The 128,677-nt window shown below is 54.0% G+C and overlaps 3 protein-coding genes across 9 annotated transcripts in view; 2 read left to right on the plus strand and 1 right to left on the minus strand.

Moving 5' to 3' along the window:
• The first annotated feature begins 8,997 nt into the window (after nt 1–8,997).
• Nucleotides 8,998–105,847, plus strand: ANK1 (ankyrin 1). 4 transcript variants are annotated; one of them, XM_029226367.1, is made up of 42 exons: nt 8,998–9,036; nt 14,709–14,810; nt 33,265–33,363; nt 37,303–37,401; nt 37,946–38,044; nt 39,023–39,208; nt 40,229–40,327; nt 40,707–40,805; nt 41,081–41,179; nt 43,388–43,585; nt 44,981–45,079; nt 45,513–45,611; nt 46,118–46,216; nt 47,644–47,841; nt 48,384–48,482; nt 49,303–49,401; nt 53,186–53,383; nt 55,758–55,856; nt 57,642–57,740; nt 57,960–58,058; nt 59,049–59,141; nt 59,617–59,689; nt 61,319–61,415; nt 62,616–62,694; nt 64,673–64,770; nt 64,852–65,076; nt 66,034–66,188; nt 66,500–66,711; nt 67,208–67,412; nt 67,701–67,797; nt 68,008–68,239; nt 69,736–69,861; nt 69,988–70,107; nt 71,129–71,207; nt 71,470–71,544; nt 73,113–73,244; nt 74,525–74,671; nt 88,094–88,652; nt 91,591–91,849; nt 96,011–96,094; nt 97,036–97,176; nt 103,475–105,847. In XM_029226367.1, exons 1-42 carry the CDS (start codon nt 8,998–9,000, stop codon nt 103,499–103,501), a joined length of 5,622 nt encoding a protein of 1,873 aa, XP_029082200.1. In that variant the 3' UTR covers nt 103,502–105,847. The 4 variants fall into 4 exon arrangements, with proteins under 4 accessions (XP_029082200.1, XP_029082198.1, XP_029082196.1 ...); XM_029226365.1 differs by lacking the exons at nt 8,998–9,036; nt 14,709–14,810; nt 33,265–33,363; ... (34 more) ...; nt 88,094–88,652; nt 91,591–91,849 and adding exons at nt 95,019–95,424; nt 97,407–97,544 and having other exon boundaries at nt 97,036–97,101; nt 103,475–103,902; XM_029226363.1 differs by lacking the exons at nt 8,998–9,036; nt 14,709–14,810; nt 33,265–33,363; ... (34 more) ...; nt 88,094–88,652; nt 91,591–91,849 and adding an exon at nt 95,095–95,424.
• Nucleotides 105,848–108,429: 2,582 nt separating this feature from the next.
• NKX6-3 (NK6 homeobox 3) lies at nt 108,430–112,547 on the plus strand. Its single transcript, XM_029226732.1, has 3 exons — nt 108,430–108,811; nt 110,625–110,794; nt 112,326–112,547. Exons 1-3 carry the CDS (start codon nt 108,430–108,432, stop codon nt 112,545–112,547), a joined length of 774 nt encoding a protein of 257 aa, XP_029082565.1.
• A 15,276-nt stretch (nt 112,548–127,823) lies between these two features.
• The window catches only part of GPAT4 (glycerol-3-phosphate acyltransferase 4), a 31,665-nt gene continuing 30,811 nt past the window's right edge, over nt 127,824–128,677 (minus strand). For all 4 annotated transcript variants that reach the window (XM_029226375.1, XM_029226378.1, XM_029226377.1 and 1 more), the window contains one exon: nt 127,824–128,594. In XM_029226375.1, coding sequence (XP_029082208.1) covers nt 128,486–128,594 — 109 coding nt within the window. In that variant the 3' untranslated portion in view covers nt 127,824–128,485. The remainder of the gene's footprint in view (nt 128,595–128,677) is intronic.

The following is a 128,677-nucleotide window of genomic DNA, read 5'->3' on the forward strand; positions in this document are numbered from 1 at the left end:
GAGAACAATCTATTGGTACCAGTAGGGGTAGGGAATTAAGAGACACAAACTACTATGTATAAAATAAATACAAGGATACATTGTACAGCACAGGGAAACATAGCTAAATGTCATAATAACTCTCAATGGAGTATAATCTATAAAAATATTGAATCACTACATTGTACACCTGAAACTAATATAATACAGTAAATCAACTATATTTCAGTTAAAAACAAAACAAATAACACTTTAGGGCCTGGGTTCATAGAAACAGTGGTCTAACATTTCTGCATTGAACATGCCTTGGAGCAGTGGCTGGGGTCTTTTCTGCTAGAGAGAATGGCCAAATTAATAGAGAGGCCCTAGTTGCACTCAAATTTCCAAGGCTGAGCAATTCTTTCTGGAGAATATTGAACTTCACGTTTCTCACATACCCTAAAAATACCTTAGGCTCATGTAATCGAGCAAAAGCCAGGGCAACCACCTTCACTCTGCTCCACACACCACCCCAAGCATCCTATGACTCTTTGGTGACTTTGGGTAAATTATTTAATGTCTTTGTGCCTTCACTTTGTCTTCTGTAAAATGGGGACAATAAGCTACCTCATAGGGTGGTTGTTGAGGATTAAAGGTGTTAAGACATCTAAATTGCTTAGAATGGTGCCTGGCTTGTAAATTTCAGCTATTATTATTTTCAAATCGTTTCCTTCTCCTGCCCTTTCATCTGTATTGCATTGTCACTACAGTAAAGTATTATGGGCCACAGGGCATGGAAGGGGTCACCCAGCATCATCTTCCCAGGCCCCAGTTCCTAGTGGATGTCCCAAGGCCACCTCTGCCAATCTGGGAAAGCCTTGCTACACAGGCTGGACAAACTTGGGGCCCCTCTGGAATTCTTCAGGAAAGTCTCCAGGTGGCTGGCAATGGGCCACCACCCATCCTGGCTCTGTCCCTTTAGGGAGAACTGTTCAAATAAAGGATCTACTGGGTGGCTATGCAGGGCTGTCTGAAATGACACTTGAGCATCCTTCAGAAACTCTGGAACCATGGGTTTCATTGCCAATACGCAAGCCCACTGGGCAATTTGAAAGAAAAAAAGGGGTTTCCATCTTAGCATGTGCAAGTGAGAGGTGAGTGTAGTTGTGCATTTTCTCCAGTTATCACACTCTTCTCCCCGTGCCAGCAGGCTACAGGGGCAGGTTCCGTGAGGTGTGGAAGCACTGGGCGGGCATAGTTCAGTCAACGGGACCATCCCGGCAGCACACAGCATCTCACACACGTTTTCCAAAATGTGTGTAATTTCTGCCCCGCGTCTGGGCTCCGCAATCAGCAGTGAGGCAACGTGTTCTGAAGCGTCAGTTCTGAACGTAGCCAGCGCCTCACACTGTGGGGAAAGCGAAGCATGATGGTCCGATGTGGACCAGTGCACCTGACGACGGGGGATGCTCTTGGCAGGATACTGACGCCTCTCATGAAAGCTCACCACCCTCCCAGCCTCCGCAGAGAGGTATGAACTCCTGCAGACCTGTCTGCCCCGTTGTCCCGGGAGTGAGGAGACGGAGCTGCTCTGTGGGGCCTGGGCTGGCAGCTCATGGAGGCTGTGGGTGAGAGCTGGGGGGTGCGGGCTGCGGTCTGGGATCCTTGCCTGCAGCCCAGTCCACCTAGGATCGTAACCTCCCCACCTAGGAAACGACAGTGGTTCCAAGGCTGTATCCGCAGGGACCATCATGGCTTATGGGGAAATGAACAGTCTGTCAAACAGCCCTGGACATCTGATCTTTTTTTTCACTGATGTGACAGTTACAAATCGGAATCAATCAATTCAGATTCCAATTTGGCTAACGTTTACTGAGCCTCTGGTGTGTGGCCAGGATCGTGCTAACACCCGTTTTGACCCGGCCTGGCTGCAGCTCCCATTCAGTTGAGACACTTATTGAGAGTGGCTTCTGTGCTGGGCATGGGGAGTCTGAGATGCACAGGAGAAGATGCCTCATCGCATCCTAACTGCCCTGTCTGGTGGTCCCGGGTGGTCCCAGAGCTGCTCAGCAGAAGCACGTGCTTGTTCTCAGGGCACTTTGCTCCTTAGGAATTCCAGGTCTATTTCTTATCCAAAAAGAGAAATGGATACTGAAGCTGCAACCTGTTATTGTACATAAAACATTGTGTTCTCTTCATCTGGTTACTTGATGAGAAGCTGATGTTTGGTGCCTGTTGGCTTCTCACTATTGGGAGAATAATCCCGTGCCCTGCAGACTCGCCCCTCGAGCCCCCTTCCCACCCTTCTCTTCAGCACAGGGACGAGATTTCCAGGGCGGGGGGTGGGCACAGAGACCCCTGCAGAGGTCAGGCTTTCCTTGCATCGGCAAACTTGACTGTGGGCGTGCAGTGCTGGGGGGCTGGCGGAATGTGCGGGTTTCTGATTTGAAAATCAGAAGAGAGATGACAGATATATAAAAAGGCATGTTGATTTTTCACAGGGCGGAGGGGTATATTTTTAAAATCTCAATACTGAAACATAGCCCCAGCGAGTAGCTCAAGCGTTCATGGTCAAGAGTCAAATTCCACAAGGTCACGTCCAAGAGGGGCCTGCAACTAAAGAGATCCTTTCGATGGACCGTCAGTATCTGTCTGGTCCCAGGGCTAAGAGGAAGCCCTGTGTGTATGTGAAGAGAAAATCCGAGATTCAGCTGCACTCTCCCCGCCTCCCCGGTGTGATCTCGGGTTTGACGTTGGCCCTCCGTGGAATCCATGCAGCACCTTCTCATAGGTTTAAAAATAGACTCCGGGCCTGCGAACCCTCTTAAGGGGAACACGATAGAGCCCAGTGCCAGCACCGTGGCACCTGATACCCGGCTCTGATCACTTCCCTAAACAGGCGCCGCGCTCGGGGTCCTTGTGCCAGCTGAATTGGCGCGGAGCTCACCACACAGCGTTAAATGGACAAACAAGCCAGGCTCTCTTTCCTCGCCTCTCTCTCCTCTCTCACTACCAAAGGTCTGGAGGAGTCACACCGGATTTCTTGGTTCATTCAACACGCCAGCTGGAGCATCTATCCTGTGAAGTTCCTTCCTAATTAACTGCGGAGGGGGTTAGGGCAGGAGGGTGCAATAGGGCACACACGACGAAAGACATTTTCCCCCGGCCCCGCCCGGCGATGCTCTAGGTGGTTCGCAGACTCCCCGGGTGGTTGACCGCTGCCCCAGGTGGTGATAAGCCAGCCTGCCTTTCTGAGGAAAGGGCGGGGCTCCTGGCGCGCGCCCTTATCGGCCTCGTACAGAGACTCGGGGGGGCCGGGGCAACTCCCTGAGCGCGCGCGGGGCGACGCAGATAGAAGAATGGCGGGGGGCAAAGCGAGCCTTGTCAGCAGGGGAGGAGCTGTGGACCCGGGCTGGGCTCGGGAGCAAGGCTTCAGCTGTACACGCACCCTGAGAATTGGTTCTCCACTGCAGAGACAATGGAAATTGAAAATGATGCAGTGAAAGAAAGCCCAAGAGGTCCAGTGGCTCCAGCAGCGTGCTGGGGGTGCCTGGGGGCCTGTATCCCGCCGTGGGTGTTCTGACCTTGCAGAAGCGGTGACGGGGCCCTAATTTTCCAGCGTAGAAGCAAAATCAGTCACACCCCCTACCTCGGAGCGGGAGGCCGGAGTTAACCTTTGACCCAAGCTTTGGTGAAGGAAGGGAGGGGCGGAGGACAAAAGAGCATCCCTGTCGTTTACTGAGGACCTACTACGTGCCCGCAGTGGTGCTGGGCATTTTTACATAATCCTCACGATACCTGGGGGTGGGGGACAGGGGAAGGTTATTTTCATGTCACTGATGAGGAAGCCCATGCTCAGAAAAGTTACTTCCCTTTATCAGAAGTTACACAGCTCGACTGTCGGCGGCCCGCTAATTGTATTTTAAGGATGCCCGGAAAAGCAAATGATGACGTTGCAACTCAGTGAGGCCCAAGTCTGACTTGACTGCAGAGGAGGATTAAAATGAGAGAAGCAGGAGGCCCTCTGCCCTCCAGTGACCTGCAGGGGGAGAGAAGTGGTCACTGCTCGGGGCATGAGGTGCCAGGTGGCCCGTCTCTGGAATCCCGGGTCTGCCCTGAATCTCAGCTTTGACGTCGCTGTAGAGAGGAGCCAGCCTGGGTCCAGGCTGGCTGCCGCCTGAAGCTCTGTTCCCCCAAAGCATCCTGGGGTTCATCTGAGAGCCCTGCACACCTGGGATCCTTTGCTTCAGGCTTTTGAGCAAGAAGCATCATCCTCCCAGTTTCTGGAAGAGCCAGAGATTCACGGGGGAGTTCGTGGCAGGGGGGCCCCGGAGCCGTGCCAGGCTCCCACTCCATCCGGGGGTTCTGCATGCTGCATCCCTTTCTTCTCCCCACACTGTCTCCTCCTGATGTAGCTGATGTGGCCTGGAGAACAGAACTCCACGGCCGAAGCCTCCAGCACCTCATTACGCTCGTCTGTGAGGAACTGTGAGGAGCTGGTAAAATATTTAGCACGATGGAAAAAAACTGCACACGCCATGAACCTGGAAGATAGAACAAGGGGTCCTTACCAAGCACCCCTCGTCTTTTTCTTTAGCCCATCAATTCCTTTCTGGTCCTTTGCCTTGGTTGTTTGCTTTGGTTTCAGTGATTCTCACAGGCAATCTCCTGGGTACACTAAATACCTATAATAAAAGCACAGCCCTAAGGTATGAAAAAAATTAGGAAACAGGCAAGGAGCAGTTGTCGAAGGGTATGGGAGTGATGGAGGGTTGAGGAGGGACAGTCAATTAATGGTAAAAAAAAAAATAAGGGCTTATCTTTCTGAATCCCTAGAGCCCAAAGAAACCCTTCCAGGTCATCTAGTTTATCCCGCGCTTCTCTACACCATATCAAATGATGAGTTACGTTTCTCTGCTACCCCGAAGATCCCCAGCAAAGATTCAGCTCTTTCTGAATAATGAGTTCTGTTAAGTCACATCCCTTACCACTGGAAAAAATTCTTTCTTTCTGATCTAAACCTTCTCCACATCAATTTAACCCCATGATTTACAGTTTCCTTATGACCTGAGGAAATGTTCATACAGCAGTCAGCACCACTGCCCAGGTCTGTGCTAGTCACATAGGGGAGCAGGTGGGAAAAGTGAAGCAGAGGGACTGGGAATACAGGACACATGAACCAAGCTGCCTCTACCTGTAGGAAGCTTATAATTGAATCATGGTGGTTATGGCACCTGGAAAGGGGTACCATAGAATTAGTCCCAATCTGAGATCCAGGCTCTAGTGCTGGAGGGGTTTACATCTTAAGGGCTATCTTCTTGAGCCTTCTCTTCTTTAATGTCGATCATCCCAGGTCCTTTAACCTCAGGACTTATTGGGTAACGTGCCTGAAGTTGCTTCCTTCTTCTCCTCTTGGGCTTTGTCCGACTCTGCGTATCTAAGTTGCAAAACGTCAACCCTACTGAGGTCACAACCAGAGTCAAGAATTCTTGGCAGTCCTTGCGGAGCAACTGAGCCCTTGCACCACAACTAGTGAGCCTGCACTCTAGAGCCTGCGAGCCACAACTACTGAGCCCACGTGTCACAACTACTGAAGCCCGCTTGCCTAGAGCTCGTGCTCCGCAACAAGAGAAACCACTGCAATGAGAAGCCCGCGCACCGCAACGAAGAGTAGCCCCCACTCGCCGCGACTAGAGAAAACCCGCGTGCAGCAACCAAGACCCAGCGCGGCCAAAAAAAAACAAACAGAATTTTTGGCAGTCCTGAGTACTCAAGTCCGCTGATAATACCTAAGTCCCTTTCCCATTCTCTCAACAGTACCATGGGTTGTATTCAGCTTCTGGTCCACTATGACTAGTTCATCCTTTTTCTTTGTGATTGTATATAACCCATAGCAATTATGGTATAAAGAACCCAGGGCTTAGGAGTTATACTACGTGGGTATCAGAATTGGGTTGGGAATTTTTGCTATTTAACTTTGAACATTTCACTTTACGTGTAAGATCTCAGTTCATCTCACCTTTAAAATAGATGTGCTGTCTAGAAAGAACCCTCAAAATTCAGTAATCAGAAAACAAACAACCCAATTTAAAAATCGGCAAAAGATTTGAACAGATACATCACCAAAGAAGTTATGTGGATGGCAAGTCGGCCCCTGAAAAGATGTTCAGCCTCATTAGTTATGAGGCAATGCAAATCAAAACCACAATGAAATACTCCTACCCATCCATTAGAATGTCTAAATTAAGGCTAACTCTACCAAGTGTTGGCAAGGGTAGGTACCAACAGGAGGGGCTACAAAGGGGCAGAAGGAAACTTTTGGAGGTGATTTTGGAGGTACATTGTCTTGATTGTAGAGATGGTTTTATATATATATATATATATATATATATATATATACACTTACTAAATGGTACATTTTAAATATGCAGTTTACAGTGTGTTGTTACACTTCAATACAGCTGTTAAAAATGGTCTATTTTTCAGTTCATCGTGTGAGTCAATTGAATTAGTGCTTTTGAAACTGTTATATTGTTCATATTGTTCACCTGCCATTTGAGTAGGGCATTTCTCTCTCTCTAAATATTAATGTTGGAACAGTGCTTTGGAATCCCTTGAGATATTGCACTGGGCTATGATCAGGGCTGTTCCAGTAACCATAATTTATTAATTGAAGCTCTCTACGTAGAGGCTTTTAGCAAATCTGAGAAGCAGTTTTAAGAAGCACAGAGCAAGAGACCTGGAGGGTAACCCGTGTCTTTAAAATGTGTGCATTTTTGTGCTTGGAGAAGGGGCCGTGGTGACTCCCCCAGCCAGACACCTGCCTTTGGTACAGGGGTGTGGCGTTTTCCACCTTTCAGAGGTTGCCTGTCCTCTGATGGTGTTGAGGGTCTCAGGCCTGGAAAATTCTGATGCCGCTGTCTTCAAATTCCAGTGTTTTCATCCACATGGGAGAGGTTAGTTGCATTATACACTTCAGATCACTCTTTTTCGGCAACATCCTGTCCTTCTCTCTTGATCTTTATTTATTCCATTTATTTGGGACGTTCCCCTAATTGTCGAATGGATTTGAAGAGCACCTTACTTTTTTCTTTTACTTGAAGTAGAGATAGTTTATAATATTATATTCGTTTTTAGTTTCAGGTGTACAGCATAGTGATTTAATATTTTTATAGATTATACTCCATTTAAAGTTATTATAAAATATCGGCTATATTCCCTGTGCTGTACATTACATCCTCATATCTTATTTATATTATACCCAATAGTTTGTACCTCTTAATTCCCTTCCCCTATCTTGCCCTTCCCTCACCCCTCTCCCCACTGGTAAGCACTAGTTTTCTGTATCTGTATATCTATTTCTGTTCTGTTAATATTCATTTGTTTTACAGTTCCGTTTGCACATATAAGTGAAAAAGCATAGTGTTTGTCCTTCTCTGTCTGACTCAGTTTCACTAAACATAATACCCTCCAGGTCCATCCATGTTGTTGCCAATGGTAAAATTTCATTCTTTTTCATGGCTGAGTAATATTCCATTGTATATATGTACCACATCTTCTGTATCCATTCCTCTGTTGATGGACACTTAGGTTGCTTCCATGTCTTGGTTATTGTAAATAATGCTGCTATGAACACTGAGGTGCATGCAAATTGGTGTTTTTGTTTTCTTTGGATAAACAGCCAGGAGTGAAATTGCTGGATCGTATGGTAGTCCTATTTTTAGTTTTCTGAGGAACCTCCATACTGTTTTGCACAGTGGCTCCACCAATTTACAAGAGCACCATACCGTGGAAAACACTCAGTTTTTTCTAACCTCAGGGTATCCCGCGCGTTGTCCCCTCCTGGCACTGGGCACACTTGGGCTGGGGATCTTGCCAGTGTTGCTAATGGAAGGGCTTTGGGTCAGCTGGCCCCTGTGTTTACCGGTAGTAAACTTGGTCCTGACCTTAACCTCCCTGGGCTCAGCTTCTCCATCCACACAACTACAATAGCATCTTCTATCTCAAGAGGCGCCTGCGACGGTTAAATGAGGTAACGAAATATGTCCTTCACCTAATAGGTACTCAGTGGGTTAATTCTTCCCAAACACACAGCTGTCCGGTGCCCCCCATGCTTCGGGGCAGGAGGGGTGGGAAAAGAGCATTTGGTGTCGTGTCTAAACTGCTATTTGAAGAGAGCATGAAGCTGGGCTCATGATACAGAACATCCATGTTGGGACAAGCAGTATCGCCAGCGGCTGTGACAATCTCTGTCACTGCTTCTGCTAGCCATTGCTCATCACTCAGCGTAATCCCTGGTGTCACCTCCCCCCCCCCACACACGCTCTTGACATCTGTCCCCGAAATGACCACGCGAAAAGGTGAGGGTGGTCCCGGAGCAGAATCTGGGAGCTTCCTCCGGCCTTGGGTGACATTCCCTAAAACACCGTCAGACAGGGGGGATGAGGAAGACGTAGTAACAGATCCGCGTCTCAGCTTCACTCCGCCTCGCGGCTCCCGGCAGCAGCTGGAAGAGGCTGATGAGCTGGCATCTCAGGACACGCTGCAAGAGCTGGAAACATGCAGATCGGTGATGGGGCATAAATAGCCTCTGCTGAGCTCGCCCTGGCCGTCTCCGCCGGCCCCGGGGCCCACTCACCCGGGCGGTCGGGGAGACAAGAGGCAGGGCGGGAGCGCCATGCAGCGTGGAGCTCCTCACCTCGCCTGGACCTGTGCGCCTCCCGCCTGCCGCCGCAGGACGCGGCCCTCCACGCGCCCGCGCCGCGGGGCTCGGCCGCAGGGGCCTCGTCTCCGGAGATCGCTCCGCGTTACCTTTCGCGTCAGACGCGAGGATGAGGAGGAAATGAAGAGGCCCCACTAGCGGCTGGCGGGCGGGCGCCAGAGTACGCGCGCCGGAGCCCAGCCGAGCCGAGGCGAGCGGCGGGCGCCTGTATTTTTAGCCTGATGCCGCTTAACTTGCTGGCGCTCCGCGCGCAGCCGAGCAGATAACGGGGGAGGGGAGCCGGCCGCGGGCTCGGATTTCCGCGCCGGCGCCGGACGATGGCAGCGCGACCGCGCAGGTCGGGTCCAGACGCCGCGGTGAGTGCCAGGCCGGCCCGCGCCGGGCGGGGTCCCCGCCGCCGCGCCCCCTGCCGCGGGCTCGTCGGGCGCCGGCCACCAACTTTCCCGTCGCGGGCGCGGGCGGGGACGCGCGCCAGCCGCCGTACTGTTGCCTCACGTCCGCGGGCGCCGAGGCTTCTAGCGGGATCCAGAGGAAAATTCCTCTGGCCTGGAGGCCGCCGCCGCGGAGGGGCTGGTGCCGGGAGGCGGCCGGACCCGTGGCCGGGCGGCCGGGCGGGCGCGCGGAGGTGCCTGGAGGACAGTCCCGCGGGGCTGACTCTGCGGTGCGGGGCGACCGGCCGCCCCTCGCGGGGACCAACTCGGACCTGCGGGGATGCCCCGGCCTTGGCCTTGGCCAGAGAAGGGCCGCCTCGGGCGCCCGCGGCACGCCTGAGCCCTAGACCTTGGAAACACGAGCGCCCAGAGGTCCAGAGTCAGCGGGAAATGAATGGGGGTGAGAGGGAGCCGGGGGACCCCCCGGCGAGCTGTGCACTGTCCCCATTTTACTAATGGAATTGAGGTCTGGGAACTTGTGCGAGGCACAGCATCAAGTGGCGGAGCGGGGCTTCACGCCAGGTCTGTCCAACGTCAGGGTCCACTGTGGCTTTTCTCACATCCTGCATCACCCAGCCTCCCAGCATGAGGCTGGAAAAGCGCAGGAACGGTCGGGGTTTTCCCCAAGGCCTTGTACTTGTGCGGAGAGGTCATAAGAGGACCCGGGACTCTGGCTTACACATCTCGTTTCCTCAGTGACACCTTTAATAGCACAACTTTCTGGAAAGAAACCTAATGAAAGCGCACACTGAGGCCCAGGGTTCACTTCTGTGTCTCTGTCGTCAGTAGCCTAATGCAGGGGCCACACAGGTGTGTGCGGGCGGGCACTGCCTGTTCTTTCTTGGAGGCCCGACGTGGGCTCCAAGGAACACCCGGGCGCTGAGTATGAAGGCACTCTCAGATGTGAAGGGCACCCCCCATATACAGGCCAAACACCGCCTGCTGTACTGGGTCTTCTGGATGTGCTGCAGCCCCTCAGGAAAAGGTCCAGAACCTCTACTGGGAGTTCTGACAGGGACTCTGCCTTTTGCCCAAGCAAGACCCTTTGGGAAGGAGATACTGTCTTATCACTGTTTACAGAAATTAATGAGAGCTCAGTTTCCATTCATCTTTTGAGATGAGATTTTGCACTGGGAGACCTTGAAAAAGTCAGTCATGATTTGTTCTGGGAAAACTGAGGCCATCTCAAGCCCCAGAGAAGGCGTGAGGAGGCCCTGGGTTCTCCCACCTGGTCTAAACCTAGACTCCACCTGGCTCCGGTGTTTCGGCAGCCTTCCCTGCCCCTGGGTGCAGGCTTGCTGACATTTAGCTCCCTGCTTCCGGCTCTCCCTCCCCGGACACTGGAGTCCCCTCTGCTACTTATCTATTGCTATATTCGTATCTGCCCCACTCAGGAAGTGCAAGTTTAATAATAGTCGGGCGTCTCAGGTAACCAAGGGTTCACCTCCCTTTTCTGATGAGCAGCCCTGATGAGAACTTGAGTCCCAAGAGGAATTCCATTCCCTTCCTTTCCCCTCTGCTTCCTTCCTCCTGAAGCGAGGGCTGAAGTGGGCACAGCCTCTGAGTGCTGAGAGGCGGAAGGCTCTCTCCAGCCAGAGCTGAACTGGAGTGGAATCTCTGGGCACTAGAACATGGCTAGTGAGGAAGCACTACTTAGATTCCTGCCCAGCCAGGATTCGCTGTGTGACCTCGGACAAGATGCTTAACGTCTCTGTGACTCGTTTACCTCATCTGTGAAGAGGAGACAATGAAAGTACCTGCCTCTGGAGATTATTGGGCGGAGCCAGTGAAGTCATTGGTGCAGAGGGCTTAACACATAGGCAGGGCTTTATAAAGGTGACTTGTTTCATTGTGAAAAGAAGTTCGGGGACATCACGTGGGTTAATCTGTAGGGATGTGGGCCGCGTATGCAATGAGATGTGTGCGACCCCTCCTCCCCTCAGTGCCGGCAGTTTCCTCAAGGGTAAAATTAGGTTAAAATAAAGCTCAAGATGAGGAAGGGGCAAAGGCGCAAGTGGGCAGCCTTGGTATGTGTGCTCACAGGGGTGACAGCTCTCGGTGGTGGTACAGGGTTTAGGGCCATCGTGGACTGATTTTTCTGGACGCAACGAGCAGCTTTCTTTAGCTCCTCTGGTCCCTCCACACAGAGAGGCCTCTCTCAGGCTGCCCTGCAGGGACGGGGCACTCAGGGAGGGCCAGAGACTCTGCTCCAATTTATCCTAGCGCTGAGATAGTCTGGTTCGTATTTTGTCATTGTTGTTTTGCTGGTTGGTATTTACTCAGGTAAATATTCTGAATGGAGCATATTGGATTCTTTTGACTGTCTTTCTGCCCTACTGGGTTACAGGCTGTTCCTAGACGCACCAGGAAACGGCACCTAGGACAGGTCATTAAGTTGCAGGAAACTGAGTTAGAGATTCAGCAGAACAAGATGGCAAGAGTGGGTCTCATATTCCAAAGAGGGCCATTTGCTCTGCAGCTGAAATATTCTCTGGCACCTAGGAGGTGCCCACTGCATGCCTGTGGAATGGATCACTTTCTAACTCTGTCACTTTGTTTTTCAAGTCACGAGGGCAGAGACCTATATTCAGGATTTTTACTCTCTCTCTTTGCCCTAGCAGGATTCTGGACTTGAAACAGGACCTCAGGAAATAAGTTGTAGAATTAAAACTGGGGGATACACAGTGGAATGACACCATTATTACCTACAATCCACCTGTAAGATACCCTGAGCATCCTACCTGGGTCCTGACGACTCTATGCCCAGAGAAGACTGAAAAGAAAATGAAAAAGCCTTAGCAATTGAACTTCACCTCTAACTATCTAGGTGACCTTAGCCGGTCACTTTATTTTTACCATCAGTTTTATCATCAGGGAAGGGAAGGCCTGGGACTGGATGATTCCTTCCTAGAGGCCTGTCTCGGCCTCAACGCAGCAGGTCAGGGTCAGAGCCAGGACCTGCCGGGGACCCTTTCTCTGCCATGGATTCACTGTTTAATTGGGAAAGGCATGGGGGCCCTCCCAGCCCCTACACCTGTCATGGCTTTCTGGTCACCCTCAGGTTTGAAATCGCTGAGAATGCACCTTGGGGTCAAGGGCAGTAGGAAGGTTTTGGCTTGATTCAGGGAGTCCTGGGCTGAATCCCTGAGTGTTAACTAACACAGAACTTGGGCACGTTATTAACCTCTCCAAACCTCAATTTTGTCACCTCTAAAATGGACATAATCATTATACCTGCCTCACAGGTTGTGATCAGGATTGAAAGATAGAATTGATTGATATTAGTATTATAATTTCATGGTTCAATTAGACACACAACAGAAACTATCGAGCCTTCTTCAGCCTCATCCAGATTGGGCTTCCCCAGCCCTCTGTGTATCTGCTTGTCTGTCCGTCATAAATGTTCTCCTTTGCTTCCTAGATTCGATGCTTTGAATAGTGACAGTGTCCTTAGTTGGTGTTGCCTCTATCTGTATCCACCATGCTTAGGTTTTCCTCCCACATCCTGTGACTGGGCTGCAGAAGACAGTTTGGACACGCGGGAGATGTGTCGCTCTCTAATGCTCTCATTTTGGGGAAATAATGTACTATATTTTTTTCCAGACAGCTGAGTCCAGACAGGCTTTCTGAACCAGCAGGCACAGACAGACATTTTCGGAGGGACTGAACCTTGAGCCTGATTTTTCTGGGAATCCAGCTCATGAGGAACCAACAGATTAATCCTCGCCTGAGGTGGCAGGGACGGGGGCACGGGGCAGCCCTCCGGTGTGAAGATCTGTAAGCCTGGAGAATCTTTCCTGCCCTGGATTAACTGTTTAATTGGTGAAGGTGTGCAGGCCTGCTTCGGTTTCATTGTAGGGCGCTGAGATTGTCAGCTGTAGACTTTGAATCTAACATGTTTAGGGACCATCATCCCTGTGACTGCTCTAACAGAGTACCACAAACTCGGTGGCTTAAAACAGGAGAAATATCTTCTCTCACAGTGTGGAGGCCAAAGGTCTGAATCAGGGTGTTAGCAGAGCCACGCTCCCTCCGGAGGCTCCAGGGGAGACTGTTCTTGACCGCTTCTAGCTTCTAGCTTCTAGCTTCTAGCTTCTGCTGCTTGCCAGCTTCCTTGGCTCGTGGCCACTTCACTCCGACCTCTCGTGTGTGTGTGTGTGTGTGTGTGTGTGTGTGTGTGTTCTTCTGTCTTTTGTACGGACACTTATCACTGGATTTAGGGCCAACCTAGGTAATCTAGGACAGTCTCATCTCAAGACCCATAACATAATTACATCTGCGAAGATGCTTTTTGCAAGTAAGGTCACATTCAGAGGCTCCAGGGGTTAGGGTGCAGGCGTATCTTGGGGGGCCACGGTTCAGCCCACTACAGCACGTTCTTGGACGAGGGGAGCATGGAAGGAGACAGAGCACCCCTGGGTGGATCTTCTGGAGGAACGGCATAAGCCCCCCAACCCTAACCTCCACCCACTTCACACGTGGCTTGTCACCTGACAGTTCTCACCTGTTAAACTCACCCAGAGTGCACACTGTGTGCAAGCACCGTGCTCCATGCTTGTGCTGATGTAATAATTATAGTCATGTATAATATTTCCTTTCAGCTTCACAGCCAGGCCTTGTCCCCCTCCCTCCCTGGCTTCCAGATAAGAACACAGGGGCAGAGGTACCTGCAGACTGTAGGGGCCCCCTAGACGCAGGGGAGCTGCTCAGAGCCCCTGCAGTTGTCTTCCATCCCCCCAGCTCTCACTCTCTGGCCATCATTCATCTCTAATACAAACCAATGTTCTGGGCAGGGTCTGGATGTGCCTGTAGGTGGCTGAGCCTCAGCATACAGACCCCAAGTGCTTTATTGTCATTCAGGAAAACTGGCGAGGGGCACCTGCCGGGTCAGGTGGCAGAGCCAGACTGCCTGCTGTGCCTCTTCCCTGCTGTGTGAACCTGCACAAGTCACTTGGGCTCTCTGGGCCTCCGTTCCCTCATCTGTAAAATAGGGACGGCAATAGTACTTACCTCTTGGGGATATTTTAAATGACGAAATGCATCTGTGTGTGTGTGTGTTGATACATATTATATGTCAAGTGCTGATAATGGTTCTGGGCACGTAGTAAGTGCTACGCGCTGTTTACTTAAAAACAAAACCACAGAATAGCACCAAAGAGCTTGCGTCTGGTTCCTGTGGTGCCTCCAGTTGTGACTCAGTGGGTGGGGCCGGGCAGTGTGCTTTGGGCTCCTTAGGAGGAAGGCGGAGCCCGTGGAAGCATCGAGGCAGTGAGACGCCAGGCCTGCTGAGTGGTCACTGGTGGAATGGGAACCCTCTCGAAGGCCGGCCCCTCCCGGGTCCTAGCCAAGATCGCTTGCTCATAAAAACACCAACAGGAAGGGAGGCTGAGCTCTAAAGGCTGCCCCGCACGTGGGCGGAGAGCGGTCTGTCCAGGGGCTCCAGGCCCGTACACGCCTGGGGACCATGGTGGGCACCTGAACAGGAGGGTGTGCTGGCTGCCGCCGTGACCTTGGCCCTTTTTCACAGCTCTGGGCTTGAATGGATCGTGAGATCTTTGTCACACAGACCCACTCACAGCTTCTCTTTCTCCTCACAGGCCGATGCTGCTACCAGCTTTCTGAGGGCAGCAAGATCAGGTAACTTGGACAAAGCTTTGGACCACCTGCGGAATGGGGTAGACATTAACACCTGTAATCAGGTAAGTGAGATGCAGGGTGCAGGCAGGCATGTGGTCTCTGAAGAGCGGCTCTTGCCTGGTGCCCTTTCCTGAAGGCTTGAATCTGCCTCTGTTCACCTTTTCCCAGTGGCCTCAAACATCCCTCGGGGCTCCCGCCCGCTGAAGGCCCTAACCCTGGAGTTTGTGGCCCTGCAGCGGCCCAGGGCCCCATAGAGAAGCGCTGGTGCCCGAACAGTGTGGGCTGCACCCAGCTCCATCCCCTGCGGCCTCTCCCCTTAGAAGTCTCCGGCTGGCCCCTGCTAGTCTTAAAATCTGTGGCCTTTGAAAGTGGGCTGGAGGAAGGGCCTTTGAAGGATGCTGTGTCAGTGGTGACGTTCATCTCCTTTGTCCACCAGCGGGCTTTGTGGGTGTGCTGCTGGGCTGAGAAGGAAACGGTGCTGAGGACTTGCTCTGTCCTGTGCTGACAGAGACTGAGAACTAGTGAGGCTGAAAGGGCTTCTCTGGATGCTTCCGGTGCTGAGTGACAGGGCTTGGTTTGGAGAGGGGGAGGGGACTGAAAGTGTGCGGGATGGATTGGAAGACAGAGAGTCAGGTTTGGGGCCAGAAATCTAGGCACTGACTGAATAGAGAGCATCTTACTCCCAAGGAGGAGGACAGGGGTGTGGCCAGGGCCGTGGATGGATGACTTTTGTTGTGTTTGTTTGTTTCTGCCAGTTGTTCACGTACACAGCTGATTCCGTTTCTGATTGAGAAGCAAGTTACCAATTGTGACTTTTTAAAAAATCATCTTAACCATTGAAAAAATTGTTCTTAATTGTGGTGAAAAGCACATAACATAGAATCGACCATCTTAAGCGTTTGTAAGTGTACAGTTCCGTGGCCTTAAGTACATCCACACTCCATCCCCAGGGCTCTTTTCATCTCATAAAACTGAGACTCTGCACCCATTAAACAGCAGCTTGCCCTTCCCTCCTCTCCAGCCCCTGGAGACCACCAACCTCCTGTCTGCCTCTAGGAATCTGATTGCTCCAGGTACCTCACGCATAACAGTGGACTCATGCAGTGTATGTCTTTTGTAACTGGCTTATTTCACGGAGCACGGTGTCCTCAGGGTCCATCCGTGTTGTGCTGGACTGGATGACTTTTACAAGCCAGCAGGGGAAATACCAGGAATGCAGTTTAACTTTTACACTGGCGGCATGCCTCTGGCCCCGGCCCCTCAGCTTCACTTTCCTGGCCCTCATCCTACTTAAGGTGTACAATACCCTGTGCCAAGACTCCTTTTGGATCCAGTTGGTCTTCTGTGGTCTAAATCCACAGCTGGAAGATCAGAGAGGATGGGGCGGGGGGGGGGGGGGGTGTGATGGGAAACAAGTAGGTGTGTGATATGAAGGAGCAGCCATGGCCGTGAACTTCAGAGGGGAGACAGGCGTGTGGACCGACTTGGGGGTGCAAACTAGATGGGGAGAAGCAAAGCCCCCTTCTGTCATCCCTCCACCCAAATATCCCAGCCTGCGCGCGTCCACAGGCCTGAGGACATTCGAGGTGATTCTAAGTAAACACACAGCCCTAAAGGTCGCCTTTGGAGAGGTTGACACTCTGGACCCATTTCTTTCATGGGGAGAGACAGTAGGAGCAAAGTCTGGGGGCCAAGGGAGAGTCCTGAGATCAGAGGGCTCAGGAGAGGGGCTGTGTGAGTTGTCCTTGTGGTGTCGCCAACCACCCCCCAGCCCCGTGGGGACACCCGCGGATGCATTTCTGGGCGGCAGGGATGCGAGTTCTGGCTTCCTTTGTTCAGGCCCAGAAACCCAGCTGAGTGTCCGCAGTGCGCCCACTTGAGACGCACCAGCCCCTCAGAGGCCTTCCAAGGGTTAAGACGCCAGCACTCAAAGGAGCCACTTAGCAGAAATGGGGGCAACCGCATGTCCCTAAGCCCTGAGCCAGAGCTGATTTTCCGTGTGAAATTGGAAGATTCTGATGACACCGGGAGGGGCTCGGTCCTGATCGGGCTGCTGGTGGTGAGGCCCCGGCGTGTGGATGGCCTGTCCCTCTGCCGTTGCTCCTCTAAGGCACCTCCTCGGTTCATCTCAGGCTCCACGAGCATGAGGCAATATTTGCACTTCATGGACACGCTTTCCGATGGGCTTAGCGCCAGAGGAAACTGCTAACTGCTGCAGGCGAGGAAATGATGTGGGGGGCGGGTGTGTGAAAGGAGGGCTCCCCGTGGTGCACAGCCCCTCCTACTGGTTTAGCCCAGCGGCTCCTTCACCCCCTCCCCCCAGATCTGGGCCCCGCTGCTCTTTGTCTTGTGCTGCCGCAGGGGCAGAGCTGCAGACCCGCCCAGGAGTGCCAGCGTCGCTGGAGCCTCCTTCTGTTGTTAACGGGTGATTTGGCTTTTGCTCTGAGTGGAGTGTGTTGGGCGGGGGAGGGGGGAGAGGACTGAACGGTGGGGTGCAGCGGGGCCAGAACTTGAACCTCGGTTAACCTCAGCACACCATCCGGGCAACGCCCTTGCCCTGTGATGCGCACAACCCATCCTCCTAACGGGATGAGAGCTTCTTCTTTTTAAAGCGCGCATTCACTGTTTTGAGAAGATAAAAACAGGCTCTTGTCCTGGGGTCATGGCTCCAGAATTTGCTTTTGCTTGAATCTTTGGAGCCAGTGGACCATGATAGCAGTAATACGGCAAATGCTGATCCTTATATAAGCAACACGCTTTCAAAGAGTATGTCTCGTGGAAAGAATAGGAGTTGTTTGCCATACTCAGAAATAATTACGCTAAGTAGTGTGAAAAGAGGCTTATTTAAGAGACATCTGAATATTCAGGGCAGCTTTCTTATTGCATAGATTATGTCTACTGATTTTGATCACCATGATTATAGTTATAGAAAAGAACAAGTCCACACGCAATGACACATGTCTACATGTGCCTACGCCAGTATCTTTCCATGAATACCTGCGTCTTTCATTGATCCAAGCATTTTTCCACCTTCAGACCCGGGTAGCCAGTGTCTTCCTGGATACCTCCTCACGTGTAGAGCTGGGCTTTAGGAATTTAGTGGTTAAAAAAAGAAAAAAGCCATCATCCTCATCGTCTCTGAACTATAGTCTACTGGCTGTGAGAGCTGTTAAATCAAGTAATCACGCAAATGGATCTGCAGACCAAACTATGTTAGCAGCCATGAGGAAAGGCAGGGGGTGTTAGGAGAATGTGTAAGAAAGATGTGGGGTAGGGCTGGAGGTCAGAGAAGACTCCTAGAACAGGAGATACTGAGCTGAGGGGTGAGATGGGGTTAATGAGGGAGGGGAGGGAAGAACATTCCAGAGGCAGAGAAAAGCCTGGAGAGTTTAGTGGCAGCCAGAACGGCTGCAGGTGGAGAGAACAGGGACCAGATGAGGCTGGAGAGGTGACCTCAGGGCTGTGCTGGACCGGAGAGGCAGGGGCAATGATCAACAGCGGCCAACAAAGGGGTCAGCGTGCCCCAGGGCCCGAGCCCTGTGTGTGTGCATCACGAGTGTGGGCACGTGTGCGCCACTGTTTCCTGCTGAGCCCCACGTTGACCCTCTGGTTGCCGAGTGAGGAGAAGGGTCTTGGGGAGGGACAAGAACGGCAGGAGTAGGGGGACTGACCAAGAAGGATGGAGGGATTTCAGCCTTTGACCACCTGCACAGATGCATCCGTGTGTCCTGGTAGAGCATCCACCCCGCTTGGAGACCCGGTTAAGGATTCTGCTCTTTATCCTAAGAGCCGAGGGGAGCGACCACAGATTCAAGCACAGGAGTGACAAGGCCGCAGGTGCCCACTGTGAGCACGACAGGTGGAAGGGCCCACAGGTGGATACAGGGAAGCCAGTTATAACAGCGGTCCCCAACCTTTTTGGCACCAGGGACCGGTTTCGTGGAAGACAGTTTTTCCACGGATGGCGGTTCAGGTGGTAATGCGAGCGACAGGGAGCGTCTGTGCAGCCCAGTTCCTAATAGGCCGTGAACCAGTAGTGCTCCGCGCCCGGGGGTGGGGGACCCCTGGGTTATAAGATGACAGCAGTAGTGCAGGAGAGACACGTCGGAGGCCTGGATCAGGGTCGTGGCCATGGGGATGGATGAGTTGGAAGGGGCTGGGAGAGGGGAAGGAGGCTTCAGCAGGGACCCTGCTGAAGGGTGTCTGGCTTGTGCGGGCTGTGGAGGCTGGCACCGCTCACGGACAGAAGAAGCGGGAGCAGCCTCGGTGTGTGCAGGGCTGGGCGGGCATCCTCTTAGGGAGTCTTTGAGGAATCCAGTGAAATATACAGTAAGCAATTGCTGTATTTGAGCCTGGGACTCAGATAAGAGGTCCAACCCAAAGAGAGATATTTGGAAGCCGCTCAGCACTCAAGGAAGTGGAACGCTGGCATTGGCGCATGAGAACAGGGCCGAGAGGTGTGTTGAATCTAATCCCCCAGTGTCTTCGTGGGGCTCATTTCACACGTATTTATTAAACACCTTGTTTGTGCCAGGTATCAGGCACTGAGCAAGATAGACAAAAGAGACAAAGTCTGTGCCCTCGTGACGTTTATCGCTGGTGAAGGAGACAGAGAGTTAGCAAGAAAAGGAACAGATATATAACATCAGCTAATGAGACATCCCATGAAGGAGGGAGGGAAAGGGGCCTCATCTAGAGGGTAGTTAAGGCAGGCCTCTCTAAGGGGATGATTTAAAAAGAAGTAAGGGAGAACCATGTGCTTTCTGGAGGTGAGTGTTCCTGGAGGAGGGGATGTGCTAAGGTCCTGGGGCAGAGGTGAGCTTCGTTTGTTTGGGGAAGAACAGAAACAGTGTGACTGCAGTGGAAGGATGGAAGGGAGGCATGGTAGGCGGGGAGGTGGGAGAAATTGCTGGGGCGGAATCTTGAAGGGCTTTCAGGCCTCGGTGAGGATTTGGATTTTGCTTCAAGGGTGATGGGACGCCTCTGGAAGGTACTCCATCTAACTTAGGTATTTAAGAGATCGCCCTGGCTGCTGTGTGGAGAATCGACTTGGGGCACAGGGACAGAAGCGGGGAGACTTGGGGGGGAAGCTGAGGCAGGGGCCCAGGCAGAATCCCGAGGGGGCTCTGAATAAGGGGGGAGAAGGTTGGGAGCGAAGCCCAGGGACTTGCCCGCACCAGGCTCACAGGTTGTCGCCCTGGCTGTGTCGGTCTCAGCACACACGGCACAGGGCATCTGGGGGCCAGGGGCCCTGACTCAGCCTGGGGCCGTGTCATTCTCGCACATGGCGGTGGGCTGGTTGGGTCATGTCTCAGCTCAAAAGCCATTGTGAAGACACAGTTGTCCCCAGGGCCTGAAGCAATGTCCGCTGTCGTCACCCCGATCCCCTCACAGCTCGGCCGTGTCCGACCGTAGAGCATAGCAAAGTCGTCTTATCTGTCGCAGTAGATGCTAAGCGACCTGGTGGCGAAGCCCATGGCTGCCTCTGCCCCTCAACACCCAGCACACGACGTGTCATGTGGTCGATACTGGCTTGAATAAATGGCTCCATAATTAGACACATACTAACAGCAGCCTCATGTGTCCAATTTCCAGAATTATTGCTAGATTACTTATATCAAATTAAAATATTTTATTATGGAGGCCATAGCAAGAAAAAAACATACTCTCTGGGATGCACTCATAGACCTTACGTGCTTAGCAGTTAGCCCAATAAAAAGAGAACGAGAGGAGAGCAAGTCAAGAGCCTCTGTTCTCCCGAATTCCTAGAATTGCTGGGTCTACATGGGGCTCCACTGGGAACGGCCAGCTCTAACTCCAGGGGCGAAAAGCCTCACTATTTTAGGTTTCTGCTCTGTTCTTGTGACGCTCACAAACCCTGGCTCATTGGCCTTCCTGATAGGAATAAAGGAAATTTCACTCCGACAGGAGAAGCCTTGTCTGCAGCGCTGGCATAAGGCAAAGAGTTAGAAGAAGGGTTTTCTGGAGCATCCCAGGCAGCCTCCATCCCCTTAGCCTGTCTTATTCTTCTCCATGGTACTTACTGTTGCCTGACTTGCTATGCGTCTGTGTCTTACTCTCTGTCTTCCCTGCTACAGTGGAGGCACCTTGAAGGGAGAGGACTTTGCTTTATTCAGCGCTCCTTGTCAGGATTCTGACTTGCACGTAGTAGGTGCTCATAAAATCAGTCAGTAGCTCTCCAGTCTGCTGTAACCACTAATGATGAAACCTTATTTATTTGACGCCTAGCCCATGTAGGAACTCCATCTAAGCACTGCCACTTTTTCTTTTTGAGTTTTTAAAATTTATTTATTTATTTTAAAAATTTTATTGAAATATAGTTGATTTACAATGTTGTGTTTGTTTCAGGTGTACAGCAAAGTGATTTAGTTATACATATATATATTCTTTTTTTATACTCTCTTCCATGATAGTTTATTATAAGATACTGAGTATAGTTCCCTGTGCTACACAGCAGGACCTTGTTCCTTACCCGTTCTCTATACCATAGTTCTATAAACATGTACTGAGCACTTAGAACACCCCCAGGACCTTGGGAAACACTAAATTCAACCATTCCTTGCTCTCAAAGAACCTGGAGGCCAGTAAAGAAGTCCAGCTTGTAAATAGAAGGTTACAAATCCAGCGCCATCCAGAATGAGGCTGTCCTCATTCACTTATTCATTCACTCAACACATTTCTTGAGCTGCTCCTCTAAGCCACGTGCGAGCCACTCACAGTGAGTGCTCTGCTATCACTTCTAGTCTGGGGGTGGTGGCTGCGGTGAGTCAGAGAAAGCCCTGGAAGGAAGAGTGGGAGTTTGCCAGGGAAATTGGGAACGGGGAACTGCAGTGGGAAGGAGCGGACTGTGCAGAGGCAGGGGTGGCCAAGGGCACAGGCAGTGGGGAGGTCGGTGAGCTTGGGGTACATGAAATGTAAGAGGGGAGGATGGGGCGATCAGGAGGGTGCACCTGGATCAGGGCCAGTATGGAGGCTGTTAGTCTTCTCTGGCATCATCTTTTTTTTTTTTTTTTCGGCCGCACTGCTCAGCACGCGGGATCTTCGTTCCCTGACCAGAGATCGAACCCAGGCCCCCCTGCAGTGGAAGTCGGAGTCGTAACCACTGGACCACCGGGGAAGTCCCCTCTGGCATCCTCTTTTGCTTAGGAACTGCTGACAGGCGTAGAGGTCATGTTCAACTACATTGTTCCCTAATTCTACCTGCACCCCCCAGCTCACACAGAAAGCCTCTCAATACATGGTATACCATATGATCACATGGTAGCATTAAGGCTTCTGGAAAGGTGCTGTTTGTCGCAGCTCTGGAAGAGTGAAGAAGCAAGGGGAAGGGTGTGTGATTGCAGCCCCCCCATGTGGGAGAGTGGTGGTCCGGGGTGTGCAGGTGTACAAGGGGAACACTAGACGCCCCAGAGCCTGGTTCCAGGGACTCTTCTGGAGCTCCGGTTCCTGCTAGAAAAGGCACTAGTGAAAAAGACAGAACCTGAAAACCTCCTTCCCATGAATTATTTTAAATAGGTAAATGACTTCTGCATCGTGGCAGAAATGAGCTATTTGGGGTTCCTCTTGCTAATTACAGTGGCTAATTTATAGTTGGAAAGGAAGTTGATTGCTTGACATGAATCAGAGTGACCCACAGTGTTTTAAGAATCACGGATTTCAGTTCTCTGGTGTCTCTGCTTTCCCAAGCCCTTCCAGGCATGGCCGCTTTGAAGGCTCACATCACCCCTGTGGAGTGGATAGAGCAGGTGCTTGATAAGTGAGGTCGGTGAAGAGGCAAAGAGTCTTCCTGAGCTGGAGCCAGGGCCTCCCAACCCCTAGCCTGGCCTCTGTGCACCGAACCCCGTGGACGGGCTGACTGGTTTTATTTTCATTTCCCTTCCCTCTTGGTGAAGGGAGAGTTAACTGACTGCTTCAGGTATATAAAAATGTCCAGTTGTAGCAACAACGGGGACATCTCTGGGATCCGAGGGACTAGAAAGAGTGATAGCATCGTCAGGAAGGATCTGGAACATATTACAAGGAAAGCACACCCTCCAAAGTCCACTTTATGGTTTGATTGCTGTGAATTTACAACGTGAAGACTAGATGTGGCATTCTTAGTCTCGAGAGACTAAGAAGAAAGATAGCTCTGTGTGTGTGTCAGGTTGCATGTGTGTGAATTCAGTTCCATCAACTCTTAGGGAACACACGGTGTGTGCCAGGCCCGTTTTTGTCATTTGTGACAACCATGTCCCTGAGTGTGTTTTGAGATTTTTCATTTAACAGCAAAATGAATGCAGGGTGGTTGTTGAAAAATTCACACTTTACAGAAATACAGAAAGTCAGTCTTCTGTTAGTCTTCCCTTCTGCTCCCAACCCCCCCAAATCACTGTGAACAGTTTGGCAGGAGTCCTGTCGTATGTGTTTCTGCATCTCTATGTGCAAAAACACATATGTTTTTTTTTATTGCAGTAAAATTGCTTTACAATGTTGTGTTAGTTTCTGCTGTACAGTGAAGTGAATCAGCTCTATGTATACCTATATCCCTCCCTCTTGGACCTCCCTCCCATCCCCCATCCCACCCATCTAGGTCATCACAGAGCACCGAGCTGGGCTCCCTGTGCTATACAGCAGGTTCCGACTAGCCGTCTAGTTTACACGTGGTAGTGTATTTACGTCAAACCTCATCTCCCAATTCGTCCCGCCCTCCCCTATTTCAGCTGTCTTCTGAGAGTACGTGCGTGCACTGATTCTGGAATTACGGAATTAAGAGAAGCAGGCCTGTCATTTTGAAGATTGACGGGCTGAGGCCTGGCAGGTGAAGTGACATGTCTAGACATCAGGAGGACAGTGTAGAGGCCCTCGTCCCGTGTCCGACGTTCTTGCCTCTAAACCCCACTGCCCTGCTTCTGAAGAGCTGGTTCCTTTTATCCTGTTAAAGGAATGCTGAGATCTCGGATGTGGATTCTCTTTCTAGTCCACAGGAGATATTCTTAGCTGCTGAGCTGAATTTTCGAGTCCCGTTAGTCCCGTTGTCTCATTAACCTGAGCTCACACTTTCCTCTGTGTCCCCAAGGGCCTCCAGCCCCTGCGGCCGCTGGGCTGCTGAGCACAAGGAAGCTGCCCAGGTGTGTACGGAGAGGAGAGGGAAGGGGACCGGGTCGAGGCATCTCCTCCCGGAGCTCCCAAAGAGGTGTGGGTTTCTGGTTTTTTCTTTCTTTTCTTTTTTTCTTAAGATAATGAAAGCATTCACGTGTTTTTCTCCTTGCGAGTATCCGGTAACCTCTAAATCATAAGCTCTGCCTGGGTAAGGAGGTAAACTTCGACTGTAATAGAGCAGAGCAGGGGCACGTGCAGAGCTGGTCCTGTGCCTTTCCCTCTGACTGTACGCCTTCCTCTCCGTTTCTGAGCTGCTTCTACCTTCCCTGGCCCTGGACCGGAGACAGGATGGCAAAGGAGACGAGGGTTGATTTCCCGCCAGGGTGACAACAATCGCTTCAGCTCTTTCTGGCTTCCGATGTGTTAGACCCAGGGTCATATATTTTTAGCAGACCTTTCCCACCAAGCGGTCTCCAGGGAGCCACGTGATAGCCGGGTCAGGAGGAGGCTGCGGTGAGGTGTGTGGGGGCCCTGCCCTGTCCTCCTGTCCGCTGGTTCCCACGTGGGGCTTCGGCTGCTCTCCGGGGTTTCCAGCCTAGAACGGTCTTCTCAACTCCGGTAAAGGTCGCCCCTCGCGGGGCCTGTAAAATAGGAGGGATGTGCGTGCTCAGCCTCTCACTCTGGCTTTGATCCTTACACGCGCGGGAACCGCAACGGGCTGCCCATCCTCTCCCACCAGAGCCAGAGCCCAGAGTAATGCAGAGCTCTGCGTCCGCTTCTCTGACAACCTCTTCTACCCCTCCCACATGGCTCCTTCCTACCCCCCACTTTCTTTTTTAAAATTGTAACATTTCAAACCTATAGAAAATTTGCAAGAACTGTACAAAGAATCCCCACATCTCCCTCACCCAGATTCTCTGCGACCTTTCCTCTCTATTGATCTGTAATATGTACTACAGATGATGGAGTTCCCCGTCACCCCTAAAGAGCCGGTGCGTACCACCCAGTAGTCAGGACACTTTCCCACATGACACAGAGTCTCTCCAAGAAGCCCCTCTGGGATCACTTGTCATGTCTTATCGGCCTCCTTCAACCTGGAATGCTTCCTCAGCCTTGGCCTGTGTTCTACTCTTTTTGACCGTCTTCCGTTTCCTGGTGACCAGGCAGAGGCAGAGCATTCCTAGCAGGATCCCATAGAAATCAGGCTCCCTTTCCACTCCAAGGATGTTAGCCTTGATCACCTGCTGAAGTTGGTGTCTGCCAAGTTTTTCTACTGTGATATCATCAATTTTTCCCTCTGTAGTTGATCAGTATTTTCTTGGGGAGGAATATTCCTATGTAATGCCCATATCCTGTCCCTCATCAAACTCCCAGCCACCATTCCTGGCACATACACGGATGACCTCTGCCTGCATCACTACCACTATGGTGGTTCCAAGGAGTGATTCTCCATCTCCATCATTTCTTCTACGTTTACTAGCTGGCATTCCACTGAAGGATAAGCTTTCCCTTCTCCCTCATTGATTTGTTTTTTATTCATTATTTACTTATAATGAGTCTCTTCAGACTCATGGATTCCTGTTTTATTTGATGGGTTGTAATCTGATACTCTCATGACTTATTTTGATGTTCAGATCTAAACCAGGCCATTGGGAGCCCTTTCAATAAGCGGGCTTCTGTGTTATGTGACGTGTTTGCATCATTCTTGATTTCCTTACTTTCTGGCATAAGTTATCCCAGTGGCATTTTGTACTTGCCCTGCCCCAGCCCTGGATCAGCTACTTTTCCAAGGCCCCCGTTTCCTTTTAGTGGAGGCTGGTATGTAGACACCAAAATCTGATCACTCGGTGTGCCCACTGCTACTGCTAGTCATGTGTGTACACACATCTGTAACTATTTCTACATCTATCTGTGTATGTGTATTTTTAAAAACCCATGGGATCAAGCCAATACTGGTCCAAGACCTCAGGGTTCTTCCTAGCCTTTCCTCTTTCCAGGTTTTAAATCCCTTCAGACAGTGAGAAATCTGACTTCCACGGATTCGCATCATCCTTAACATGTTTGTTTATTCGCTCGATATGCCAACCTCCCAAGCACTCCAGAGTGGCCCCCTCCTCCCTCTCAGATGCCTCTGCAGGGCACCCCTCCGGTTCCCTGTCCTGCTTCCTCAGATGCCAGCATCTTCCAGCTGGGAGGTGAGGGACGGGAACAAGAAGAGAAGGGAAGATGGGAGAACCCCTGTTCCCTTTTGATTTCATTTCTGTTTGGGCTGAAAATTTAATGCAGGCAATTTGAGGAGAGGACCCAAGATTTATATTGTTGTAGCAGTTTCTTTGCCAACAGCTTCATTCGTGCCCTCATGTCGTTGAGCCCAGAGTGACAGTCGCTCCGTCTTTCCTTTCCCGTCACCTTTGTTGCTCGTCTTTCCCTCTGTCTTTGGTTTCCATGGTCTCTGCCTTTCCTTCTTCCCTCCCTCTTTCTCTCTTTCTCATCAATTTCAGGATTCGGAGTCGGGATGGCAACCATTTCAGTCCTTTTCTCTCTCCATAGCCCTGTTTAGATTCTTATTTCCTACTCTGTTTCAGGGCTGCAGACCCAGAAATACGTAATGTCAGTGATCGTGCCCCACAGATAGGAACCAATAATAGAGCAAAGCTAGAGCTCATGAATGTACAGGCGGGTTGTTATTCGGGGAATTAAGCTTCTGTAACATAGAGTATAATACTCATCTTCCCTGGACAGACGTAACAAGCTACTAGAGGATCCGGACTGGATGTGAAAGTAGCATATAAAATATAAGATCTAGGTGCATGATCCTCTGTGTATACATCCTTGTCCTTTATGGGTGAGACCTTCACTCCTGGCTGACTGCCTGGGTAAAGTGGGTGTGGCCTGAAGGCAAGTTACCTAGAAACTCCTCCCCCACTGCATCTTGTTCCCCTCTGGGGCCCTCGGCTTCTTGGCCTTCTCTGCCGCTGCTGCTCTGGCTTATTCTTCCAGGACTCCACTCCTTTCCTTCCCCATCGAAGCCTCCCCTGCCCAAGGCTCCATAGCCTCTGATAATAGGGCAGCCAATTAATCTGCTAAGCAGAGCCAATAACAGGGTAGTAGGTGCTTATGAATAAAAAGGCCATGCTTCCCAGCTGCTACAGGAACACACACTGCTTAGCTCAAAGAAAGGGCGTAGGGCCTGGAATCATGAGGTTCAGGGGCTGTGGGGTGGCAGGGGCAGGTGGGCAGGAGGGTCCTCAGGACACAGCCTGAGGCTGCTCCAGGGCCACCTGTGTGTGTGTGCGTGAAATCACCGGGTGTGAGAAAAGGAGTGGAACGGAGCGTGTCCACACGAGAACGCCAGCAGCAGCCTCGGAGGTGTTCTTGGAGTTTTCAAAGAGGCAGAGGATCTCCGGACACCAAGGCCTCTAGGTTTGAAATCGTCCTCTGCTCTGGACAGGATGAGAGTTTAATTTCCTGTGACACGTCTACTGGATTTGTACATTGAGAAATCAATTAGTGTAATTGGGGCAATCAGAGACGTGAAACAGAGGGATCATTTACTGAGAACAAATGTCTGGAATTGTCTATTTTGCCAGTGGAATTTCTCACAGTTGGTACAAGAAAATACTCCAAATTAAATCATTCAGGCTGAATGAGACTTTATTTTTCTTCTTCTTCTTCTTAAAAATGTTAAAAGAAACACAGCCTGGCTGAGATCTCCTCCCCGCCCATCAGACAGATTGCTGCTCAGAAGGATCCTCTAGACTACATTTTACCTGAAAAAAACAGAGCAAAGGCAGATGAGAAGCTCCAGGTGTGCATGTTTGGCATGAACATTTTTGCCCAAAAGATCCTAAAATGGTTGTCTGCCGTGTTAAGACCATGTGGGACGAGATCATATGGGACCAGGTGGCCTCAGGGGCTCAGGATAGGGAGTTTCTAGGATGTAAAAAGCTTCGAAGAACATTGCTCCCACCCTAACAGAGAGAGAAAAGCTTGGATAATCTACAGAATTACAGTTTTCCCCAAGCCCATCAGAGGGCTGAGGCCACAAGGCAATGGACTTTTAGCTGAATTCCAGAAAGGGCTGAGCCCTCCGAGGAGAGGGCCACCATTTCAGCTTTGGCAGAAGCAGGAGAGAAAAGCAGTTGCCATACAAGCCGAAGTCGTAACAGACTCTTGCAGGCCGGTGTGGCTTGAGTGTGTCTGGAACCCCAGGCCTCCAGCAGGTGCTCCTGAGAAATAGTGGGGTAAATCAGCTGACCAGAGGACACCCATGGGCAGCACAGGAGAGCAGGTGGTACCTGTGACTGTGGGGTTGGGGCGTGGCCCCAGACTCTTCCCTTGTGTGAAACCAAAACAGACCCTCTCCCCTTCAGACCTCAGGCAAAATCCCTTCTCCAGAGGGGGAGTAGTGGCAAACTCCCCCTGCCCCTGGGGAGGGTAGGAAACCTTCCAGCCCCAGGACATAGGCAGAGACCCAGTGCTGCTTCAGGAAAGGGGGAGGCACACCCCCTGTACTCCCAGGGAGGGCGGGAAGCCATTTGGGGCCATTAACTAACTGCCTTATACAAATAAAAAGCAGAGGTCTGCTGCCACTGGGGGAGGAGCAAGGGAATCTCACTCAGCACCAAGTATAGAGACAAGGCAGAGAAGAGGGGGAAAATGATGAAAAAAAATTCCCACCTTTGAGGCCCAGGAGCAAAGCCTGCCTAAGACTGAAGCTGGAGCAGGACAAAAGAGAAGCTCTGCTCTTACCTTGAAACAAGGAAGAGCATAGGACTGCTGGGAGGGGGCAAGAGCGTGGAGAAAGACCCCAACTGAGGCACAGGCAACATAAGGATGGCCGGAAGCTGAGCGGCAATCAGGATCACAGAACAACCCTCTGGCACCTTAGCTCCTACTCTGAGCTCCAGGTGACAGCAGCCTACCTCTGGAATAATCTGAAGGCTGTGTGCACCAGTGGTAACAACAAAACCCAGATGCAGGTCAACTCCTGACTAGATTGACTCAGCCCCCATCCCCAGCCCTGTGCTAACAGCTTCACAGAAGCAGAGGCATGTCCATTTCCAGGCACAAATTATTTCAGTCTCTACTGCTCTTCTATATATAGTGTCTGGCATTCAATTAAAAATTACAATACACACAGTAAGAAGAAAACAGCAACAAAGAATTGTCAATAGACAAAGCAATCAACAGAACCAGACGTAGAGTTGACCTGGATTTTGGAACTATCAGATGGACTTTGAAATAACTATGCTTAATATGTTAAAGGATCTAGTAGGAAAAGTGGACACTGTTCATGGACAGATAGGGGATTTCAGCAGAGATATGGCAACTGTAAGAAAGAGCCCAATGAAATGCTAGAAATTTTTAAAAACTTTCAGGCAATGAGGAATTTCTTCAACAGGCTCCAGAGTAGACTGGACACAGCTGAGGAAAGAATCAAAGAACTTGAAGACATGTCGGTAGAAATGATCAAACTTGAAACAAAAAATAGAAAAAGAGTGATGAAAGAAAAACAGGAAAGAGCAGCCAAGGGCTGTGGAACAAAATCAGTTAGTCTAACGTGCGCGTAACTGGAGACGCAGAAGCAGGTCTTCGGGAAGAAGAATTTGGCAAGCTGGCATTTTCCTGAGAAAAGCGTGTGGCTAAAAAAAATGCCCACAAGTAGCTACTGCTTTGCTCCCTAGCTTCTAATTTAGCTGAAGAAGTTCCTCTAATATCCCTCCACCTCCTTCTTGTTTATCTTCTACACCCAGTTATTTGGGGGAGGAAATATGTGATTTCTCCCCATAATCCCCCTCAGTATTCTGTCTGCCATTCAGCGTGGAGTGGAGTGGCTGTCAGGTTAGCGGGACTAGCTGCAAAGGTGCCAAGAAGATTCAGCGGCCTGCCTTTTACTCTTAGCCAATAACTTAAACTTGATTTGACTCAAACACACCACACGGATCCTGATTTTAAAGAGGTGGTAGATTGCAGTTTGTCTCTGTCCATAGTTTTAGTTAAGAACGAGTAGCTCCCAGAATTTGCACCCCTCCCCCCTTCAGATCTGAGCAATAACAAGTCTGCTTAAAGAAAAAGAAAGTATGAAATGTAGTATTTATCCATGAAACGCTCTTTTGAAATACTGGAAGTGGTCTCCTGCCTAGACTAGTTATGCCTCTAATAAGACAGTTGTACAAGCTCCTTTGGGCACATATGCCCTAAACTTGCTTTCAGGCTTTCAGCGACTTCAGCTGCTGGATGTGGCCATCCATCCATCTGCTGAGGCCAGTTGCTGGAGAAAACTTGCTGCAGTGGATGTTTGTACGTTCCTGGAATCCAGATGCTTCATGGAAGAAAGAGGAGGGCACTTGATGAGAAGGGCCGGGAGCATAGTTTCTAAAACCTGAGCTCATGGGTTTAGAATTTAAACTCAGACATGTTTAAACTCACGTTGCCATTGTTAATGGACTTGCACCCCTGGCTGTGTGCAGACTGCCCCGAAAAGCCCTCTGCGAAGCTTTCCTGACCCCTTAACCAAGCAGCTCCTTTCTCCTCTGTGCTACTTTCAGTCTTATACCTGCATTTTGGGCGTTTTTCACGTGATTTTGCATTTATTTTTATGCATCTCCTTTCTGTCTTAAACTGAGTTCTTTGAGGGTCAGGGTTTGTGTTTTAGGCATCCCTAACGTAGTGCCAGGCACAGAATAGCTTCTCAGTAAATGTTTGCTGAAGCGGATTTAGTGCATGCTCGGCGTGAGGTAACTGTAGTTGGGACAAGAGTTTGTCATAGCCGTGCCCCTGTGTGATTTTGTTCTGCACTAGATTCCTGGGTCTTCTTGCACACCCGTCATAGCTGTGCCACATGGGCTTCTTCTGTGGCCCTGGTGAGGGAGTTGGATTCAGATCATCACAGTAATGGACTTGGAAGTAACTTAGTGTGACTATGTTGGAAACAAATCAAAGGTAAAGTAAGAAAAATAAAGTCATAAAGAAGAAAGAGATCTTTGAACCAGGATCCGAGGTGGAAGCTGAGTAAAACTATTAGAGACACAGATCTATTGATATTCAGACGGTCCCTTGCCTTCTGCCAGAGTTCAGCTTTGGGAGGGGGGTATGTGACCCAGGGAGGGAAGCAGAGGGGCTTCCTAGGGACCAGGGCAGCGAGTAAAATCCTGGGGACCACCTACAGCGGTCGTGACCAGACCCGCACGGATGGTTATGGTGACTGAGCAGTCCCTCTAAGCTGCCTGGTAGTCACAGAGGGAACCTGTGCTTTCATCGGCTGATGAAAAGAAACATACTAGCTCCTCGGGTTAAAAAAGGCCCAAACTCTTTCTTCCTGGGGCATCCAGGTTGGTTCTATATGTGGCTGTGACCTAGAAAGGCTGTGTGACCTGAGCCAATCATTTGACTTCTCTGGGCCTTGGTTTCCTCAGCATTCAGGGATCTCCAATAACCCTTTGGACGCCAGCATCCTCTGGGCAGACTGTGTGTCTAGAATCCCTGTGGATTGAGATCCTGACTCTGGCTCCAAAGAGCAGGGACAGCCACCCCTGGGGTGTTAGCAGCAAACGTTAGTGTTTTCCTTGTAGACTGGCCACTTCCCCAGCTTTGAGGCATTCAGGACCAACGACTGCTCCTGGAAAGTGACTGCACCCCCCGGGAGCGCTGAAAGCCCCGCAGTCAGCACACGCACGCTCGAAGCCCCAGCCGAGTCCCCTGCAGTGAGCAGACTGTGACCCCCACAGTGGTATGCCCACCCCGGATTCCCACGTGACCACAGGGTGCCTGTGCTCAGCGCCGGGAACCTTCCAGACAAGGCGCTGCTGGGTGTGAAGAGGGGATTGCAGATGGCAGCGCTGGGGAAGGAGGGGCTCCCTCCGGTGCAGACCCTTCCCCGGGGTAGAGTCAGGATGCAAAGCTGGAGAGAGTGGCTCCAGGCCCCCCGAGCGGGTCGCCTGACAAAGGCTTTTCTGCAAGTTTGTATTTTGCAGAATGATTTGAGGGGAACTGGCTTCAGCCCCGAGCTCCTCCCCTCCCTCAGATTCCTGCAGTCACAGACCTGCTGTCTTGCCTTCAACCACTTTCTCCCTTTCTGTTATCAAAACGGGCTCTGACCTAGCCTTTATCTGATAAACTCATTCACACTGGGGTGTGGATTATTCACACCTCTTTGGACCCTACATTTTCACGGTGTCCAAAGTCTGCAAGAGGAAGAAATCTAACGGAGATTTTCAGGCGTTGGCGAGAGGAAATATTGCAGCGGGCTCTCCCATCCCCTCCACATACACCCACCCTGGCAAGGCTGGCTGTGCTGACGGGCAAAGATTTGGCCAGCTGTACTCTGTGGGTTTGGGGCGCAGGGCGGGTCCGGTCTAAATAGGAAGTAGGTAAAGTTCCCTTCAAGCCTACTCTGGGCTGTTCTCTGACACCCAAGGCACCTGTTATATTTGCCCCGTCCAAGGCCCCCGACGTAAAGAGGGTCTTATACATGTTCCATTCTCCCATCGTGAGGCACGTGTGTCGCGTTACGGCAGTAATCACTCAGTACTTTCCAGTGCTGGTTTTAGCAAAGCAATAGGGCTAATCTGTTAATGGGTTAACGCACTAGAACTCCCAGGCAGAATATTTGTGTTTTAATTGGAATCTCCTGAAAATGATGCCCTGATACAAAGGGAGAGTGGGAGTTTCAGGACCCCATGGTGGGGCTGCAGAGATATTGGGTGAGCCAGGGACCCCTCCATTCACACCACCAGGAACCAACCCCTCCATCTTGGTGATGAGGGTCTTTCTTGTCAGCCAGAGCCCACGGTGGCCCTGGGGCACCCCCTGAAAGGGGACGTGGGAGAACAGAGTTGACCATCAGAGGAGACAGGAAGGAGGAGATGGGAAGAGAGGAGATTGCTGGTGGGGAGGGAGCGGGGTAGAGATCACTGACTGATGAAAATCATTCTCTGTGCGGAGCCAAGATCTATTTCTCCATTGGAACTGAAAGCCAGTTCCATCGTGTAGTCAGTTATTTGTGTTCTGAGTAGCTCTCTTTGAAGGCAGCTTTTGCCAGAAAGTTTCAAGACATCTAAGTGCAAGGGTCAGAAGGGTCCGAAGCAGGAGGGGACCAGTGAGCCTTGTGCTGGCTGCTTTCTTTAGAGCCCGGGCGGCTGGAACTTTAACTACCCAGTGAGGGTTCTGCTTTTGTGGACTTGATGGTTGGCCCTGGAAAATGTTTGCTTGGTTTTTTTCCCCTAAAATTTAACTGTCAGACAAGCTTTGGTCACAGGCTGGCTCTGCCCTGCGCCTTTGTCGACACCACTCGGGGTCTCCCCTTCGGGCCCTTTGCACAGCCCCTCATGGTCAGGGACCTCGGTCCAGCCGCCTGGACCAGCAGGACGCACGGACCCTCTAACCCCACCGTCCCTGCCTCTCTGCTCTTCACAGAATGGGCTGAACGGCTTGCATCTGGCCTCTAAAGAAGGCCACGTGAAGATGGTGGTCGAACTTCTGCACAAAGAGATCATCCTGGAAACGACAACCAAGGTACGTCTCTTGGTGGCGGGGGGTGGGGGGTGGGGCGGGAGGTTTCCATCAAAATTCACATATTGTCCCAAACCCTAAAGACATAGAAACCAGCCCTTCATGACAGAAACCCAAGCCCGCTTCTGAACTCCTCTCGTCCTTCCAGTCACTTCCTAGCCCTGTGAGCCCCTGAAGTCACCTGAAAAACACAGGACCCCATTTCCACAAGGGTTCAGGGGGCCTTTATCCTCATCACTCAACTGTAAAGCTAAAAATAAAGCCGTTTGCCTGATGGCTTCCTGCTTTCCCAAGCTAAGAGGTCCACAGGCAGGTGCCCTGGGTCCAGATCCTCGCTCAGATGTTTCATACTCTGTGACCTGAAGCAAGTCACTCAGCCAGTGAGAAGCCTCAGTTCACTCATCTTTAAAATGGAGATTATAATATGTAGTTGCAGGATTGGTATGAAAATCAAATGTGATAGTGAATATATAATGCCTACATAGGAAGAAATCAATAAATATTGGTGACTGTGTCGTTCATGAGGGCTGTGGAAGAGTCCACACCCCTCTCGTTCATCCTTCTCCAGCCCTGAGTCTTCCTTGGTCAGCCCCAAACCCATTTCCTCTCCTTACTGGGTCCCTTGAACAGTGAACAGTGTTCTGTTTACTCCAAGCATTTGTGTGATGTCACACCTCTCACAGCAGGACGGTTCTCCCCAAAGCAGCAGATTATAAACACCAGTGACTTAAGTCCAGAAACTGCAGTCATGGAATTGATGCACCTACATGTTGCAAAATCAGTTTCATTTCTTATGCATCTTATTTGTTTACTAAGCAACAAGCAGCCAGCATTTAAAAACAAACAAAATTAAACCAGAAAAATCACCTCTGTTTACTGTGTCAAGTACTGTTTCCTCTTCTCCCCCTTCCTTTGTTACATCCCATGGTTTTCTTCCTGGGCTGGTCCCTGCAGCCCCTTATTTTCCATTTGCTGTTTATTCAGCGTGGTCTCATGCACAGCCCCGATTTCAGTTCCACGCAGCAAACGTTTTACTACCTCGTGAGCAGAGAACCAGAAGAACAACAGGTAGAGAACAGATATAATTTATGGTTATGAAGTGAACTTCCAAAATATTATGAAGGTAGACTCATCTCTCGAGGTAAAATTCTGTAATTTTCATGTCATTTCCCAAAGGTGAAAAGATCTCACGGATGAAATAGACTGATTTGCTCTTTCTGAACGTGTACAGGGCATTTTTTTTCTAACCGCATGACAAATACCAATTGTTTCCACCCGGCTTCTTCTGTGGATGAAAGGGATGTGGTTATTTCTCATCTGATGCTGTCAGCTGCCTGTCCGCAAGCATGGTGCCATCTGACGGGCTGTGGTGGCCAGAGTGGCTGTCCTCCCCCTGGCATCCCCACAAGAGCTGCAGAAACACTATGCTTCAGCACGTTTACTCTCTCCGAATTTCCCCCTTGGATCGGTATTCTGCAAGCGAACACTTGGTGTGTCTCTGTTATTTATAGAAATTGTATAAGCCAACGTGGTTTCTGAGGGCCCAACAGAGGGAGGAAAAAAAGGGTGAAGCTGAAACCGTGGGCAAAACAAGAGCCACAACAGATTGGGGAATTGTAATGGGTCTCGCAAGCAAGAGCGAGATTAAAAAAAGAAAAGACTAAAAAGCCAAAACCAATATAGGTTCCTAAACTGTGCTTAGAAAATTTAAAAGTGTGAAACAAATGTATTCTTTGCCTCCCCCTGCACCCCCCTCCCCAGCCCGGGCACTCACTCAGCACCCACTGCAGCCACCCTCCCTGCCGTGAGCTCTGGGACTCCCTGGAAATGGAGAAATTGGGTCTTTGTGGATCCAAATATAGCTAAGTACTTTTTCCTGCTTCTTTGAGGGCACGTTCCTTCATGCTGCGGGAGGAGCAGAAAAACCCATCTCCCTGTGACTCCGGACCTGAGGCTGGGGGTCTTCTTGAGCCTTGCGGCGCGTGCATGTGTGTGTGGAGGGGGGCATACATTCCTCACCAGGGCTGCTCTCAGCCCAGGTTCTGAAGACGTCACGGGCCGAGTCCCACGGCCAGGCCTCCACATCTCTCCCTGGCCAGCTTCCCTCCACGTGGGTTTATACGGGGTGAGTCCTGTCGTCGTGGGATTTCAGGCAGGAAGGGGCAGACGGAAGGAAATGTTTGAAATTCCCTTCTCGAGCTGGCCCAGTGCCTGACTCAGACGTGCTCAGCGTGTGGTGAGTGGATGGATGGACATGGCACGCCTCCTTCTAGGTGGGGAGGCGTGGAGGTCTGAGTCCTGATTCCTAGAGAAGGTTCTGGTGCCAGCAGCCCCGTTCCACTTGGTACAGCTAGTGAGTTGGACCCAGGTGCCAAGGTGTCTAAGTGGAGGCTCTTCGGACTTCGAAGAAAAAAAGATTACTTAGCATCTTTATACTCATTTCTGACACTTATTCTCTGATGGATATTTGAGGAAGAACCCTTCTGCTTAACAAGTGGAACTTAAGGAGAAATCAGAAAGACACATTTGGGAGGTAACGAGAGGACCCTCCTGCTTGAAACAGGCCACGCTTTAGAGACAGAAACATGAGCCCTGGGGCGCCGGGTGGCCCTGTGATGCTCAGACCCTGTGATGCTCAGACCCCCTGGGGGAGGCGCTTGGCTCCCAGTGGCCGGTGGCCCCAGCGCACAGACTAGATTTGAAGTCCCTGTTTGGTGGGTTTCCTGAGATGGATTGGCAAGTGTTCATGTAATTTAGTTAAAAACTATATGCCGCCTGAACTAGAAAACGTGAGGTCGTGTGAGATCTCTGCGCCTTACGTAGCAGAGAGACAGATGGGTCCAGCTGTGGTCCCTGTTTGATGGACGTGGTCAAGTGGGCCTGCCCCGCCTGCCCCTCCCGGAGCAGGGATGCCCGTGGGATCACGTCGGGGAGAGGGACTTGGGAGGGAGGCAGGAAGGAGCCTGGCAGGGAGGTGCATCCCGGAAACGGAAGCTACCTGCCGGACCTGACCCCGCCCGTCCAGGAAGTGCTGTTAAATGCCCAGGATGGATCCAGACAAGAAACCTCACACGTCCCCGCCACTACCACCACCTTCAGAGCCTGCCTGGCGTCTTAGTCTCTGTTACCAGTTCTCAGCTTCTGAAAAGTTTACCTTAAAACAGCTGTGAATCTCATTTGCTTCTAATGTTTCTTCTCTCCGGCCTTCCTCTCCTCTCTGACTTGGTGAACTCTGACTCACTGTATTTTACTTATTCATATTCTTCCTTTGGGTTTTCCTCTGCCAGGTTCTATTCTATTTATTTTTCTGCACTTGGTTTCATATTTTTCTTTTCTTCTACGTACATTATATAGTTCCTTTTACTAACCCTCCCCCCAACTCCTTTACCTATTTCTGCCCTTCCCACTTCTATCTGATGCTTGACTACCCCTCACCCAGTGCCCCCTTTGGTCCAGCCTTTGGCCGGTGCGTGTTGCTGTAATGGCGCGAGGGAGCTGGGCCCGCGGGATCTGTGACCTCCTTTTCCCTGGAGCTCGGGGCCTCCGCCCCGTCCTGCAGGGCCACAGCCCGGGAGGAGCCGGACGTCCAAGGAGCCATCTTGCCTGGCAGCCCTTCCGCAGGTGGCCTGGGGAATTCTGACTGCCCGTCAGCCGATGTCAGGACGCCGAGCCCAAGTGCAGCAGATCCGTGCTGAGAAGTTGGCTTTCTTGTTCTGGGGCATTCTTTTTTCAGGAGAACGGGAAGAACTTCCCTCCATAGGTTTCCAGGGCTGTTCATGATGTCTGATGGGTCAGGCACACAAGTGTGTGTGGTCCACCCCTTGGGGCCATAAAGGAAGCCCGCTGCCTCCCCGCAGACGACACCCTTATCCCGCACCTGTGACAGCCCTGTACCTGTGACGGGCCCCTGGGAACCTCCTGTCTTCCCTCCCCGTGTTTCAGAAGGGGAACACGGCGCTGCACATCGCCGCCCTGGCGGGTCAGGACCAGGTGGTGCGGGAGCTCGTCAACTATGGCGCCAACGTCAACGCCCAGTCACAGGTGATGCTCAGGGCCCCGGGCGGCGGGGCTGCCCGTCCCCTTCACCCGGGTGGACACGCTGTGTGGCCGAGTCCAAATGTATTCAAATGTCTCCAAGCACCTTCTTGCTTTTTCCTGCTTCACAGTGGACGTTCTAAGCACGATGGGGTGGGTCATTGTGGACCCCATCTCTGTTCCTTTATCTGAATAATATATTTAGTTGTGGCTCATCTGTGTATGGGGGGGACATGAGGGCAGATGAGGAAAGGAGTGAAATTAGCAGGGGGTGGGTGTGCAGAAGAGGCTGACCATTCTGGGAGGGGCAGAAACAGACTTCCGGAGAGGATCACCCCCACCTGGTGGCCTTTTGCAGTAACCCCGCTACACCATTGCAGAGTGTCCGTGTGTTATTATAGCTGGAGACACAGGTGGGGATGTTGCCACAAGGGCTGGGTGGAAACAGGATGCAGGGAGAGCTGTCTGCGAGTTTGGAGGATCTTGCATTGGTTTTAGCGTCTGTCACTAACATGGGTGAATGCCAATGGCTTTTTCTCTTGGCTTACAGAAAGGTTTTACACCCCTGTACATGGCAGCACAAGAGAATCACTTGGAGGTGGTTAAGTTTTTGCTGGAAAACGGAGCTAATCAGAATGTAGCCACAGAAGTAAGTACCTTGGGGATGCGGCCTCACAGCTGAATGTCCCTCGGGGGGAGGACACGGTCCCAGGGGAGTGTGTTCCTGGGACATGGCTCGGGATGCATTCTCTGCCATGATCAATGTCCTGGGTGCTGTTGGACCCTGCAAGGGGGCAAGAGACAAAGTTATGGTCGTTGAGGGATGCCCAGACACGTGCCAGAGAAGTGACAGCAGGGGTGAGCCTGTCATTCCCACTGTGACAAACACTGGAGGCCGGGCTGGGGTGGGAGGCGTGCGTGCACGTGTGTGTGTGTGCGTGCGTGCGCACGTGTGTGTGACAGGTCTGCCTAGGACCTTAATGAGAAAGACTCTTGCCGGGAACCCACGTACACTCTTGGACAAGTCACTCGACCCTGAGTTTTGTCACTGGTGAAATGATGAAATCGGACTAGATGGAACCAAAGCTTCTCTTGACTCTTAGCATCAGATGACATCTACTTTGCCAGTTCAGGGGGCCCTGTACCCCTAGTACACACCGAGGAGATTAATAACAGTAGCTCACAATTGAAACCTCGGTGCCTGGTGTGGTTTCCAGTGTTTGGTAGGCGTTCAATAATATTTGTGAAATGAATGAAGGAATAATGGTCGGCCGTCAGTTCACGGCACTGTCCTGACACCGGGTGATGGGGTGAGAGGGAGGCAAACAGACAGGGCAGTAAAACTCTCATCAACGCTCCGACTAGGAGCACGTCCTAAAGGAAAAGTTAAATACGCGCCAAAGGGAAATTCCTGGAGGTGCTGTGACACGGCAAGGAACGAAAGCAGGGCCAGGAGCGGCGTCAGGGAGGAGGTGGCATCTCAGCCGAGCTCGCAGACTGTGGAGGAGGGAGGTCCTCTCGGGCACAGGGCAAGAGCCCTGAGCTTGAAAGCGCGTGTCCTGCCCTGAGGACCGAGTGGTCAGGACGGTCAGAGCAAATGGTCCCTCCTCTCCCCCTCCCCGGTCAGGACGGCTTCACCCCTCTGGCCGTGGCCCTGCAGCAGGGCCACGAGAATGTGGTGGCGCACCTCATCAACTACGGGACGAAGGGGAAGGTGCGCCTGCCGGCCCTGCACATCGCGGCCCGCAACGATGACACGCGGACGGCCGCGGTGCTGCTGCAGAACGACCCCAACCCCGACGTGCTTTCCAAGGTGAGGCGGCCGGTGGGGCCGGGATCATGCCGGGGCCTGTACCGGGGGCCCTCGGGGTCTCCACCGATTCCGGCAGTTACCTGGAACCAGCCAGACCACAGAAGCTCCAGTGTGCACCCCAAGCACCCGCCCCGCTACGCCCGCCGTTCCACCAGCCAGCTGAGAGCCACAGGGGACGCCCCCCTTTAAACCCCCGGGCAATGCCGAAGGACGTGTGCTCGCTGTGGCTCCAGGTCACCCAGAACAGCGCCCAGGCGGGGCAGGAGGGGCCTCTGGCCAGAGGAGGACTTTGCAGTCCATCCCCCCCACCCAGGTGGTGTTCTAGAAGTTTATTCCAGCTCTTTCCCCAGCTTCCCCCCGGTTGGAGGGAGGGAGGGAAGGGTCCCCACATGGAGATGGGACTGGAGAGGGGCCTCCCAGGGGCCTGGACAGCCCGCCATCTGCACACGCTGTCCGATGTTTCCACTCCCTGTAAGTTTAGACTTAGCGTCTCCCTCCCGCTGCGAACGCACTTGCACTGAGTCAGTCCCGCAGGCCCCTGCCCCATGGTCACGGGGTTCCGCCAGGAACACTGCTGCCTGGATTGTTAGGCGTGGTCGGGGGTTGGGCACAGAAGGATGACAAGGGACGCCCCCAGCTGGCCACCCAGGGGCCACCGCACCCCTATGGGGGCTGAAACCGTCCCGAGGATTAAGGTCATGGACCCCATAACACTTCTCACTCATTCATTAAAATCTCTTCAGAAGTAACCATTCAGAGGAACGGGCCCTGCCTGCAGGGTGGGAGGCCACCCTGGTCCATGGTTTGTCCATGTGAACCACGGAGACTGGGTGTCCCCAGAGGTAGCACCTCACTTTTGGATGTAATTGACGTGGGACATCTCTTGACCCCTTCCTTCTGAATCTGCCTGCTGTGTGAGGTCCTCTGGTCCTGCCGGCTTTTCAGAACACCAGGCTGATTCTGAGGTAGAAATGACAGTACGTGGCTTGTGACGCCTTGTCCCCCTCTGTTGTGTGCCAGACGGGATTCACCCCCCTCCACATCGCAGCTCATTACGAGAACCTCAACGTGGCCCAGCTGCTCCTCAACCGGGGAGCCAGTGTCAACTTCACGCCCCAGGTGAGGCCCTTTGGTGAGGCCACCCATGCGTGCGGGGACTGGGCCTCTAGAACCCAGTGCCCCCCTCTTGTGGCACCAAGGACATCCCCGCACTGCAGACGTGCCTGCGGGTGAAGCAGCCCTGGATGGGTTTCTAAGAAATTGCAGCCTGTGTTTTTGATTCTGGGGGACCTGGGCTCAGCCAGCTTGCTGTGATGAACCAAGAGGCTGGCGTGTCCTTAGAGGCTTTGAAATCTTTCTTAGGCGAGAAGAGTCCTAACAGCGGGCTCTGAGTGGCCGCTTGCCTTGGGCTGGGGCAGGGCCACAGGGGAGCAGGGCGCAGAGCAGCTGCCTCCCAGACAAGGATACACGCCCTGACCAGTCCCTTCCTCCCTTCCAGAACGGCATCACGCCTCTGCACATTGCTTCCCGCAGGGGGAACGTGATCATGGTGCGGCTTCTGCTGGACCGCGGGGCCCAGATAGAAACAAAGACCAAGGTGGGTGCCAGCCAGCTGCCCAGCAAGGCCAGGGGAGCGAGTGCTGCCTTCCAGGGCTCCACCCAGGTAGTGGGCTCCCCGTGACCAGCTAGGGAAGGGCGTCCAGCCTCTAGAACAGCCCACAGGGGCAGCTGGAGACCAGACTGCTCCATCGAGCTGGTCCTTAAGGAAGCCTTCTCGTGCCTCTCCGGCTGGAATGGTGCCACAGGTGCCTTCTCTCCAGTGACCTCTGATGGGTGCCTCTGGGGCTTTCTCTTTTTGACTGTCTTTTAAAGGATGAATTGACACCTCTCCACTGTGCAGCTCGGAATGGGCACCTGCGAATCTCAGAGATCCTGCTGGACCACGGGGCGCCCATCCAAGCCAAAACCAAGGTGCGAGCTTCCTTTCTGCAAGGAGCATCTCTTAGGCAGGGCTCCAGGTCAGGCCGACCCGGGTCGAATCCCATTTCTGAGAAACAGAGATGCTAATTCTACTAACTCAGCCAGTGTGTGTAACGTTGACCCCAATGTCTGTCACACAGGAGGCACTCAGCTCTAATTATTATCTAGATCAAGGTTGGCATCCTTTCTCTCTAAAGGGCCAGATAGTAAATATTTTTAGGCTTTGCAGGCCCTGGTCAATGTCACAACAATTCAAATCTACCACTGTAATGGGGAAGCAGCTGTGGATAATGTGCAAACTAGCAACCCTGTTCTAGTAAAACTTTATTGCCAAGCACAGGCAGCAGGCTGGAGTTGTCCCATGGGCTGTCATTTGTCTGTACAGCTCGAGATCAGGCCTCATCTCTTTTACCCTGGCTCCAGAAAAGACAGGAACTAAGCACTCGGGGAGTCTTCAGAGCCTGGACCGGACTGGATGATATTGAAAAGAAAACAAAACGGTTCTTCTCGAGGTCCTTTCGGGGCCAGAGCAAAAGCCCAGCCCTCAGTTCTAACATGAGGTCTTGAGTCTTACTGGGGCCAAAGCTGTCAGACTACCTGGTGTTGCCTACACCGCCTCCAGGCCCACTGCTTCATTCTTGGGGTGAATTTAGAAGGTGGTCAGAGCAAAGCAAGGCAGAAACCAGACCCACCCATGGCCACTCCTGAGGTTTTCTGTGCGCAGCTCCCTGTCATAAGATTCTACACCATAAGAGCAATTTATTCCCTGACCGAGGGTTATGTGAGTGTTCAGTGGAGCTCTCTGAAATCTGGGTCATGTTCACGGCCCAGGCTGTCGTGTGTGTGTGTGTGTGTGTGTACACTTCCCCTTTTTATAAGGACAGCAGTCATATTGGATTAAGGTCTACACCAGTGACCTCATCTTAACTAACTACATCTGCAATGATCCTGTTTCCAAATGAGGCCACATCACGAGGTCCTGGGCTTTAGGACTTCAACATGTGAATTTGAGGGACACAGTTCAATTCAATCACTGACAGTAGCCATCATGCAGCTTGATTGTGTTTCTTCCTCGCTGAAAATCCTTCTTTCAGTTGTCTCTTGCTAAAACCTAACGTCCCAGTTTCCTCGCTCAGGGGCTTTCATGATGCAGCTCCTGCCTGCCCCTGGTGTCCAGCTCTATGCCCTTGGCCTCCCACGTGTTTACCTGCATGGAGCTCCCTGGGTCCCAGGGCGGCTGCCTCTGTGGCACTGCACACGCCATTCCCTTCTCGGGGATGCTCTTTCTGTGTCGTCTTCCTGGCAAGATCCTAGCTCAGGGATCACCTCCCTGGGAAGCCTTCTCTCCCCATGTCCCCCCGACCGCATCATGACTCCACACTCCCCTGCTCCTCTGTGCTTTATCAGGCCTTCCTGATGTCACCACACGGAGTGACAACAATGTATCTCTTTTCCCATCTTTAACCTACTAGTCTGCCAGCTTCCTTGGCCTGGAATTCTGTCTGTTCTGTTTCCCCAGAGCTTATCCCATACCTGATGCACTTTAATCACTTAATATTTGCTGAATTTATGTCTGAATGAATGAGTGAGTCTTCTCTGTCTTTAATTGTTTGAAATAAATTGCTATTTAAGAAATAGTGAGGATCCTTAACAGTTTTTTAAAGTGATGTGCACTTGTCAAGGACAAAGAACGGAGGGTTTTAGATCCAAATTCCATTTTAGCATCATTCATTCATTCAAGACCACACTGATTAAGGACCACTGTGTGTGTTACATGCATGCGTGGGGCGTGTAAGAGATACTAGGCACAGTCACTGATCTTAAGAAGCTTCTAAGGAAGGAGAGAAGATACATACACCTGAAAAGTTAATTATGAAAACAATTCGGCAAGTATATAAGTACGGTCCGAGCGAGGGGTACAGATGAGAAAAGCCCACAGGAATCAAAGGTGGCCAGAGGAGGCCTCGTGAAAGAGGTGGGCCTGGCTAGAGCTGGCCTGGAGGATTTGGCGGGGTGAGAAGAAGGAGGTTTGCAATCAGAGACCAGCAGGAACGCGGAGGCCGGAATGAACCAGGCTCACCCGGGAGCCACATGGAAGCCCTGTGTAGGGAGGAGGTGGGAAGTGAGGTTGGAATCATTGCCTGCCTTGAATTTCCATGTTCATTTCCTTTGCAACTGGTTGTTTTCCCTCTTCACCAGAATGGCTTGTCCCCAATCCACATGGCGGCTCAGGGAGACCACCTTGACTGTGTCCGACTCCTATTGCAATACAATGCAGAGATAGACGACATCACACTGGACCACCTGACCCCGCTCCACGTGGCTGCCCACTGCGGCCACCACAGGGTGGCCAAGGTCCTTTTGGATAAAGGGGCCAAACCAAACTCCAGAGCCCTGGTGAGTAGGAGGCTATCGGAAAAGGTGCCAGAGGGGCTAGGGCCAGAGCTGCATGGCTGAGCCCCCCAGGGAGGTACCCACTGGTGCCTGGAGCTGCCCTGGAGACTCAGGGCGGGGACAGTGTCGGGGGGCGGGGCGCTGAGGCCCGCGGGGCGTGGCAGCGCACCGGCGGATGTGACCTTACTCCCTGCCGCATCCCACACGTAATGACTGAGCCCCCGTAACAGGCTGAGGTCTGGGTGGGTTTGGGCCCAGGACACCTGACTCACAAGCAGTGTGTGCGGTAGGTATGCGGGATGTCACTCCCGTCTGTGCCCAGAGCTGAGGGTTGGTGATTTCTAGCGACTGCCTGGCTTTTTGACCTGCTTTGGGGGCGAGTGAAATGGGCTCAGCTAAGCATCCTTCCTCTGCAGAGGGGCTCACAGTGGTCATGGTGCTTGAGCAGAGGTGAGTTCAGGCCTAAAGCAAATTCCCTCCTGGGACTGTGGTTCCTTTCGCTCGCCCCAGGCCGGGGGCTCCCGGGGAAGTTGCTGGCGGGGCCGGAGCGCTGCACGGAGCCTGCCCACACCCGCCATCTCCCCTCTGCCCATTCCCAGAGGAGGAGAATTTAGAAGGCCGGACAGCCTCCAGGCCGCCAGGATGGCTCATTCATTCATTTATTCATTCATTTGTTCAGAAAGCTTTCACTGAGCAGTCCCCACTTACCGGTCACTGTCTGGGGTAGTCGGGGTTTCTCAACCTCAGCACTACTGACATTTGGGGCCCGATGTTCTTTGTTGTAGATGTTTAGCAGCATCCCTGGCCTCCGCCCACTAGGCGCTAATAGCACTCCTCCCCTCCTTGTGACAATTAAAAACGTCTCTAGACATTGCCAAGTGTCCCGGGGTGGGGGATGGGTGGTGAGACAAAATCCCCTCCCCTCACATTGAGAACCACTGCCCTAGGGGTTAAAGCACTGAAAAAACAAGCAGACCGGCAAAACCCCGCGAACAAACAGAAATCCCTGCCCTGGTGGAGTTTACATCCTAGCGTATCGTGTTCAAGCAGGGCTGAGGTGCAGAAATCCACTTGACTAGAAACGCACAGCGGTTTCAGGGAACCTGCTGGGCTTCACAGCAGTTCTCTTTACTGTAAATTTCCCCTTAAGGAAACTTTAAATGGCAGGCTCTTTCAGTGTGTCCAAAAATGTGACTAAATTTGGAAAAAGGGTTTACAGACAACATATCCAGGACCTCGCCTGGTGCATAGTGAGAGCCACCCGCCTCTTCCGTGATGCACAGTGATTGACGTTTAGGCTGGGCAGGGGCTGCCTTTTCATCAGCAGGGTGGTCTGGGTGTTCCTTGGGCTTGAGTGTGAGCCCCTGCTTGCCTGTCTCCCTTTGTGTGGGGCTGCAGAATGGCTTTACCCCCTTACACATCGCCTGCAAGAAGAACCATATCCGCGTCATGGAGCTGCTGCTGAAGACGGGGGCCTCCATCGATGCTGTCACTGAGGTAGGAGAAACTCCGCAGATGAGTGGACGGTCTCTGCGGGCTTTCTTCCAATAGCCATCTTGAGAGTTGTTCTTTGTGGCTGCGTGTGTGTGTGTGTGTGTGTGTGTGTGTGTGTGTGTGTGTGTGTGCGCTAGTCTAGAACTCTCAGGAATACATCAGGGGTCGCTAAGACCGGGAGCTGGTGTCAGATCTCAGGGAGCTGTCCAAGGTCAGATGCAAAATGTTTTGAGTTGTACATGTGGGTGGAATCACCCTGCAGTGTTTTTTTTCCCCCTCCGGCCATTTTCCTAGAAGCAGACCCATTTCATAGAACTCCCTTTCCTTGGAAGACTCTTCTGGAGCCCCTAGAGGCAGGAAAGCTTAAGCTCCATCTGGCTGTGTCTGGAGGAGTGGGCAAGTCTCCCCCATCTCACTCCTGTCTGGTCTGTTCCAGTCTGGCCTGACACCTCTCCACGTGGCCTCCTTCATGGGGCACCTGCCCATCGTGAAGAGCCTGCTGCAGCGGGAAGCATCGCCCAACGTCTCCAATGTGGTGAGTCTGTGGGGAGAGCAGGCCCTTCCTGTGGACGGAGGGCTCAGAGGCGAGCGTTTGCCAGCGATCCCAAGCTCTCCTCTCGAGGACAGAGGTAGAATTCTCAGAATAGCAGGCGCTTCAGACTTGGGGAGATGACTGTACGTACTGACGCTTTCTCAGTTAAATGTGTCACCCATGTGTAAGTCTTGGGGGTTTTATTTTGGACGATCATTTGGGAATTTCTGTGAGTGGTATCTGGGAATACATGTATGTTTTTAAACATTCCCTAGCTCTGGGGTTTACCTTTAAGTGTATCTTACACACACACACACACACACACACACACACACACACACACACCAGGCATCAGCAGACTAAAGGCTGAAGTTGCTTTTTGCTGGGGCACCTCCACCTCTTGGATGAATGTCCGCCAAGCTACTCCAGGCTGGCACTGCGGAGCTCTGTGTGTGCCCTTTTGCAAACCCAGCAGGTGTTAACACTTCCATAATTTTGTTATTTTACAGAAAGTGGAGACCCCGCTACACATGGCAGCCAGAGCAGGACACACGGAAGTGGCCAAATATTTGCTCCAGAACAAAGCCAAAGTCAATGCCAAGGCCAAGGTGGGTTCTGGAGGTGGGAGGGATCCCAGACGGAAGCAATTCAAGCGCAGGAGGAGCAATCCTCCCTGATCGGAGACCGGGCTGCAGGGCTCATGGTGCCGAGATTCCTTGTCACACCTGCTTGGTTGCAGCACACACTCCGGTTCTGCTTTGCAAGGGTTCTGAGAAGCCCAGAGATGTGTTGGCATCAACAAAAGGCCAGGAGAGGGGATTGCGGGGGGGGGGGGGGGGGGGGGGCGGGCTGAAAGGTTGCGTGGTGGTTACAGTCACAGTATCAGAAGAGAAGCAACTTTTTGAAGAAAGCGTTGCCGGTGAAAATCAAGATGCCCTCGCGATGTAAAAGGCGTCTCTGAGGTACTGAGTGAGCAAAGGGTAAGAAGAGCTGCCGAGTTTGCAATCTGGCTTTGGCCAGGATCAGGCTTTCTTACCGCACAGACCGCGGAGCCTCTGTTTAGTGTCAGGACTGTGGTTTGGGTTTGAGCCACGTGAGGGAGGCCCCTAGCTGGGCCCAGTAACACAGAGACCCTGCCCACTGACCCCCTCAGCTTCCGGAGGAAACTGGAAGGGGCGGGGGGGGGGGCGGGAGCTGGGATGAAAAGTCATCTTTCCCCAGGTCTGACCCTCCCATTGCCCCTGGCGTAGAGAAAACCAGAGTAGCCTTCAGACAGAAAGACAAGTGGACTCTTAGCCAGGACTCGGGAGACAGTACAGTTCACCTTGTTTGATTGCCCTTCACTTTAGTGTGGGCAGATAAAGTGTTTTTTGCAATAAAGTGTTTTTTGCAGATAAAGTGTTTTTTACAATTTGAAGTTTTGTGGCAACCCCGTGTTGTCAGGTGGATAGCATTTTTCTAGCAGTAAAGTATTTTTTAATTAAGGTAAGTGTATTTTTTAGACATAATCCTATTGCACACATAATGGAGTGTAATAGCGTGTAAATAACTTTTATATGCACGGGGAAACCAAAAAAATTCATGTGACTCGCTTTACTCTGTTACCCAATTTATTGCAGTGGTCTGGAACTGAGCCCACAATGTCTCCGAGGTCTACCCGTTAAGAGCAACCACAATGTATAGTTTGTGCCAAACGTGGTGTGAAACATCTTATACACGCTGTCTGCTTGATCCTAACCATAGCCCTATGAGGTCAATACCATTATTCCCATTTTACAGATGGGAAGGCTGAGCCTTTGGGCAATTAAGTAGGAATAACAACTAACTTGAAAGGTTGTTATAAGGATTAAATAATATAGAACATATTGGTTCCCATAACTCAGAGATTTGAACCTCAGCTCTTCCTCTTACTAGCTGTGTGGCCTTGAGAAAGTCACTTAACCTCTCTGGGCCTCACCTGCCTTCTTTATAAAATGAAGAGTTGGGTTAGGTAACCTTAGCGTTCCCTGTTCTTCGTTTTTGCTTTGGGTTCCAGGATGACCAGACCCCACTTCACTGTGCAGCTCGCATTGGCCACACAAACATGGTGAAGCTCCTGCTAGAAAATGACGCCAACCCCAACCTGGCCACCACTGCCGGGCACACCCCCCTGCACATCGCGGCCCGAGAGGGCCACGTGGAAACGGCCCTGGCCCTTCTGGAAAAGGAGGCGTCCCAGGCGTGCATGACCAAGGTACAGCATTCCTCCTCCCGTTCTCCAGAGCGGCAGGCTGGTCCCAGCTGGTCCTGGGGCAGGGGAGGGCGTTCCCATCTGGTCCTCTGTATTGCCTTGACTGTGCTGAGGGCTGCTGGGAGGAATGGACCCACAGGACTGGCCGCCACCTGTGAGCTGGATGTGTCCCGTCCTTCCCCAGGAAGGTGAACTGTAGTTTCTCTTCCAGCCACCACCCTTTGTCTGTTTATCATGGAATGGCTCAGGATCTGCTCTGGCCAGACCAGACAGGCTCTGGGATGCGAGAAGGCTGGTGGCCCAGGCCCTGCCCGCAACTAGCTGGCTGTCAAATAACAGCACCAGTGGTTTTGACTCCGTCACGAGAGGGGCAGGTGGCAGCCCCCTGGGCTCTGGGAGTCTCAGCAGGATCACACCTTCTGCGCCCTTTATTCTACTGGCATCTCCACACCAGTCGGGGTGGGACACCTCCTTTGCCGTGGGCCCTTTCTCCAGGGAGGATGGCGGGCCTCCCCACGGTTCTGACGGCCTGTGTTTCTCCTCAGAAAGGATTTACCCCTCTCCACGTGGCGGCCAAGTACGGGAAGGTGCGTGTGGCACAGCTGCTGCTGGAGCATGACGCGCACCCAGACGCCGCCGGGAAGGTGAGCTTGACCTTCCCTCCTGCCAGGGTGGACCCGGGGCAGCTGCACCTGGGTGGTCATCTCTGCCTGAGCCGACTGTGTCCCCCTTGCGAATGGGCAGCCGTCCAGGAAGAATGGCCTCTGGGGAGACAGATCTTTCTGACAGAGGCCTTGCCCTTCTACAAAGGATTCTACAAAGACCCGGTGGCCCCTCTGAGCGAGGCTGCTGCACTGCCCCATCAGCCCCTAGGACCCCCAGGAATGGAGGTGACCCCCCAGGACTGAGGCGGTGACCCCAGGACTGAGGCGGTGACCCCAGGACTGAGGAGGTGGCCCCCCAGGAATGAGGAGGTGGCCCCAGGACTGAGGAGGTGACCCCCCAGAAATGAGGAGGTGGCCCCAGGACTGAGGAGGTGACCCCAGGACTGAGGAGGTGGCCCCAGGACTGAGGAGGTGACCCCAGGAATGAGGCAGTGACCCCAGGACTGAGGCGGTGACCCCAGGACTGAGGAGGTGACCCCCCAGGACTGAGGCGGTGACCCCAGGAATGAGGCGGTGACCCCAGGACTGAGGCGGTGACCCCAGGAATGAGGCGGTGACCCCAGGACTGAGGCGGTGACCCCAGGACTGAGGAGGCGACCCCAGGAATGCGGAGGTGGCCCAGGTCCAGCTGGTGTGTTCTTTAGTGACTTCAGCTCCAGACTGGCTCTGAAATGGTGTCAAGCAGATTTCCTGTGTAACAGAAGTGATACGGATCCCCACGTGGCGCTGCCTGGAGCCACAGGCATGGCCAGTGGGATGTCCCCTGAGTGAAGGCTGTCCCCTGTCCATCTCCCCGCAGAATGGCCTGACGCCCCTGCATGTCGCCGTGCACCACAACCACCTGGACATTGTCAAGCTGCTGCTGCCCCGGGGCAGCTCCCCGCACAGCGTGGCCTGGGTAAGCCTCCTGGCCCCCACCCCGTCCCCACCCTGTCCCCACCCTGTCCCCACCCCGGGACAGCAGGCGGCCGCCACCCCTCAGGGAGGGCTGTGCAGCCCGATTACCTGCAGTGCGATGGCTGCTGACTGGGAACCGGAGCGGGCCGGGAAGTGGGGAACACTTCTCAGCCACAGGTCACCTCGCAGATGTGGAGCTCGTTTTACACAACTAATGTGTACCCCAAACTGGTGTCAGAGGTCAGCATGTACAGCGTGCTCGTGGATTCCAGGACCAGGGCCACACCTGGAGAATATTCAGGGCTGGGGGTGAACTCACCAGAACCTTGGAGCGAGGAACCTGTCTTGAATGCGGAGTCTCCCCCCAAATCTGTTTCTCTCTGGAGTTCCGGCTCTGAGATGGTACCGTTTCTGTACACACTTTACACGTTGAGGTGTGGCCGGCGTGCACCCTCACACCAGCCCCTGAGATGCTCAGAGCCACGGGTGGTGCATCGCTCTTGAGGGACCGGGAGTGTAGAGAGTGGATGGGGCTTATGTAAGAGTGGACTGAGAAGGTGCTGTACGAGGTACAGGGATAAAGCTGAGCGCAAGGATCATTTTGGGGGGACAGGCCGTCTCCTGTGGGGTGAGAAGGTGTGCAGGGTCTGTGAGGGGAGGGGGGCCGAGGGGGCTGGTGGCCACGCAGATGAGGGGCGAGGAGAGGGGGCAGGGCTCGGGTGCAAAGGACATCGCGGTCCCTGAGCGCACCACAGTGCTCAGCCCTGTGGCAGGAGGGAGCCATGGGTGGGTCAGAGTGTGATTCCAGCCGACACCTGCTGACTTCCATGGGGACGCAGGGAAAGTCAGGGCGGGGCTTCAGTTCCCCTCTCAGAATGGATGCTCATCTGAATTTTACAGCCTCACTTTCCTGCAGACGCAGCATCTCCCAGACACCCCTTCTCCTTGGGCTCTGGTCCCACGCTGTTGTAGCAGAGCCCACATCACTGTGTAGACAGCGTGCAGCCCTGCTGGGACATGACTTACTCCTGCTTCTAAAAATAAAACGCTGGACTCACACCGCTCCTTATATAAAAGAAATCAGAACCAGGCTCATGGTATTTAAAGGGAGCTTTATCCAAGCACAAACCCTGCACAGATGGGTTTTGTTTCCATGGCAAAAAATAGTTTCCAAAGCAGTCTGGCAATTTTGTAGAATCTCACATGCAAGTCTGTCTGCACCCAAACCAAACCCACCCCTTTCTAATTTTGATGCTAATGTTGTTTTAATGTTTAGGCAGATCTCTCTCTAGTGTGCGCATTCCTTTGGACGAGCTCATTTCCTTGGGAAAGAGGAGCCTTTTACTGGCTCACACTGTTCCTGAATCTTCCCCCCACCACCACCCCGACTCTCCTGCCTCCCTGCCCCTTGTCCTTGTCACCTACAGAAGGTCATTCATGCCCTGTAGTCCCAGCTTGGAGAAAGCTCACAGGGGTTGGTCCCTGATCTGAGACTGACGGTTGTTCTTGTATCTTGGTTTTAACTGCGGGTCACCTGGCAGCCTGACCTGGACGGGATGCCGTTCTTCCAGTGCGGACATCCTGCATTGCCCAAGTGGCCTGGACTCCTGATAATGCTAACGTGAATAAGTACTCAAGTTCCTGTCCTTTGTTCAGTAAAAGAGGCCCTAATAATCCTTGCTTCCAGGCAGGGAATGGAAGGCAAGCTGCAGTCGGCACCCTAGGTGAGCAGCAGCCTCACCCCATTTCATCCTGACTTGGGAGCTTGTTACGAATGCAGAATCTGGGGCCCCCCAGTCAGAATCTGCACCTTACCAAGATCCCAAGTGATTTCATACACATTCAAGTTTGAGAAGCACAGCTCCAGCTAAAAGACCTGGGCTCTGGAGTCGGAAGATTCTCTGATACTCAGAGAGAAGGATCTCCATTTGGGGATGACTCCACATCTCAGGCCTGATCCACTGAACCACACCTCTTTTCTTTGCTCCCTTTTGATACAGTACAAAACTCATTTTGTTTAATTAATTTTATTACAGTCAAAATGCCAATCTTGTCAGGGGAACACAACCTACAAAGAATTTAATGTTTTCTCATAACATAATCAAATTTAAAAGGAGGAACAGTAGGATGAATCATCTTACATAATTACTCAGAGAGAATGATTTTTATTATTCAATTTATTCTTTGGGTAGATGACAACTTTCCTTTCCCCAAAATCTACTTTGCAGACAGACGGATCTCACTCTGTCCCCCAGTGCTTTAAACTGGGATTTTACTGTATTGGTCAGCCCCTTTTTTTCTGTTTCTTTTTCCTGATCAGTGGATCCTGGCAGAATCAGAAATGTTGGTTTCCACAATAAGGCAGTGGCTGGCAAAGGAGATTCAGTTCTGTGGGATGGCCAGAAGGATGCTGGCCGTGGCAGGAGACCATATGCCTTATGCCATCTGCTCTGGGACTGGGTGGGCATATGCTTGGAAACTCCTGGGTCCGGCACAGGGGTCCTCAGGCCTGGCATCCCCCTTAGCCCTGAATGCTTTGTGGCCGACAACATCAGCCTTACCCATATGCTTGTTGGAAATGCAGAGTCCAGGGCCTCCCTATACCGTCTGAGTCAGAATCTGCATTTTACGGAGATTCCAAGTGGAATCTTGCTCCAGTTGAAAGAACCTGGAATCTGGAGTCACAAGACCAGACTTGGGTTCTCTGTTGTTTCACTTACTATGTGACACTAGAAAAGGCGTTTAACCTCTCCGAGAACTGGCTTCTTTATCCAGAAAGCAGGGTAGTAATAAAAATGCCTGTCTTACTTGCTGTACGTGGGTTGCAGTGAAGCTCAAAAAGGATAATGTAGGTGGAAGTGGTTTCCAACAATGATAATCAAAGTAGGCTGCCTGCAGTGGGGTATGGAGTTTGCTCCCATGCACTGCTTCCTTCATTGAGAAAGTCTTCCTCCCAAGACAAAGGGGAAAGGAAAGCCAGCTGAATAGAGAGTGCACAGTGACGTAGCTGATTTACTGTGGGACCAATCTCCTCATCTCATAACGGACTTAACAGATTTGTGAACCAGGGCACTGCAAAACCATACAAAGGTTTTATTAATTTTATATCTCAATTTTGGAAAGCACCTTCACATATATTATCATATTTGATCCATTCAACAGCTTTAAGAACAAGGTAGATGTTATTGTCCTCTTACAATGGCTTAAAAAATACGAAAGGAAGTCTAGTTGACCATCTTGCCCCTAGTCACATGGCCGGTTAAAGTGGACCAAGGACTGACTCCACAACCCCAGGTCCCTTGCTGGGGACATGTACTCTTAACGCCACCTGCCTGAAGCCACCAGGCCCAGGGGGAGCTCTTGGCCCAACATCACGAGGAGAGAAGGGCTCTGTTCCTTTTCCTCTATGAACTGGCTTTGGGGGGGCATGTTTCTTACTGTAGGAAAGAGGGCATGGAAGCCTTTCATTTACTTGTGTGCCTAGCTTGCTGGGTGTTCTGTAGGCCTGCTGCCTGGTTGAATCCTAGCATCTGTTGGGGACAGAGCACCTTGTGCACAGAAGATAGATGGAGAGAATGGGTAGGGCATTTGCTGGCTCTGGGAGCCTCTCCAAACCAAATGGACTCGGTTGGTTGGTTTGTTTACTGGAATGGCCCTCCCAGGTGACACCAGCCCTGAACCAGGCCTCCTGGCCCCTCCTCAGAGGATCTAAAACATAAGGCACGTGCTAAGCTTGTCAACTCAGCACTCCTGTAACCAGGCTCCGGTGGCCCCTTCTATTTCAGAACGGCTACACCCCTCTGCACATCGCTGCCAAGCAGAACCAGATGGAGGTGGCCCGCAACCTGCTGCAGTACGGGGGCTCGGCGAACGCAGAGTCCGTGCAAGGCGTGACACCCCTCCACCTGGCGGCCCAGGAGGGTCACGCGGACATGGTGGCTCTCCTGCTCTCCAAACAGGCCAACGGCAACCTGGGCAACAAGGTAAACACGCGTCTGCAAATATCCCTACAGACTCAATCACATTGGGGGGTCAGCTGACGACACACTGCACCTCAGGACCAAGCACCTGCTGTGTGCCCCGGTTCTGAATCAGGTGATGTGCACGCGCGCGCGTGTGTGTGTGTATGTGTTCTTCGTTGCAGTGTGTGGGCTTCTCTCTAGTTGTGGCGCATGGGCTCAGTAGTTGCGGCTCGCGGGCTTTAGTTGCCCCGTGACATGTGGGATCTTAGATCCCCAACCAGGGATCAAACCCGCGTCCCCTGCACTGGAAGGTGGATTCCTAACCACTGGACCACCAGGGAAGTCCCCCTGTGTAGGTTTTATCTCAGTTTTGTAAATGAATAAACAAGTTCAGAAAGGTTGCTTATTCCAAGATTGCAGGACCCCAAGCCTACCTGATGCCAAAGCTTTGGCTGGTCCTTTCTAAAGAGGTTGACTCAAGAATCTACAAAAAGATCACTACTGAAATCCATTGCATGCTTTCCCAAGTATAGGCCAGTGTCTACATTCAGGAATGTACTAAGTAAGCTGGGACTAAGTATTCTTTTTCTGTGAGGAAGATATTGTTTTCAGTGCCAACCTGTCCCTTCAATGGAGTCTCAGTCCAGGGACTGTTGACGTGTGAGCAGGAAACCCTCTATGTGGTGTACCTGGCATGTGGGAGGATGGGCGTGGGAGCCGTTTCCCAGGGGACACCCTCATGGTTTTCATCAGCTTCTCGAAAGAACGCATGACCCAAGAAAGACTAAGAGTCACTTCTTTTGTTAAACACCAATTTTATTGAAATATAATTCACGTACCATAGAATTCGCTCTTTTGAACTGTACTAGTCGGTGGGTTTTTGGTCTATTTGCAGAATTGGACAAACACCACCACTGTCTAACTGTAGAACTTTTCCATCACCCCCAAAGGAAGCCTCAGACCCATTAGCAGCCACATCCCATTTCCCTCAAACCCCCATCCCCTGGCAACTAATCTACTCTCTGTCACTATGAATTTGCCTGTTCTGGACATTTCGTACAAATGGAATCATACGATATGAAGAGTCACTTCTTTAGACGACAAATGAACATAATACAGTTTCAGAAAGGCAAGCATTTTGAGGGTAACTTAAGATTTCTTAAAAACGTGTGGATCCATTGGCTCTATCTGGACAGCTTTGGACAGGTGACCCCCAGGAGGGAACTGTTAGGGCAGGACCACTGTGTTGGACAGGACTCTTGGTTTCTTGCTGGTGCCATTTAAATGAGCCAGGAGGAGAATGGGGGTGCCCTGCCCTGAGACATCCCCACTCATCCACATCCACACTCACCAGTCAGGTTACTGTGTTATCCCAAGGATCAGGCAAGGCACCCGGACGCTTGTGACCGACCCAGGACCTGTTCTTATATGGGCAGCCCCACCTGCCTGCACAGGCTTCAGCTAGGCAGGCGCACCACTGGGCCTCCCATCAGCCTCGGGGGAAGCGCAGACGGCAGGGGAGGGCGAGTGGAGTCTCTGGAGAGGGGGCAGGCCCTGCCCACTGGCTCCGATGACAGAGGAGCTGCAGCCCTGTTTGCCCCACGGTTAGTAAGGCGTATTGAGCGGGCTCCGGGGGAGGGAAGCCTTTCCTGGCATTTTTGCGTGAATGCGCACGTGTCAGTCAAGATCACTGGAGCATCACCATCCTCGTGAGAAAGCTGTGATGAAAACTCCAAGAATCTGGGGGTTTCGGTCCCAGCAGGATCCTCCACCCTGTTTACTGGCTGGGATGTGCTGATCACAGGCTGCATTTAAATGTCACGTCGTGGTTTACAATGCATTTTCGTCTGTTTTCTCAAGTGAGCCCTCCTTTGCCCTTGAGATTCGTCAGTTATAATCCCGATTTTCTCGATAAGCAAACCAAGGCTTTGAAGCTCATCTCGAGTCATGGAAATAGGAAATGTTACCACTGGAAAGGATCATAAAGTTCATCTAGTTCAGAGATCAGCAAACTACGGCCTGGGGTCCAAATCTGGCCCACCACTTGTTTGTACAAATAAAGTTTTATTGGAACCCAGTCATGCCCATTCATTTACGTGTTGGCATAGCTGCTTTCTCACTATAACTGACGGAGCTGGGTAGTTGCAAGAAAGACACAAACCTAAAATATTGACCATCTGGCCCTTAACAGAAACTGTTGCTGACCTCTGATTCAGTCTAACCACCTCATATTTTAGTTAAGGATGGGGGGGGCGGGGCTAGAAGAGCTTGTCTAAGGTCAAACAACTGGTTGGAGCGTGCAAAGCCAAGTTCGACTCCCAAACCTCAGTGCTCTTTCAGTGTCGCCTGGAATTCTTTCCTGGCTCCAAGCTGATGAACTGCTTTTCCTTTCCAGAGTGGACTCACTCCCCTTCATCTGGTCGCACAAGAAGGTCACGTTCCAGTGGCAGATGTGCTGATCAAACATGGTGTCACGGTGGATGCCACCACCCGGGTAAGGCCAGCAGCCGGCACTCTGTCCACGGGGACTCCCCTCTTCCCCCTGCACCCACAGGCCTACCCACTCCGGCCTCCATCACTGGTCCATCTGAGGATATTTGATACCCCGAGGACCCAGTGGCCCATTCCTGTCTGCCACTTCCTAGGGGCGGCAGTGGAGTTTGAGGACCCCAGGCCAATGGGCTCACTTTCCAGTGGGGAGTCTAAAAAGTTGGCTAGACCTTTGATCCTCTGTAGTGAAAAGAAGTTTAATCATGATTCCAAGCCCTGTCTTACATGAGCAAGGTATCAAAATATCAGGATGTGCTGGAAAATTCCGCCCCTTCTCCTCTGGCATTTGGCTAAAAGCAGGTCAGCATTCTTTGAGCCTCTGTGTGTGCAGGGAGCTCCGGGGGTGGGGGTTGGGTGGAGGATGACCCAGTGCCCAGCGCACAGTGCAATGAGCCTCAAGGCATCTGCAGATGACATAAGAGGCAGGAAGGGACAGCCGGTGTGATATGTGGTGCAAGGGGGCTTCTCGTGAACCCATGGAGCACAGAGGGAGGAGAGGGTGTTTCCATTTGGTGGAAGGAAGAGGCTTCCTGGAAGAAGTGGCATTTTGTTCCTTTTCACCAAAAGGCAACTGTATTCAAAGGAAGGGACAGAGTGACGCCCCTGTAGCTCCAGCCTCTTCCAGTGTTCCTCAAGCACATCGGGCAGCAGTGTGACATTGAAGCCTCCCTGAGAAAAATCCAGAGACATATTTTATCCCCAGCTGCCTATAGCTTCAAAAGGAACCTGCTTTAAACTCAAGAATGTTCTGGATCTTTGAGGCTTCTTTTGTGGGCCTGGTTTAGTCTTTTGGGGTCCTGCCCTGAGAGATCTTATGTTGTGGGTTAGAACTTGGGGGTCCCAAAGCCATCCCATCACTCCAGGTCCAGCCTGCAGGGTCTGGGTCCAGATCATCTCTGGGACCGGGCTCCCCAGGGACACTTAGGAGCCCAGAGAGCCTTGGCTTGTTGGCGTTTGGAGGGAGCATTAAAATAGTCAGCAGAATGGCTTTCTTGACAATTACCTCCTCTGCAGACAAAACTCAAATGAATAAATGCCCAAAGCCACGGCCAGTTCCTATAAGTTCCATTATGGTACAACTCTGTAACCTAGACAGCCTTTTGGGACGTTTTTCAGTGGGATTTCAGCTTTCTAGTGGAAATAGGTGTGCAAAGCAGGTCTTGTCTGGGTCGGCAGTGATCTCTGCACTGCTGCCTGTGCTCATCTGAGTCTGCTGCCCTCCCAGGGTCTGCTGGCGGCTCCCTCCTTCTGGGGGTGACCCCTTTTGGCTTCTGTAACACGGGCCTCTCCTGGCTTTCCTCCCTCCTCTTTGCTGCTCCCTCCCCGTCCTCCTTTCTGACCTCCCTGTAAGTACTGCCTCAGTCCATGGGCCCCACTTTTTCTCTCCACACTTATCCTGGGGGACCTCTCTCACCTCCAAGACTTTCAACTCCCCTCAGGTGCCTCCTTGCCTTGCCCTCTTCCCCGGGCTCAGTGTCGGGTTTCCAGTCACCTACTTAACCTCTCCACTTGGGTCTCTCCTAGTCATCTCACACTGCACTTGACTGACACCGAGCCCTGCCCCTCCCAGGCCCGTGGTGCCCCACTGCCGACCTTGCAAAGGGCCTCCTCGTCCATCCTCTCTTTCAGTCACCGCTGTCGTGAGACTTTCATTCCCGTCCAGCTCAGAACGGCTCGTGGTGTCCCCTGAAGCCTTGCTGGTCACCCTGTCTCCTCTCTTGCTTTCCAGATGGGTTACACTCCACTCCACGTGGCGAGCCATTATGGGAATATCAGGCTGGTGAAGTTCCTGCTACAGCACCAGGCGGACGTCAATGCCAAGACTAAGGTACTGGGATGCCTGAGAGCAGTGCCAAGTTCAGATGCAGCCAGGGTCACTCCGGGCGCACTTGGGGCCCCACCACAACTTTCAGCTTTGACGCTGGAGGAGGAAATGGGGAAAATGCCTTTCTACGTTGCACACAGAAGACGCACACACTCTGTGGCAGGTGGGCAGTGCTTTCTCTCGTAGCTAGCTCATCCTGCCAAACGTCTGCCTGCTTTACAGCTCGGATACAGTCCCCTGCACCAGGCAGCTCAACAAGGCCATACAGACATCGTGACACTGCTTCTCAAAAATGGTGCTTCCCCAAACGAGGTCAGCTCGGTAAGTACACGCCCGGTTCCTGATTTCAGAGACCTGCTCTCACGGGCAGCCGCATGCGATATCCCTTCACCAGGGAAGCTCGGGTCATCCTCCTGTGCGTCTGGGGCCTGGACGGGCTCCCCAGGGCGTGGGCTGTTGGGATTAGTTCCTCCTTCTGGAAGACACAAGGTTATCCTGGTAGCACTGTTTCCCCTCCCCCCTTTTTATGTTTTTTAAAATATTGTCAAAACCCTTTCTGAAATCTGTGGGAGTGAACAAAGCCAAATGTCTTGAGTGGTGTGTGAGGTTTGGGGGCCTCGGGGTCTTCATCCATGTCCGTGGTCACAGTTCAGGGTGAACTTCCTGCCCTGGATAACGCGATTGTCAGCTTTACTAGGTTATCGCCGCGGCCGCTTCCAGCTCAGCAAGCATGCAGGCCTTTGATTGTAGGTGCGGTTGCTGAAACCGTGTAACTGTGGATGGGGCTGAATCGGAGCGGGGCACACCCTGGGACCAGAGAACTTAGAAGAAGAGAAAGCCTCAGTATCCGTTTAGTGCCACTTAGCTCTGCCTTTTAAAATCAGAGTAGAAATAGGCCCCTCCCCTGTTTCTGGTGACTCGTGATTTCTGATTGGCCTGAGAAGAGTTCACTGAAGTATGTGGATTACTTTAACTATTTGAATGCTCAGTAACTGACACCCAAAGAACCGGCCTTGGGAGCCTTGGGCAGTACTGCCCAGTGCCCTCCTATTCCTACAACTGCATCTGGTGCCCCCCTGACCCTGACCTTCCCTCTGGCTCTCCTCTTGGCCACCCTTGACTTTGGTGGTAAGATCTCCCCTGCTCCCATTCAAGGCTCGCGCACCGTGGCCTCCTCTCGCCCTGCAGCGTCGCTGCGGGCGTCGGCGACACACATCTGGGCCCACGCGTGTGCAGGGGTCTTGCTCTGGGTACGAACGATTGGGGCGTGAGCTCGGTCTGACCTCGCCCTCCCTCTGCTGTTCTCCCCAGAATGGAACCACACCTCTGGCCATAGCCAAGCGCTTGGGCTACATTTCTGTAACAGACGTGCTCAAGGTTGTCACGGATGAAACCAGTGTCGCGGTACGTCTGCTCCTCCCCTGCACCCCTACCCCGGACACACACAGCCTGGCCGCAGGGCGCCCCTTGGGGTACCCCGGGAAAGGGAGCCTAGGTGTCCTAGGATTCCCGCGGGAAGCTCAGAGCCAAAAGAATTGGGGACGGGGCACGGGGGGCGGGCCTCCTCCTTCATCAGGCGGGTCTTTACTGCCACCTAGCGGCCGGAGGAGTAGGGGCCGCCACCAGACCGGAGCGGGCAGCCCTGGATGGGACTGGGGGCAGGTACCAGGCGCCGGGAAGCTGGGGTTCCGTTCATCCCTCTGCGGTTCCTGCCAGACCCCAGAGACCCTCTTAGCTGTCATTTTCTTCATTTGGGACAAACATCCTTTGCCGTCTCCTTCCTGTCTCCACACTCATAAGCATAACCAGGTAACTGCTGAATGGGTGAAAGGGCCCACTGCTGTGTTTGGGTTGAAGTCTTTGCTTTTCCTCCTTTTAGTTGGTCAGCGACAAGCACCGGATGAGCTTCCCCGAGACGGTGGATGAGATCCTGGACGTCTCTGAAGATGAAGGTACAGGCTGGGATCAACACCGCGTCCGGGTCAAGTCAGGCTGAAAGGGGTGGTCGGGGCTCTGAACACTCCGGGGGCGGGGGGCCCTGCTGCCGCCCCGGGGCACCTGACAGCATGCCCACCTCTGCCGACCTAGTCGGAGCTGGACAGAACCACGCTCTAAAGATGCTGTCCGTTATCCAAAAGACCCCTTTAATGTGATTTTAGAAGAAGGAAATCTACATCGCAGGGATTAAAATATAAAATCCCACAAAGTTTCACAAATACATGTGTGTCTGCCTATATCATACAAGGACTGTGATTCAACTCAGTCAGCTCTCAGAGCTGTAAGGAACTGTCATAAAATTCCACTTGGTGTGTTCCTTGTGCTTTGAACAAAGCTTGTTTCATTTAAAATCTGGAAGAATTGCTTTTCATAAGCTGCTCTTCTAACCACCCGCTGGGTCGACAGTCAGTCATTATGAAATGACTATAGTTTCAACTTCTGTGGCCACCGGTACTTATGGCATTTTTCCTGCCCCAGGCAAGCCTGTCTTCCCACTTAACTTGGAAGAGAAAAATCGCGATTAAAAAAAAAGGGTGGGGCTGGATCAGATTTCTCTCTGGCCCCTTGCATATCAGTAACCCAGGGGTCATGTAGTTTTGTCAACTCGGCGATGAAAGCTCTCCTGTATCCCCTTTGATGATATGCCTCTTAATTTAACTGACTTCAATCCTATCCATCCTTAAACTTGGCTCTTCTTTGCTTTCCAGGAACTGCTCATATAACTATAATGGGTATGAAACACTTTCTGTTCCCTGTGGTCCATTCTCACAAGTGCATTTCACTCTAAGCGATCCAAGATCTCACTAATCCATCCCTGGTTTTCATAACAATCAGAGCTTGACTAAAACAGGAAATTTCCATCCGTAAATCCGTGCCCTGGCGGGCGGCTCCAACCTGTCCATGTCTGTGTCTGTGCCCATGTCACTGTGTCTGTGATCATAACTGCATGAGCTGCTGTGATTCCATCCTGTCGGCTCCAGATCACAACGCCAGGACACACACTGCTGAGGGGCAGTAAAGGACCCTGCAAGGTCCAGGGCTCCAACTCCAGTTCAAGGAGGCGAGAGAAACAAAGAGGCAGTCTGGTTTGCAGACAGACTTTGAACCTCCTGGTGATGCGCTTAGGAAATAATGAGGGTTCAGCTGCCATGGTTATTAAAGTTCCTAGAGCCTCTCAAAATGGATGGGTTTGGTTCCACAGTCGTTTATTCTTCTGTCTCGTGTGGTGTGGAAAAGAACAGAAGCACCTCTTTCTTTGGTGTCACTGCACACGCCACAAGGGCTGTTTTGAAGTGGAACTTGTCAGGCAAAAAAAGTTCTTTTTTTTGAGGGAACTGTTTTCTTCTCCAAAGCCTGGTGCAGACTAAGATATCAGGGGCTGGCTGCCCCACTCCAGGTACCAGGGCTGGAGGAACAGGGTCAGGGCTGGTTGAAGACGTTGCTATGGTCCTCCTGGAACATCTGAGACCTTCCCCCACTCCTTGGGGGTGAGCGTTGAGAAGAGCAGCAGATTCCCTCTTTTCTTTTGAAAAAGAAAGAGGGAATCTCCGTCCTGTCACTCACTTAAACTTGTGCGGTTTCAGGGGAAGAACTTGTTGGCTTCAAGGCTGAGAAGCAGGATTCCAGGGATATAGATGAAGAGAAAGAGCTGCTGGATTTTGTGCCGAAGCTGGACCAAGTGTAAGTAATGCTCACGCCGGGGTAGGTCAAGGTCCACCCCGGGGACTGAGTAGGAAGACTCCAGAGCTGGAAGGTTCCAGGAAGGCCGAGCCCGGACGGAGTGCTGGTCCAGTACCTTAGGATGAGCTAGCCCTGCACCAGGGGTGCCAGGCAGGCGCAGAGGTCTTTCCTACCGCAAGCCACCCTCTCAGGGGTCCCTGCCCCCCACTGTTCCTTCTCTCCTCGCTCAGTCTCCATACCCCTCCCCCTCTCACACACTCAGCTTCTCACCAGAAAAAATCCACCAAGGGAGATTGCCATTAGAAACCATTGCCAAAAAAGGGGGTGTGTGTCATTGTGGGATTATATGAAATCGTGTGTGGGAAACTTTTGAAAATTGCAAAGCACTACAGAATTTTTAAAAGCTTTCATTCAATTGAAAGAATTTAAATAATAAAAAAAAGAAAGGAACTTTTGCCAAGCTGGCCTCAGAGGCCGGCCACGTCCCTCCGTCGGCCTGTCCATTAGGGAAGACCCACGGAGGGTTTGTGTCTGCCTGTGTTTCTCATTCCTCCCTGAGATGCTGTGAGCTATTGCGATGTGGGTGCATCGCCACACCCGGGGACTTTGTGAATGAATCTAAAAGTGACAACTTTCTAGAAACACTGAGCCCTTGGTATTTTCTGAAAAGACAGACGTGTGCCAGCTTGGTCCCAGGGCTTATACAAAATAGGGCAATGGACCAAGGAGAAGGAAAACTATGATTAGTATTTACTGAACTTCGTTTAGAAAGAAACTTGAGACTTGGACCCTGACCATGGAGAACCTACAGATATATTGGTAGAATCAAAACACACACCCAGTGGACAGATCGTGACGCAGAATAAGATGTAATGGCCAGAGCGAGGGTTCCCTCACCAAGGGGTCGAAGGCTGCAGAACAGGGGTGGTGCATGCAGGAAGACTTCCTAGAGGAGGCAGGTCCTTCGCTCAGCCAGGACAGTCAGGCTCTGGGGACAGGCATGGGGGCAGAGGGAGGAGGCTGGTCAGTGTGTGAAGGCCAGGATGTACCACATGTGCCAGTGGGGTTCAAGTGGTGGCGAGCGGTCCAATCGGATAGGTGATCCTGGGGGTACAGAAGTGTTTCACTAAGGCCTTCCGTGGAAGAGGGGGGCTACTCATAAGGATCATCCCTTGATGTCCCAATGTTCTCGGCACACAGGGTGGAATCCCCAGCCATCCCTCGGATTCCTTGCGTCACACCTGAGACAGTGGTGATCAGATCTGAAGAGCCAGAGCAGGTAAGAAGCATCCTTTCTCTTACTTCGCCTCGGCAGGGAGCAGGTCCCCTGGACAGTGATTGTTTTGAGATGACCTGCAGGACAATAGGAACTCATAGCTGAAAGCTGGCAGCGTTTACCAAGCCCCGCAGGTCCCAGATTCCACGTGTTCTTGGTGGCACTTGTGCTGTCAGTGCTCTTATCCTAGCTATTGATGATCTGGGTCTCCGAGAGCCCAAGGGCGCGTGGGACACCCTCACGCTGGTCTCAGTGGGGCTGAGAACTGACTCCAGAAGTTTTGGCTCCGAAGCCCATGTTCTCGGGGCCACAGCCCCTGAGCACACGCCTTATGCACCTGTTGGGGCCAAGGGTCCCGGCGCCAGAGAGGGAGCCTGAGGCTGCATCTGCTCTTCTGTGAAGCTGCGGGCGACTCTGGAACTCTGGACTTTTTTTCTTTCACGTCCATAAAAAAAGGGGACAGTTTCTGCCTCACCTTCCTCAAGGGATTACCGGGAGCTTAAAATACCAATACAGATGGAAAGAGGACGTCAAGGGAGAGCTGTTCCCGGCGTGGACTGTTACTCATTACAATACCCTATTTTGTGGCTTCCCTGGATGCCACCTGAATTTGTCTCCAAGATCGGTGGGATGGTTTAAAACAATGTAATTCCTCTTGGTTTAATCTTAGGCCATTTGGCACTTATTCACCTGGGCAAAGGGGTTTTCTAGGGTAAAAAGAAAGCAGTGTGGTATTTGAAGGTTGGGACTGGCCACCCTGAGGCCCGATCACCGAGCCGGGCTTGTCCGTTTTCCAGATGAGGCTGGTCTCTTCCCCTGCCACTGAAGGCACGTGCGTCGCCTCGACCCGAAAGTGGCACCAGGCGGAGGCGGCTGTGACGCCGTCCAATCCGCCGTTCCACCCTCGGGCACATCATAGTGGTGTGACGTTGGTGTCACGCCCCGGGTGGCATTTGGGAGACCCGGTCAAACGTGGCCCTGGGGCTGCTGTGGCACGTTCCCCGGGGGCCGCTGAAGACGACAGTGAGAAGTTCCGAGCGGACCCGGGTCTTGCTGTTCCCTGGCTAACCGTGCCCTGAGTCCTTGCCTAAGTCATGAACCCGAGTCTCCTGGCGTCCCGCTGTGCCCCGTGTGGGGTGGGAGGAGACGGTCCAGCTGGGGAGGGGCTCAGAATGCAGGGAGGGTGACTACCGCAGGGCCCATCTGTGTGGCGGGAGCCCTTCCAGATCAGAGTCAAGGGGAAGGCTTCGCACAGGAGGCGAGAGGTGAAAAATGAACAGGGGCGTCCAGCGAAGGAGAGGGACGTGGGTGTCTGGACCGACGGGGAAGCGAGAGCGAGGGCAGAGTTGAGAAGAAACCTGGAGGCGACCTGCTGGCTTCGTGAGTCCTCGCCACGTACGAGGCCTGGGGCGAGGCAGCCCCGTGGTCCCCGAGTCACAACGTCACTGCGAGGAAGGGGCTGTCCCATTTGCAGTTGAGGAATAGGGAAGCCCCCGGGACGAGGGTCTGTTTCCCTCGTGCCCCTCGATGCCCCAGGACACGTGGCTTGCCCAGAGCCGAACAGCTCGTAGGCGACGGTGTGGGGGAAGCAACGCCAGCTCTAGTGTGAAACCGAGCTGCGTAGAGAGGAGGGTTCGCGTCAGGGGCGGAGCGGTGGGGACGAACTGGAGGACGCGGGCAGGTCAGGAGCGCACGTGGTGTAGGAGCTGAGACCGAGGCCGGATGGGACGGAGGACTCGCTCCATCGTCCAAAGCTCTGGCCCAGGGTCCCGAGCCAAGGAGAGGCCGTCCGTGTCGGTATGAGGAAGCCCGTGCTTCCTTTTAGACTCCGGGTGAGCTCTGTCCCAATGGGTTGGTAGGGAGTGGGGAGCGCCTCCTACACTGGGCCCCTTGGTTCACGGCTGAGCCTCCCCAACCTTGGCCGAGACCATCAGCCGTGGCCCGGGGGTGATAGGACCGCTGGCCTTTCTCCCCTCTGCAGGCATCTAAGGAGTATGATGAAGACTCACTGATCCCCAGCAGCCCGGCCACAGAGACCTCAGACAACATCAGTCCGGTGGCCAGCCCTGTGCACACAGGGTGAGTGGCCTGGGAGGGGCTGGCAGCTCTGGCCCTGCTCACCCACCCAGGAGAAGCCAACACGGACCCGCTGTGCCCTAGGTTCCTGGTGAGCTTCATGGTGGACGCCCGCGGGGGCTCCATGCGGGGCAGCAGGCACAACGGCCTGAGGGTGGTGGTCCCGCCCCGGACGTGCGCAGCACCCACTCGCATCACCTGCCGCCTGGTGAAGCCCCAGAAGCTGCCCACGCCGCCCCCGCTGGCCGAGGAGGAGGGCCTGGCCAGCAGGGTCATCGCCCTGGGCCCCACAGGAGTCCAGTTCCTGAGGTGAGAGGTCACTCCCATGCCCCCGACCTGTCCCTGCTGCGCTGCGGCCACCCAGCCCCAGCCCAGCCCGGGCAGAGGGGAGGCAAGCCTGCAGCCCGCACCCGTGCTCTCTGTGTCCTGACCGGTCAAAGCCAGGGGTCCATGTGTTCCTTCCACGGCCTGTTCTAGGTACACATAGGAGTCTGTTCCCCAGGGGGAGCTTAATGCCCTCAGCGCCTGTGTGACACTAGAGGGGGGATGAAGATGGCCCTTCGGGGCCCCCAGGGTTTGATTATTTAAGCTCTGAAACGGTCTTCCTAGAAGGCGGCCCTGCAGCATGGCCCCCAAGGACAGGACTGATGGTTTCAGAGCCTCCCTCCTCACCTTTCCCGCAGCAGAAGGGCTTCTCCTTGGAGCTCTGCATCCCTCAGGCGCCACGGGCTCTGTGTTGGAACAGGTCTTGCCCAGTAGGCCCTGCCCTCCCGTCTCCGTCCACAGCCTGTCCCCGCTGCCAAGCTTTCATCCACCGATTGTAAAGCAGCTGTAAAACGCTTTCATGTTGACTTCCCCTTCACATGTAGTCCTCAAAGCCATCCTCCCAAGGAAATGTCCTTTCACACACTGACACAGGAGGAAGCTGAGGCTCAGAGGGGTTGGGTCCCCCGTCTAGGATGTCAGGCGGGCCCTCGGGGTCAGGTCCAGGGGCAGCTTTATTCTGCTGAGCCTCGGCCGTGTGGCCATGGCAGGAGAGCCCCCTGTGAACTGAGGTTGGGGCCTGGTGGGTAGCTAGAGGGTCCGGGGGTGGGGGTTCTCTGGAACCTGAGGCAGGTCTGTCCGTCTGTGAGGACCAGGCTGCAGACGGGACAGCCTCTTTCCAGGCAGGACCCGGCTACTCTTCCCTACTGAGCCCATGGCTGCCGCCCACATGGCATGCACACCTGCGTCCGGGCCCCTCTCCACTGTCCCCTGTCCCCCCAGCCCTGTCATCGTGGAGGTCCCCCACTTCGCCTCCCAAGGCCGTGGGGACCGCGAGCTCGTGGTGCTGCGGAGTGAAAACGGCTCCGTGTGGAAGGAACACAAGAACCGCTATGGAGAAAGCTACCTGGATCAGATCCTCAACGGGATGGACGAAGGTGCGCGAGCCCCAGGGATCCGGAGCACGGCCCTCCTCCTGGAGTACGGGGTTTGGGATTGCACTTTGGGGTGGGCTCTCGGGGTCTCCCGGAGTGTGGGACCCCCTGAGAGGCTAGACATGGCCCAGTTCCGGCGCCCGGGCCCCTGCAGCCTGGTGTCCTGTGCAGGACCCCCTGGGCCAGGACCTTTCTCCTTCCAGGTGGCCCAGCCTCCTGCCCCTGCCGGGGCCTGGGGAGGGGGCGCCAGAGTGGGGATCAGGGGCCCTGGGAAGCCACCATGGTGACGGGCGGGCACGGGCCTGTGGTTGCAGAGCTGGGGAGCCTGGAGGAGCTGGAGAAGAAGAGGGTCTGCCGCATCGTTACCACCGACTTCCCCTTGTACTTCGTGATTATGTCAAGGCTCTACCAGGACTACGACACCATCGGCCCCGAGGGGGGCTCCCTGAAAAGCACGCTCGTCCCCCTGGTGCAGGCCACCTTCCCAGAAAATGCTGTCACCAAGAAAGTGAAGCTGGCCCTGCAGGTGATACAGCCTCTCCTTACCTGCTGGGGCCCCATCACCTGGACCGGGTTCAGGGATGGAAGGCGTCAGGGTGCTCAGAGATGACCCTCCTCCCCAGGACATCTCCACCCATTGGTCTAGGGCCTGAAAAGTCCCATTAGAGCCCTGACCTTGAAGCTCAGAAGAAAGTTGGGTGGGTGAGATAGGGCAGTCGCCCTGGTAACTTGCAGAAAACCCCAGATAACGTGTTAAACCACAGGCTTAGCGTGAGGTGAAGCCACTTGGCTTCCTGGAGAGGTGCCTGATGCTGAGCAAGGCCCCCAGGAGTGGGGAGCAGCAAGGAAATGGGGACGGGGGCTCAGAGAGGAGAGCCGGGCTGGCCGTCAGCAGGAGTGGGGCCACCCCCCCACCCCCCGCCCCGGGAGCCTTCGCACCTGCCCAGACAGCTGCTCTCTTCCTCCGTCCATGAGCCCCTCTGCTGCTCCGGGGCTGAGTGTACCCCCTCGGCACTTCACAGGCCCAGCCTGTACCCGATGAGCTGGTCACCAAACTCCTGGGCAACCAGGCCACCTTCAGCCCCATTGTCACCGTGGAGCCGAGGCGCCGCAAGTTCCACCGCCCCATCGGGCTTCGCGTCCCACTCCCTCCCTCCTGGACAGATAACCCTCGGGACAGCGGGGAGGGAGACACCACCAGCCTGCGGCTGCTCTGCAGCGTCATTGGTGAGCGGTGCCCCCGCCCCGCCCTGCCTTCTGGGCAGCAGCTCCTTCCACCGACACCTGGGGAGACGGGAGGACACAGAGCTAGGGAGTGATGGGCTCCTCGGAGGGACGAGCAGCTGTGTCCGAGTAGAGCTGCCTTGTCCCCGAAGAGCCCTCTAACCCCAGAGGAGGGCTGCTCCGAGGGGAGGGGCGGAGGGGTAGGTGTGCTCTCGGGGCCACAGCCAGGTGTGCACGTCCCGCGTTGGCCTCTGGAGACGGTCCCCCAAGCCCTTTCTACTGCTGTCACAGGAGGGACAGACCAGGCCCAGTGGGAAGACATCACGGGGACCACCAAGCTTATGTACGCCAATGAGTGCGCCACCTTCACCACCAACGTCTCTGCCAGGTGACACCCCGCCTGCCCGGTGCCATGGGTCCCCGGGCCCTGCGTGAGGGGACAGCGCTGTCCCCATGGGTGGCCATGCTTAGGCCGTCACCTGCCCACCCCACCACCGGGGCTGTCAGAGAGGCCACCACTCAGCTTACAGGCCATTGGATGGGGGAGACGCTCCCCCTCAGGCATTTAGGGACAGGCTCACGGCTGCCCTCTTTTCAGGTTCTGGCTGTCGGACTGCCCTCGGACGGCTGAAGCTGTGAACTTCGCCACCCTGCTGTACAAGGAGCTCACCGCGGTGCCCTACATGGCCAAGTTTGTCATTTTCGCCAAGATGAACGACCCCCGAGAAGGGCGACTGCGCTGCTACTGCATGACGACGGATGACAGGGTGGACAAGACGCTGGAGCAGCACGAGAACTTCGTGGAGGTGGCCCGGAGCAGGGACATAGAGGTAGGGCCTGGCCCCCCTGGGCTCCCGTCTCGTGGCCCGGAGCAGGGACACAGAGGTAGGGCCTGGCCCCCGTGGGCTCCCGCCTCGTGGCCCGGAGCAGGGACACAGAGGTAGGGGCCTGGCCCCCCTGGGCTCCCGCCTCGTGGCCCGGAGCAGGGACACAGAGGTAGGGGCCTGGCCCCCCTGGGCTCCCGCCTCGTGGCCCGGAGCAGGGACACAGAGGTAGGGGCCTGGGCCCCCTGGGCTCCCGCCTCGCGGGCAGCCGGCGCCTTTAGGACCCAGGGCTGTCAGGAGGGCAGCCTCTGCAGAGGGGCTCCTGGGCCATGTCCCTTTAAGAAGCATCAGCGGGAAGCTTCCCCAGAGCCGAGGGACACCATGTGGGTCAAGGAGAGAGCAGGCTGTCAGCCCAGTGATTTGTGGTGCTAGGAGCTGACATTTATTCAAGTTCTTACACCCCAGGTACTTTTAAAAGTGCTTGAGTGGGACTTCCCTGGCCATCCCCTGGTTAAGACTCCGCACTTCCACTGCAGGGGGCACGGGTTCAATCCCTGGTCGGGTAACTAAGATCCCGCGTGCCGCACCGTGTGGCCCAAAAGCAAAAAGTGCTTGAGTGGCGTCATCTCCCCTGATTCTCATAACTGTGTGTCCTTTTGTTATCCCCCGTTTACAGATGAGGAAACCGAGACTGAGGGAGGTTAAGCAACTTGCCCAAGGTCACACAGCTGAGTAAATGGCAGAGAAAGGATTTGTCCCAGGAGTCTGACCGCAGAGCCCACTTTCCCTGCCACGCCGGGGGTTTGGCAGCACCCAGATGAGGAAGCAGGGGAGGGGCTGGGCAGATGGGGGAGCAGTAAAGAACGGGGACTAGGTTTGAACCTGTTACCCGTCCCAGGGTCCTCACTTAGGTTAAGATGTGTGACAGAGCAGGACCTTTCTGAAGATCTGGCCTCAGAGGCTGTGCTGAGCCTTCTGGGGGCTCTGAGGGCCCGGAAGAAGGACCACAGGGCTGGGACCTGCCTCTAATGCTGTTTTGGGCACTAACCAGTCTCCTTGGGCCTCGGTTTCCTCCACTGTCAAATGGGTTCACGATAACTTCTCAGTTGAAAGCATTATATACACAGTAGGGATCATTATATTATGGATGAGATTAAACCACAACATGGTCCTTCTGGCACTCATATAAAGTAAACATTGTCGGATGGTGTTAAAAGAGATAAATGTTTTTCGCAAGCCATATTATGATTTCCTAGTGGAATTCTAGAGTATTCTGATAGCAACGCTGATCAACCACGCAGGGATATATGAAGAGTTCTGCTTATTATAAACTCCTTTGAAGTAAGGAAGCATCCACCATAACCTTTCCAAAACACCCAGTGGGGCCTCCCAGAGCAAGGCCCCTGGGGGGTCGTGGGGAAGCAGAGGCGGGAGCTGACAGGCGGGACCGGGCATCTGGGCATTGCTCCTGACCAGCTGCATTTGCTTTCCCTTTCCTGCAGGTTTTGGAAGGAATGCCCCTCTTCGCAGAGCTCTCCGGGAACCTGGTGCCCATCAAGAAGGCCGCCCAGCAGCGGAGTTTCCTCTTCCAGTCTTTCCGGGAGAGCCGGTTGGCCATTCCTGTCAAGGTGCGGCCTCCTCTCGCCCACCCCTCGCCCGGGTCTAGAAGTCCGGGAGGCGGAGAGCTCTGAGCCAGCTGGGCTGGTGGCCAGTGGGGCGGCCCCTGACTCTCCCTTTTGTGTGACTGAGTCTAGGTGAGGGACAGCAGTCGAGATCCAGCAGGGTCCTTGTCATTCCTGCGCAAGGCAATGAAGTACGAGGACACGCAGCACATCCTCTGCCACCTAAACGTCACCATGCCACCCTGCACCAAGGTGAGCGCCCTGCTGGGACTCTCAGCCGAACAGGTGGAGAAAGGCCCTGGGCTCTTCCCCGACACGGGCTGTGGCCCAGCCCTTCCCGCAAAGCTCGGGGACAAACGTCAGGGTGTGAGGGTGACGCGCGTGTTCACACTGAGGCCCCGAGCTCCCCAGGACGCCCCTTCCAGGACATTGGAAGGCGAGGCCTGACAGCCGGGTGGCCGGTGGCTTAAGGTGTCCCAGCCACGTCAGGGCTTTTTTGGAGCCTCTTTTTCCTCTACTTACTTGTCTTGCCCAGGCCCTCAGAGAAGGGAAGCCTGGTGTCCCAGCCCTGTGCTCGCTCAGGGCTCTGAGCTCAGCAGAGGTGTGAGCACCAAGCATCACTGGTGCCTGGGAGCAGCTGAGTCTCCACTGCACTGGAGGGGGTGGTCTCTTTTGCTGGTGTCGTCCTGTCATTTTCGTCATCAGCCTTTCACGCCGAACTAGACAAACAAGGTCACATCCAGACATCCGAGGCTCGTTTTCTCCTTTCTGTCTGAGGACTAGGGAGAACCGACTTCTCTTTCACAGGCGGGTTTCCCACAGCCTTGAACAAGCATCCCGGTGCTTTGCCACAGCATGCGAAGGCTTGGGCATCAAAACCCGGTCTTTTGAGCAGAAAGGAATCGAAAAAGAAAAACTTTTTTTAAAATTCAAACTCCAGCTCCACCCACTTACTGGCTGAGTTAACTTGGGCGGGTTAGTCCGCCCTCTGGGTCTCAGTTTCCTCCTCCCCGGTGAGATGGGAGGAATGATGGTACCTACCTCATAGGGGATTGTGTCCATCAATCAGGGCCTGGCACGTGATAAGGGCCATGTGAGCTTATCCTTAATGATAATAATAATAAAGTACATGAGACTCCCTCTTGCCCCCCCTCTGCCCACACTTCTACCCTGTGTGTCGAGGCTCCAGGCAGTGCAGCTGCCCATCGTCTGCCAGGCCGGGCGTCCTCCCCTCCTGCACCCACAGCACCCTTTCCTGGTCTCTCTCCGGCAGGGCAGTGGAGCCGATGACCGGAGGAGGACCCTGACGCCGCTGGCCCTGAGATACAGCATCCTCAGCGAGTCCACATTGGGTACCAACCTCTCCGTGACTCTCTGTGCTCACTCCCTTCCCGGGGACGGTGAGGGAGGCAGCGTCCCCTCAGCCCGACGGGAGCTCCGAGCTGACACCATTGGCTCAGCCCTTGGCTGGGGTCTCCACTGACCCCCTCAGGCTCAGCCACCAATCGGGTGGACACGGAGTGGGCCCCAAGCACCCTCTGAGGTCCCTCGCCCACGCCTGTCGGTTCTGTGTCCCGCCAAGGCTACTAAATGGAATGCGATACTTTCCCCCAGGTTTCCTCAGCGGCGCAGACCGGGCTGACGTGAAGATGGCTATTATATCAGAGCACCTGGGCCTCAGCTGGGCCGGTGAGTGGGGCAATTGGGGCAGAAGAGCACTTTGCCTGTCTACACCTACCTCTACACCTCCTCTCCGCTAAAGGCCAGCTGGTGAAGGCGTTTCTAAACCTCTTCCCACCACCAGTGTGCACCTGATCTGGGATTGTCGCCATGGTTTACCAATAGAGGGGGGCTCCCTCCCTCCCCCACTTCTCTCTGGTTTTCCTTTTTAGAAACTCAACTTCGGACGTTACAGGAGACCTTAGCATGGATCCAGGCTGCCCATTTTACAGATGGGGAGGCTGAGACCTAGATAACTGGGGTGACTTTAGTTGTGCAGTGAGTTAGTGACAGAGCCCTGCAAAGCCAGCAAACCAAGGACACACACACAAGCAAACAAAAAATGTGCATCCCGACTGCCTGCCCAGGGCTCCCGGCACCATACACGCCGCCGTCCCCACAGGCTGGCGTTGCTGAGGGAAGGGAGGGAAGAAGATCAAGTCTGGACGTTTTTCATCTGTCATCTCTGGCCGTGGCTGAAGTCATACACGAGTCCCGTCCACCACGAGGAGAGACCTGACTCTGAGGCAGTGACAGCTCAGGCTGCGTTCTACTCGGTCGCAGGCCCTGTGACTTAATCCCCGCTCTCCGGTGAGATTTTGGATGAACAGGCCCCCTTCACTCAGCCACCTGCAGAGAGGGCTTCAGACAAGCTCGGAAACCTTAGCAGTAACTTCCTGGAAGGTGGCGTGGCGGAGCTCACAACAGAGACGGCTCCTCCTTTAAGCCCGAAAAGCACGTCTGCTGCTGCTTCTTGGTTTTGTGTGTGTTTGTGTGTGTGGCTTGTATGTGGTGTGTGTGAGAGATGTGGTATGTGTGGTGTGTATGTGTGTGTGGCTTGTGTGTTGTGTGTGGGTGTGCGTATGTGATGCGTGTGGTGTGTATGTGGTGTGTGTGAGTGTGTGTGTGTGTGTGGAGGGGGTACATGCATATGCTGATTCTCACCATCACTTTCCCCTCCGGTCTTCCTCATCCTTGAAATGAGACTCCGATGCTGTTCTCTCATCTAAAGCACCTGCGAGAAATAACAATAAAAATCACGGGAGGGGAAGAGCTAGCATTCTGTGTTATTGCCTTGCATTTAGATGGGAAATTGTATTTTCATTTTAAATGTGAATACCGCCTTTCCGGGAAGAAACGTAAACACAGTGATGCATTTCCATTATAACTGCTTCTCCCGGGAAAGGCAGTGGCATGCAGCGCAGCACCGACAGCACCAAGGGAGTCAGTGGGTCCGTCCCTCTCCCGCTGTGGCCCCAGCCTGTCCTGTGACCTTGGACGAGTGGCTCAGTCTCATTCATTCAATACCTATTTACTCTCCTGGGCACATGCCTCCTCCTGGCTCGTTCCCTGGGGATACAACAGTGTAAGTGTCAGCATTTCATTAGGTATTCCTTGGGAAGAAGGAATACAGAATCCAGAGGGAGACTGCTCTTTATCTCCTGGTCCCTGCCGGGCGCCCCACTCCACGCGCGGGCTCGGGGGCCGGGGCTGGGCTCTGGCTGGGCTCACACCCGGTCTTGGTTCTTTGTGCGCAGAGCTGGCCCGCGAGCTGCAGTTCAGCGTGGATGACATCAACAGGATCCGCGTGGAGAACCCCAACTCCTTGCTGGAGCAGAGCGTGGCCTTGTTGAACCTCTGGGTCATCCGTGAAGGCCAAGATGCAAAGAGTCAGTACCGATGGGTTGGGGAGCCTTCTCTCCCCAAAGCCTGTGCCAGGACCTCTTCTCACCAAGTAGTTCTCCCTCCAAATTCCCTGGGTGGTGTTGGCCTTTGGAACCAATCTCTTCTGCACACTCTGTCTCACTCATACATACACGCACAGTCACGCACACATGCACCTCTCAGGATCCCTGGTCTTCTGGGCAAGGCTGCCGGAAGGGGATTTCAGAGAATCTTGGCCGTGATCTCTTCCCATCCTCAGAATGAGTTCACAGCGCACCAGGACCCCTAGAAGACAGACAGCATCTGTGTAGGGTGTGTGCCTTCCGGTTGAATCTCTCAAACAAATGAGGATTGTCCCCTCGGGACAGAGCCCAGTGAGGAGTCCCCCCTCGGATGGAGTTCTTCTTCCAGGATTGTCTCCAACGGGGGAGGGAAGATTTGTCTCACTCTTTTCAGCCCCTCCTGCACCCCATTCCCAAATACAAAGCGCTAAGAGGAAATTGAGTGTTTACGTTTGCATGGCAAATCAACTGGCAAGGACCAAGGATTTCCAGAAGACAGAATCCAATCATTCTCACTCATCTTCTTGTAGTATTCCTCTTCGGTTACAAAAAAACACTTCCCATGCCTTGAAATTCGCCGCTGTTAGGGTCTGGGAAAGATCTGTTAAAGGATAACAAAACACAGGTCTACCTCACTTTACGGCGCTTCGCAGATACTGTGTTTTTTTCCCAATCAAATTCAGCAGGTCTGTTCCAACAGCATTTGCTCACTTCGTGTCTGTCACATTTGGGTAATTCTCTCAATATTTCAAAATTTCTCATTATGATTGCATTTGTTACGCTGATCTGTTATCAGTGATCTTTATGTGACTATTAAGACTCACTGAAGGCTCAGAGGACAGTTAGCGTTTTTTAGCCATAAAATATTTTAAAGGTATGGTAGATGCCTTGTCTTTCTAGACAGAATGCTACTGCACACTTAATAGACTAGAGTGTAGTGTAAACATAACTTTTATATGCACTGGGAAAACAACAACATTCGTGTTCTCGCTTTACCGCGATTTTGGCTTTATTGCGTGGGCCGGACGGGAACCGCAGTGTCCCCAGATCTGCCGTCTTCTCCAAAGAGGTAGTTTGCTTTGACTTTGACAAAAGCGGGGGCCTGCAATCCCCCCCCTCGCAGTCTTCCCCCCACCCCACCAGAGTTCAGAGCCGGGCGTCCCGCGCGCCCTGCGATGGGTAGCGGTCCCCCCAGCGCCCTCCTTCCTCCCCTCTGCCCGCAGTGGAGAACCTGTACGCGGCCCTGCGGCACATCGACCGCGGCGAGATCGTGAACATGCTGGAGGGCTCGGGCAGGCAGGGCCGCAACCTGAAGCCCGACCGCCGGCCCACGGACCGGGACTACTCGTCGTCCCCCTCCCAGATGAATGGTGAGTGTCTCCTGGACGAAGGGGCCGAGCCGCCGCCTCCTGACCCTCCCTGGAACCTTCTCTCCCGGTGACCGGAGGTCAGTCTCTCTCTGGACGGGCGGTGGTGAACGCAGAGGTGGGGGGGGGGGCGCCCGGGGCCCAGGCAGGACGGGAGGAGCCGAGGCCCCGCTCAACGCCCCGCGTGCCGCACGCCCCCCCTCCCCAGCTCTGCGCATGCGCGGACCCATCGGCGACCCAGTCGGTGGGGAGACGCAAGGGCGCTAGGTTCTGGCGCAGGTCCCGTGGGGACCAGCCAGGGGGCGTCCTGAAGCCCTATTGCCGCCCCTTCTCTGAGACTAAGCGGGATCTTTTCTTCAGCCCGGTCTCTGCTTTTCTCTCCCTTTTTTCTCGCCCCATCTCTTTCCCTGACTCGTTTTGATGTGGTTCGTTATGCCAAGAAGCCCCCATGTGACCGGGCCCCGGGGGGCCCTGACCTTTGCCCCCGGCACCCACCCCTGCGGCCTTTGAGGACACCTTCCTTTTAGCAGGGGAAGCGGCCGAGTGAGGAGCAGGGCCGGGACCCCCACTGCCCCTCCATCTCTGTCGCTGACCAGGGGCGCAGAAGCAGGGTGGAGGCCCTACCCTGCAGTGGGAGCCGGGAGGCTGGCTTCTATCCCCTTTCCTCCTGACTCCACTGCTGAGCCATCAGCCTCTTCTCTAAAATCAGCAAGTTGGATTAGAGACCTGAGGCTCCTCACAGGCCTTGAAAAGCAATATGGTTCTGTGAACCGGCTTCCATGAGGCCGGCACGTGCGCCATCCCGCAGCTGCGTCGCTGTCCTCCCCCAGCTCCTAGGTCACCAGCCTTCCCGGCCACGCGCACGTGCGCGCGCCATGTGGGGCCCTGTGGTGGGGGTCTTTTGAGTGGAGGGTGGGGACAGGGGCCCTGTCCAGGGGGATGCTGCGCCCCTGACACGGGTGACTCTCCCACATCCTGTGTCTCCTGAAACATGCTGTCCAGGGCCCCTGGGCACAGGGCTCATCTGTTGACCGCGTGCTGTGGCCTTTCTCTTCTGTCTCTGACCTCACCTGGCCTGCAAGTCTGCTCTCTCCCCCACTGCCTGTCTCCACTGTCTCACCTGGGCCAGGTGTTCAGGGGCCATCAGCCTCCACTGATGCATGTCACCAAGGGCCCCCGGCCTGACGCTGGGGCGCCCTCGCTGCCTGCTGGGACCTGTGTGCCCTCAGGGCTGTTCCCATGGAGGAGGCTTGCCCCTCAGACCCAGCGTTGAGGGCTCCCAGGCTGGCCCTCTCCCTGCTCTTGGGGGACTAGGCGGACACAGCAGGGACTGCTAAGTGACAAACTCCCTTTCACTAGGAGCGAGGGAAAGGGGCTGATGGCTGCAAACTGGGAGAAGTCAAGTGACAGAACACTTCTCCCTTTTTTACGTGATAACCGGTGACTTGGTTGGGTTTCTTAACATCCCCAGAGCTGTTTCAATCAAGTCAACTCAAGTTTTGGGGGTTTTGTCCCCCAATTCTACGGACACCAGGCCCATAAAATTACATGAGTATAAACAAGGCAGTTACAACAATCAAAAATCTGTCAAGAGGATAGATCCCATGTCAAGTGTTCTTATCACAATAAAAAAAAACTGTTTAAAAGGGCAGTTACGGACCCAGGTGTTTATGAATGTCTCCGCTGGCCTCAGGATTCCAGTTGGGCCTGGAGACTCTCATCTAACGCCTGAGCAGAGTTCGAACCCCCGTGGGCCTGGGTCCTGTGCTCCGTGACTGTGGAAAGGCTGTGCAGTTGGTCAGCTCACTTGGCAAATATTTTCTGAACACCTGCCACATGCCAGGGGCTGTTCTAAGCGGGGCAGATAAGTCAGTTCTCAAACAGACAAAAAGAAAGAAAGAAAGAAAGAAAGAAAGAAAAGTCCCAAACTCTGCCTTCATGGAGCTTACCTTTTGTGTAGAGAGGCAAACAAAAATATAATATGTAAGTGAATTGTATAATGCGCTAGCAAGTAGACGCTGGGAAAAAACAGACTCAAGCAAGGGGGATCAGAGTGCTGGGCTTGGGGGATTAAATAGTGGGGTGGGAGTGGGTAGCATCTGAACAAAGGCTGGAGGGAGAGGAGGGAGTGGGTGTGCAAACTCGGGAGAGAGCACCCATACAAGCATCCCGGGCAGTGGCCCTGAGCGGGCGTGCCTGGTGCATCCACAGTACAGTGAGGGGCCAGAGGGGAGGAAGAAAGGGCAGGGGTAGCAGGAGGGCGGCTCTTCCAGGCCTTCCTGAGGACACTGGTTTTACTGGGAGAGTGATGGAGAGCAGCTGTAGGTTTGGAGCAGAGGGGTCACAAGATCTAACAAGTTTACAAGGGATCCTCCCCTGCTTTGGTTGCAGACGTCACACTCTGAATGCTTCTGTGCTTCCTGGCTGCTCTGTCGCCTGTCAGCCCTTCTGAACCCCCTCGTCCAGCAGGTGTCCCGGCAAACGCAGGCCGTGTGCCCTGTGTGCACGCTCCCCCAGGCCGGAGCAGACGCTCAGGAACAGACGCCCGCTTGGTCCATCCTGCCTTTCTGGGCACCAGAGCTGGCTTCTGTGTATTTTTCCTGCCTTCTTTGCAGTCCCAGGAAGACCATCCCACATGTGGGTGCCCTTCTGGCCCGGAGAGAAGGAGCAGGAGGGATCAGAGGTGGAAGGACAGGGGGACAGCAGCCTCCTGCGCTTCCTCTGGCTTTCTGTCCTGGGCCGGCCCAGGCCTCTGCGCCGATGGCCACGGCGGCATCTTGCCTCCTCTGTGCTTTACCTCGTTCTCTGCTCGTCTCAGCCTCCCTGTGGGCACTCGAGGCAGTGACTGGTTGCTCTGTGGTGTCAGGAAGATAGGAACCTGAGGTCTCTTGTCCTTCCTTCCTGGCTCTTCTTGCTGTGTTGGCCTGGACTGGCCAGAGCAGAAGGGGCTTTAAGTCAAAAAGCCAGTTTGCTTCTCTTGCACAGGAGGGAACTACCCCAGGCCCTTGGAATAAACATGAAAAAAAAATTGCCCGTGGAGCGAAAAAAAAGCATGTTCCTAAAAATAAAACAGGTTTCTCATGTAAAAGGAAAAAATGGACATCTCACATCCTGTTTGGTCAACTCCATTTGGTGTGATGAGTTGGACACAATGTCTACTTGGAAATACAATATGTCTCATTTCTGCGGACTCTTAGTGAACACAGCTAGTGAAGTGCGGTTGCTGCCTGAGTTAGGGTTGTCTGTCCACCCTTGTCTGGTTTGCTGCTGACATCAAACTAGTGGGGGCAGCGTTAGGCCTAGGTTAACAGAGACCCAGTGTGACAGCCCAGATGAGGGGAGGCTGGGGGGCGGGCCACTGCTGGACGGCTCTGCTCCAAAGCTGTGTGTTTGGTTGCCTGTTACCTGATTTCCCCAAAAGGCAACCCCAGAGAGGAGAGCTCTAGACTGAGGGATGGGCTGGCGACCCAGGTATGGCAGGGCCACGTGAGACTGCCAGAGAGACAGGCACTTCTGGAGCTCAACCCAGGGGACTCAGCAAACCTTCCTGTGCTGTGGTCCACCCCAGACCGTGTGAGATGGCCCTCGCTGAGCATGGCCCCTATCAGCAGTAATCCCCACTCCACTGAGTATGGACACCTACAGCCCCAGATCCACGCTTCGGGGGTGAGAGTGGGGTCAGCGGGGTCTTCTGGAGACTGAGAGGGAGCAGGGGGCATAGCCCCTAAACACTGCGACCAGGGGAGGGCCTCCAGGACAAAACACAAGGCAGAAAGAAGTCCTGGGGGAGGGTTGCACAAGTTCTCTTCATGGACACATTTTTGCTTGGGTGAAATTCCATTCACATGAACCCCAGGAAGTTTCAAGGTGGAAAAGTCACCAAGAATGAGCCTCAGGTGTTCTGTGACCAGCAGAGTTACCCTCTCCCAGCCTTTATGAGGTCTTACTGAGATTCCCAGGAGTGAACATGTTTATCCGGCCGTATCTGAGGGACTGTCCGTGATGCATTCCACTTCTCGCCAAGATGAGGCAACAGGGACTGAATATACGCTCCTGCTTGAAACAAGCAAAAAATGGACAAATTATATGAAACAACGGTTTTCGAGACATTGGACATCAGGCAGCAAAGGACAGTGATCTATGAGACATGGAAAATAAATGAGGTGAACCCTACAGTTGCCTAGATCACTGCCTCGAAAGAGTTTCTACGTCATGGCAGAAGGAAGAGAAATCCAAGAAGACTCCCTGGTTCAGGAGAAGTCACTGGGAGTCCAAGGAGACCAGGGCAGCTAGAGTTCCCTAGAGAGACAGCTGCACACAGAGAGAGCTCTGGAGGCCTCCAAAAGGTTCCCCGCAAGTTTTGGTTGAATATTAATCTTCTGTTCCCAACAGGCAGACTGATCGTTCACAGACACTGCATAGGGAACACAGAATGGTCCTGTGTCAGAAATGGAGAGTGACTAGCCCTAGGTTGGTCAACGCTCCTACCTAATAAACCTTGAAAGCAAAACTCAAAAGGATCAAACTGTTTCCAAGGAACTCAACTACATAACAGAGCAAAGTTCAAGAATTGTTATAGGGATACAAAAATACCCAGCACCCAACTAGATAAAAGTCACAACATCCAATTAAAGATTACCAGACATACATACAAAGAGGCAGGGAAACACAACCCATATTAAGGAGAAAAGGCAATCAACTGAAACTGACGCAGATATTAGAATTAGCAGACAAGAATGGTAAAACAGTTAATAACTATTTCAGATGTTTAAAAAGTGAAGTAGAGACTTGGAAGATTTTTTTTTTTTCTTTTGACTGTGTTGGGTCTTCATTGCTGCGCATGGACTTTCTCTAGTTGCAGCGAGCGGGGGCTACTCTTTGTTGCGGTGCGCAGGCTTCTCATTGTGGTGGCTTCTCTTGTTGTGGAGCACGGGGTCTAGGCTCGCGGGCTTCAGTAGTTGTGACACATGGGCTCAGTAGTTGTGGCTCACGGGCTCTAGAGCGCAAGCTCTGTAGTTGTGGCGCATGGGCTTAGTTGCTCCGTGGCATGTGGGATCTTCCCAGACCAGGGCTCGAACACGTGTCCCCTGCATTGGCAGGCAGATTCTTAACCACTGTGCCACCAGGGAAGCCCTGGAAGATATTTTTTAAAGACCCAAACCAATCTCCTAGAGATGAAACTATAAGGTATAGGATGAATGAAGTACACTGAATGGGATTAGACATTACAGAAGAAGGGAACTTGGCAACATAGCAATAGAAACTCCAAAATGAAACACAGGAAGAAAAATAAAAAGCATCAGTGAGCTGTGGGGAAATCAGGTGACCTAATATTTGTGAAATTAGAGTTTCCAGCAGAGAAGGGGGCTGAAAATGTATTTGAAGAGTTAATGGCCCAGAATTTTACAATTTGACAAAACCCGTAGATACACATATCCAAGAAGTTCAGTTAACTGCATGAAACACGGAATCTACTATGCCAAGGCACATTTTAAACAAATTGGTCAGAACCTGTGACAGAGAAAGGTTTAAAAGTAGCCAGAGTAAAAAAGCAAGACCTGTTATATACAAGGGGATAAAGATAAGGATTACCTAAGATTTCTCATAGGAACAATGGAAGTAAGACAGTGGAACAATATCTTTAAAGTAGAACACATCTTGAAAGAAACACATCTCTAAAGTAACGTAGACTTCTATATCCAGCAAAAATAACTTCCAAAAATGAAGGCAAATAAAGACTTTTCCATACACACAAAACCTGAAAATTCATCACCAGGAGGTGCCTGCTACAAGAAAAGTTTAAAAACAAAATCCTTCAGGCCAAAGAAAAACGACACCATACAGAAATACAGAAATACAGATCTACGTGAAGGAATGAACTGCCAAAAATGTTAACTATAAGAATAAATACATAATTTTCTTGTTATTTAAATCTCTTTAAAAGAGAACTGTTTAAACAAAAATAACAATATAATGTTGGGTTTATAGCATGTATAAAAGTAAAATATATTACAACAATGGTACAAAAGTCAAAAAATTTGAGAGAGAAATATGGAAGTATATTATTGTAAGGTTCTTATACTATATGCCAAGCGTTATATAACATCACTTAAAAGTAGACTGTGATAGTTTAAGGATGTATACTAAAAGTCCTAAAGTAACTACTAAAATCATCAAAGAATTATAGCTAATAAGCAATCAAAATAGATTAAGTGGAAAATTTCAGTTAATCCAAAAGAGGAAAAAGAGAACAGATGGGACGAAAGTAGAAATTAGCAAATGAGAGGTTTAAACCTAACCATATTAATAATCTCATTAAATGTAAATGGCCTAAGTAACCCACATTAAAAGGCAGAGACAGGGACTTCCCTGGTGGCACAGTGGTTAAGAATCCTCCTGCCAATGCAGGGGACACGGGTTCGATCTGTGGTCCGGGAAGATCCCACATGCCACGGAGCAACTAAGCCCGTGAACCACAACTACTGAGCCCCCGTGCCACAACTACTGAAGCCCGTGCACCTAGAGCCCACGCTCTGCAGCAAGAGAAGCCACCGCGATGAGAAGCCCGCACAAAGCAACGAAGAGTAGCCCCCACTCACTGCAACTAGAGAAAGCCTGAGCACAGCAACGAAGACCCAAATGCAGCCAAAATTAATTAATTAATTAATTAAAGAAAAAAAGGCAGAGATAGACTGGATATAAAGGTAAATTTCAAATATATACTGCCTATAAGTAATGCCTTTCGAATATAAAAACACAAATTCCTTAAAAGTAAAAAGATGAGTAAATATAAACTGTGCTAACACTAATCAAAAGAAAACTGAAGTGGCTCTATTAATATCAGACAGGTAGATTTCAGAACCAATAATGTTACCAGGGGTAAGGACAATAATTTCATAATAATAAGTAGTTCATCTAGAGGGCATCACAATCTTTAAATGTTTATGCACCAGTAACGTAGCTATAAATACATGAAACAAAAACAGAAAAGCACAATGAGAAATAGACAAAACCACAGCTACAGTGGGAGATTTCAATACTCCATCTTGCTAATTGATAGAGCAAGTAGAAAAATGAGTAACCATATAGAAGGTTTGACAACACTGTCCCTCGTCTTGACCTAATTGACATTAGGAATTGGAAAATGTAGAACATTCCACCCAATAACAACAGAATACACATTCTTTTCAATTGGCCCTAGAACAAACCAATATAGACCATGTTATAGACTATAAATAAGTCTCAATAAATATAAAAGAATTCAAGTCATTCAAAGTATGTTCTCTGACCACAGTGAAATTAAATTACAAGTCAATAACTGAAAGCTACATGGGAAATCTCAAACATATGGAAAATAAATCATACACTTCTAAATAACCCATGGGTCAAAGAAGAAAGCAAAAGGGAAATTAGTATTTTGAATCAAGATATCAAAATGTATGGTATGCCAGTAAAGCAGTATTAGGGAGAAATTCATAGCAATAAATGTCCACATTAAAAAAGAGAAAAGTTCTCAAGTCAGTGACCTCTGCTTTATAATATCTTAAGATATTTGGAAAAGAAGAGCAAATTAAACCCAAAGTAAACAGAAGGGAGATAATAAAGATCAGAGTGGAAATCAATGAAGTTGAAAACAGAAAACACTAGGGAAAATCAATAAAACCAAAAGCTGGTTCTTTGAAATGATCAATAAATTGATAAGCATCCAGCCAGACTGAGAGAGGCAACATCACTAAAGACTGAAGAAAACTATAATTCGAAAAGATACATGCACCCCAATTTTCACTGCAGCACTATTCACAATAGCCAGGAGATGGAAGCAACCTAAGTGTCCATCGACAGATGAATGGATAAGGAAGATGTGGCACATATATACAATGGAATATTACTCAGCCATAAAAAATGAAATAATGCCATTTGCAGCAACATGGATGGACCTAGAGATTATCATACTAAGTGAAGTAAGTCAGAAAGAGAAAGACAGGGGGCTTCTTTGGTGGCACATTGGTTAAGAATCCACCTGCCAATGCAGAGGACACGCGTTCGAGCCCTGGTCCGGGAAGATCCCACACACCGTGGAGCAACGAAGCCCATGCACCACAACTACTGAGCCTGCGCTCTAGAGCCCGCGAGCCACAACTACTAAGCCTGCGTGCCACAACTACTGAAGCCCACGCACCTAGAGCCCGTGCTCTGCAACAAGAGAAGCCACTGCAATGAGAAGCCCGCGCACGGCAACGGAGAGTAGCCCCCCCTCACCGCAACTAGAGAAAGCCCGCACACAGCAACGAAGACCCAATGCAGCCAATAAATAAATAAATAAATTTATTTAAAAAAAGAGAAAGACAAATACCATATGATACGACTTATATGTGGAATCTAATATGACACAAATGAACGTATCTATGAAGCAGAAACAGATTCACAGACATAGAGAACAGACTTGTGGTTGCCAAGGGGGAGGGAGGGTGGGGGAAGGGTGGATGGGAGGCTGGGATTAGTAGATGCAAACTATTATGTATAGAATGGATAAACAACAAGGTCCTACTGTATAGCACAGGGAACTATATTCAATATCCTGTGATAAACCATGATAGAAAAAAACTATGAAAAAGAATGTATATTTATGTATAACTGAATCGCTTTGCTGTACAGTAGAAATTAACACAACATTGTAAATCAACTATACTTCAATAAAATAAATTTTTTAAAAAACCAATATTCCCACCAAGAAAACTCCAAGCCTAGAGAACTTAAATGGTGAATGCTACCAGACATTTAAGGAAGAAATAACTCATTAAGAAAATTGTAAAGGACATAATGCTTCCCAACTCATTCTATGAGGCCAGCATTACATTTTTGGTGAAAAAAAAGAAAGCCATTACAGGAAAACTACAGACCAATATCCTTCATGAACATTCATGCAAAAATCTCTAAACTAAATTTTAGCAAATCAAATCCAACACTATATAAAAGTGCATCATGACCAAGTGGGGTTTATCCAAGGAATGCAAAATGGTTGAATATTCTAAAATAAATCAGTATCTGGTCCTGCACGTAAGGAGCTTGGATGTCACCACTCCATGCTAACGACAAGTAAAAAGCTACACGGTTTGAAAAATCAGTAACTCTTCTAGGGTCTGTAAGAGAAGTGAGGACTTAGGGCAAATCGCTGTCCCCCAAATTGGAGAGTCTGATAGCAGAGCCCTAAAAGGGCACCTACAAAAAACCTGAAGCTAGCATTACACTTAATGGTGAAAGACCGAGTGCTTTCCCTCTAAGTGCAGTAACAAGCCAATGATGTCTGCTCCCCCGGCTTCTGTTCAACCTTGTCCTAAAGGTGCTGCCGGTACAATAAGGCAAGTAAGAGAAATAAAAGGCAGCCAGATTGGAGAGGAAGAAGTAAACTGTCTTTGTTCCCAGACAACATGATATATATAAAAATCCAATGGAATCTAAAAAATGAGTTTGGTAAGGTTGCAGGATACAATTTCAGTATATTAAAAAAATCAATTGAATTCTATATACTAGGAATGAACAAGTGGAAATTGAAATTGAAAAAAGAATACCCTTTAAGATAGCACTGAAAAAAATTGAAACACTTGGAGCTGAATCTGATAAAAGATGTGAAAGACACACATTGAAAACTACAAAACGTTGCCCAGAGGAATTTTAAAAGACCTAAATAAATGTAGAGATACACCCGTGTTCATGGGTCAGAAGACTCGATACTTTGTCAGTTCTCCCTGAAACAATCTATATATTTGATGCAACCCCAGTCAAAATCCCAGTAGGCTTTTCTGTGGAAAGTGACAAAGTGGTTCTAAAATTCATATGGAAAAGACCTAGAACATCCAAAACAGCTTTGAAAAAGAACAAAGTTGGAGGACTTACACTGACTTCAAAATTTATTACAAAGCTACAGTGATCAATACGGTGTGGTATTGCCATAAAGACAGATAAGTCAATGGAACACAATAGAATCCAGAAATAATAAAACCACACATATAGGAAAAACTGATCTTCAGCAAAGGTGCAAAGGCAATTCAGTGGATAATCTTTACAATATGTGTGCTGGAACACTTGGATATTCATATGCAGAAATGAACTGGGATTCACACCTTACATCACATACAAAAATTACCACAAAATGGATCATAGATTAAATGTAAAACCTGTGACTGTAAAAATTATTGGTTAAACATAAGAGAAAACCTTAGAGATCTTGGATAAGGCAAATATTTCTTAGGTGCAACGCCAGAAGTACAATCCATAAAAGAACAAATGGATAAGTTGGACTTCATCAAAATTTAAAACTTCTGCACTTTAAAATGCACTGTTTAAAAAAATGAAGAAGAAAAAAAAGCTTCTGATTGGGAGACAGTATTGGCTAATAATCATCTGATATAGGACTTGTATCCACAATACATAAAGAACTCTCAAAACTCAATAATAAGAAAACAACCCAAGTTTTAGAGTGAGCAAAAGACTTGAACTTAACCCAGAAGATAGACAGCTAGCAAATAAGCACACAAAAAGGTGCTCAGCATCATTAGTCATCAGAGAAATACAAATTAAAACTATAAGTAGATACGCTACACATCTATAAGAAGAGCTAGAATAAAAAACGAAAAACATACCAAGTGTTGAGGATGTGGAGGAACTGGGAGCCCATGCGCTGCTCGTGGGGATGTAAATGGGACAATCACTTTGGAAAAACTTTGGTTGTTTCTTAAAAAGTTAAACATATACCTGCAGTGTGATCTAGACATTCAGCAATAACAATGGATGAATTATCAATACACGCAACAACATGGATGAAATTAGGCTGAGTGAAAAAAAAAAAACAGACAAAATGATTCCACACTGTATAGTTCCATTTATATACAATTCTGGCAAATGCAGCTACTGTATAGTGACAGAAAGCAGATTAGCGGTTACCTGGGAGTGTGGCAGAATGAAGGAGTACAAAGAATCCTGAGGAAACCTTTCAGGGATGATGAAGGGCCCTTCTCTTCACTGTGGTGATGGTTTCATGGGTGTTTCCCTGTATCAGAAATGATCAGATTATCTACTTTAAATATGTGGATTTATTGTATGCCAACTATACCTCCATGAATCTATCTTTAAAAGATATTAATGGCAAAAGCTAGTGAAAGGACCACTCTCACTGTGTTCCTTAAGCAAGTTGCTCCATCTCTAGTTTCCTAATCTATAAAGTAGGAATAATGTTGTCGTGACAATTAAAAATAACACGTTGGATATATTTCATATGAAAGAGAGCTCAATTAGTAATGGTAATAATAGAATAATGCTTTCAAGAAGAAAAAAAATTATGTGATTCTTAAATGCTCTGCTCGCAGATATCTGGAGAGATTTCTGTAGAGGGTTGGAAGGCCATTTGCCCTGGTTTCCCAGTTAGGTCACAGTTTCACATGCAGTGACTTGGTGTTACTGTCGTGGGAAGATCTGACCCACCCATTTCCCCCACCACCCTCCTCTCTTTGTCCCTCCTAGTTTGGCCAGAGCTGGAGGGGTCCCTTGGTCCCTGTCACTGCACAGCCCTACCCCCAGCCGACCCCCCCGCCATGGTCTGTTTCTCGTTCTCCTAATTTTGGAATCTGGAACCACGTAGACTTGTAGAGATCAGTCAGGAGGAAAGCTCTCCGGAAAGATTACAAGGCAGAATGAATGTCAAGCACGTGGCCTGGTTGCTGGCACCTTGAACACCTATAATCGTTGGCAATTTCGGTTTCACTGCATATGGGCTAGGTCATCGGTTCTGGCTCCCGTGTCCCCCTCACATCTGAAAGCTCTGCACTGGGACAGCATAGACAGGTTCCCTGTTCTTGGAGTTGACAGTCATGCGAACCAGGACAGGCTCAAAGATGGGGGAATCCAAGGTGAGCTGGAGTCTTTGGGAAAACGTTGTGAAAGAAAGAGGACAAAGAGAACCTGTCGTGTGTGTGTGTGTGTGTCTGTGTGTTTATAATCCCCAGCCCGTTAGCATGTATGGTGCCTGGCATGGAAGCAGACCTCATTTCATATTTTCTGGTTGAAAAAGTGAGTGAAGGAGGACAGCTGAGTTCTATCAGAAGCAGAGAAGCTGGAGGACAGGAGCTGAGGCCCAGCTGGGAGTGACGAGGGCCCGTCTGGCCAGGAGAGAGGTTAAGCCAGATGCAGGGGTGGGGAGCAGTGAGGGCTGAATGGCAGGATGAAGATTGCGGACACTGGGTTAGGGGGCCTCTCGGGACGTGGCAGGAAGGTCCCTGGAGACCCTGCAGGGGCAGCCCCACCCATGCCCAGGGTCCCCTTCGGCTCTGCTGGATATTCAGAGGTTGTGGGCACACACCTGCTCCCGGGTCCCCAGACAGGCTGGGCCAAGTGGAGAATCTTGCCTTCTAGGCCCCCTCAGACTGGCACCTGCTCTGAAGGGGAGGCAGAGGCCCTCTTCCCCTGCTGCAGGGACCGCCCCCCCGCAAGCTGGAGGAGAGCAAAGGCCCCACCCAAGGGAACCCTGTCCAGAACACGCACACTGATCCCACACTTAAACCTGCTGCTCCCTCAGCATCCTGGTCTGCACACCAGACCCAACCAGGAGACTATCACCGACTCGTGTCCGAGCCCGTCCCCAGGGAACAGGCTTGGGAACAGGCTTTGCTGACCACAGGGCTGTGCGGTAGGGGCCTGGGCCCGCTGGCTCCCTTCCCCCGGGTCACAGCTGACCTGGCGGGATCGGCAGGCAGAGTTCTGAGGAAACAGCATTGTGCCCGGGACCTCGTGCGCCCTGAGGACCCTCCCTCGTGCCACTTTGGCTCATTCACAGTTCCGGGAACCCATACACTGCTTGCGGCTAAGCGACTTCATCCCAAACCGAGCGGTTTCCCGTTTGACCACCGCACCGAGGTCTGTGGATGCTCACTGTGCTCGCCAGCCCCGCCAGGGCTCGGTCAGCGACCCTGGTTCTGGGGCTGCCCCCTCCCTTGGAGGTGCATTCCTAACAGAGCCCCCAAGGGCTGTGCCCAAGGGACGCTGGTGCAAAGAGACAGCAGCCCTGCCTTCCGCGCGGCCGCTGAGCAGTGGGGCTTTCACCTGATTGCGGACGGCTCGAGCTCCAGCCTCTGGATCAAGACGTCTTGATCCCCGCTCTGGACTGGAAGAGAAAGCATTCCAACCTCTTCTCTTTGCGTCCAGCAAAGGAGCCCCCTCCCCGCCCTCACCCCTGGCTGCCCCCTCTTCCTCAGCCCCCAGAGCCTTGTTCTCTTGCCCGGGTGCCTGGGCAGAAGCCACAAGGCTTGGGAAGGCCCGCACCGCCGGAATGCGCATGCGCGTCAGTGGCCGTGCCTGTGCGCGCGTGACCGGCACGTGAGCGCGCGTGATGGAAGGTCACAGCTGGAGCATGTCGTCCTCTGTCTGCCCATCCAGGTTACTCCTCGCTGCAGGACGAGCTGCTGTCCCCCGCCTCCCTGCACTACGCGCTCCCCTCTCCGCTGCGCGCAGACCAGTACTGGAACGAGGTGGCCGTCCTAGACGCCATCCCCTTGGCGGGCACGGAGCATGACGCCATGCTGGAGATGTCTGACATGCAGGTGTGGTCCGCGGGCCTCACGCCCTCGTTGGTCACTGCTGAGGACTCCTCTCTGGAGTGCAGCAAGGCCGAGGACTCGGACGCCACCGGCCACGAGTGGAAGCTGGAGGGGGCGCTCTCCGAGGGACCCCAGGGCCCCATGCTGGGCTCTCTGGACCTCGTGGAGGACGACACAGTGGATTCAGATGCCGCAAATGGCCTTATCGATTTGCTTGACCAGGAGGAAGGTCAGAGGTCAGAAGAGAAGCTGCCAGGTCATGAGAGGCAGGAGGACTCGACAGGTGCAGGGCAGGGCTCAGGGAATGAAGTGTCTCTTGTTTCAGGCCAGCAGAGGGTACAAGCCCACATCACAGAATCCCACACCGTGAGTCGGGTGATGGACTCCAGCCAGGACAGGTAAGGGCTGGGCTGCTGTGCGGGATGCCTTTCACCGTCCTGGGCTTCTGGCAGCGAGTACAGAGGGAACTTGGGCGCCGCTGTCCCCCGAGCCTGTGTTCTAAACACACTGGCGCAAATAAATTCAGTAAGGCGCCAGCTCGCCTCTGAAGCCGCCCAGCCCGCGCTCAGGCCTCTGTCTTGTGAGAGTGGAGCTGTGTCTGCAAAGGCCAGTCCCTCCCCCAGAAGCACCCCCCACCCCACACCCCTCGCCAGCCCCATCTTTTGGCCAGCAGGAGAGAGGCTGAGGGTGTTGGGAGAGGGGAGAGCATCCCTGGGAGAGAGATTGTAAGGCTGGGAGAAGCCACGTCCCTGAAGTACCGCTGAGCTGGGTGCTCTGGGCCCCCGTCGCTGTTGTGTGTTGATTGCTGAAATCAAACCGTATTTGGAAACCTAGAAGCACCAGGGCCCAGGGAAGCTATGTGTGCAGTCACGCAGCCTGCGTGTGACAGAGCTGATAACGCTGCCCTTTCTACTTACACCCTTTTGAAGGAGTGAGTTCAGCGGGCTTATCAGGGGCAGGACAGAGCTTCAGCTGTTGAAGATGGTTATTCTCCTGGGTAGCTCCTTACCGCCCTTCCTGCGATGAGAAGGCCTGTGATGACAGGTCCAGCAGCAGGATGCCCGTTGGCAGTGCAGGCAGATGGCCTGATGCCCCTCTGAGACACAGAGTCCCCAGGCCACGTGTATGCAGTGGACATCCGCCACGCTCCAGCGCTGGGCTGAGTGCAGAGTGGGGCTTGGAGCGAGAGAGACAGACAGTGACAGGTATCGCCTTGGCCTCCGGGGCTGGCACAGGAAGGGAGGGGCAAAGGCCCTTTCCTCTGTGTCGCTTTGCTGCCTGAATTTCCCTAGAGCAAGGAGATAGTTCCTGTGCTCCCAGAAGGCTGTGGCCACCCAGGGAGCTCAGATCCAACCAGGCCGTGGGAAATCTATTCTCATTTCCTCTTCCCACCTGCATCCTCCTCCCAGAAGCCCGGGCAGACGGCCCTTCCCCAGGCTCCACTCGGTGTGGCCCGCATCCCCCAGCAGGAGGGAAAACAAAGTCGCTTAGGAGACAAGACAGCAAGGATTCATTTAGTGTCCCAAACGAATCCTTCGATGCTTCGGGAAAATTGGGCACACTGAGCCTCGAGGATTCAAAGTGAAATCCGACCTTCCAACCGCTGGCGATGGCCGTTCACTCAACAAGCACTGATTGGATGTCCCTGTGTGCCGCCCACTGCACCACTGTGACAGCAGGGTCCCTAGACAGGGACCAGAGGCCTGGGGGCCGGGCCTCAGAACGTTACAGGATGGCTCTGTGGCCTGGGTCAGCTCTCCCGTGGGGACAGGTGAATTTCATCCCCTCGCTCAACAGTGTGCGTTGAATGCTGCTGTGTGCCAGGCCCTGCATGAAGTGCCCTGGGGCCTGGGCGTGGCACTGAGCAAAGCTCATAGTCTACGTGCAAGACGTTTATGTTCTAGTGGGGAGACTGGCGGTAAAAGCAGATAAAGTAAATGGGATTAAAAGAGAGGTGCTAATTAACGCCAAGTGCTAAACAGAAGAATAAAGCGGGGAAGGGGGTGGTTGAAATCAGGGACGGGGCGGGCAGGGACACCTGAGAGTGACTCGCGGGAAAGACATAAAGGAATTCGGGTGATGAACGATGTGAACGCCTGAGCGGAGCCAGCAGAAGGCCCAGCCAGGGCAGAGGCCTCGGAGCAGAGTGCGGCCCACACATTCGAAGGGCAGCGAGAAGGTGCCTGTGCCTAGAGCAGGGTGATCACGGGAGATGAGGTCAGGGAAGTGATGGGGCCGGACATGTCAGGCCTTGGGGTCCTGGAAAGACTGGCATTTCCTGGGTGGGATAGAGAACCATTGGAGGGTTTTGAGCAGAGGAGCGAGGTGATCTGGCCACGGCCGGCCACAGCCAAGGGTAGAGGAGGAAGATGAGCTGGAAGCAAGAGTCGATGGTGACGTGGACCAAGATGGTGGCTGTTTGGTGGCCAGGAGTGGTCGTGTTCAGGGTGTGTTTTTGAAAGTTGAACCAAAAGGGTTTCCTGGCAAATAAGATATAGAGTGTGAGAGAAAGAAGGACGTCCAAGACGACACGGGTGTCCTTGGCCTGACACCTGGAGGGACGAGGTTGCCATCTACTGCAGTGGGAGGACGGCTGGAACATGTCCGGGGAGAAGACCCTAAGTGTGAACTTGGCTGGGCTGCCCATGCGATGCCCATCAGAAACCACAAGGACAGACGTTGAGGAGACAGTTGGACACGCACACCTGCAGTTCAAGGAAGAGATGCTGGGGACCCACATCTGGGGTTAAGGCCACGGGTTGAATGAGCTTGCGGAGCACGTGGGTGTAGACAGAGAAGAACTGAGTCTGGGGCCTTCCAGGGTCAGAAGCCAGGGAAATTAGGAGGATCCCACAAAGGATGCTGAGAAGGAACGGCCAGAGAGGGAGGGAAAAACAGGCACATGTGTCCCGGAGGCCGTGGAAGAGCCTGCTTCAAGGGGGAGGGGTGATCATTTTGCCAGCTGAGCCCAGGCGTGAGGACCGTGCGGTGGGAGTGACCTGAGGGGCTGGAGGGTGGTGGGTGGGATGACGGGTGTGGGGACCCCGATGACTGGACCGTGAGCCACGTGCCTCGGGAGCCCAGAGCATGGAGCCATCCACTCACAGGGTGGGGCCCAGCGCCACCGGTGTCCGTGGCCCTCTCCACCGGGACAGCAAGGATGGCCCACGTGGGCCTCTCTGGACAGGGCAGTCGCTTTGCGATAGCTCATGTTCTCCCGACCTCCAGTGGGCAGTACAGGATCCGTCCTGGATGGGCCAGGGCTCTGGAGTGGGAGGGTCTCTGAGAGCGGAGACTGGGGGTGACTGGTGTCCCCGGTCTCTTCCTGGGCCCCAGACTGCAGGACTGGGATGCGGAAGGCTCCATCGTCTCCTATCTGCAAGAGGCCACACAAGGCTCCTGGGGGGAGGAGGCCCTGCAAGGCCCACACTCGTTCCAGAGAACCGTCATCAGGTCTTGGGAGCACGAAGAGGTCCTGGGCTCTGCACCAGAGCGCGCACACACGGAGCAGCCCGAGGCCGGCAGGGACCGGAGACCACAGGGCCCCAGCGAGTGGATGCAGGAGGCTGTCAGCACCTTCTCCCACCACGTAAAGGTGAGAGCCCGCGGGGAGCCGCCACTGATTCTCCAGCCAGAGGGCCAGGCCTGGGGCAGCTGCTCACTTGCTCAGGCCCCTAGCCGGGCGTGTTTTCCGGCTTTAAAAATTGTGGCAGTGGCTTATCTTTTTCTCTTTCCACGTGTCTGCCTCCTTGATCCCTGAGAGGGAGGGGAGAGGCTCACCTTGATGAGACTTCCAGGCAACTCCCCTCCACTGCCCTCCAGATGCCCAGGGTCAGAGGTTGGCTTTGCAGGGCCGTTGCCAAAGCCGTAGTTTTTTGTTTTTCGGTTTTTTTTCTGCGGTACGCGGGCCTCTCACTGTTGTGGCCTCTCCCGTTGCGGAGCACAGGCTCCGGACGCGCAGGCTCAGCGGCCATGGCTCACGGGACCAGCCGCTCCGCGGCATGTGGGATCTTCCCGGACCGGGGCATGAACCCGCATCCCCTGCATCGGCAGGCGGACTCTCAACCACTGCACCACCAGGGAAGCCCCAAAGCCGTAGTTTTGTTTGCTTTCTTTTTCCGTCGTGGTTTAGGAAGAAGGGCTTAGCACCAGAGACCTGGAGGCCAGGCTAACTCGGGTCCCACCGTGTCTGTAGGGACGAGGACCAGCCACTGTCCCGCCCCGGGTTCCCTTGTGTAAACGAGGTAGAGAAAGGATTGTCGCCAGGGTTCACTGGGGACTCCTTGCCCGTGCGGGTGGGCTCCCTGGGTGGAACAGGCTGGGACCGAGGGCGCGATCCCAGCACAGGCTCCAGCTGCCTGCACCCTCTGCCCTCCTGGCCTCCCTACTTATTTATTTTATTTATTTGCTTTTATCTTTACTCCCTATTCCCATAGACATCATTTTAATGTGGTTTTGGAAACAGTTTTATTATGAAAGATTGCAAATAGATACCAAACCAGACAGAACAGTCTGTCACCTTTGCGCGCACCCAGTGCCCAGGCGCTGCCACTGCCTGCTGGCGGCCCCCTGGTTTCATCGCCCCACCCCCACCCCCGAGGGGTCCTCCCACGTTATCTTGACGTTAATCCCAGACATCTTACGAACGTGTATTTTTAATTCGTGCGTTTTTATAAAGTTCGCGTCGCTGCTCTGTGCACGTGTGGCTTTAACGCGTACGTAACAATGTGCTCCGCCCTCCCTGGCTTCTTCTCTTCGGTCAGCATCGGTTCCTCACCCTCCCTCCCCTCCACTGCCCTCCCCTCCCCTCCCCTCCCCTCGCTCCTGTCCAAGCCCGAGCCTCGAAGGCACCTCTGAGGACCCCAGGACCAGGCGGGCTCCACGATGACCTGGGCTGCTGGCTGCCAAGTGCAGCCAGGAATTAAACAGGGTGGTATTTAGAAGGCGTCCCTGCCGAGTCCGCACTACCGACGGCTGGGCGGCTGCACCCATTTTTTAACCCCAGGCCACCCCGTGCGTTCTTGGCCGAGGGGCTGTTCCACGGGAGCCTCTGCTGCCTCTCCCGGTAGTGAGCGCTTGTCCCATAGCACAGATGGCCCCACTCCGGGTCTGTGCCCCTGCCCCCCGCCCGGAGTCCTGGGGAAGGAGCGTCTCTGCGGTTGGCTTTGGTGAGGGGAGGCCTGGAGAGGAAGCAGGACCACCCCAGGGGCCCGCGAGAGAAACCCTCTAGGTCATTTGGCCCAACTGCCTCATTTACAGATGGGGAAACTGAGGCCCAGGAGGCCGACGTCAGGCCCAGGAGAGTCTGGGACCTCCTGACCCCCAGTCCCAGTGAGCCAGCGCCTCCCTGTCTAGGGCGGATGGGAGGGTAGGTGAGCTGTTTCCTAGTCACCCGCCAGGGCTCCAGGGGATGATAATGAGCCCTGTTTAAGGTGACGGCTTGCAGAGCACCTGTTTGCTAGTATTTCCAGTGAGTCTCAAAAAACACGGGGTCGGGGAGTGGGGTATAACTGGGGGCCTGAACCTGCAAGGCAGCCAGTCCCTCTCTGCGGCCCCGGTGGGCAGCATCTGACCTTGAGCTCCTAGGCTGGGCTCAGACCCAGGGCTCTCGTGCCCCCTTGCACATGTGGCTTCTGTGTCCCAGGTGCTCTCTTGTGGAGATGAGGCAGGATTGTGCCGGGGTCGGAGCTGGAAATCTGACCCTCATTTCCTTACTCTTTCACGTAGCAAGTTATCAACCTCTCTGTGCCTCCGTTTCCTTTGTGTGAGGTGGGAAAATCAGAGACGCGATGGGGTGTGCTGCAGGCGTAACCGTTAGTGTGTGAAACGCACACAGAGCCCCTCCTGGGCAGCGGGCTGCGAGGGGTGTTTGCTGTCACCACCCCTAGCGGTGGGCTCACAAACCGTGCGACCCCCCGGCACTCTCAGAACGGGAGGAGAGCTCCTGAACCCGCCCCTGTTTGACCGCTGGGGAAACCGAGGCCCAGAGAAGGCGCCCCGCTTCCCTGAGCCCCTCAGCGGGAAGCCGCAGGGTCAGTGTGCCAGGTCCAGTTCCTGGTTCTTTCTGCCACGCCGGCTGCAGGCCAGAGAGGAACGGCCTGATCCCAAGAGGGGAATTCCTTTCAGCCGCAGCTGCTGGGCTGCATTAGGGAGTCAGCTCTGCAAAGCTGAGTTTAATGTGCATGGTTCCTGCCCTGGTGTTGACAGCCCAGCCTGGGAAGAGCCTTTAAGGACAGGCCTTAAATAGACACACCAGTGACACGCTTGCATTTGGGGTTGCTGTGCCGTGTAAGCAGGGACCGAGGCCGGAGGGGCTGATGGAGTTGCACGGGCTCCCAGGCCCCTCCCTGGACGCCTGCACTCCCAGAGCTGGGCCTGAGCAAATCACTCACCAGGGGCTATTTTTGAAACAAACCCTGCACCCTCCAGGGTGTTAGCCGGCCCCATCCCATGAGCGAGCAGGGTGACATCATTCTGATCATGGCAGTAGCAGCCCAGGGACACACACAAGTAGCCACGTTCTGGAGACATCTTATTTTCCCAAGTCCGAATGGGACAGTTTTCCTGGGCAGAGCTGCCTCTAGCTGTCACAGGGCCACCGGCTCTCAGGGCTGGTGTCGCACACGGTGACTTTAACACGCGCCTCCAGCGCCCAGGACATGCACACCTGCCTGCTTCCTTCTAGCCCTGCCGGACGGCCCGGCAGCTGGCTTGGGAGCTAAAATTACTAGAGCCTGACGTCACCCGGGCCGAGGGCAGAGCTGGGCTCTCGGCAGGAGGGCACTCTGGCGGCAGTTCCACTAGGGGCCCTGCAGCCTCCCTCGCGGGGAGAAAATGGAGGGTGTCCCAGGGGGCCTCCAGAGTCCCAGAGGAGAATGAGAGGCTGGCCCCCCGCCTGGTGGCCCCCTGGCTGCGCAGGCCCTGGAGGGCCAGACTGGTGAGGAGGTGACGATGTGGACCTTCATCACCCAGCTGCTGGTCACCCTGGTGCTGCTGGGCTTCTTTCTGGTCAGCTGCCAGAACGTGATGCACATTGTCCGGGGCTCCCTGTGCTTTGTGCTGAAGCACATCCACCAGGAGTTGGACAAGGAGCTGGGGGAGAGCGAGGGCCTGAGCGACGACGAGGAGACCATCTCCACCAGGGTGGTCCGGCGCCGGGTCCTCCTGAAGGTAACCCAGGCGGGGGCAGCGCCGGGATGTGCGGGACGCTGGTGAGGACGCCTGCTGGAAGAGGCCGGGCGGGCCTCGGGTGGAACGTGCGGGGCCGGAGCTGGGCAGCACTCCCTGCCCGGCCCACCCCCGACTCCCCAACACGGCAGAGGAAGCTCGGCTCTGGGACTTAGGAAGCCGGCCCCCTCCTGCTTCTGTCCCCAGCCAGCCCAGTGAGGCAGCAAGTCACCCTCTGGGCAAAGGCGTCTGGGGCAGGGGGTTCTTTCCTGTCAAGTGCCGTTGGAGTAGAAATCGGGGGCCTCCCTCCGTCTCCGTAAATCCCGCATAATCGCCCCTGTTTTGCCCACCCCCGCTGCCGTGGCAGCGCTCCTGGGAGCCCAGGGCTCCCTCCTGTCCTCGGGCCCAGGACCCCCCGGGGTGCCCCTCATGCAGAGCCTGCTTTGGCAGCCGAGTTGCAGTTTCCTGCCAGGATGGGGACTTGTGGGACTGTGGCTACTGCTGGCGCTACTTTATTTCTTCATCCTCTGTCCTTATTCCCAAATTCCCACTTATCAATCTCGAGTTTTCTCCCTTTCTCTAATTCCAGGGGAATGAGCTTCAGAATATTCCAGGGGAGCAGGTGACAGAGGAGCATTTCACGGATGAGCAGGGCAACGTCGTCACCAAGAAGGTGGGTGCAGAGTCCCTCTGAGCTGGGCAGAGGCAGGCGGGCTAGAAGCTTACAGAGGCGGTGGACTCACCCCCGCTTCTTGCTGCTGCCCTAGCAGAGGGGTAAGCACCTGCCACAGTCCGGACGTGACATTCCTTACAGCCACTTTGCCTGATTCAGCCTGAATTCAGCTCCTCCGACTGGGTTCCAGAATGACCAGGCCCCGTGGAACACCCCAAACCTAGTCCTGTGGTGCCTGGCCCTGAAAACAGCTGGGTGACCGCAGTACGGGGGCCCCTGTGAGCTCCTGAGATCAAAGGACGCGGGAATGCATGGGGTTGGCAGTAGGTGTACACCAGGAGACGTGATTCTGCCTAACAGGTGCTGGGCACGGTGCTAGGTGTGGGCAGGAGGCAGACCTGTGTTGCTCCGGGGCTCATGCTAGGTCAGAGCAGGACCCCGCCTTCCCTCCTGCACGGGGAGCTTCATGCTTGTGTGTGTTCTCACCTCCCACTGCTTGCACACGGTAGGTGCAGAGCAGACTGTCGTTGGAATATCTGGATGCGTGAATAGGGAACAGGTGGATCCCAGGGACAGGAACGCCCTGCCCTTCGGGGGGCTCCCAGTCCTAAGGGGAAGACGGAGGGCGTAAACTTCCAGCACACCAGGAGGCAGGATGGACCGCCCTGGGCTAGAGATAGAAGTCAGGGGGGGCGGTGGTGAGACCCCGATCATCCATGAGCCTCAGTAAGAACCCCCCGCAAATTCCAGCCCCTCTGAGGCTGCCCAGTGCGAATTCCCCACCCGATGGGGGGTGAGAGGCCGTCCACGATCTTGACCGCTCAGGGAAGGGCACCTGGGGACAAAGGCTGCTTCTAACCCCCAGCTCACTCCGGGACCTGCTCTTTTCAAGCTGTCTGGCCGGCTTCCCCAGCCCCTTCTGCCCTCCCTCTCTTCTGCAGATCACTCGCAAAGTCGTTCTCCACGTCGATCCATCCGGAGCCGATGGCACCCCGGAGCCCGAGGAGGTGATTTCTGGGGGGCCCCTGGAGGACCCTAGTGAGATGGAGGCCGATGTTGATTACTTTATGACTCACGCCAAGGTACTGCCCGAGCTGCAGCCCCCCAGGCCCTCGCTCTTCTGAGGGGCCGGCCCATGACTCCTGCTGCCCTCTGCGCCAGCCCCCTTGGGGCTCACCTCTCACCTCTCTGCTCCCCCTTGAGCCTCCTGCCCCTGGTGGCACTGTTCCCCCCACCTCCGTAGGGCGCCTGTGTTCTCTTGCCATCTCTGTGTGTGATCTGTCCTGCCTTGTGTCTGCAATGCTGTCTCCAGGTGGAGCTGAGAGGGTACAGTAGCCTGCAGCCGGACCTGATAGAGGGCAGGAAGGGGGCTCAGATAGTGAAGCGGGCCAGCCTCAAAAGGGGGAAACAGTGATCTCGAGCCCCTCCCAGTGGAATGGCCTCTTTGGAGGTAATGCCGTCGTTCTCCATCTTCTCTGCATGGCCTGGTCCCCCGCGACGCCCCGCCGAGAGGCTGCGGACTTGCGCACCCCTACCCTCCTCCTCCTGGAACTCCCTCCCCTCCCAGCCCCTCCCCGCTGCCCAGCATGACGCAGGAGGACCAGGCGCCGCTGTGGGCTCCAAGCACAGACTCCCACCTGCTAACGGTGCCTCTGCGCTCCACTGCCTCCGAGAGGAAACAGCAGCACGTGCTGACCTGTTCCTCGGCAAGCGCAAAAATACAGACTTGAAAAAGTGCTTCCGTGGGTGCGAAGCACTCGGTACATCTCAGTAGGAACGTTATCCTGGAAGCCCAGCAAGGGGGCCTGGAGGAGGAGGGGCGGGGCCCTGGAGGGTGCAGTGGGGTCTGCTAGGCTGTGCTGTTTCAGTGCACGTGGCCAGGAAGAGCTGGACAGGGAGAGGCCTGGACCCCAGCTGTGCCTTGAACCTTGAACCCAAGGCTCCCATCCTCCTTGGTATTTCCTGAAGCATGCGCGCCCTTGCTTTCTAGGAAGAGGCAAAGTTAACAGGAGGCTGTGGGAGCACTGATGGCTGGGGGGCAGGGGCGTGATGTGCAGTGAGGGAGGGAGGGAGGCCGAGAAGACGCGGTGAAGGCTCTTCAGCGGGCTGAGCAGCGCTGGGGGCTTCGGGGCCAGCTCGGACCTCCGTCCTCCCTGAGGGGTCCTGTACTGAGCTGCCCCGAGGCCCTTCGCCGTGCCCAGCTCGGGCCAGCTCAGTACCGGGCGCGTCGGGGTGGGAGTCGGCTGGAAGCAGGAAGCACGTGGCCCCAGCTCCCGCTCGCACCGGGTTATTGTCACCTACACCCCCAGGGCCTGGCTCTGGGCCCGTGGCCAGCAGCCTCCCCTTCCGCATTCGGCAAAAAGCAGGGCCACCGCCTCCCGAGCCCCCAGAAGTGCTGACTCCGGGCTTCCCTCAGCACTTGGGCAAAAGAAAAAGGTCTGGCCTATCCAGTTATAGGATAAAATTAGACCTGACTTCTCAGCAGCTTAAGGAGGTCACAGTGTTAACCCCCGCACTGCCAGGGGTCCGCCGGGCTGCTGGTTTAGGACATCAGCTGTGATCAGTCCTGGAAATAGTCCAAAGGTGCAAGTAATTCGAAAAACCAGAGAGTGGAAGGGAAAGTACACTCTTGGGCCTTATTTTCCTTAGGGCAGAGACTGAAGCTTTAAATTCCAGCTTCTGTTTGGCTCAGGTTTTGCTGATGTTCCTGAACAGGAGAGAGGCAGCCCAGAAGCCAGGCGAGGGGAAGGGAGGAACCCAGACATTTTTCAAAAAATGTTTCTGTAGGTGATCTGCAAAGTGGCTGAACCCCCACCCCAGGGGATGTGGCTCCAGACCACCGGGCGTGGGTGTTAGGGGACGCGGAGCAGAGCAGCCAGGCTGTAGCACAGGGCCGGGGCCTCTGCCAAGAAGAGGCCAGGGGAGCGTGCAGTGGGGACCGTGGTGCGGAAGCCAGCGTTCGGGAGGGACAGCCCAGGGGACAGCCTGCCGTGCTCTACCCTCTGAACAAGACAAAGACCGCCGAGGGCTCTCTGGTCCTCCAGACGCACTGCCTGCCACTCGCAAGCATGCACGGCCCCCAGCATTGATGGATTCCAAATGACTGCAAACTTGCAAATTCGCCTACTAGCTACAGTTTATTGCAACCCCAAACGCAGCACTCCCAGCACCTCCCTCCCGTGGCCTTTCAGGGACGCGCGCACAGTGGTGAAGCACTGAATGCCCTGCGTGCCTGTTCCCAGCTGAGGTCAAACAAGGAGGCCTTCTCTCTGTCCCCGTTTCAGTTCACACTCTGAACAATTGCCCTTTTTGCGGTCTATTCAGTGTCGCGGGTTTTTTTTTTTGCATTTTTATGCTGTTTGTTGGTGATTTTGCTGTTTGAAATGGCCCTGCTGTCTAGTGTTCCTAAGAGCGGCAGGGCCGTGATGGGCCGTGCGTGGGAGGTCGTGTTTAGAGGAGCTTCGTTCAGGCACGAGTTATAGCTCTGTCGGACGTGAGTTCAGTGTTAATAAAGCAACAGTATACAGTTGACCCTTGAACAACTCGGGGGTTAGGGGCGCTAACCCCCAGGCAGTTGAAAATCCCAGCACTGCTCTCTCTGCCTCAAAAGTAAAGGAATTGATGAATGACTCACCCCCAGGGCGGGAAGCTGAAGCAGCTTGGATAGAATCCTGGGCTCAAACTCTAGTTCTTTTATTTCTATGTGTTGTGATCTGTAATCCAATACAAACTTGTCCCCACACTTAGTTCATGTAAAGATCTGTAAACTGAAAATGCAGGTACTGCATTTATTGGAAAAAAACAATGTATAAGGGGACCCGTGCAATTCAAACCCACACCGTTCAAGGGCCAGTTGTACATGAAATACGTTGTCTTTAAAGAGAGACACACAAGGTTGTGTGTTCATTGGTTGACAAAACCGTTGTGACCAGAGGCTGGCAGGAACCCTGCACTTACTTTCCTCGGGAGCAGTGGTCCCAGTATTGGCTAATTCAGGGCTCCTGGCGACTTGAGAGAACATGCCTCCTGCGAACAAGGGGAATTGACTGTTTCAGAGAGAGTGAAAGTGGGTTGGGGCCCAGGGTCCAGGCCTGGCTCCTCCAGTTCCCAGGTTACCTTACATGTTGTTTCACTCCCTAAGCTTCCCTCTCCTCGAGGGAGGATGAAATTAGTCCCTCTGTGTGTCACACTGGTGTAAAAAGGCTTAAAAATAACCTGGGTAACTGTGAGGATGGCTGAGAGGGGTAAGGAGAACGGTGTGTTCTGGCGCTCAACCAGTTGCAGGTCTTCCTTGTAGCGTGACCCGGGGCGGGTCAGCTGACCTCTCCCAAGCCTCAGGCGCCCCAGCTGTGAAATGGCAGTAACGCCGATATTCCCTTCGTACGGCGATCGATGATGGGTTTCTCTTCGTGAGAGGGCTTTCTGAATTGTCAAGTCCTAATCCACCAATTCTCAAAGTGCCATCCGCGTCACAGTCACCCGAGAGTCTGGTTAGGATGCAGACCCCTGGCCCCTGACCCACACCTACTGCATGACAGTTCTGGAACTCAGGATTTGGCCGGAAGCTCGAGTGATTTTGATGCCGACTGAAGAGTGGGTTACTAGGACCAATTCCGGTTTTCCTTCCCAAACCTCCCAGAGGTGCCGTGGCACAGTTGTAGAATTTACACCTAAAGGGTGAGCGGAGATGAGTGATGGTGACAGTGTTCAAAGCCGTGGAACGCCCCCAAAGGGCCGAACACCCCAATCCTAGGCGCCTGTTCTGATTCCCCTGCTATCACGCCCAACCTCGGGAAGGGTTTTGCAGGAGGCCCGGCGTGCGCGTGAGGGGTGCTTTCCGGTTGCACTTAAGCAGTTAGAAAACAGCTGCGGAGTCAAGCCTGACGGGGTGCAGCAGACAGTAGCAGCTGGTGGGTTTTGCTCTGTGCCCAAGTACATGGGTCCAAGAACCAGGGTGTCAGCGCTGCCAGAGGACAGCAGGGAGCAGGCAGCCTGTGTCCTTGGGCTAGAGGCACCTGGCCGGGCGCTGGGTGGCACCACCCATGAGACGGCTGTTGTTGTTGTTTTGTTTCCCTTTTTAAGAGACACTTTCCATTTAGGCACTGTGGTTGCAAGACCTGTGTTGGCTCTGACTAAATAGAGTATGCTAGTAAATTTGAAAATTCGTCTATTAGTGATCTCAACAGGAGGGGCAAGGAGGCCAGGGGTCGTGTTTTACTTTGCTCTTTTAAGTGACAGTCCACCCTCACTCGCCAGCCCCGGCAGGTGTATCAGAGTCTGGGGCTGCAGGAGAGAGGAGAGAGGCGAGAGCCGCAGACGCTGGTGGGGGAGGGGGCAGGTGGCACAGCACAGAGAGATGACAAGAGGAAAAAAGCCCAACCGGCACAGCCACTAGAAGTGGCAGGAGGCTATTTTCTAAGCGTTTATAGGGTGAGACCGTGTCCGGGGGCACCCAGGGCGGTGGCAGGGTACTGGACGCAGCTGGAGATTGCGGCTCTATTAGAGACTAATAGAGACGCACTGTATTCCCACCCCTGCTGCTGCCCGGTTGCTCCCGCCGGGCCCGTCCCTGCTCCTCCTGGAGCCTCAGCTCACCCAGAGATGGGAAGAACGGTTACGCTAGAATGATCTCTCAGCCTTGAACTTTCTCCTCTGCTCTGTGTCCGGGCAGAAGAGTGGGAGGGAGATGGTAGCCTGTCTTCCCCAGGCTCAAGCTTTCATAACATCTCCTATGTGGCGTGCTTAGCGCTGGGGTAGGCGCTGTGGGACTGGTAGGAAGGGTAAGGGCTTTGCTCTTGCCCTCAGAGTGTTTATACTCTAGCCAGGGAAGTAAGCAGACAAGAGAGAGGACAGACAGGACAGGGCATTTCTGGAGCCCAAGCACAGCGGCATCCAGTACCGCTCAGTATCCTGAGCACTTCCTAGGTCGTTAGCGCTCCAGCATCACAACAGTCAAACGAGGTACGTCCTGCTCCTGCCCTCGTCTCACGGCAGAGGAAACTGAGGCCCAGAGAGTGTAAGTAACTTGACCGAGGCCACACAGCAGGAACTTGGCAGAGACAGGATATGAACGCCGGCAGAGCGGCTTCAGAGTTCATACTCTTAACTGCACTCTGAGGTTACTCTGCACGCAAGGCAGCAGCAGGAGAGGACAGAGAAGGGGAGGCTGAAGTCTTCAGGAAGGCCTTGTGGAGGAGAGGTCTGAAGGGTGGTGGGCAGAACCTCAGCCGAGTAGAGACTGGATGGTGTCCTTGACGGGGGAGCCGAGGACAAAGGCGGGCGTGCGGGCTTTGGACTTGGAGGAGGGGCTTGGCTGGCAGTGATGGGACAGTCCCCTCCCGGGCAACCGCTCGCTCAAGCCACTGGCAGTAGAAGGCCTGGCCTTTTGCTCTGGGGAGGAGCTTAGCCCCACCCTCCATCCCTGGGGAACCACTCAGGGTTGAGTTCCCCTTGATCACCTCCAGCCTCCTCCCCAGCCCTGGCACTTGTAACACCCACGACGAGCTCCCTGTCCGGGGACACAGCTGTGCCTCAAGTGACTTCCCACCCCACCCAGGAGATTGTCAGCTCCTCTTAATGTTAAGTCCCTGCAGACAGAACCCTGGGTGGCTGGGCTTGGAGATGGGGTTGTCCCCCCATCTCCCCCAGGCTGGAAGAGCAGGCCCCACGGGGTGGCAGGAGCCCCGTGTCGCTGTGATTCCCAGGCTGCAGAGTTGAACTTCACTCTGGCAAAGTTGCTGTCTTCCAGCCTAACATACGTAGTCCCCTGGGGAGAAGCCATCTGGTTTTCAAAGATCTCTTTGCCCCAATAGAGGTTGTGCATCCAAAGGGCACGGGGAGAGGAGCCCGAGGCCCCGACAGTAAGGGCTGTGGACCAGAGCTGAAGAGGCGCTAAGGTCCCTTGAGGCCGTGAGTTCCCGAGGCCATGTCTGCTCCATCCCCGGGTCCCCAGGCTGGCACACAGGAGACATCAATGCATGTTGGCTGAACCAAACCGAACAAGCCAGGGTGCTGCCACCGCCTAGCCTGGCCCTTGCTGGGCTCCAGCACATGGCCCCTCTCCTAAGTGCTGGGTACACGGGGTCGTCTCCCCAGGTGACTGCACGGGCACAGAGTACCCCACAGGAGGGTCTCCCGGGGAGCTCATCAATGGGCACGGAGCTAGTGGCAGCCTCTGCGTCGGGCAGTGTGATAAGGATGGCTGGTGTTTCGGGAAGGTCCGGGCCAAGCTCAGTCCCTTTCAGCTCCTGCCTGGCTTAGGGAGGCTGCTTTTCCTGACTCACCCCTGCCTGAGCCGCCAGCACAAAACTGTGCATCGTGGGTTTTGGCTGGGAGTTGCGCCTCTAAATTCTAAGTGACTCCTCTCTGTGTGTCCCTCAGGATCACACCTCGACACCCAACCCTTGAACTCCACACACTCTGCCACGCACCCGAGAGCTGGACCGAGGCCCTGGAAGCCGCGCACACGTCCCTGGAGGCTTACGGCATGACCTCTGTAAGGGACGTCCTTTAGTCACCTGTTCGCATGAACGACCGACTGTAGACGCATGACCTACAGTCCTCTATCCTGCCTCTGGCGACGGTGGATCTCTTTCTGGAGTCTGAACGGAAGCAGCAAGAGGGGGGGAGAGAGAGAGGGGGACGTAAAACAAGTGCAGGAGAGCATGGAACGCAACAGCAAACAAGGGCTCTTTTGTGGCTGGGATGAGATAATTTTTTAAATCATTTCAATTTCGACTTGTTACAGGGTACTTTTTTTTCAACCTCATCTGTAAGAAATCCATGTGAGCTTCCTGGAAAGGAAAAAAAAAAAAGAAAACTAGACATGAACTCAGTTCCACACCTTAATCCCTTACCCTCCTCCACCAGCCTTCCCCACACCTCCACGCTCCACGTGTGACCAGCCCTGCCGCTGCCCCGTGGACCGAACCTTCCAGAACGCTCTACATGGCATCAGGACACACACACGCATACACACACACACACACACACACACACACCCCTCTCCCCTCTGCTCAGTATACACACAGATTTTACTGTGACATCCGAAGTTGTATAGACTCTCCTGGGGATAAACTGGAAATTTTTTATGTTGTCGCTCTCCCTCTCTCTCTCTCTCTCTCTCTCTCTCTCTCTCTCTCTCTCTCTGCCAGTTTCAGTATTAATCATCTTGCAATGGAAAATCATTACCTTCAGAGTGCATTCGGGGTTCCTCGTGTTAGGGACTTAAGACTCTGAGGCGAGGACCCCCAGGCTTAGCTGTAGGGCTCCAAGGGAGCCAGTGCCCATCCGAAAGGGTCTTCACCCTCAGCTGGGGGAAGGCCGGCGGCTGTCCCGGGATCGCACCAGCATGTTCAACAGAGAAGAGGTTTTCTATATCTTCAAGCACTTATATCATAGTCCGTGTTCAAAGTGTCAACTGTACAGTAATCAGCCTTGTGTATATGAAAAACAATAAATACTATGCAAACCAATAGGAACACTTTAGCAGTACGTACAAAGCACTAACAGCTCAGCTCCTGAGGACTTCTCCAGGCTGCGGGAGGAGTGCAGCCTGTCTCTCAGTGAAAGAGGAAGGAAGGGAGGATGCCTAGGGAATGCACCTGCCCGTTCTCAGGTCAGCCGCCGCCCAGAGGTGTCCCAGAGCGAACTTGGTGCTGTAAGTCCAGGCAGCCGCGGGATGCGGGGCCTGGGCTGGGCAGCCTCAGTGCCCCCATCTGGCCAACACCCCACCCTGAACCCCCTGGAGAGGCAGCGCAGGGGGAGAAACGGCTGACCACCAGGAGGCCCCAGCCTGGAAGGAGACCTTCCTGGGCCAGGGCCCCGTCAGGGCAGGACGGAGACGGCGGCTGGCTGTTGCTCGCCTCGGTGCCATCGGGGAAGAGCCTTAAGTTACACCAGAGCCCCCGGCAGAGGGAGGCCCGAATCAGCACAACGCGCCTGCCCCGCGCGGCACCCTCCGGGCCAGGAGAGAGACTGCAGGCTCTTCTCGCCCGCCCGAGGGCCACTGTGTGTGGATGTCCGGTCACCTTCCTCCCTGCCTCTCTGCCGAGATGTCCTCAGAACACATCCGAACCTTCCAAGTAGCACAGAAGCTCCCTCGATGTCAGAGCCCCCCAACCCCCGAGGCCCCGGCTGGCCCCGGCGCACAAGTGTTCTGGTGGGTCCGGGCGGGGCTGGCCGGGCTCCCCGAGGGGCAGGCGTGGAGTGGGAGCTTGAGCGCGCGCGTCGGCCCGCGAGCTCCAGACCCAACCCCCGCGGGGGCCGCGCGCAGAGCATCCCCGCCGGCCGGTCCCTCCGCCCCGCCGCGGCCGGCCGGACTCAGTGAAGGCCGAGGAAGACCGGCGCAGGGCCGCCTCCCGCCGCGATCTGCCGCCGCCGACCCAGTAGCTCCTGTAGAGCCGCGGCCCCGGCCCCGGTTGCGCTTTGGCTCGTCGCTCTGTCTGGCTTGGCTGCTTCGCCCGCCGGCCCGCGGGCCTCGGCGGCATGCTGCGTTCGCTGCTAGTAGGAGCTGTAGGGGAGAGGTTTGGGGTCGCCACACAATGCCTAGAGAATGCTGCAGTCTGCCCCTTAGACGCTATTTAGAAGTTTTGGAATCACCTTGATTTTTTAAATTGTTATGAAAATGATTCTTTTCTTGACTCCCACACGCTCTGTTCTTGGGAGGGACTTCCCACCGCACACCTCACTCCACTCTGATGTATAGACCATTCTCCCTACACCAGCTGAACAAATGTCAAAATTAATAAAGAACTCGACTCATGGCACAGGCCTCCATCTCTCCTTCCCGGCGCATCTTTGGGGAGTGTGGAGAGGGGGCACTGGGGGAGTCTGGGGGTGATCAGTCTGCAGGGAGGCGTCCACCTTCTCTGGAAACCTGGACAGCCTCTTAATCAGGACCACCCAGTCTAGGAGAGGCACTCCCCACCCCGCAGATGGTAGAGCAGATTTCTGTCCCACCTGAGGACCATGTGATGGGGCAAGTCCAAGATGTTGGGAGGGGGGCGCGCCACAAGCACCAGGGTACGTGGCTGAGCCCACAGTGGGCATACACTAAGGGGGACTCTCCCCCACAGTGCTCCCTGTGAAGGCATCTGGCCCCTGCAGGCAATGCCATTCAGAGTTCAAGAACTTCCAAGAAAATCGCCCTGTTCCTAACTAGCTCCTAACACTTCATGCAAGGCTGGTCACCAAGCTGGCCTCAGTTTCCTCATCTGTCAAATGGGGGAAGGGATTAAGTGATTGCAAAAGTCTCTTCAGATTTTCATCCTGGGAGTCCTGAACACAAATGCCTTTGTCAAGCTTGGCGATAAATAAGAATAAATTATTTACTGCAGGTTTTCCTCCTCACAAGTTCCCATCATTGGTGGGGGGTCGGGGGGTGGCCAAATCACAGTCACAGGGTCCTAGGAGCACTCCCCGCCCTCACTCTGATTGTGAAGCTTCTCTCTCAGCATCAGAAAAGACATCCAGGCCAAGGGACCAGCCATGGCTGTGCACTGGCCTCGCCCAGAGGGTTTTGTAAAGCACAGGTTCAGGATCACAACTGCCTAGGTGATTCCTGCAGCAACACTGGGAACTGGAGCTGTTTCCCAAATGGTTGTGATGGGCAGCTTCGGAGTGCAGCCAATTTAGACCGATAAGAAATTTTCTCGTTTTTAATCCAAACTTCCAGAAAAACAAGGTCCACAGCCTTGGTGGGGTCTTTCTTGTGTTAACCTACGTCATCTACGCTACAGGGTCATGGCCAATTCCGGCCCGAGCAGATAACAGCAGCATGGGGAGAGCCGGCTCTCTGTGAGAGGGGAGCCTCCCCTCAGCCTGGGCCGTTGGCCTCCTGCAGGAAACCCGGGAGCAGGCTTGTCTCCACCTGCCAGAGGGTGACCATGGGCTGGTCAGAAGCGGCTTTGGGACTGCCAGGCAGAGGAGGGACAGAAGTCCATCTGTCAGGCAGCCACTGTTTTTCCTGTCATTTTGCATGTCCAGACCAGCGACATGCTGGTTGCCATTTTTAAAAAAACTGCAGGAAAGGATGCTGTTCCATGCAGAAATGACCCAAGTTATTTACTGCATTTTCCCTGTTGCTAAAACAGGAGACCCCAGTAGAGCCTTGTATGTTGTAAAAATTCATTAGGAAAAGAAAGTCATATGGGTGCTCGGCGATTCAACCTAGTCTCTCATCCATCAAATATTTACTGAGCACCAACCTAGAGCCCGGCACGGGTGCCGCCACTGAATCAGCGGCCATCTCAGCCCTCAGAGGTTTCCATCCCAGGTGCCCAGCCAGGCAGAACATGACAGAGGCACAAATGAGTCCTCAGAGGAGGAGAAAGGGAGGACAGAGGGATCAGGGAAGGCTGCCCAGAGGCAGAGGCAGAGCCAGGAAGCACCCACAGCCAGCACTCCCAGAGATGCCCCACTCCCACCCCCTGCCCCAGGCTGCCGGGCAGGTTCCCACCCCCAGGCTCTCAGGCCCCAAAGTCCAGCCTCCCCACTTACCCGGCCCAGCACGGAGGAGGGAAGCGAAGCATCGTGTCCAGACTGCACACTCCCCCAGAGGCTTGGGCATGTGCACAGAAAGGGGCCTGGACACCTCAGAACAGCATCCCCTGAGCCTGCAGGGGGGGCCCCCCGGAGCGCTTTTTCCTAGATGCTCACTTGGGGGACCAGGAGCTGGTGGACCCTCTGAGAATGAACATAGGTTCCAGAGCACTTTCTCTTTTCTTTCTCCCCCTCTGTCTCCCCACACCCCCCCCATCTCTCTCTTTCTCTTTCTCTCTCTCTCCTTCTCTCTCTCTCTGACGCGCACACACACACACACACACACACACACACACACACACACACACACACGCTGGCTGATTTTACAGTCAATCTTTCAAAGTGCAATTTGTCTAGGAAAAGCCAATGTGAGGCCCGTGAGGGTTTCCACCAATGGCGACGCGGCTCGAGCAGCTCAGCCAGTCTAGGGTCTGTATTCTAATGGGCCCCATCTTTATCAGGGAAATGTTGCTTCTCTGAACTTCAAACTTCTCATGGAGGATCCCTAGACTCTGAGGCAGAGAAGGGGCCTGAGCTGAGGCGGGGGGAGCCACCTCTCCGCAGGCCGGGCAGGGACAGAGGGCTCGCACCTGCCCTGGGAGCACCTGACTTCCCGCGGCTGACGTGGTCGCGGCCCCGGGCAAGGGCTGGGCTGGATGCCTGGGTGGGAGGGCAGCCTGGGGCTCCGGCAGCTTTGACCCTCCGGAGCTGCCATGGGATTCTGAGCCGGAGCTCGGGGGCTCTAGGGGTCTGGATTTGGGCTTCCCACCTCCCCTTGGCCCTTTGGCGGGGCCATGGAGTCCAACCTGCAGGGCCCGTTCCTGCTGAACAACGCGCCGCTGGCTCAGTTCTCGGAGGTGAAGGCCCCTGTGTGCCAGTACTCTGTGCAGAACTCCTTCTACAAGCTCAGCGCCCAGGGGCTGGGCCCCCAGCTGCCCGCCGGGACCCCGCACGGGATCACGGACATCCTCAGCAGGCCCGTGGCCGCGCCGAACAGCAGCCTCCTCTCCGGCTACACCCACGTGGCCGGCTTCGGTGGGCTCGGCTCCCAGGGGGTCTACTACGGTCCCCAGGTGGGGAATTTCTCCAAGGCGGGGAACGAGTACCCCACCCGGACCCGGAACTGCTGGGCGGACACGGGCCAGGACTGGCGAGGTGGGCAGCCGTGCGGCAACAGTGAGTACGGGGGGGGGGGGAACGGGGGATGGGAACGGATGCTCACAGGGGTCCCCGGCCGCCATCCGACAGCCTGGGGCAGACCCCAGGGTCCGGCCCTCCACCTGGCGCAGCACAGGCTCCTCCCCTCCCCCTCCCACCCCGGCTTCGCTCGGATGGGCGTCTTGACCCCCGCCCTCACTCCTCACCAGCTGCCCTCCTGGGGAAGCCGGGGTCCCAGGAGACCACACGGCTCACCCCCACCCTGTGTACGGTCCTGCTCACCTTCCGTCTCCCGCCCAGAGCCCGTGTCACCACTTCGTCCAAGCAGGCAAATGCCGTCCCCAGCGAGAATCTGCCACTGCATCACCTTCCCAGAGCCCCCCGCGCGTGCGCCAGCAGCACTCAGGGACACGGGATGTACCCTGAACCCATCTCGGTCCCGCTGCCATCAAGGGGGCCTGCTTCCCTCCTCGGGGTTTATGTCAACAACAGCGCCCGTACCACCCAGCCTCCGCAAACAGCCGCTGAGCCCAGCCCCAGTGGGCCCCCGCTGTCGGGGGACCTCACCCACCCATCCCCAAACCATGGTTTTCAGAGAGTTGGTCCGGGGCCCCCAGGATGCCAGTCAGACCTGGAGGAGGTGGCAGGTCGTGCACAGGCAGGGGAGTGTCACCCGGGAGGCAGGGGGAGTGACAGTGGCTGCAGGAACCACCCCTGGGCCCGGATCAGGCAGGGGCAGAGGGGGCCTCCACTTCCGTCCCACCTGGGGGCTCCTCCACTGGCACAGGGGCTTGGGGCGGCCCAGGAAAGCCCGAAGCACACCTGCCTTCCGCCCACTATGCTGCTCGGGACCCTCACACCCCTCGTCAGCCTGAAACATGGCGAGTCCCACAGGGGGCCGAGACCTCACCTCTTGGAAGCTATTCTATAACCTGGTTTGTGGGTGCTTTAGGTCTTGAGCTGTCCCTGTCTCTCACTTCCATGTCCCCCTACCCACACGCACCCCGTTTCCACACCCCTGCTCTTCAACCCTGAATGCACGTATACACACAGGGAAGTATCTGAGTCAGTGGCTGGATTAACACAAGGCGGGGGGACTGAGGGTGACAGCCTCTCAGGAGGCCTCATCTCCTTTCTGTGCCTTGGCTTCCTCACCTGCAAAGTGAGGACATGGGGTGTGAGGGTAGGCTGCACTGCACAAGGCCCTGCACGTGGGCATTCTGCTTCCCCTGGTCCCTATCCGCAACCCCCCCCCCCCCCCCGCCGAGCTCCCGAGAGGCTGCCCTGGCCGGGCAGGGGTCAGTTCTTGAGGCTCCGCGTCCAGACTCTCCATGGGGTTGAAGCCACATGACTCCCAGGCCTGGTGGCAGGGGAGAGCAGTAACTTGGAGCTTAGGGTTCTAGTTTCCCAAAAACCTGGAAAATGGGATCTCAAGAGCAAGGAAGTGGGGGAACTCCCAGGCCCCTGGGGCCCTGGCGGTGGGCAGAAGGTGCTAAATCCGTTTCTCGGTGACCTGAAAGAACATCCCTGAGACCCAGAGGAGACTCCTACCGCCCCTCGGGGTGTGGGTGCGCCACTGCGTAGTGAGGGCGTTGCACAAGGAGACCCAGTTCCAAGCATCCTCTGGCCCTGATCAGCTGAAGCCTGGGGCAGGCGCCCTCGGGGTCCCCGCCCACCCAGACATGGCGGAGGTATGCTGCTTGGGTGAGAGGTGCCACCGTGCCCCTGCAACCTCAGCAGCTTCTCCGTACGGGCGCTTACCCCGTGGGAGAGGCGGGGCAGGGCTGACACCCCCAACCCCGCGAACCGCACACTTCCTTCCTCCCACCAGCCCCGGACCCCCTGAGCGACAGCACTCACAAGAAAAAGCACACCCGGCCCACCTTCACAGGGCACCAGATCTTTGCCCTGGAGAAGACCTTCGAGCAGACCAAGTACTTGGCGGGTCCCGAGAGGGCGCGGCTGGCATACTCGCTGGGGATGACCGAGTCGCAGGTCAAGGTGAGTGTGTGAGGGACAAGAAGGTGTCTGCCTGGCAGCGAGGAGCCCCACTCTCCTGGCAACCGCAGCTCAGTGGGAGGCTGTCCTGGTGTTTGAGCACCGCCTGCCCACCTAACCCTGGAGACGGTAATAATGACCCTAACGCCAAATGGCTGTCATCTCCTGAGCCCTGTTCTGAGAGCCTTATGTGTAGCAGCCCATTTAAACCTCACAGCAACCTGGCGGTGGGCCTTATTACCCATCTTACAGGTGAAGAGACAATCTCAGCCGAGCCTCTTGCCCCAGGTCACCGGCTGGTAAGTGAGTACCCTGGATTAGACGGCTCTAACCTCATGCCTTCCCCTCCTCCGCACGGTCGAGGCTAGAAGTTTCAAGAGCTGATGGCAGCCTCTGGGCCGGATCAGAGCTGGCTTCAGGCTTGTTCCGTTAGCCAGGCAAACGAGCCCACCTTGGTTCACCAAACTCGAAAGTGAAGGTAACTCACCCCCACGCCTGCCCATGAAGTCTGAGCCTCTTTGCTCAGCTCGGAGCAAGGCTGCCTCTCATACTGCACACCTCGGGCCTGAGCTCGGTGGGTAAGGCAGCTTCTGTCCCCTCAGGCTCCCGGGGGGACCCCTGGCAACTCTGAGGCTCACTGTTCCCTGAGGGGCTCTGGCGGGAGGCACCAAAAGAAGCAAGCTCTGGGCTATGCTGTAACTGCCCGGCACTGTGACAAGGCGACGGGCTTGAGGGGAGAAGGAAGCACAGGGGCAGCCGGGGACCCCGGCCTGGGCTCCCTCAGGGCGCTGCATCTCCAGCCGGCCACCCCCCCAGGCAGCTCCCTCCAGCCAATGTTAACTCCCAAGGAGAGGAAGCGCCGAGTCTAAGAGGAAGCCCTTTCCGTACCACTCCGCTTCTTTGGGTCCTTTCTGCACGCTTCTGTGTCCAGTAATGAGCATGTGTTATTTTTATAGCTGGGGGGCAATGATTCATGAAGCTCAGTGGAGGTCTGTGAGGTTAAAAGCACGTCAGCTCCTTCCACCCAAGTACTCAGATGGCAAAGGAGAGGCAGATACACCGCAGGGAGGGTTAGAGCTAAGATGAAAGGGCTGCTGCACTCACATTTGTTTTTATTTTATTGCCCCCCTCAGAAAAAAAAACTAGTGTGACTATGACAGCCTAGTCCATTGCTGAACCATTTATTTTACGATCAAGATGAGGCGGGGGGGGGGGGGGGGGGGGCTTCCCTGGTGGCGCAGTGGTTGAGAGTCCGCCTGCCAATGCAGGGGACACGGGTTCGTGCCCCGGTCCGGGAAGATCCCACATGCCGCGGGGCGGCTGGACCCGTGAGCCATGGCCGCTGAGCCTGCGCGTCCGGAGCCTGTGCTCCGCAACGGGAGAGGCCACAGCAGTGAGAGGCCCGCGTACCGCACACACACACAAAAAAAGATGAGGCTAGGGGGATACTTGCCACCGAGTGGAGCCGCCCTCCCCAAAGGGGCCCTGTGCACGCTGCGTGCCAGCGTGATCCTCAGGGCCCTTCTCCTCCCAGGTGTGGTTCCAGAACCGGAGGACCAAGTGGCGGAAGAAGAGTGCCCTGGAACCCTCGTCCTCCACGCCCCGGGCCTCGGGAGGGGACCGCGCGGCCTCGGAGAATGATGACGACGAGTACAACAAGCCGCTGGACCCCGACTCAGACGATGAGAAGATCCGGCTGCTGCTCCGCAAGCACCGCGCCGCCTTCTCCGTGCTCAGCCTGGGTGCGCACGGCTGACCCCGCCGGCCTCCGCGTCCCCGCGGTTCCCAAAAGTCTAACGGGGGCTGCGGGGGAGGAGTGGGGAGGAGGGAGGATGGAGGGGGAGAAGCAGGAGATGGAGGGGAAGAAGGGGGGGGAGGAGGCCAGTCTCCTAAGGGAGGAGGGGGCAAAGAGGGAGACGTGAACTTGTCCTGAGACCGGGCACACCTTCCGCCGTCTTGCACCTCTGTGGGCCCAGGCCTGGCCCTGCCAGCTCTGCAGATTCTAAGTACACAGGTAGATGAAAAGCGATCAGGCTCTGCAGCCAGGACACTGGCTGTGGGGTCCCAGACACGCCACCGTGGCAGTTGTGGGGGCGGGGGAGCCTTCCCCCAGAGAAACTGTTGGCTCCGGCAAGCGTCTCCCTGTGGGCTGACTGCAGAAGAAGAGCTGGCATGTCCAGGGACCCTCCTCGGACCCTGGCACAGGAAGTATCCCACTTGAGGGGCCAGAGCCCAAAACCTAATCCAGGCGGGAGGAAACCCACCCCAGGGAAGGGAAATGGGTCCCAGCAAAGAAGGAATACCCCTGACACCCAACTCAAGGATCGTGCCCTTGGGAGGAGCTATCCTCTTGTGATCCCTTCTCCACTCTGCCCTCAGAGGGGATCCCCCAACCCAGGACGGGAAGAGAGTAGAAGCGCCCACTGGGGTAAGAGGCAGAGAGAAGGTGAGAAACGCCGGCATCCATGCTGCACCCCAGAGCCTCCCACCTGGGCTCCCCTCGGTGCCTGCCAGTGCAAGGACAGGACCCCCAGAGAGAAGGGAGCATCCCGCCGGGGAGGGACTCGGGGCAGGAAGGGACCTCAGAACCCCCTGTTCCTCCAGTGGGGTACCCCTGCAGGAGAGGAGAGGACCTGGCGGGAGGGGCTCGCATGGAACCCACGACCCTCCCTTCCCGGGAGCACCCTGCAACCTGGCCTTGGAGCTGGTGCTGCGGAGGGCGCTGCCCAGCAGGTGGGAAGGACGGGGGCTGCAGCAGGCGGGGCGGGTGAGGCCCTAGAGGAATGCAGCACAAAAGGCACCAAGCAGTCGCCCATCTTCACTGGCTTTTAACAAATAAAGGGTAAAAATAAAAGTCCCAGAAACCTCCCCAGGGCTCATGTGTTTCCGAAAAACTGTCTGTGGGGTCCCAGGCGAGCCAGCTGCCGGGGGGCCCCTCTGGAGGGCAGCGTCTCTGCCCCCAGGGGACAGGGCTCTGGGAATCAGGAAGCCCGCAGGCGTGGGTAAGTCTCGGTGATGTGCGCCAGGCAGTGCCATAGTACAGAAGCCCAAGAGGGGCTCAGCAGGGCCCTTGACCTGTAGGAGCTCATGGCCTCACGGGGGAAATTATCTGTGGGGAATTCGGCGCCGTAAGGAAAAGATCCCGGGGCAGAGAAGAGCAGCAATGACAACGACCGAACACCTACTAACTCTTCCCACGTGGAAGGCCCGACTATGTCACGTGACCCCACCGGAAACCCGGGAGGAGGGCTTGTCCCTCTTGCATGGATGAGAAAACACAGGCCCAGAAGGTACCTACACCAAGTTCCAGAAGTGGGATGAGGCCACCTGAGCTGACGCCCAGGCCCTCACGTCTACCGCAAGGGGCAGCGCCTTTTACAGGCCTCTCCTGTAAAACCAGAGGCTGGGATGAGATGTGCTTTCAGGACCTTCCAACTGTAACCATCTATGCCAGCTCCAGCAAGGCCTCCAAGCTGTGAGCAGCCTGCCCCCTTTGCTGTCCCAGCAAGTCCTTCTGTGGTCCCTTGGGCCCCAAAGGGTGGGAGAACTGGGCTGGTGCAGTCGGCCTGGAGCGGGAAGGAGGGTGGGAGGGAGACCCCAGCTCGGGGCCTCTTGGAAACAGCGGCACCAAGGCTTCATAATAACCCTACTGGACCCGGAGGATGGAGGGCCATAACAAGAAGATATAGGATGCTTTTGAGCTGTGATCCTCATTCCACAATGAGACCCACACTCGGTCTCTCTCCACGTAAGGTGGGAAGGAAACAAGGACGCACCTGCCCTGTGTGCTCCTGGCCACAAGCTGACACGGGGGTCCTGAGCTGCAGCAGGCCGGATGGCCACCTGGGAGGACCCAAGGACCCTCCGGGTACAGCCACAGAGACGAAAAACTCTGTGAGCCAGACGGGGCCCAGGATTTCCTGAGCACTTTGAGGAGAGTCTGGGGCCTGCTGGCCAGAGGAGGCTTTCAACATAATGCAGGTGCAAAGTCATGAGGCAGGCGTGGGGAGAAGCCAGGGACAAGAAAACTGGGCTCGTTTGCCTTCTTCGTAAGTGTATTACAATCCTAACACTCTATTATAGCTATAATTCTTGCATGTCTGATTCACATTGTCTGGGGTCAGTATTATATCAAGTGGAGGGAAAATTTTTTCTGCCGAGGAAACATTTGCTGAGCTAAACAAAACTTCCTCCAATGTCCAAGTTCTGGGACACCTGCCACTGGAACCTCTGAGTCAAGGCCTCCAGCCTTCCTGGAGTCCCCCTACCTCAACCCTGCTCCCAAGTATGGGGCCAAGCGAGGAAGAGGTACTGCTCAGGCCTCATCTAGGGACCAGATTCCCAGTTTGAAGGAGGGGAAGAGCCACAGGTGAATGGCCCAGATGCCCGAGGGTAATTTGGATAAATTTTGCCCTCTGTGGATGCGTGCACACTCGTGTGTTGTGTGTGTGTGTGTGTGTGTGTGTGTGTGTGTGTGTAGCTGGGAGGAACTCAGGACTATTTCACTTCATCCATCATAAAGAAATCATAAGCCATAGCACCCCCCTTCTCCTTCTCCATTCCTGGTCACAAAGGGCCTTCTTGTATATGCTGAGTTAAAGAAAACTACACAGCTTTAAGAATATTCATGCTTCTGGCAACTTCCCTCTGACCACAGGAGAAACTTTTCTCCTGTGGGATGAATAAAGAGAAAGACGCTCAGCCCTAGGCTCCTGAGAGCGACCGAGTCCTGCCCTGCCAGCAGCCCAGGAGGCTCCCAAGGCAGGCAAGATTCTGCCCCATCCACAGCCCTCCCGCTTGTGGCTTCCAGTGTAGGAAAGACCTGATGTGTCCCGAGAAGGGCGGGGCTGAAGCTAGGGATGACAGTGTCTTAGCAGGTTCCGAATGGCCATATCCCAATGGCAACAATCAAAGAAAAGAATGGGGACTGAAATCTCACTGCTGGCAATCCCTCCTCCTTCTCAGCCACCCCCAGGATTTGAGCCCAGATACCAGCCAGCCCGAGTCTTTGCCTGAGCATGGCAGAGGGGACTGGATTCATTTAGAGCTGGGCTCGAACACTGGTGCCACCACTCTCTGTGTCACTGGGCGAGTGACTTAACCTCTGAGCCTCAGTTTACTCATCTGTAAGATGGGAGTAATTATACATACCTCACACGGTCTCTGTAAGATCAGAACTCGAGCATGCGTGGCATATACAGACACCCAACAGTATCTGCTATGTTATTTCAAGAGGGCTGTGGAGGCCGACAGGCCCGAGTCTGGGTCCCCATGTCACCAAGTAGTCGCTGGGTCACCGTGACCAAGTTAGGTAACCTCTTGAAATCCAGTCTCTTCATCTGTAAAGTGAAGCTGATATGGTTATCAGCAAGACCCAGCAGAAGATGCACTGAAATCACCTGCAAGGTGTAAAAGGGGGTGGGCATTCCCATATCGGCGTGCTCACACCCTCTCCTTCCTTCTGCCAGGAAGCGGCAGAGCCAGTCCTAAGCGGGTCTTCTTCACAGTGGGACAGGCAGGTTCAAAGTCACAGCTACCCATTCCTATAAGTACTCAAGCCCCGGCAGGTCAGCTGCTATCGGGAGGTTATGGAAGGCCTCGTGTTTGACCAGATTCATTTACCTGCCAAAAACCTGAGGTTCTGGCCTCTGGGGCACGGAGTCAAGTCAGATGCTGAGGGCTGAATTCAGTTTGCAGACCTGTTTCTTTGGGGGGCAGAACAGTGCATTTACAGAAACTTTAGCTGGTCTGTAGGCCGAGCAAGCCTGGTCCCGTGAGTGACCCTCACGATTTCCTGGCACATCCCCAGCCTGGTCCCCACAGGGTCCATCCCCTGCCTGATCCCTGAAGGCATGTGGGTCTATGCGTCCTGCTCTGAAGCCTCGATACCCTAAGACATGGTCCATGGACGAGCAGCAGCAGTCTCCCCTGGGCACTTGTTAGAAATGCAGACTCTCAGGTCCCATCTCAACCCTCCCGAATCCGAATCTGCGTTTGTAGCCAGATCCCCAGGTGGTTTGTAGGCACGAGAAGATGGACGGTGGGCATGACCGTGTGAGTGTGTATGGACAACCCTCCTTTTCTCAGAGCACAGAGCCTGGCCCAAATTAGGTGCTCAACAAAAAATTGTTAGATACATAGAGATGCACTGACCTAAGTTGGGCTTTCTATCCCATCACCAAATGCCCACGGGGATCTGTGCTTCTGAAACCCCCCTTTCTCCTTTGTCAGCCACTGCTAACAGTTGCCGCCCTGCGTCTCGGCTCTGGGCCTCTCTGAGCCTAGTCTGGCACCTGAGGTGGCTCTGGCCTTGCCTGGGAGGGCTGTGTGTGCCTCGTAGCACCTGCTTTCTTGTCCCCAGAACGATCTCTTCTTTTGCTCACAGTCAGGTTCCAGCTGTGTTTTACGTGGTTTCAAATGCTATGAATCTATGTACCCAAGGTCAAAACTCCTTGTCTTTCCATTCTAAGGCCAGGGCTGTGTCAGCTGCCAGGTGTATGAGGACCTGAAAGTTACAGAGGACACAAGAGGACTAGATGAGGTCCCCTCATCAAAGGCTCACTGATCAAGTGCACTGCAGTGCACGATTACAGTGAACGCCGTTTTTCCTGGTATGGTTTCTGCTGCTCTATAATTGATGGCCAGTGTCCCTGGATGGAGCAGATACGCCACAGCCAGAGAAAATATTCATTTAGGCAGTCTCCTAAGCTTGCCTGACGCTAGGCCTTGTCAGACATACAGATACCCAGGGCCTTTCCGGGATATTCTGACCCAGTTGGGCGGGTGTGGCCCTGGAATGTGCCTGGTTAACAAGTGCCCCAGGACTTGGCAGTGGACAAATTTGGCAAATGGTGATCTTAGAAGCCCAACTTGACTTAAATTCACGTTGGCTCTCCCTGAGTTTTTCTGTGACCCACGCTGAATTCTACAACTTTTCCTTCCTGCCCAGGAGACAAAGACCCGCATAGTCAGGGAAGGCAGCAGGGGTGCAAGAAAAGGTGCAAAGGGTCTGGGTCTTCTTCCTCAGGAAGGACAGAGAGATGGCAGGACACTTCTGGTTTCCTGCTGCCACTGGCATCAGTCCTGTGCCTGTGATACTATGGAAAGATCTAATACACTCAAACCTCCAAGGGCTCTTGGGAGAGACCCTGCCCTAACTAAGGAATTTGCTAACCCGCTGCCTCTATGTTCTGGAAGAGAAAGCAGCGTTGGCCTTGCAGTTCCAGCGCTGCTTTGGCCGGGGCACCACATGCCACGGTGGAAACAGCCAGGGCAGAGGGCTCTGCAGCCCAGCTGCGGGAAAACTGTAGAGTACTCTGCACTGCCCAGTAAACGGCAGCTTCCCCTCTGCGAGGAGGAAAAGGGCACAGCGCGCTTCTGTGGTTTGGGCTCGCCGGGTGTGGACCCCTGCGGCCTCTGATAAGGCCACCCTGGAGAACAACCTACCTACCATTTTTTTGATTGATCTTGTGTGGGCAGGCCGACCCACCCCCATCTCTGGGCACGGATGATTGACACCACTCTAAGCCAATCAGTGAATGCCACCTCCCTGGTCACGTGATGGATTGGTCCAGGGATGGGCCCGCGGCTCAGTCCCGGCCAATGAGCGAAGGACCAGGTTGCTCTGGGGAGTGCCCGCTTCCCTCTCTACCTGGAGCGCCAAGTGGCCTGGCCATTGGCCTGCCCAGGAAGGGACCAGCCCGGTGGGAAGAGGATCTGAGAGCGGGACTGAACTGGTGACAGTGTTTCAGCCAAGCCTAGCCTTTTCAGGAGACAAGACACACCCTTTTGTCTTCAGTCTGGTTGAGCTGGGTTTCTATAATTTACAGCTCAAAGAACACTATTGGCGTAAAAAAATGTTTCTTTTACCCCTGTTGTTTGCCTATAGGCTGGCCCTGCCAGGGAGCCTGTAGGGACATGGGGACAGATGGCCAAAGGGGAGCTGCCCTGGGTTCGGGTTTCCCAGCCTTCCTTCCTTGACAGCTGTCCCCGCACTTCCTCTCTTTACTCCCCAGCTCTCCTCTCTCGGCTCTGGCCCCCGGTAATGGACCATCCTTCGTGACAGGAAGGGACTGGGTTAAACCTCCCATCCCCAGCTTTTTTTCTTCCGAGCCGTGATCAGATTCCTGATGAGAGCAGCGCCTAGCCCTGGTGGGGAGCCACACTTATGTTGCGGCCGGTGGGTGGCGGCATGTCTGCCGTCTCAGGCTGCCTGGGAGGAGATGGGCGGTCTGTCCGCCCCACCCCCAAGGCTGAGGAAATCCTCCAGAGACCCTAAGAGCCCAGGATTTGGAGTAGCAACTGCCTCCCACCCCCTGCCGTGCCACCCCCTGCCGTGCCACCCCCTGCAGCCTCCTCTATCATCTGTCTTGTGCTGCTCTGCTGAGAAGAGTCGAGCTGCAGGCCCCTTCTTGCCATGTTTGAGCTGTGCCGAGTCTACGAGTAACAGAACAGAAGCTGCTCAGATCCAGTCTTGTTACCAGTCACTTGCAGGCCCAGGAGCCTTCTGCCCTAAGGGCTCAGAGCATCCTCGGTGGTCCTGATGCTTCTCTCCCAGAAGCCCCACCTTAGATGCCCTGACCTGGCCCCTCCAATACTCTGTCACTCTTCAGAGCAATGAACCAGAGGCTGACCCGACCTTTGACGACAGCTTTGGGGGCAGGTGGGGCGAGGACCCAGTTTGCACAGGTGGGAAGAGAGCTTCAGAGTACGGGGGTGGGGCGGGCTGGGCGGGCTAACCTCCATCAGAACCCCCTGGGGCAGGACACATTCTTTTTTTTTTTTTTTAGTGTTTTGATATGTGGAAATTTTTTTTTTTTACGTTTATTTTTTGGCTGCATTGGGTCTTCGTTGCTGCACACGAGCTTTCTCTAGTTGTGGCGAGCGGGGGCTACTCTTCGTTGTGGTGCACGGGCTTCTCATTGCAGTGGCTTCTCTTGTTGCAAAGCACGGGCTGTAGGCGCGTGGGTTTCAGTAGTTGTGGCACATGGGCTCACTAGTTGCGGCACACGGGCTCTAGAGCGCAGGCTCAGTAGTTGTGGTGCGCGGGTTTAGCTGCTCCGCGGCATGTGGGATCTTCCCAGACCAGGGATTGAACCCGTGTCCCCTGCGTTAGCAGGCGGATTCTTAACCACTGCGTCACCAGGGAAGTCCCCAGGACACATTCTTAAACCAACAGTTGTCTCGTCCTACTCGTTCCAGGGGGAAGGTGGTGATATTGGCAGTGGTGGAGAGGCTGGTTGCTCCCCACGTAGAGCAGCTTGCCAGCCTCTTTCCCACAGCCAACCCAGAAGGCTCTCATTCAGGGCCCTTCATTAGGCCTCTCTTAGTGGGCAAACACACATCATTAATCTTGGTAAAGTGAGTGAAAGCACATTCACCTGTCCAAGCAGGAGAATTAATGTTGTGTCAATAGGAAATTCGTGTTTACCTCTGGCCTTTATGTCTTCCCTTTGCTATGAACACCCCAGGGTGGGGTGCGGGACCGCCCAGATGCGGGACTGTAGTTAGAAGAGAAAAACAAAACCTCACAGCCCAGGTGCTGGCTGCAGACAAGGGGGTGGTAACAGCAGTGCATCGGGGCAGAGCCTCTCTCCCTGCACCGTGGGCCTAGGGACACATGCTCCCTACCCCGCGGGGACACAGTGGCTGCCAGAGACACCTTTTTCTTTTTCTTCCCAGCACACAAGGCTATGATCTCTCACACCAGCACGGGCTTAATGGGGCCACTGTTTACTGAGCATGTACTAAGTGCCCGGCACTGTGTGTGGTGACTGACCCATATTTCCCAAGAATCCTCCAAAGCAGGTATGCTGCCTTTTTCTCAGATAAAGAAGATACTGCAAGCTGTACAGCAGAAATTAGCACAACATTGTAAATCAACTATACTTCAATTAAATAAATAAATAAAATTTTAAAAAGGGAGGTACTGCAGTGCAGAAAAATGCAATAGGTTAGCCTCGAGGCCACACACAGAGAGCAGGTGGGTTTGAACCCAGGGCTGACTCCAAAGCTAGCATTTCCCCAGTAAGCCTCACACAGGCACTTTCACTGCAGGCGGGATCAGGTACAACGCGTGAGGTAAAGTGTAAAGACGGGAAGACTCCAGAAGGCCCTTCTGGGTCGTTCTCCACCACCCCGCCCCAGGAATGGCTCACTGAGGGAGGGGCAGGGAGCAGCCGGGCTGGGCCACTGACTTGAGTGTGAGGGTGTGTGTGTGCCTGTGTGGCCCAGGAAAAGAACCCAAACCGGCCGATAAGATCCCTCCTTTCCAGAGCAAAGCACCAATTAAACACAGGGCAGATGTGAGCAAATAAAGCTGTGGCGTCCGGAGGGAAAATCAATATGAGATTATATGCCCGAGCCCAATCATATACCAATTAATAAGCATGGGTGCGGCCGGGTGCTGGGGGAGATAAGTCCCCCAGCCACAGGCGGGCGCTGCCTGTACCTGCCCCCGGCTCAGATGGGGCTGCAGGCCCTGGTTCCAGAGGGGGCCCCAGACTGAACAGTGAAGGGTCGGGGAAGGAAGCGGGGAAGAAGAGAAAGAGAGCTTCCCTCAGTCAGCTGGGAGTAGAAGGAAGAGGGTGTGATGGGTGAGAGATGCTTGCGAGGGTGGTACCCACTGGAAGGGAACAAGCAACTCAGACCACGCAGACAGGCTGCCTGATACTTCATTTGCCACAGAAGACATAAGGCGCTTGCTTTTGGAAAGTGAGTGGCAAAAAATGGCAAAAATGGGAAAACCGGAAAACAAATTTCTACCCCCAAGAAATGAGTTTGGAAGCCCCTGGTTTATTCGGTCCACGTTTTATTTAATTTAGAAAGTACAAAAGAATCTAAAACAGAATGAATATATGTATATGTATAACCGAATGGCTTTGCTGTACACCTGGAACTCACACAACCTTGTAAGTCAACTAGACTCCAATAGAATCTAAATTTAAAATAAATGAATTTTTAAAAAAAGAAAGTACAGCCAAGCAGTTAATCAGGTGATAAAAGACAAGTGGCAAAGGTTTGCCGCACAGGACCGGGTGACCAACGGGGTGGGGCTGTCCAGAACATTCCATGGACGGACTTCAGGCTCACTGCTGGCTGCCAGGGACAAGGCGGCGTGACACGCAGCCACCTGCCACAGAGTTTACCAAGTATAGCAGCGCCGCTGCCCCAGAGCGGTGGCTTTGGCGTCATCGGGACAAGTTAAAAGTGCCGGGGAAAGGGACCCTGGCTGCGGGCCTGGCGCCCGGCCAGTCGCAAGGGCAGTTACAGACGGCGGAGTCCTTGGGGTCCAGACATGGGGTCCAGAGCGAGCACCGCATCCCCGAAAATTCCCAACCCTCTTGGGGAAAGGAGATCCAATGTTGTTCTGGAAGCAGAGAACAAAAGTGGAAGGAAAGATGCAAATCAGTGATGAAACAGGCACCTGCTTCCGTCCTTCCTACCGGAAGCTCCCTGCACCGCGAATACTCCCGAACTCGAGCCCCAGAGGCAGAGGCCCCTCGAGAGTGGGAGTTCTGCGGCCCAAGGGCTGCTGCGTGCCAAAGAAAAACGAAATTTGCTAGCCGAATATTTTTTAGACATTTTGCAAGATGCACGGCCTCCCTGACAATTTTTAATGTACTAACTGCCTGGTCCAGTGAGCTGATTAATTGGTGCTGGAGCGATCAATAAAAACCAGAAAATTAAAACAATTTTAAAGTGATTAAGTAGTTTAACACCTGTCTCCCGTCACGTCAGCACAGGAAGAAAAATAAAGCAGGTGTCGAAGGGGCTCCTGAAGCAAGAGAAAACAGCGCCTGCCTCGGAGAAATGACAGATCACGGCTGGGGGATCAATCCGAGGGCTCGCAGCCCTTCCCGAGCCCGGGTTGCAGCCACCCAACCAGGCGCCGCAAGAGCTGGGCGCCCTCGGCCCCTCTGCAGAGCCGCTCCTCAGCTCGGGAAGGTCGGTGTCTGTCCAGACCCCCAAAACAGGGCGGGAGGGGGCGCGGGGGGGAGCAGAACATCTTGCCCCAGGGCTCCGGATGGCATCTGATGCGAAGGTACCAGCTCACTCCCGACCCCAGTCCCCGCCCCTCGGCGCTGAGTCTGCAGTACGCGGAGCATTATGCGCAGTGAAGTGCAGTCTGCGGACCCTGAGGTCACAGGTCTCCGGGATCACCGGGTCTTCCATTCTAGAAGCTTCAGGCCTCCACTCTTACTCTCTAGGGAAACAGGGCTTCCCACCGTCCACCGTTCCCCGCCGCCTCCTGCCTGGCTGTGCCTACAGGAGCGGCAGGTGCCTGCCTGGCGCTGGCCAGATGCCCCTCTAACTCCTTGTGCCGACCTCACTCGCCCCCGACCCCCGCCGTCAGCTGGAACAGAAGCCGGACAGCAGGAGTCACTTCTCTCCCAAGTTAATGTACTTGACTCAGAATCCCCGGAAGGAAACTCACAGAGCGCAAGAAACCCTAAGATGAGTCTTCTCCAGCTGCCCCACTGAAGTCCTAACGCAGAGTTGAATGAGCAAGGACAGGGGAGGGAAGTCGGGGAGAATTAACAAAGGCTAGAAGTGAAGCCCAGGTGAAGCATGGGTCACGTCTCCAGTTTCACCTTGAAAGTGGACTTGAATTGTGCACGTGTAAAGTGCAGAATATACTTACTGTTACTCACGTTCTAGACAGCTGTCCTGTGGCTTTCCGGCCTGGGCTTACCTCTACGCCCCGCTAGGGGTGGGTGGGACCAACCCCTAGGGACAGGACCCAAAGCTCCTCCGGGGAGAGGCTGGGCATCTCGGGCAACCCCTCAAAATGGGGCAGAACGGGCCATGCTCCAGGACAGCCGTGTCACCACTCACCTGCCCTGCGCACCTGAATCCTGCCCACCTTCAGGGTCCCCGATGCCGCAGCTGTCGTCCCCAAGACCAGGACAGAAAAGGAACTCAAGCAACAAGAGAAACCTTGCAGCAGGTTTAAAATATTAAAATTTTAAAACATCTTAAAATGTGATTTAAACGTTTTATAATAGGTTTAAAAACATTCAAGCCCTCAGCTGAACTTCTTACTAGCCACCCTCGCTTCAGCAGCCCCTTCCTGTTAACACCTGTCACGCTGGTTATGAATGGAAAGAGGGTGCAGCAGTGGCCTGGATCAGGGCAGGGTTGGGGACGGCCATCAGTTCTAATAAGAGCATTTCCCGGGTCTCATACTTCCCTCCGGGCTGGGAGTTCTGGTTCTGTACCCAGTGGTTGGGCCTCTCTGTACACAAGTCTGTTTGGGGCCATATCAGTCTCAGTGAAAACTTGCCAAACCCTTTACAGCAAATTCAACCCTTTACAGCGAATTTTATGCCAATGACAATCTCACCAATAAAAGACTCCAATCTTCAGCTCTTTAGCCCACTTTCTAAGATAATCCATATAGCCAGATCTCCACCTAACACATGAACCACCTCTTGGCATTTCCTGCCACAAGATGTGACTTTGGTGATTTGACCAGGGAGGAAGCTAAGAGGTCCCGCCGTCCAACTTTTCTCATGGATCCCAAACGTCTGTCCGTCCAGGGTGACTACTCCAGGGTGCACGGCGGGTCGTCTGCAGCACGAGGGTCTGTGCTGCCCAGATGGCAATCGCGGGGGCCCAGCCCCGGCCCCTCGCCCCTCTCAGAAGCAAACAGCAAGTTCTTGACTCGGCGCCCCCGGCCTGCACCTGCTGCCTGCAGAGTGAGCCTCAAGGCTGCTGGAGATAAAGTTTCCCTGGGCCCAAGTTCCAAACTCGGCTGTTTTGTTTCTGTTAAAACGCAATTGTTTTTCTCTGGAGTGTGCCGTGACTGCTCAGCGTCAGGAAGATGTATGAAAACCTCCACTTCAATTCAGCATCCTTTTTCTCCCAGACAAACATGGTCGGATTTTAATAAATCAAAGAGCCACACTGTTTAATAAAAATTTATTGACTTACAAGTGATTATTTATCAAAAGACCATTAATAGCGGTACCGGAATGATGTGGTACTGGGTGGTGCTGGGAGACTAATAGGAAATCAATGCTGCTGGCGTGCTGGAATGCATATAAGAAGCCCACCCCCTCGACAGCCAGCGCAATTTCACCCGCAAAACACACCTGACGCTACCCCTGCTGCGATGAAAAGTTCCCCCTTTTTATTTATCGTTTACAAATGAAATGATCAATACTTTTAATCTAGAGCAAAATTTATTAACTTTCCCATCGGAGAGAGACATATTGACTGGGGGAGAGGAGGGTTAGCGCAGCGCAAGACGGATGGCGGGATGGTGGTCTCTGGGCCCGTCCAGAGGCAGTGTGTGTGCAGCTGCCCTCCCAGCCCGGGCGATGGGCCACTCAGGGCAAGTGCAACCAGAGAAATCAAGTCTGGCCGCCCGGGATGCAAAGCAGGTGGATGGGACATGCCACGCCGTGGACTCTGGTCATCAGGGACCGCTGGAAGCGCCATCCCCCAGACCACGGAGGTTTCGGTCAACTCCAGGAAGGAAACGCCAGGGTTTATAGACCTGGAGGACTTCCACAGGACAGCAGGGTTAGTGCCCATGGCTGGGGAGGTGCTGTCGTGAAGGGCTGAGCTGGGGTGGTGCCCGAGGGCTCGTCCCGGCCTGGTCTGGGCACTCAGGACTCTGCGGCCCGTACCCCCAAAACACACACACACACACACACACACACACACACTTCACATCGGGCTGCAGGGCGGCAACCAGCAGTGGGCTCTGACCCAGTAAAGAATCAAATTCTGAAGTTGGACGTCACCTCAGACTGCTCGGCCAAGCTGAGCTCCCCGAGCCCTGGCCTGGAGACAGCCTTCTACAGAGCTTCCCGTCAGGAGGACCTTACCAGCCTTTTCACAAAGTTCCTTCGCCAACTAGCTGGGGAAAAAAATAGCTCACGTTTCAGTGAAAAAAGTCTTCCCAAGATGCACAATCAAATCCACCCAGCCCCACTACCACCTAAAACCCTGGGGACTCTCTGACACGTTGTGACACCCTCCAAAGGAGTTTCACGAGCCCAGTGTTCTGCAGGAAGCAGAAGGATTCAAACTCATTTATGTCTGAACCCAGATGACTTTACAGCTCAAAGTTGTCTGAACTAGGGGTTTAAAAATTACAGACATTTCAGATGTGGAAAGGGCCTTAGGGGTCACCTAGCCCAAGTCCCAAGTTATGGATCAGGAAATAGAAATAAAGCCCAAACGGCAAATGAGTGGCAGGTCGGGAAGGTGATTTGATGCTGGCCAGTACTCATCCCACTACTTACTACCACTTGGTTTCATTCCAAGACCTGTCCTCCCGGGTGCTGGGATCCCAGAAGTGAGCGTATTTTGTACATTACGGTTGCTTTACCTGCTTCATTGTTGTTATTCCTAAATGTCAGGAGGTTTAACCATACAAGACCGACTCAGTTATCCCAAGCCAATTATGAATAACTGGGGGCCTGCAGGGTCCCCAATTTAAAAGGATGGAGTGGTCTGATGATTCTGTACTCTTGTAACAAGCACTAAATAAAAATTTCTATTTATAGGGGTGTAATTCACATCCCTTCTCAGCTGGTAACAGTGAAAAGAATCATTACTTACTCTCCACAAGTATTTCTTTACATAGCAGCAATTCTAGACCAGGTTCTTGCAGTCCTCTGCTATGTCATCAGCAACAGACAGATGTGCTGAAAAGAATGTGAGAAAACTAAAAGCAAAATGTTTAAAAGTACCTATGAAAATTATGAAATAAACATACTGAATGGCAGAAAGAAAAGGGAACTTTTAAAAATGGAACTTGATCTTTAAGACCAGTTTGTAAAGATCATTCCAGATAGATTTTTTTTTTAATGGTGTTTTTGTTGGTTTTTTAAAATTTATTTATCTTTGGCTGCGTTGGGTCTTCGTTGCAGTGCGCGGGCTTCTCATTGCGGTGGCTTCTCTTGTTGTGGAGCACGGGCTCTAGGCACATGGGCTTCAGTAGTTGTGGCACATGGGCTCGGTAGTTGTGGCTCACGGGCTCTAGAGCACAGGCTCAGTAGTTGTGGCGCACGGGCTTAGTTGCTCCGTGGCATGTGGGATCTTCCTGGACCAGGGCTCGAACCCATGTCCCCTGCACTGGATTCTTAACCACCGTGTCACCAGGGAAGTCCCCAGACAGCTTTTAAACACTGAACAGTACTGCCTATAAAAGACTAAAAATCACTGTTTATTCTTGCACATTTTGTAAAACAGTTCATAAGAGGCTGTTCTTACTGTCCTAACAGTGTTTTAGTTTGAGAGAAATGGAATAGAAAGAGAAACAGAGTTTCCCGCCCGTTGGCAGGGGCGGGTAGGAGGAAATGAGAGGCTATCCAGGGGACAGGAGCAGCCGGCAGCTGGGTGGAGACTCAGACTGAGGTCAGAAGCCCCTGGAGCCAGGCTCACCGCCACCACCTCCCCACGTCGAGGCTGGAGGGCGGCTCGGACAGCTGACCCTCCCCGTGGCCGCTGCAAAACCCTGAAGGGTGTGGTGGCTGCTCTGCCAGAGCAGGGAGCGGGGAGGGACGGACGGACAGACAGACGGAGAAGTTGGGGGAGAGGCAGCTCTCCCCTGAGGGATGTGAACTCAGGCGAGTCTTGAAGCCGTAAGGGGGAAGGGGACTGGCTTTGGACCTGCCTCCAGGTGACCACAGGCTGGCGCAGGCAGCCAGCGGCTTCCCTCTGCTGCATGAAGCCCACGGGGCACCCAATCCCCAGAGCCCCCGCTGCTGCCCTGTGCGGGGATTTTCTCGTCGCTTCCCCCGCCCTCACCTCCAGACCGTCTTGCACGCCCTCCACCCGCCGTCACACACCTCCAATCCCACGGCACCCGTGTGTGGGGAATCCCAAATCACCCAGAGCTACGCAAACACCTAACAGGAGGGCTTTACCTTCTTCCCACCCACACTAGTCCCTGTTCCAGAAGCCAAGTCCCCGCGACAGCTCAAGTCAGAGAACCAGACTACTGCTGGGAAGTATGCTGCTCGGGCCCACAGCCAGGGGAGGGCGCATGAAGGAAAAGACCCTGCAATTCAGTCACCATCGAAGACAATTTTATTTACTCACAGAAACAAACCCGGAGCCCCGTGGGCAGCTCCAGCTCCCCTCGTCCCGCTCCACCCTGGGCCCTGGAGCCGCAACGCTGAGCTGACCGGCCTCCCCTCGTGGTAGCGCGTGAGCTGCCACAGCAACCCGGTGAGGTAGGTGTCGCCACACCCCCAGCCCAGGGGACAGCGGGGCAGCCGAGGCCGAGCTGGCAGAGTGCGGCCGGAGCGGGAGGACCGGTCCCCGTGCCCGCCCGGCCCCGTAGCCAGCGGCCCAGGCCGGGGACCGTCAGTCTGCCGAGGGCCCCTGCAGACCACATGTTCTCTTCTCGAGTCTGCGGGGCCCCGAGGCTGCGCCTTCCTCGGGGCGGGCCTGGCCTGGTGAGGTCCCCGCCTGCAGGCGGGTCTCGGGGACAGACCGCACCCCGGGTCCCGAGTGGGGATGGCAGGCTCTCACCCAGCACTCAGGCCGCACGGGCACGGTGGCGAGGGGACTTTAATGGCACTCCTCCCGCTGACTCGGCGGAGAAGGAACAAGAAGGCAGCTCGTCCTGGGAGCAGCCCGGGCAGCTCGAAGAAGCCCGAAGAGTCCTGTGTGTGCAGCGGCCCGTGGCGCCTGCGTCCCGGGCGGAGGTGGCCGGGCGGCAGCGCGGGCTCAGGACCGGCTCCGGTCCTCGTGGTTGCCAACGATCATCTTGCTGTACAGCTTCTGCTGTTCCTCCTTGAACGTGTCCTTCACCTTCTCCCGCTTCAGACCACCGTCCCTGACGAGAGAAAGAGGAGGGCTGGATGCAAGAGCAGAGAAGCCCCGCGGCCGCCCTGCGCCCCGGCCAGGTGCGCCCCCACC

This window comes from Monodon monoceros, unplaced genomic scaffold (genome assembly GCF_005190385.1).
Source record: "Monodon monoceros isolate NGI ecotype Baffin Bay Population unplaced genomic scaffold, NGI_Narwhal_1 Super_Scaffold_17, whole genome shotgun sequence".
NCBI classification, from domain to species: Eukaryota; Metazoa; Chordata; class Mammalia; order Artiodactyla; family Monodontidae; genus Monodon; species Monodon monoceros.

Bases quoted from the DNA above. Each gene is read 5' to 3' on its own strand.
- ANK1 (XM_029226367.1), top strand. From the start codon at position 8,998: ATGGCAGCGCGACCGCGCAGGTCGGGTCCAGACGCCGCG. The intron at 67,413-67,700 runs GTGAGCGGTGCC...CTGCTGTCACAG, and splicing joins GCTGCTCTGCAGCGTCATTG to GAGGGACAGACCAGGCCCAG. The intron at 74,672-88,093 runs GTGAGTGTCTCC...CTGCCCATCCAG, and splicing joins GTCCCCCTCCCAGATGAATG to GTTACTCCTCGCTGCAGGAC.
- NKX6-3 (XM_029226732.1), top strand. From the start codon at position 108,430: ATGGAGTCCAACCTGCAGGGCCCGTTCCTGCTGAACAACGCGCCGCTG. The intron at 108,812-110,624 runs GTGAGTACGGGG...TCCTCCCACCAG, and splicing joins TGGGCAGCCGTGCGGCAACA to CCCCGGACCCCCTGAGCGAC. The intron at 110,795-112,325 runs GTGAGTGTGTGA...TTCTCCTCCCAG, and splicing joins TGACCGAGTCGCAGGTCAAG to GTGTGGTTCCAGAACCGGAG.